General features: G+C 45.3%; 1 protein-coding gene and 2 long non-coding RNA genes across 5 annotated transcripts in view; 2 read left to right on the top strand and 1 right to left on the bottom strand.

Moving 5' to 3' along the window:
- Window positions 1-13,331, top strand: part of LOC133340417 (uncharacterized) — a 16,697-nt gene extending 3,366 nt beyond the window's left edge. Inside the window, exons 2-3 of the long non-coding RNA XR_009754903.1 lie at window positions 4,789-4,951; window positions 12,847-13,331. This is a non-coding gene — a long non-coding RNA (uncharacterized LOC133340417). The remainder of the gene's footprint in view (window positions 1-4,788; window positions 4,952-12,846) is intronic.
- Window positions 13,332-74,036: 60,705 nt separating this feature from the next.
- LOC133340414 (uncharacterized) lies at window positions 74,037-108,494 on the bottom strand. Of its 2 annotated transcripts, XR_009754902.1 has the most exons (5): window positions 106,030-108,494; window positions 105,634-105,730; window positions 80,272-80,388; window positions 79,479-79,608; window positions 74,037-79,275 (listed from the first exon to the last, which is right to left on the bottom strand). It is a non-coding gene; the product is annotated as an uncharacterized LOC133340414 (long non-coding RNA). The 2 variants fall into 2 exon arrangements; XR_009754901.1 differs by having other exon boundaries at window positions 105,634-108,494.
- Window positions 108,495-108,929: 435 nt separating this feature from the next.
- SALL3 (spalt like transcription factor 3) lies at window positions 108,930-138,719 on the top strand. Of its 2 annotated transcripts, none has more exons than XM_061548610.1 (3): window positions 108,930-110,194; window positions 129,546-133,138; window positions 134,594-138,718. In XM_061548610.1, exons 1-3 carry the CDS (start codon window positions 109,993-109,995, stop codon window positions 135,053-135,055), a joined length of 4,257 nt encoding a protein of 1,418 aa, XP_061404594.1. In that variant the 5' UTR covers window positions 108,930-109,992; the 3' UTR covers window positions 135,056-138,718. The 2 variants fall into 2 exon arrangements, with proteins under 2 accessions (XP_061404594.1, XP_061404595.1); XM_061548611.1 differs by lacking the exon at window positions 108,930-110,194 and adding an exon at window positions 113,093-113,342 and having other exon boundaries at window positions 134,594-138,719.
- The last annotated feature ends 5,460 nt before the right edge of the window (window positions 138,720-144,179 follow it).

Raw genomic sequence — 144,179 nt, 5'->3', positions numbered from 1 at the left:
TTTACAGGGACAGGGATCAGAGGTGTGTAATGTTTGGACAATACGTTAACGCCGATGGCTCTGGTGTGCCCAGCCGTGGAAGGTAAGCGGATATGCTCTGATTTAGATCATGACAACAGGAACAGCCCTATCAATTTGTTACTATGCGGAAGCTGCCAAACCGCTCACAACACGCTGCCTTATGCATTAAACATGCGGACAGCCGGCAAGGATAGTGGTTAGCGTGCTCGTCGCTGGGCCAGTTTGCTCAAGGCCCCACTGTTTTGAGTACATAAGTCGCTTAGCATTGGGAGTGGGGGATTATTTGGTTGGGCTTCAAACATATTGCTGCATGTCTTCCAAGAGTACTGCTTTATTCGCTATGCTATGGCAAGATTGCGAGATTGAAATCCCGTTTTGGGGGGGCGGTCGACTCGACCCATCATCCATCCGTGGTTGATAAAGTAGATATCACTTTGTGTGGAAACTCATGAGCGATCATCGTAACAGAGAGATTGGCAACCGCAATCGATGGGAATGTTAAATATCCATCGCCGGCTCATGGCCACCCCACCGACAGATGCAAACACCGCGACGGCGCTCGTTTGAGCGTTCGAACGCATTAACTTGCCATGGCAAATTGAAACCGAGGGTGTCCCTTTGCAAAACTGATCTACAACTACTGAAATTAATGGACTTCCGTTTGGCTATAAATAATTATAATTGAAGAGCCATTTGCCCGTTCACTGCTGGATGGGGGCCTCTCCACGACACGTCGGCCACGGGGGGGGGGGGGGGGGGGTGGTGGGGGTGGGGGAACCCAAGGCTGGCTCAGATGCCACTGGACACTTTTGTTATCCGTGGCCAGAAGTCTCACTTAGGTTGCTGGTTTCAGAGTGTAGGACACTAAGCACCGTGTCACCGATCCACCGGGTTTCCAATGAATGAAATTGAATTGAGATGCCATCTAGCGCTACGAATTTAACTGGCTAATCACATTCCGCACAAACCAGCTTTTAATGTGACGGCTGATTTTTAAAATCATCAGTTGTTTTGACACATTTGGTATATATTTACGTGTGTTTTGCAAAGTGCACGTTCACATTCCTCCCCCATTAATGAGACGCTGAGAGTCGAAGCAACGTGTCAAAATGTTTATTTTCTGTGAGACATTAAATTATATGAATTTTGATAGCCAAACTAAGGCTTTGAGAAAGTCCAACAGACCCAGGTGTGATTTTGTCTGTACCTGCGATTTAACAAAATTAATGCATTGGTGGTGCGTGTGAGACCATACGTTTATTTGTTCTTTTCACTTACAAACTTTTTGACTGCCCTACACATTTCAATAAATTATTAGGATACCCAAATGAATGCTTTTTTTAAATCCTGGTTTCAATTTGTGGACATGGGGGACATATAATTCGATTTATAAAGCGTTACATCGTCCCCCTGGGGTAGACCTATGGCGCTATGAACCTGTTGACCCCCAGTTCTATATCCGGCCGCAGGGAAAACGAGTGGCGTGTGATATCACAACCGGTCCTGGGTATCTCTTCACCAACCACCAAGCCACACTGACCGGCATGGTGAAGTATAGTCAAATACCAAAGAAAACCCCCATGACCGACACAGAATGGGCAGAGCTTCATCCACCAGCGGATTGATAAATGACCGTCTCTTATACAATCACCCGATGAAGTGCTCCAAAGTATTTTTTCTCGAGGTGTACCCTGCATTGTTTGGCATGACGTTTTGCGCTCCCTCAAAGCACGTGGAGCTGAAACGTCGGTCATCACGCCGTTCAACACGCGGCACAACCCGTGCAGCAACGACCGCAAAAAAGACTTGCGCCGAAAGCATCGGCCCTTCGAAGTTTCTGCTGGGGTGCCGTGACGCCGGCGCGACGACGACGACGATGATGATGATGGGGCGGCATGGCCCTGGCCCTGCGACAATTGCCTGAGTCCTGCGGAGGCTGCGGGTTTTTTTTTTATGGAGAACGCCACTGCGCCGCTCGCAGGGAGGGGAGAGCGATCAGATGCTGCGGGAGAGCGCACGGCGAGAGTGATTGCTCGAGTGATTTACCGCCGCATTTGTAAAAATCGTTTCTCACATTCGCAAAAAGGAAAATGCCCCGTAGCTGAACATAACTCTTTTTATTCCATCGGAAATTTTTTTTTTAACGTCGTTCATTCGAAGTTCTATAGAGACAGTTGTTGTTGTTGTTGTTGTGAGAAAATGCTTAAAAAGTGGATGTGTTAATATGCAGATTTTTTTTTATTCGTACCTCCAATTAGCACGGTTGGCTACGTACGGCGCGAAAGAAGTTCAACACATACGTATTGTGGCTTTTCATACGTTACACAGTGATGTGTGGCATGTAATTATGCAGTGCAGTTATCAAACCGTAAGAAATTATAAACCACAATTTATAGTGCGATTTGCATTTAAATTTAATTGCTCGGGTAGTTTAATTTAAAGTACCTTCATGATTGAATGTTGCATCAGCATTTAAATAGTGAAAAAAAACACACGCGCACACTTCACCGCTGAACCCATTGTATACATGTCTGTTTAAACTGTCTTAGTTTTGTTGCATGCGATGTTGGTAAGGATGACGATGTCTCGCTGTGGTTTGGCGTTAACTTGCAGAGAAATTTTGTCCTGCCCGCATGGGTGTAAGTTTAGTTTGAGAGCAGGTTTTTTTTGGGGTGGGGGGTGGTCTTGCTTACTGTCTTGAGCACAAAACTAACTCTGTCCATACATCATTAGCTTCTACTGTAACTGAGCTAAAGTATCTAAGTGAATGAGATAATGTACATCTAGAGATAATTGGATTCATTAAAGTGTAATAACCACTTTGTATGCAATACAAGTATAATTGGAACACATTACTCACAAGCACAGAGTAACACTGACTGATGAATAATTTAATCAGAGCTAATTGAATTTTTCATAATATTAAATTTAATTAGACAGTATACTGCAAATTACAATTCTTTGTGGATTTCCTGACCTCGAACGTATTAGCATCATTTTATAGCGCGCTAATTTGGGACAGATATTATTAATGACTTGGAGGCATTATAAATCAATCAGCAGTGTGCCAGGAGGCATATTGCACACCAATAATAACATTAAAGCATATTGGAATCTGCACGATACTTGTCTGGCAATCGTTTTTTTTTTACTAGGGCATTTACCCATAATTGGACATTCCCTACAAAGTTTTCATTATGCTGTTTAATCTCCTGACGGATATCGCTCAGAGTGCCCGCGTCAAGAAATTATCTTTCGTGCAGATGTTCATGGGCATTCGGGCATTCCTCGGCGTGTGTGACGGGAACGCAGTGTATGCTGGTCTCAGGACGAAAATGCGACGAGGTAAATGTCTCCCCGCTCTGCTTGGCGAGGGAGCAGAGGCATGTGTGCCGTTGCAAATAAGCCACAGATACTATGAGACTCGAATGATTCTCTATTGTTGTCCTTGGACAATAAAACATATTAAAGCGCTGAAGTTGCGAGGCATCACGGGTTTGTTTGGTTGGGATGTGCCGTAACTCCCGGCGTGTTTTACCAAAGGGAATGAAACGGCCCCACAATGGTGATGCTACCACCACTTCAAATTTTATTTACTTGTACCGGTTATTTTTTTAAATCGCAGGACTAGACTTGTATGCATCGCAGGGTGGTAGTTCATTGTTCTGTGTGGTCCTTCGCTAACTGTACCGTGTTCACTTATTAGGACCCTTTTATAAAAAAAACACACCCGCAAACCTTTTTCGTAACACATAAGCATAGCGCTAAATCATGGGCGATGAGTTATACAATTGCAACGAGGTGCATGTATGTATAAAGACAGTGTGCGTGCGTATATACAAATCGTGCTAAGACGGGCCCACTTTTGACTGTGCCATGTGGCTATATTAAAATGTGTGCAGCAGATGTGCAAAAACATGACCTGGCATTACGCTTTCAGTTTGCTGTGCAAAGAGTTGCCACGAAGAAGTATATTGAATGCAGTCTCCCGCGCACAGGCACACTTATTACTTCCACCAGCCTCTTACAATCGGGTTACAGACATTCCTCTGCATGTGGATGGAATTGTACGACTTCATTACTCTATATTTCCGTATCATCGCAGTCGGCCTTGCCTTTGTGACCGAGAGGTCGGGTTGAGACATTCGGTCAGCCCAAATCGGTGACACTCTCGTGTCGTTACGCGTAGCACGGACGTCTGCAATTCGCCGGTGATCTTCACCCCCAGTGCGCGTTGTCGCAGGAGGCAACCAACGGAATCCGTCTGGCCGTGCCAGACACTATCACCTGATGGCTTTTCCAAACTCGGCATATACAGGGCGATTCATTTAACGTTGCCCGACTGAATTTCTAATGACCCCTCGCTTACATCTCAACAGGTGATTGAACGCTATATTGTGCAATCGTCGGGCACCATATCTTACAGAAGGAAAGTGTTAAAAGATTTAATGCGTGTGTCGAGATAGGTGGGAGACATGAAGAGGCTTTGAAACAAAATGTTGTTTCCTGTTTAATTTATATCCATTGCTTTGGTGGGGTATATATATATACATGGATCACCCTGTATAGTTATCGGTTTACACTTTTAGGTTATATTTAGGTGTATTTTGACACAGGTGAAACCCATTGGGCAATAATTGCTAATATTCAATGGAGACCTGTTTAAACCATAGACAGCTGGTTCCAGCAACAACAACAAATCGTGTTTGACTTTTAAAAATTCCTTACGAAAGAGGAGTTTCCCCCCCCCCCATGTGTTATGGTTAGTGTGTGTATGCAGAGCACAGCACGCAAAGAAGAATCGAATGAAGAACGAGGGACGGTTCTTGTTTTCTCATCGCGTGGGTTCCTGTCAGAGAAGCAGATGTCTCTGCGGATGACAGTCCCACCTTGACGCCCCGTGTCAACGCTAAGCGCACTCCATGGCCAGGTGAGGCTGGGGGGAGCACAAGGGGACGGTTGGTGGATTGGTGGGTGGATTGGTGGGTAGATATATGGGTGGGTGGATGCATCTTCATCCCACAAGTGGGGTAAGATGTGGTGATGATCAGGGATTCATTTCACACTTGATGTTTTCCAGAACGCTGCTAGGCTTGCCTTGGAATAGGGATTGTATTGTCAGCGTAAGGCACTACCACTAGATTTCAAGGTACACCTATCCGTAACAATCTTAGCACTGTCTTTAAGCACATTTGATAACCCTAAGACCTGTTAACGCACGTTTTTTCAGACCACCACTGCAGACACCACACAGACACACACACACACACACCACAGAGACACACACACCATCACCACATACACCACACACACCTCCATAGTGTCATGTGAAGAGAATAATGGATGTGGCGTGCCAAAATACATCCCCGGAACATCGTTCTGTATTGTTCCGGCTGACATTAAGCACTGCTTGGCGTTCAGTGGTGGAGCTGCCGACATTGGGAGCCCTAAGCGGACCAACTATTTAGGGGCCACCTTGTAAACACTCATTCCTAGCAGCGGCTTCAGCCGCACCGAACCTCACAATAATAATAATATCCAGGTGCCTGCCTTGGCTCCTCCCACCCTCAACCAGTATATATACAAGGACTGTTTTCTTGGAATTTCTCTTACTTGATACAGCTATCGTGCTGTGACGGTTCCACCTGAAGACGGAAGCTTGTGTTGCGTCTGAAACGTCGTGATTTTTATTTGATTTTTATCTTACTTTTATTAATTTTAATTGTAATTTTTTACCTACGTGACTTTACCGAAAAAAATCTAAGAATATGAATCCGTGCAGTCACGAAAGCTTCAAATTTAGAATTGTAAACACAAATCGAGATGTAAGGAGAGATGCAGACAACATTGAGAATAGTGACATCATTTAAATGATCCATAATAGAGATTTTTTTGGGGGTTTGGTCGTGTAAATATATAATTGTGTCGTTAACACCCGCTACCACCACCCGACACAGCCAACTCGTAAGGGTTGTCACGTAAGCAGAGCGTGCCAATTCGTCACAATGCCAATTCGTGACGAATTGGCAATTAGGGCATATTTGAATTGGCATGCTCTGTTTACGTGACAACCCTTACTAGTTGGCTGTGTCGGGTGGTGGCGGGTATTAACGACACATTTATATATTTACGCGATCTAACCCAAAAACAACTCTTATGGATGATATTGGTCGCTAGAGCCTACGTGTTAAACAATTTCAATTAGCTTGTTTGTTGATTGGAATTACAATTTGAGATTATATCTAATTCCTGTTAACCCCTTATCAGTGCCCTACCTTATTACAGACCAATTCAGACCTTATTTGTCACCCCGTTCCCGTATAAATTTCAACGTTCATCCTACAAAGTCCCACCACAACGGGAGAAACACAAACAGACAATTTACTTGTGCCCGTATTGAAACGGCTGTACGCCGTATGGAGCTCAGCACTCAATGTCCCTGTACAAGAATGCGGGGTACACCGTGTGGGTGGACAGCTATGATATTGATACACCTACATACTTGTTTGTGATTCGCGGCGCACCCCGAGCTGCTTGGGGCGCCAATCTTTTTCTTGGTTCGCTTCTGCCGATCGCCCGCCGCCCCTGCGGACGGGGGGGGGGGAGAAGCGTCTGTCGGATATTCTCCCCGCTCGCCCACGGGCCGATCGGAGACGGAGGGGGAGCTTTAAAAGCCTCATGTGGGGAGCCTGATCCCTCGCCTGGTAATTAATTAAAGCTCACGTTTAACTTAATCAATTGAGCTAAACAATGAGTATTAGGGCATATTTGAAGACATCGCCGATTGCCACCCGTCAAAACAGTGCGCCGAGACTCACAGCAGGGACGATTGCGCTTGTTCCACCTTGGTCGGAGAAATTGTACGACACCAAACATTGTTCTTTTTCGAGCCGCTCTCGTGTCGCCACAATCCCCCTTTGCAATGAGCTTGGCGCAGCGCGTAATGAGAGGCTCGCGCGGGTCCTCAGTGTTGCGTGCGTACTCTCAGTGGCGTGCTTGTACCCGGCGTGCCTGCTCCTTTACTAGCTGCCTTTGTTTTTGTTTCAAAGAAACTACCAACGGTGACTTTAATAACATCAACAACAACAACGCCTACCTCCGATTTGTCCAAGAATGCCCTGGCTGGCGGTGTCACGTGATTGCACTTACTGCCGGGAGTTAACAGAGTGCAGCGTGCGCAAAGTGACCGCGCCATGCCCCAGCGTGCCACTCGTGTGCGTTGACACGCACTCCATGCGGAGCGTGGCCAAGACACCACCACCAACCCCCGGGCTTCCTGGCAAAAAAAAAGAATCGGCGGAGCGCGTTCGACAGCTCGGCTTGTTAAGTATATGCGCAAGCGAAAAAAAAATCCCGCTCAAAAAAATATTTTTCCAAATGGGACGTTTAACAATGGATTTCATTGAATGTGGCAAGGCTGCAAAATATTTTTGCTTTGATACCTAAGCTTATTTTGAGAACTCGAGTGCCTTTCATGAATTACGCCTTGTTTTGTTTTTATATTTTGCTTCGAGTTAAAGACCCACGTTATAGATTTATCACGCTGCCTACAAGCACCCCGTACAGACAAATATCGGACAGGCAATCCGTACGCACCACGGCGAACGTTAAATTAAAGCACTTTAGTAATAGCACACGCGGCTCATCTGTCGTTCCTGGAGGCAATAGCATATACAATAAAGTGATTAAGGCATATGAATGATACTCGGTAAGACTCTGTGGGGTTGGGTGGGGGTTGTGGAGGGGTGGAAGTAGCTGTGCATAGTGGGGGGGGGGGGGGGGGGGCAGCCGGGAGGGGCTGCAGGGTGACCTGGGCAGCAGCTGAAAAATTATCTGGCAGAGTTCATGACCCCAGTGCCTGGCGACCGCTGGACATCTAATGCCGCCTTATTGTGCAAAAAAGAGCCAGTGGTCGTGGCTGTCGCGCGACACACCGCTGTGCGACAAGTGTGCGCGGGTGGGGGGGAGGGCACTTTTGACCCGGGATTTTGGCAGACTTTATTTGGCCCCAGCAGGATAAGGCCGCATTAAGGTGGCGAACATTAGCTCCGCCGCGCGGCCGGGGTCAGGCCCGTCGCCTCTTTCACAAGCAAGCAATTGAGAGTGCGCAGTCAATGCGACTCTGATTGGCATTAGTCAGGCCCCCACTCCGAGTTATCGTCGTTATAATTATTCTCTGTGTTCGTGCACATGCGTTTGAGCCTTAATTTCTGTACATTCAATAGTCTTAAATCTGATTGATTAAAAACAAAATTACCTCTACGCTGTTTCACATTTAAACTGTTAGTGACAAATATAATCCGTCGATAAAAATTTTTGTTTATATTTCAGCCGCTCACCCACCCCAGTGCTCGATGAAAGCATCCTCCTGCCTTTGAGTGCGAGACATCTTTCACTGTCTTCTTGGTTCTTTCGGTAAAGTCACGTAAAGGGAAGTAATAAAATAATAAAATAAAACATAATAAAATAAAATAATTCTCACGACGTTTCAGCTACAATGCAAGCAGCCGTCTTGCGTTGTAGCCGAAACGTCGTGAGAATTATTTTATTTTATTATGTTTTATTTTTATTATTTTATTACTTCCCTTCTACGTGACTTTACCGAAAGAACCAAGAAGATGGATCCCTGCAGTCACGAAAGCTTTAAATCGAAATCTTTCACTGTGTTACACCGCACGGATCATGGGAGATCGGTGTCGGGAGAGCCCAGGGACTGCCTCAGATATCCACATGTCATTGATGTGAGTTGTGGCCGGGAATCTAACCCAGGTTTCCAACTTAATAGTGCACTGCACTAACCACTCTGTGTGTGTGTATATATACACACATATAATATCATTAAACATCTCTATTAAAGGATTTTATTTTAGTCAGCAAGCAGATGTTTGAATGCGATATGTTAATGGTTGATTCATGGTTAAGTATAAACTTTAGGAATGCATGTTATATGTCATATTTAATATGCATCATCGGGGAAAAATTCATGGATATTCAACAGAAATGTCACTAATTTCTTGTCTTTCAATGGCAGCACACATTGCTTTATTGTTCAGTTAACCTGTTATTCATTGTGCGAGTTAACTTATACAGCAACTCCGTAGCTTAAAGCCTTACCTCTTGGCGGTAATATTAAACGTATTAAGCGTACATCTTTGTTGCTGCTGCTGCTGCTGCTGCTATAATAATCATTACACAACGCATTATTGCAAACACTACAGTGGGCCGACGTGTAAAATTGTCTGCATTTCATTAGCGGAATCGGCCTGCAGGTAAGCCAGACAACACAAAAAACTCATCTCAGTGGTCATTTGCCTGTGCCTCTGTTTGTGTAACGATACAATGAGTCGCCTATGCCGATCCACTTTGGAAAAAAAAAGATATCCCGTCTCAGAAGTTTGTTTCAATGCATTCCATCCAGCCTGCTCTCATCCCCTGTGACCTCTGAGTATTTATTTAAACTCGGTTGCTCAGTGCAGACAGGGCCCGAGACTAATAATCCCGCTTCTTCCCAATAACCGTTGTATTGAGATGCTCACAAAGGCGGTGTATTTTGTATCGTAATGCCTCATTGAGGGGCACAAAACCCCGCGCTTCAAACACTGGCCTACGAAATTCTCTCTGTATCATACAGCAACTGGGTTCTTATCTGGTTACAATAACAACCTTATTGTGGGTTGGATGGACGCATGGGAAAAGCTCTTTTGCCATTTAAATGTTTTTTGTGCGAGAGGCTTAACAAGCGCACATTATCACGCTGGGACTTGTCATTTACATCTGATACCCTCGTGTATCACAATTTTCCATAATTTGTGTCTATAATTTACGTTTCACCACTCATCGTTTTATTCTTTTGCCGTGCGCATTTGTAACTGTATACCGCAAGTGTCAGATTCCATGACGTTGGCGTTTCTTGTTTAAATCGTGGTTCGTGCGTGTGCGTGTGTGTGCTCACCCTGAACGTCACACTTTACTCACGCCACCTCTGCATGAGCCGGCTCTTCGCGTGCATTCGGCTACTTTTGTAGCATGTATAAAGGCAAATATCCCCCGTATAGCCTTAACAGACTGTAGGGGCAAGTGCTGTTAGCGAGCACCTATGAAGGCCGACAGGGCACGCGAGGGGGTAGGTGGCCAGCATCACGCCCGACCGCCTTTGTCTCCCCAGTGGCGATGTTTAGACACCGCACCAGGTACTCATTTGAGGCTGAGCCGACCAAGGGGAGGCCCAGGACCGGTTCAGATAATCGTCACTGGTGTTGGCCGTGAGCGGGCATCAAACCCGGATCGCCGGGTTTGTAACGCAGCGTATACACACACAACACATATGTGTCAAAATCATTTAAGAAACAGGCATCGTTGCAAAGAATGTGCATATATGTATAAAGGACTAACAGATGGGACAGGAACGATCGAATAATTCCAACTTCCTAACTTCTCCTGCAGCTGAATAAACACACTTTATGCGAGGCTGTTTTATGCAGAGTTGAAATGGCATTGAATGGCTGCTCGGATGGTAATACATTCCTTTGTTCGCAGCCTTGTCACTCATAGTCTGCACCACACGGGCAGGAAGGAAACAAGGCGATAGGGGCAGAGGAATGGCGTTGGAAGGCGTCGGAGTAACACCGTTCAGCTCTGCATTACCGGTCTCGTTAAACGGACAGGTTATAATCTCGAAGCGTGCGCTGTGTCATCAGCAAGAGCTCGTGCTGAAATTACAATTCTCCGAGTAGTTTTACCACTCGCCGCCGCCGCCCGCGTCTGGAGTTTGCGTCGATGGCGATGGCGATCATAAACTTTGTGTCGGCTTTTCGCTCACGATTTACATTCATCCATCGCATCGCACGATTTATATATATCCATTCGAGCAAGGCATAGAGGGCAGGTAACGCAGCCAAAACAGCTAAAAAGCAAAAGACATAAACCACTCCTTGAGCGTCATTAGGTCTCGTGGGCGAGGGCCGTACATAAGCTCTGTGATGATGACAAGTCGAGCGCGAGAAGGATGTTTTTCTTGTCCGGCAGCCTCATTGGAAGGAGCAACTCGAAAGGCACCTGAGTCACCGCGGCCTTAGGATCACAGTGACGCCAATGTCGTCACATGTCCGCACTGTTCGCGCCTGCTTTGTTTCTCTGCCCCTTGTCAACCCTAGCCAGCACCTTTAAGTTATCACACTTTTTTTGTTAGTTAAACCCTATCATGATTTTTAACGCTTTACGACTCAGCGTTGAGGCGTTCGTGCATTTTGCTCTGTCCGTCTGGCAATCCGTAATGGGGTAGGGAGGATGGTGGGGCACGATAATTATTCTTGTAAAATTGTTTAATCTGAACAAATCTCTTCTAAGAGGTGGTGTTGCTGTCAGGAACTTAGCCTGTTGAAAACTGGCCACATCGATGGCAAGGGTTGCCCACGACTTGAAGACACAAAAACCCTGACAGCTTTATCATCAGCTCCCATCCGGCTAAAATTCAAAACTTCCGAAGGCAAAACGCATGTGGAAAAGAGTAACATAATCCCTGCATAGGCATCATTTTTTTCCAAACTTGTTTTCATTGGCTCCGCTAAGTTATTTTGTCCAATAATACACATTATTGATTTTCACAAACATTTATTTTTAGCACCCTTTGATTAGATTTCCCATTTTACGAGTGGCTCAATTTTTATGTAAATGTTCAGCGGTGCCTGCCCCCGTGTGAATAAATGAGAGAAGACGACTAAACGGGCTCGTGCTTTTGTGAGAAACAAAAAAAGGCAAATTGAATACTGTAGCTACTTTTTTTTTACGCTCCATATAGCAAACCACTGTAACCTGCACTTCCTTTAGCGGGAGGAATAGCAAAACTACACGAACTCGAACTCCTGAAGCCGTCTCGTCATTTGGCATTTAGCTCCCGAACAACATTGCCGTCCGCAAGGTCGGAATAGAAGGCATTGCTATTTTACCAGCAGGATTTCTCGCAAAAGAACTGGCAGCTTGCTTCGGGAGGCTGAAAAAAACCCCAACTGACAGCCCATTGTCAAGCTACTGCCGAGTGAATGCCTCCCCCATGCCGTGCCAATCACGATGGTTGTTTGACCATGCTTCAACCATGTCCATCAGTGCGGGTTGTTGTTTTGGGACCGGTTCAGATATCGCCGCACGACTGATGTTAACCGTGCCTAGGAATTGAGCTCAGATCACCGGCTTCATGACGCAGCAGCGCCCGTTCACTGTGCTACCACTCTACTCCACTAGAAGGCTACGAATGGATTTATTTTCACAATTGACGCACCATATTCTAAATATAGTCGTCGATAAAAAATACGAAAGCATGGCATGCACGTTGAGTGTCATCATCAGCCATGATTAATCCACTGCTGGATGAAGGACTGTCCAAGCCGTCACCATCTCTCACCAAAGCTGCAATGTAACGATCCACGTGTATCTGCACACGGGATATTTTCACCACTCCATCTCGACTGTGGATGTCCTCCTGGTTGCATTTTCTCCTTTGGCTGCCATTCCATTACCAGCCTTGTTCGTCAGCCATCTATTTCAGATTTTTAGATCATCCCCATTGTGGTACAAATGTAAAATGTCTTCGAGCTAACAAGAGTGATTTCACATGACACCACTTTTGTCTGGAAAATCCTGGAAGCGACGTAATAAATAGGGATGTCACTTCCTATATTTAGATTAATCCGAAACAAAGCGACATTTATTTTTCGGGACACGAAGACTTTATTATCTAGGCCTAAGGAACACATCAATAATGAAGCACATGAAGGCCATTCCTAATGTTGTGGTGGTGATGTTGATGGTGACGGTGTGTGTTGCTCACAGCCTGGTGAACTCTTCGACATGGTGCGACGGCGTGGCGGCGCAACGCGACCAAAACTTTGCTCGATGATCAAGAAAGCGACGAAACCTCCTCCCTGCTTATCCCACCCAACGAGTCGAGCGGTCAAACGCACCCATTGGCAATTAGTCAGCCTCACAATCTCCTGCATAGAGCAACCGTGAAAAGGGGGTCTGGGAGATCCATTAAAAGCGGCCAAAGAGCAGCTACAATTTATGGAGAATAACATTCCATCCCTATTGTGAGCGCGCCTGCGGCTGGGTATGTACGTCATTTTCGGGCTTCTGGGGAGCTGAAAGGGCCTCAAAGATTGAAACTACACGTTAGCATAAAAATGCAGTCGAGTTTTAACGCGTTTCAAAATCGTACAAAAGGACAGCGCTAGCCTTTTGTGGAAGGACCCTTCACAAAGAGGAGTAAGTTTGAGGAGTACGTAGAAAAGTTCAAAATAACAAGAGTTATAGCAGCAATGGGCTTTGGCAAACAGGTAAATGTTAAGTCTCTATTTAAATAACCGGTGTTGATTCAAAGTCTGCCGATGGGAGAAAAAAACACGTCACAGCAGGATGTGTGGATTGTACTTTTGAAAAGAAATACCTAATTGATGCCTTTACCCGGATCGGCGTGGATGATATCCATTTTAATTTATAAAAATGTAAGCCACTTAGCATCACGCTGTGTGTATTTTCATAGGCTAAGTGCATCGATTTCCATTGTCATTTGTAATCGGCAACGTGCTACGATATATTGCACTGTTGCCAAGTTAATATGCAGAAATAGCAAAGTCATTGCCATCATGCTGTGTTTGCAGTCCATCCATGCTTGGCCTGAAACGCTGATTGAGCTATATTTTCGCAATAAAAAATGAGGTATTCAATTATTTAAATATTGACTCTGTGTAATGGCATCTGACTGTGAGTATTAAAAGATGTCAGGAGGTTAACAGAGCACATAATAGGCACTGTATGTAAAGCTGACGCGACAGTAGACCCATTAATAAAATTAATGACAGAACACGCTCATGTGCTGGTAAGAGCTGGAATCTACAGCTCTTATTAACCTGCTGCCACAACGGAGCACAGCTCACAGCTTCAGACAACATTAGGCCAAGCTTTATGTACAGCATTTAAAGCGAAGGCAAAATTAAACACATCTATATGTCTGCTGTAATGTGCGCCTGAGCATCCCAATCCATCCATCTCGGCGTTTGTATATGTTAATGTCCACGTCCGTGCATGATCGCGTGGGGGTGTGTGTGTGTATTTGTGAGGGCGTGTGCGAAGCTAAGTTATAACCGTATCTCTGCGTTGATATAATCTTTATTCATTACGGCTATAAAGTCGGGCGAAGAAACATACCGCCGCGAGATCGGGGCATCTGTTTCTGTGAATACGGTATGTTTAACAGCTTACTTTGATGATACTCCCTGAGCAGATAATACGAAGATAATCCCCAATATATGATTTCATATTTTAGCATATTTCATAAATCTTATTATAGAGGATTATTCTAAGATATTGCCATATGGCACAGCAGTCTTATCTCCATCCTCTCCAAAAACAACTTATTAAAATAATTGTAAAGGTTCCTCTGTAGACTGCATCTTTAATGTTTGCTAAATACGAGAAATGCGTTATGCTTATCGCTGACAAAATCATGAGTCTTGCGCGTGCTTGTTTATTTTGTAAACGTTTCATAAAATTGGAATTTGCATTTAGGACAGAGTACACGCACACATATGTATAATTTTGAATTCTGTTGCTGCAGGATAAAATTGAGCGGAGAAAAATGGGCAACGTCAAAATGTGTTTTTGTCTCTCAAAAACACAGCCAAGTGTGGAAGTGTACGTGGAAATCACTTGAATTGTAAGCGTACCCCGGGCATACTATGCAATGTTTCAGTTGCTCTCAATGATTATACTGATGACACTGAAGGCTGGTTATTATGTTTGACAGGATAGCACTCTATGGAATATGACTGTCTGCTCGATCCGACACACATCTTTTTAAGGAGAACACATTTTAATTTTAACGCATTTCTTCGCAGCGGTTATTTGATCCTTTCGCGACAAACGACGATGACGACGACTTTTATTATTATGACGTGTTCTCACCGTCAAAAAGAAAAATAGCGGCTGAGTTAAAACACATGTGTGGACGCACGTGTGTGGACACGCGCACGCGCGCGAACACTCACGCGCATTGCTACAGGGACAGCCGCCATTTTAACGTCACGGGCTCAACGTCCTTTCTCCACTTCTTGTGTAAGTGCCTCACAAAAATAGTTGTGTAATGAGGTCTGAATGATTGTGCTGAAACTTGTTTCTTTTACATGCTGACCCTGCGACCTCCATAGAGCACAAATATTTGAAACCTAAATGAAGTTGCTGGCTGACTGGCTATTTGCCCTCCGATTGCCTTGCGTGAAGCGCGTGTCAGACCCTTTGCTAATTTCAAACAGTACAAAAGGACCTTTGCGATCCGTGCTGACGGATTTTTCAATATCGTCACCCATTCTGGGAAATGACGGACAAAGTGTTTTTTGGGTTTCGGGAAAATACCACTAAACAAGAGAAAAAACAACGCTCACACCTGGACAATGTGGTCCCCAGGCGTATTTTTCCATCTCTCTATTTGAAGGTCAATAACAAGCCTTTTTGTGAGTGGCCTACTTCCATTGCATGATGTGCTAACATCTTTCTGCCCCAATATCAGAAAGGAATTTCGCACATATAGGCCGGGTGGGCTGATGATTGGTGCAGCTGCTCAGAATTGACCTCCTGACTCCATTTTTAAAGCATGCAGTAACACCATCAGCTTTCAATTGAGATTTGTTTAGATTCATATAGTTTAAAAGATTCCGCTGTCTTTGGATTGTGAGCGTGTTAGGAAAGAAAAGAGCCTTGTCTGATAAAAAAAAACATGTTTTTTGCTCATAGCAAAGGTCCGTAAAACAACAATATTTGTGTAATAGAAAGTGCACGGATTTGAAGGGCATATTTTTGGGTGTCAAATTCAATGCGAAAGCATCGGTGGGTGATTTAACACCATAAAGCGGAAATGTTAAAGCAACCCGTTAAAAAAATATCTATAATTACAAAAGCGCGCGCATTCATAAATAAACATTTAATCAAACAGACGTAACTAAGGCACTCAAAATGCAGGCAATTACTGAGCGGCGTTTGCTACAAGTGCGCCGGCGAGCGCTTCTATTGTCCGGAGCACATGTGTGTCTGGCGAGCGCTGTCAGTCTTCTGACACCCATCCCATGTCCCCTGTCGCCGGCGCCCGACAGCGAGTAAATCCTCCCATCACCCCCACGCTTGCTCCCCTCGCACTCTTCACGTCGGCAGGGGCGGCGGGCGACCCAGGAGACCCGCCAAACTCAATAACTGACCAGCGGCGAGTAATCGCTCCGCGGCAAGAATAACCAAACACAGAGAAGGCGCGCGCAAACTTTTAATTTTATTTATTTATTTGCTTTGTTTTTGTTTTTGCTGCCCCACTTTTTTTTGGGGGGGGGGGGGGGGGGGGGCGGCCGGTTCCTGCAGACCGAAGCCGTTTTGGTGTACGATGGGTAAAAATAATGAAAGGAAATTCAAGTAACGGGATATTGTAAATTACACCGCAGAAATCTTACGGTGGCTTTTCTGATGAACTAACGGCACAGCGAATCACCGTTCTTGCTGTCGCTCGTTATGTAAATCGGTCCTGACACTGCGCGCCATGCTTAATGTCCTGTTGCTGAAAAAAAGCTGTTTTTTCCCCCTGCTCAAGCAGAGCCGATGTTTTTGCAATAGTGGGAGCGCAGGTCCCTGAAAGAGCAGTTAAACTACAACATTGCCCGACTTGTATATTTTCTTTAGCAGTTAGCTGAAACGCAGCTCGAAGCCCTCCCCCTAGTCCATGCGGCGAGGTACTGCGAGGCACAAGCTCACGCAGTGGCCGTGCTACGTGGCGCAAGACTTTGCAGCAGGTGCTGGAAATTCGGCGAATACTCGCACCACTCCTCAACTTGATGTGGGAATGATGCGAGGGGGAGTCCCCGTGTCCCCAGCTCAATTACGGCCCAGGTTTGCGTAATACGCACAGAGGCCCTTTGCAACACCAGGTTCTCATTATACAGGAATGTGAGATGGCTATGATGTCTCACTTCTCCCGATGTCAGTTTTCAGCAGGACCTGATGAACTGACTCAAGTGAAATGTGCAAAAGTGTCCGTTTCTTACAACACGTAATTTTTTTTCTGTTGCACAAAGGGTTATGTTTGGGACTCTGGTTGTTTTTGCAGATCCTCAGCCTAAACATCTTGCATATTTTATTTGTAATTTCAAACGCAAGTGACAAAATACACGTTTAATCATTTTGTTGCATGCATTTACATTGGCCACACTCTTCAACTGATGGTTATGAAAGGTCAAACAAAAATCGTTTTCTAATCGGTGACAGCTGATGATTGTGCTCCAAAGTTCATGCACCGAGATTCACCACACTCTGGATCCAGGTGATGTTCTCATGCTGTATTTGTGTGAATGTGTTGCTTAAATTATTCGCACATTTGATAGAATCGGTGTAAATATCTACTGGGCTGCATTGCTTCTACATGGTGATGTGGGGGGACCAATATCGCGGATCACGTCGTGATCCGTGATTTTACTCCGCTTATCCAGAAAAACGCCACCGTTGATACGCGTGGACATGTGTAAGCAGAGGGCCGGGGATAGTCGGAGGTTTTGCAGACCCCACGGCACCCATGGATCGGAGGAGTTGCGGGTAATAGGGTAACGGTTAAGATGATTTATTTTCCACATTTCCAGCCCTGATTGAAATTAGCCTTTTTTTAAATGAAATATGGAATGATATGTAAAAACGTCATGCAAAAAAAAAGATTATGGTCGACGGAAAAACCAACGTTTAACAAGTTAACTTTTCATTACCTCCCGTAATCTGCTCGAAACGTTACATTATGTTTGGGTGTTGAGTTCACATTGCACGCTATTTTAAATATTTGAAAGAGTTAAACCAATACAGATGTGTTTCATGGCAAATACAGTTACAAGATTGTTGTACGGTGAAATGTTAGCATTGATGAAGGAAAACAAACATGCCAAAATACTGCCATTCAATGTAGCTGTTAAAGAGCTACGGGTGCCCAATGCCTGTGCGTAGAAGAGGTTATGATCTCACTAAGAGCTCGACGGATTTGGAGGCACAAAAAAACGCAACCTGCATTTCCCCTAAAAGGCACCAATGGAATAATTTTCCTTTATTCATGAGGGCAATAACTTGAAAAACGAATTTGAAAGCATTTTTTCCCCATTTCCGTATAGGCCCATACTACATTTGCTCTATCAGCTAAACATCAAATCCAAACCTTTCATCAACAAAGCCGCAATCTATTGAGTACATGGGAACGTAATTGAATCCTTTTCTTTTTCAGAATAGGGAGATTGGTTGCGGGCTCTGGAGATTAGATATTTAGTTTACAGTGACCGCGACGTGATTGAGTCTTATATTGTCACTCTGATTACCATAGAACGCAACAATCATACGAATATTCACACCGTGTGCTTAGCCTTTCATGCCGGTCACATGAATTGCCCGCGCCTCCAGAGTCGTTCAAGGACTTGAGCTGTTTTTTTGGCCAAATAACTTAACTCGGTATCTAATGCAGTTGTTACTCTCTCCCATCACGGCATAATATGCTATGGGATGCATTGTCTATAATACATTTCTCTCTCGCACCCTCACTCTCTGTGAGCACTGTTTTACGCTTGATAGAAAACAACTACAAAATACAAACAAAGGCATTCAATTTTCCGCCGCACTTTTTACAGTGAGTCGACGATGACCTTTTGCAGGCAGTCAAAACATTCACATACCTCAAAACCAGCTCGCAATACATTTGATTAATTTGCAGCCTTTTTTGTCAGTCCACTGCTGGATGAAGGCCTCCTTATCCCTCGTCATTCGTCAGGGGGGTTGACCATACTTCACCATACTGATCAGTGTGGGCTGGTATCGGGATTGCCGTGTCCAAGATCGGTTTCAGTTTCCACTCTCCAACGATGTTAGCATTGTCCAGGAATTCAACCCAGGTGGCAGTTGTTAGTGTCCCTGTGCCACATGGCTCACAGGGCTATACCTCATAAATGAAAACTGAAACACCACTGCACCAGCACTCTACCCTTTTAACATGATGTGTTACATATATATATAAACATTTTTGAATAAATATTGTTATGAAACTTAAGTCATAGAATATATCTCAAGAGATTAAATTATTTTACTCTCATGATATAACAGTTCTAAAGTTCATAAACCTCAAAGTCTAGTCTTAAAGTCATTCATAGCCCTTTGGCCAGCTCACTGCTGGATTAAGTTCACTGCCCTATCGGGCATGGGGTTGTGTGTCCACACTCCACGACTCTGGTTCGTGTCGTTTGGTAGGAAGGATGCTCAGGACCGGTTCAGGTATCGCATTGACTGATAGTATCTCTGGCTGGGAATCAAACTCAAGCGACAAGGAACAGCCACTGTGTCACACCTCCACCCTTTAAAATACATTCATATTAAATTCAAAGAAGTTCGTGTGTTTGTTCTTGAAGATATACAATTACGTGTTTTTCCAGGTATAGTTGTTCAAACATTCATCAACCTCAAAACCTACTCCTCCAAATGAACCACAAATGTTATTATCGCAACGTACAACTGCGAGACAAATATATAGTAACCTAGGGCTTTTGCACAAAAATAAAAGATCACCAATTTACATAAAACCATGAACGGAACACGTTCGAAAAGTAATGTCACGTCTCTTAGAAATAACCTGACAAGTTGTTCACACAGCTCCACACACATATATAATATTGTAATAAAATTGCAAGACTCCAAAAAGGGCAAGGGTTGGCAAGGGATGCAGCCACTGCCCGCCGCCGTTGTTTTAATCGAGCTGGCTCTGTCCATGTGAATGTCAGTGCCATGGTAACCCACCGCTCAAGAAAGCATTTCTAAATTGAATTTGTTGCAGTGTAATGTGCTAAAAAAAAGCGCTTCAGATCAATCGTGATTCATGCAGTAGTGCTTTTCACTGGCCTGTGAGAGGAGGTGTTGATACACTTTCCCACAGAACGAGGCGGCAGGCACACATGAGTTATGAGGGATGGTTGAATAGAGTTGAGGGGCTTATAAGGCCTGGTCGGAGCTAAAGAGATATAATGCCAATATCAATGTGTGCGCGCGTCTGTTTGTCAGAGCATTCATATCCACTTTTGCATGGATGCTGCTGTGCACGGTCCGTGAGTGTATGATATTATTGCCCCAGGGAGTTGGGGGGGGGGGATGTCCCTTTTGTCTCCGGAGAATCAGCGGCGTTGACGGAGTGTTTGTTTAGGACGGGAGAGAGTTTCGGAGCGTTTGTGATTTTGTATTTTCTGAAATGTGTGCATGGCTGCATTCTACAGAACTGTTAACGACATTGCGTTCAATAACCATACACTTTATACATGCGCGTATTATAATATTGTTCAAAGAGAGTTGGGAAGTGGTGTGATGTTGCATACAAACCTTTTTGTGATGAGAAATGGAAATGTTCAGACATCAAAGTTACATTCTTATGCGTTGACTTACATAAGTTTATATAAACTTAAATACACTTATATAAACATAGATTTTTACTCGTATCAGCAGTACCCGTAACCTATTGTGTGATGTTCTGTTATTTAGTAATGTGAATCCAAACAACTTTATAACTTTCTTCATGATGTAGATTTAAAAAAACACACAATGAGACGGTCTTTTTGTGTATGACAGTGCATATTAATACTCGCCAACCCGTCCAGCTTAAGCGGTAAGCTGCTGCATGTTTAACCCCTTCAGGACATACCGATTTAAAAGTAACAATGACATAAATGTGTTTTACCTAAGTTTTATTAAATATATATAAAGCAGTGTAATTATCAATGAAGATCGGCACGTGGTCAAATTGTATAAAAATCGGCTGCTTACCACTTAAATAAGTTGCATTGGCGAGTGTGTGTGTTCGTGCCCGTCAATGTGTCTTTGGTGTCCATGTGAACAACACAGCCATACATTATGAGGCTCGTGAATGTGTACGTTAATACTTTATTCATACACGGGCAAGGGGCATAATACATTACTTAGTCACTAACGTCCGTGTATGAGTAACCACAGCGAAAGTGCAGGTGTAGGGGTCTTGAATGGCCTGTGTTATGAAATGTCAGTACTTATCGTAAGCGGAAGGTAAAGGAATGTCCTAATCCCTGTGAGAATCCCTGATGGGCATTATGTAAAGTTGAATGTAAAATCTGCTTTTATAAATAACACAGTATATTAGTACACATAATAGGATTAGATATGGTTACACACAAGAAATAAAAGGGTTTTTTTGTTCCAAAAGGCATTTTCTCAAGGGCTTTAACATTTGCGGAAAACATATCCAGCCAATTTGTGAAGCCACCGCATTGTTCGGCTAATATATGAGAATAAATGAAACTGGACGGATAGGGCAGTTACTTATCCCGACTATTAATTAAAATAACTGTTTTCATCTTGCATGTCAATGTTCACGAGCTGCCTGGGGAAAGAGACAAAAAAAATTCCCAAGTGAATGATCGCTTCTCCCCCGGCAGTACTAAACGATTCTGAATCTGTCATTCGTGCCTCCTTGCCCACACCGCCCCTCCTTGTGAAGTGTTACACCTGGGGCCCCAACTGGCGGGGCCTCAAGAACGGTGGGACTTCAACCGCCTCTCTCTCAAGAGGATGCGGCAATTGAACAAGTAATTATCCAACTTTGCAATAAGATCAACCCGAAATTCAGTCAGCCTCCGCACAGACGGACAGTCGAAGAAATGTAAAGTTTAGCGATGCAGAAAGCGAAAAAAAAGCATGCACCGTCAATCAACAGCATAACAATGACTCAGACGTAATTAACTGGATTGCTTATTCAACTCAGTCAACGTTATACGAGGCTATTTTTTGAACACAGATTAAATAATGCAGAACATTGTAACATAAGAGTGGGCCGTCTGAGTCTGCATGCAGATGAGATCAACCCGGTTGTAAAACAGATGGACCTTTGTGTCTTCAGGAGGTGAAATATTTAACAAACTCGGAGTGAGTCTTAAATCTGCATTCATATTGTTTTGGTCCAGAATGAGACGGGTCGTCTAAACCGGCACCACATTTGACCCCAAAGTCTATGCAGAAGATCCATCGTGAGAAAGAACGATAAAATGTTCCGCTATTTATTCATCAATATATTGCCACGTGCAAGAAGAGTTTTAAAATCGGACTCTTCGCAGTAAAAAAACAAAGTTTCAGTTTCCTTTTTTTTTCAATGCAGGGTGTGGAAATGTTTCTACAAGTTGTCATTCCACTTCATTTTGTTTTCTTGAATGTCAAAAAAACACGTTGATTATCCTCTCACCCCAACATAGGTATTAATGCCGCAAAAGAGGAAATGCCATTTATAGTGATGCAGCTGAATAAATTAAGCGCATGTCTGAAGAGGCGTGCAGGCTGGAAGGATGTCTGAGTCGTGTGTGTTTTTTTTTAGCATTGTTTATTTTGTCTGCCTTCCTTTCCCGATGTCTTGGGCAGGCCGGGAATGCGACTTGTGAAAACACACAGCAAGTGTTATGGCCAGCACACCTTTGTTTGACCACATTGCTGATGAGGAATGAGTGCAAAGGCTCTCACTTAATGTTACCATATGGGCTCGCACGCGGCCTAATGGCATTTGCCGAGCGGCCTGAAAGATTAATTATTAATCATGAACACGTGATATGCTGCCTTTCCTAGCATCTCAGAAACTGAAGTTGGTGGATCATTGATTGATGGGAATATCGTGCTGAGCTGAACGCTGAACCGAGTCTTCTCAACCGAACAAGTTGGTCTATGAATGTTAATATTTACGTATATTAATGTATGTGCTTTGAACCCAGTGACCTCGGTTGGATTTTCTAATTCTCGGGCTAACGTAAGCGACGAGTGATATCTGAGCCGGTACTGGGGTCTCTCCAGCCCTTCACCAACCAGCATGGACCAACATTGTTGAAGTATCACCAACAAACCCAATGACCAACAAACCCAGTGACCAACAAACCCAATGACCAACAAACCCAATGACCAACAAACCCAGTGACCAACAAACCCAATGACCAACAAACCCAATGACCAACAAACCCAATGACCAACAAACCCAATGACCAACAAACCCACTGACCAACAAACCCATTGACCAACAAACCCACTGACCAACAAACCCAATGACCAACAAACCCAGTGACTAGCACGGTGTGTGTGGCGGAGGCATTAATTTTTCAGTCGACTGACAAAGTGCAGAAGATATTCTATCATCATCATCCATCAGCCATGGTCACTCTGCTGCTGGACGAAGGCCTCCCCGACGCGCCCCACTGTTAGTATTACTATTAAATTACATCTCTCTTCTTTCGTCGAAAACAAAGCAGCCATTCAACTGAGAGAACCAATCGGCTGCTTGACTGGGCAACGTCGCCTCCCTGGGAAACCTTTTCCCGCTTATTCATAACACGAACCGGTGCCAGCGGGTTTGCCTCGCGTGCGATATCTGAGGGGTCAGGGGCGGCGGCGGGGGCGGGGGCGGTGGGGGGTTAAGAGTGAACTCGGTCAAATTCCCCTGCAGCGGTCGGTCTCTCCCCGCCTTGCGGGAGGGATCGCCTCGAAGCCGGCGCGTGGGGGACAGCGGCGCGCAGAGCTGTCTGTGCTGACGTGCCGGGGAATGGCTCCCACCAAATTGAAAGTGGCCCTGAGTGCATGCAAGACATGTAAGTGTGCTCACTACGGTGCGGATGTATCTCTCTATGAAGGCAATTGCTCGCTCAAGCCGAGCGGCAGGGCCCTGCACTGGAGCGAGCCAGAAAGAACCCCTCTGGACATGCATTTGGCTTTTTACACGAGCAAAGACTTTTTGGAAGAGGTGGGGGTACCCCCACTTTACCCCACCACACGCCACCCTGCCGATTGACCAACTTTGACGTACATACCCGTGAGTAAAGTAAATTGTAATACTTCGTAAAAACGCAACGCTTTGTTATTTTACGCGTCGAAAAAAATCCGCCAGCTGTTTTCACACATCATATTGAGATGCGGTTGCATTTTAGACGGCTCACACAAGTCCAACATTATATTGTTGGACTGTGGACAATTTACCCGGCATTTTTTTTTACATTCTTACTGCGGGACGGGCTTGGGAAACAAGCGGCAAATTCTCACACGTCACATCAGCAGTTGTCAGCGTGTAGAGCCGTGCACAGTAAGAGGTGTTCTTTGTGCCCACACGAGCAAGGGTTCTGTCACCTTTACATGCTCCTGGAACTGTGACTCTTTGGCCTCCCAGCACGGGGCCTGTGCACCCTGTACAAACTCGACATCCGTTCTGTCACTGGAAGGAAATCTGAGCCGAGATGGCTGAATAATCCCAGCACAGTGGTCACGGGAAAGTCCTGACTACCCCCCACCCTCCCCCCAACAGTGACTGCTGCATTACTCTCTGCAAGTTGCTCGGTTGTTCTGCATGTTAGAGATGCTTTGCTATTTCCCAGTAAGGGCTTGCCAGTTCGCGCAATGATGCCATGAACCCGACGGGCCAGAGCTAACGTCCGTGGCCGGGCGATGTCTGGGCCCACACTCCTGCTTCACCAACTGCGCGCAGACCGACATCACGTGGGGAGGCCTTCATCCAGCAGTGGATTGGCAAGAGCTGAACATTTTCTCGCAGCCCATAAAACCGTTTGTACCATATCTGAGTACCATACACCAACCCTGTGACAGTGTGTGTGTGTTTTATTTTATTTGCCTAATCTTGCAAACTGGCCTTTGCTCCTTTCATCTTAACCAAACACCACCTGGTCATATAAAATGTGAGGGTAGTGGTGACACGTAGTTTAGCGCACTGCACTCTAAACCTGATGACCTGAATTTGATTCCCAGCCACGGCTAACATCAGTGGCGGACAACATCTGAAGGTGACATGGGCCTCCCCGTGCCAGCATGGGTTAAATAATCCACATCACCCATACGGTGTGGGCACGCTCTTATCCAGCAGTGGATAGACAAAAGTTCGTAAATTATTACCATTATTTATAAAAACGAGAGCTGATTCACGAAGTGAAAAAAAAAACCCCACGAGGTTAAAGTGAGAGCTCGTCTCGGCCGTTACGTACATATTGATTCTTTACCAGTAGGATCTGGGAAATGAAAAAAAATATATTGAAAAAAAAAGACGTGCACAAGATATCATATTTGTCAACGCCGCGTGACATAAAGCAACATTTGGGCTAAAATGGCAAGAGTAACCTCGATCGCAGCTTGATCTGCGGATTAGAGTTTGCACAGCGCTGGCCGCTTCAGGGTCCCGGCGCAGAGTTTGGCAGGAGGCCAACATCACGCTTGACGTCACCGGAGCCCAGCCTCGGCGACAGCTCTGCCCCCATTTATGTCGAAGCGTGACCGAACTTACCCCCCGCGGCAATTTGCTTGACGGAAAGAAAGTCAACGGCGAGGTGACATTATTTGACGTGCGTCTCATAACCGGGTTTTACCCAAAATTCCCGCTTAAGTCCCCCGGCTTTACCCCAGGGTGCACGGAGTGCGCATAACGCATTTTCCCACTGCGCTCAACCTCTGCTTGCGAAGGCAAACAGCCGAGCCTCTGCACAAGCAGCAGGTTACACGCACGCCCATTGGTCAGAGCATGACCTAACCAGGGGGATGTGCGCACACCGCTTATCGAACATCGCGCCGCTCGCTCGACTCCTAGCGTCGCTGGCCGTTGCACCGTTGTACGAGATGAGATCCGTGGATAGGTTGCGAGCGACACTTGGGCGCAGAGTGAACACGCGCCAATGGTGCCCATCGCTCTCGGGTGTGTTTTCGGGTTATGCGGCATGCTGTTCGGCACGCTGGTCGACGTTTTCGCCCCATGTGCTGGGAGCTTACCCCTGAAACGGAATCGCTCCTCTCCCGTGTGTGTTATCTCGTTGTACAGTAACTGCGTGTTGCTCGGTAAGTTGGCTGACATTTCTCGCCACGTGCTGGGAGCTTTCAATGAGTTCGTGAAGCTACCAGCACATGGGTCGAAATATCAGACATGGTGCCAAATAAACTAAACTATAATTTTATTTTTATTTTACCAGGTAAGGCCCACTGCGCTATATAGCTATTTTTCAAAAGCTACCTGGCCACAAATGATAGCCAAATGAAGCTATTTTTCACGTGGAAATGAATAGTAGCCAAATATTCTCAACACGTTTCTAAAAATAAATGTGGAGGGAAACATTGGACGACGTGGAGAAACGTCAATGCGACCACGGGGAGAACATACAAACTCCAAATATACAGGAGTCAGGGTCGGGATCGAACCCACGACCTCGTGTATACCAGGCGAGGTCGTTAAAATGTCACCATCGTGGTGCAACCACAACACGTGGTGCATTCACAAGACGCCACGAACATCGACAAAACACAACCGCGAGAAGCTACGTAGTGGAGGGCCAATAGCACGTTTGCATTCTCGCAACATTTGCTGATAGCGCGCTGCTCTTTATTCTTCCGATGCTTTCAAGAAATTGCGTGAACTTCATAAGAGAAGAGCCTGCAATGAGCATTCATTGTGCATTATGTTTCCAGCCATGTGCTTAATGGAGCAGAAACTTGGGGAACAGTAGAAGCACTCTGCGTATGTTTTGGTTTATTTTACTGCAGACTCGCTTGTTACCACCAGTGAATTTCGCAGCTTAATGATGTATCTCTATCCATCTTGGCTGGTGGAAAAGTAAATGGAATTTACAGCGGAATGGGAAAATTGTACTCGTGTGGCCCTTTCGTAAATCCAGCACAAAATGAGGGATTCCCTTTGCCGTGTAGGTCACGGGCATTGTTTGAGCATACTTCACCACGCTGATCATTGTATCGGAATAATAATATTTATCCTGGAGAAATCCGATTACCTATGAAGCTCTTTTTGCACAGATTTTCCAGGAGATGTTCAGCCGTGTAAGTTTGTTACAAGTGGGTTCCCGAGGACGTTTTAGATATCACCCATCCACAAAGCTTGCAATGCCCTGAAATTGAACTCGGGTCGCCGGGTTCATGGCACAGCGTGCTAATCACTGTGCCACCTCTCCCCCGACCGTAGCGTAAGATAAATGAGCTGTGGAATCGGAGCCATGCTGTGGGCTTCTGGCATGGAAGATACCGGCTTATTGGCTCGCTCAGTCTCTCCTAGCCATCGCGTGTGTCGCCGAATTTAAAATAAAGCTGAGAACCCTGCAGTCTCTGAAAGATACTTCAAGTAGAACGTTACCTGCGGTGGAGAGTGGCGGTGCAGTGGAAAGCGCACAGTGCTGACACAAGTTCCATTTCTGGCCACGTTTAACGTTGGTCGTGTGCTGAGATTTGGGCTTAACTTTAGTCTGAGCTGTCCGGTGCTGTACCCTGTAAATAAAACACATTTCAGGGGCAGGGTCTGAGGTGTTGGGGGTTTGGGTTTGGGTATTTGTGGGGCCCTGGAAGCACCAAGAACTAAGCCCTGCTGGCGAGTGAGATCTGAACCGGTCTTGGGACACCTGCTCCACCAACACGAGCTGACTTGCATGGTGACGTAAGGTCGTGCAATCCCCAAGAGGGAGCGTGTAGGGAGGTCGTCATCCAGCGGTGGATTATGTCAATATCTGTAGTGAACAAATGCATGTAACCCAGGGATCAAATGATTGATCATATGACTAGCAGGTTCTAGGTGTCTCACTTGAAGTGGTAAGAACTTCCCCTCGAGGTGCGAGACAGCGGGCTGCTCCTGGACTCTGTGAGATAGCTGTGGAGAGTCTAAAGTAAGCTGAAACCAGCTGTCGGAACAAAATGAGCAGCTATTTTCTAAATATTTCAACAAATATTAAATACTTAATTTGTTATTTTCATACAAAACAGGATACAAAACTGACTTGAGAAGTTCACTGCCCATTCATCGTTTCTCGCACACACACACATATATAGTCCATGAAGATCATAGTCATATATAGTCCATGAAAATCATAGTCAACTGAATTACAGACAATTTACAGGACAAACGACAACATGAGTAGGTTCAATAAAAAACGGGGTTCATTCTGTTGACCACAAACTATGTATACGATGAAACAGATTCTAGATAAGACATTAATATCCAATACCATACCTTACTGTTTTGTAGGCTATGAAGAGCGATTTACTCCTTGCAATCTGATACAGTCATTGATTTTTTCGCAAACCAAGGCCTTAATATAAACAAAAATAAAAATCAGAAAAGACACACAGATATATAATAGGGAAACAGCTACACGTAGATTGCATGAAGACAGTAATGTAATACATATGAGAGGAGTCAGGTAAGGGGATACACAGCAAAGCTATTAATGGTGACATGAACAAGTATTATATTGCTATAGGATTTTGAGAAATAAATGCATATAAGGAAACTGTGAAAGCGTTAACTATCTGTGATTTTGTGATGACTAACTCATAATAAAATACAGTGGTAACAAACTCCAAGAGATGACTGAAGAATTTAACAAAAAGGGATGCGAAGTGGTGTTACAGTTAACATAAAAGTAATCCACAATAAGTGTGAATAAAAGCAAAGAATTGTTGAAGAGGCAACTGAAATACGAAGCAGAGTATGGAAATTTACGGAGATTATTGACAAAACGTCGGCTGAGGCAATGGATAGCAGGATGGAGTGGTTTCGGAAATTTATAAAAATAAATGAAAACGAACGCTCAAGTGTACCTAAAGAAGATAATATTCAATCAGTGCATACTACCTGTCATGACGTGGATCAAAAACGTTGAAATTGACAAAAGAAATGGAACTAATGCTGGAAACAGATGGATGCTGGGAATCAGGCTGAATGATCGAGATAGGAACTCACGAATCGGAGCGCGCAAATTCGAGATGTTTTGTTTACTTTTAAGAAAAGTAGGCTTGGGCAGGACACATCGATCGCTGAGATTAGAATAAAAACATTTATTTATACTGGAGGAGGAATCCTATGAGCTATCAAGCTCTTTTTCACAGATGTCCAGTCGAATGAGTTTGCTGACAATGGCAGTGAAGGAAGGCGACACACGGCCTTGAGGACCACCACCACGGAGATGGAGTGATGAGCTCGACTCACACGCAGGAGTGAGACGGATCGTGAGATCGCGTGATCATTTGGAGAGGCCTTCGTCCAGCAGTGGATAAACCACGGCTTAGGTGGTGGTGATATCGTTATCCAGCAGCAGATAGCTCGTGGCTAACGATGATTTTGATTGTGACATCGCAGCACCGTGTGGGAATTGTGATCATTTGGGGATGCCTTCATCCAGCAGTGGATTGATCTTGGCTCGCAATGATGGTAGCGATGAGATATGCGACATGTGAAGACACATCCCTCAATCCAGCAAAGTATAAGTGCCGGAGGTTACAAGGTCGGTTGTGCAAAGTGTGCCGTGCTGCAAGAGCAACCTTTTGCCAAAGACTTATATAGTGCTGCAGGTATTGCATTTCCCGAATGAATAAACGGTGACGTGAAAAAACAAATATTTAAAAAAATCGGTTATACGATACGAATGTATTTGAGCAGTTAAATATTAAATTATATTTCTATTTTTAACAGATTTCAATGCACTGAAGAATATTTCAAATGTTTTTAGTTGTACAAATGCAGTATATTTTGTTCTTTGCTTTAATGGACTTTTAAAAGTATTTTTTTATACGGCGTTTTATGGATTTTCTCAAATGGCCGCATATATTTCCTTGTTGTTTCATAACTAAAGCATGAATGTTTCATGCCCCATATTTTGTGGAAGGCATTCCCTCAAGGCTGGCATGGGATCTGCCACCACAACAGTGGGAGGTCATTGAAATGACAGATCACCCTCATTTGTCTGATAATGTACAATTCGTCTCTGTCCAACTTCCCAATTAATGTAAACGTCAATGCCGCATATGAAAAAATTGTCACCATCACAGTTATTAAATACTAAAACGTTTATTAAGTGAAATCCCCATTACATTTATATTGTCGCGTACCACAGCAAAATATTTTTTCCATTTTGAAGGATTTTTCTCATTAATGTTTTTAAATCTTAAACCAAACTATATACCTTTTCATGGTTGTACGGTTTTTATGAAGTAATATTTAATCTGTAATTAATTCATGAACAGAATGCTGGCCAGCAAGAACTATCTAAATTCCAACTTGGTTAAAATGTAACTTGTGTTACTCACACAGATTAATAGCAAGCTTTTTCTCACATATATTATCACAAACTTGGCCTGTTTTGTCCTTTGTTGTAAAGAATATAAAGAAAATGCACTGCCGAGGAAGAGGGAAAAATAATGCCTTTAGTGGCATTTGTTTCATTTGGAATTAGATAGACCCTCATCAGAGCGATCCTTGGAGGACTTTAAAGTTCAGAAGGATAGGCTTTTCCTTAATTATTAAGCGACGGTATATTTGTTCTAGTTGTAACAAAAGCAAGGGATGCGAATACCCTCTCTCCGTAGAGGCACGCATGATATTGTGATACTTTAGCAGACAGGGCTGGTAAATTATGCATGGTGATGGGTCTGGCCTGCAAGCGACGAAAGCCTGCCTGTGTTCGTCAAGAGGCCTCGGAGGGATTCCCGTGTGAGAGGTGTCAATAGCACATCAGCCATGCAGACAGGGAACGGGCATCAAACAAGCACATTTTGAGGAGTTTAAATTACGCTCTTTTCACATTCAAATGGGTTTTTTACGCGTAAAACATTTAGCAACCTTGAGAGCTTCTAATAATTAAACCATGCCGCATTGAACGCCGCGGTCCCTCACGTTTGTTTAAAACAAAGTCGTCTCCATTTTTTTATCAGTAATTTACCCTGAGACGGGATTTTTTTTATGTTGTTGCATTTTGAGTGCGTGACACCACGTAAAATGATCAATAAAAAAGACTGATTTTTATTAAGTTGACATTGCATAAAATAATTAATCCTCCTTTGCATACATTATAACAGGTTAAAATTGTCGTGGGTTTTTCCTTTAATTGCGGCCACTAAAAAAATCTTCCAAACTTTTGTATAGTGACAGCTTTTGTAGACACATTTAAAAAAACAATCATGATTTATATGACACGAGCGTCTTGTTTGTCATGCCATCTGACAGTGCTCCCTAGCACCTGCTTAAACCCTTAAGTGCCACCTCACGTAATGGTTAAACCAGCAGCCATTCAAAGAACTGCAAAACATCACAGGAGAGATGTCAGGATTTTAGTGTAAAGGGAGTCCAAAGGTCATAGTGTTTGACCCCGTGATGTCACTGCGGCGAGGGTGCGTTGCACCGCGGTTCGCTAATCAATGGCCCACAAGGACGCTCGCTGGGATTATCATCGTTTGACCTTTAATCCTAGGCCGGAGCCTCGCGGAGAGGGCCTGGCAAGGAGGCCGCTGTGGCCGCTGCGTAATGGCTAAAGATTTACTGTCATGCCCGGCCAGATAAACAGCCTCCAACCACGATGTTTGCACCAAAAGAATTCGCTCCCTGCAGAAAAATCATTCAGCGGTGGGGACAGATATGATCAGCTTATTACTGCGGCGACAATGCCCGCTCTCCTTACAAACCAGCTTTGAAAGAAATAAATTGTAAATATTGATTTTTGAGACGTAGTGTCAATCTTACAAAGGAGCTTTCTTCCGCGGTCTTCCTGATGGTGTATGTTGAGAACACTTCAACAAAGTGGGTCGTCATGTTTTTTCTCTCTCACGATTTTATTATCACCTTCCTCACTTCCAACACGAGCATCGTTAACGTTTCGGTTCACTTCGATAAGTGGAAAACCAAGCTGCGGAAAAATATGTAAAGAAAAACATACGGTGAACATTTCCCTCCTGAATATTCCACAACATGTCCTTATTTACAAGCACGTTAATTTCATGATGGCTTCATGCAAATAATTAGCGGCAGTATTCCGTAAGCATTAATCCAGAACAAATATTGTGGCCCATTCACTTGTTCTTGTGTATTCCCATCGGCCAATTAAAATTGCTTTGTGATGCCGTTTTTGTTATGGTAATGCCGAACAAGAGCACAGAGGTCTGTCTCATGCAATTATATGCTTGAACAAAGTTAAAAAGAACCCCCGGTCACCTAAGCAAGGCTAGCCCATGCTGGCAGATGCAGCATGAAATCAATTGTCAAAGTCCATTTACATTTCCATGTCCACCGCTCCACGTATGACACTACGGCTCGCGTCGTTTAGCGGCGGTGCATCATTGGAATCTGTCCACTGCAGCTCGGCGAAAGACGCGCAGTCGTGTTTGAGCATTGGTGGGCGACAATGCAGGCGGCTTGCCCTGACCGCTTCCATTGGTCGCAAGGGCAGCTGTTGGAACAGCCCTCCCCGGCGCGCGCACGCATCGCACGGCGACCGCGTGGTGTGCGTGCATGCGCAGCGGCAAACACAAAAAGTACTCCCCCACCCCACAAACCCGTGGACTGTCAGCGGAAGTTGAGTGATGGAGCCCGATGCCACCGCTGCCAGTAGCCGCTGTCGCTCCGAAGTCTGAGATGCCCTCTGACCTTTTTACCCTGCCACTTGCCATGGCAATGACGGGCGGTGGCCGCGGGCAGCAAGAACAACAACAACATTCAGAGCTGCGGCGCGACACCGAGCCCCGTGATCGCGGAGTGTTTTAGGAACGTTTATGAAATGAAAACTTTATTACCCTCGTGAAAAATGGGTGCAGTTGCACTCTCGAAATTTATCGCGCGTTCTTGCCTTTATGTACATTAAGTTCAGAAGCAACAGCAGTTATTTTTCACACGAGTATTGCGTTAAATTATAATGGTCTCTTTGCTGTTTGATTTAATTTACTGAATAAATATAGAATTTGAGACCCATTCTAAATTACATCATTTGTACCGATGCAATGACCCTGTAAATATAAAGACTTACGTGTTAAAAAAAAATTCCCCCAACATGAAATTCAATAACCTGACATTATTATGTGAGCGTATTGAACGAAATAGGCAACGTCTTAAATTTAACCCTTGCTCGTAGAAAACCCCCCCAAAAATCTTAAATATTTCAAGAAACAAAAAGGAAATAATTTAAAGCGAATTTGAGGGGTCATGAAAGAGGCAACAGAAAATGTCATTCCATCCATCACACCTTGTTCCTGCGGAATGTCCAACGATTTTAGCAGTTAATTTCTGTAGCATGGCCATTAGGATGATGTCAGTCAGGGTGTGGGCCTCTATTCCTTATGATGTATGATCTCTATTAACCCTTCATTAACCTCGCGAAGATGGCAAGCTGAATAATGCAGGCTCAGGTCCCGCTGTGCACGCGTGGCCGCTCCCAGGTACCGCGCGTGTCCCCCGAGTGATTTGTACGGATCTGCCCCATCGCCGCCGATGACAGCTGATCGGGACATGATGGAGGGCACCACTGTGATCTGTATCCACTGGAGCTGATCACCACGCACGCTTTAAACTCGCGAAGGGGGCCACAGTGTCGCCGCGTGAAGCCCATTTTACTGCCTTTCTTGTAAAACCCCGGGTCCCTGCATGGTGTCTGTCGGAATTGCTTGAATGCATTTGTGGTCCGAGGCACTGAAATGTGCCATTGTGACCAGATGTGCCAGGCCATTCATCACAAACATAAAGTCATGTAGGTGACGCATACAGTGGCCCATTGTTTCTGGACATGAATGCAATTTCCTTCAAGATTTAGGCGCCCGTTTTCAAAGCGGCTCAAAGGCACTGGCAGTTTTATTTCGTGTTGCCCTATGCACACGCACTCGGGATGCTGTGGGAATCAGGATAATTTTTTTTCCTTCTAAGTAAACGAGTTTAGCATTATCCATGTGTTTTGCGCTACTCAGGCCACGGTTATCAGATCGCTGACGTTTAAACTCGTGACTGCACGTGCCCCCTCGATTTGCTGTGCCTGTCTGCGAGTCACTATCCTGATAGGGTACATCCATTTGAAAATGTTGGGGTAAAGTTAATGGTTGTATAATGGAGGCAGTTAATTAACTGCAAATCATTAATCATTCCATTAACACATTATTCAGGTAATCAGTATTTATTAAGATTACTGAGCTGGAAAAGGACAAGGTAGGGGACTGATGAATCAGTAGGGGGGGCTGGCTCCTCATTGGGTAGTTTGACGATAAAATCTATACCCGTATTGGCTGGTGTATTGGCCTGGAAAACCATGTACTCATCGGCTGATTTACATAAGCTTTAAGCGCAATGAAACAAAGTACACGGACCAATACAACAAATTTCCACTCGGCATTAGTTCGGTGAGAACCAATTACATTTAATGTAGAGTACGTTCAATTTAAAGTTGCACAAGTGTGACCTTCTGTGACATTCAACATTTCTGCGCGTTCACTAGCGCTCGTTAAATGATATCTGTTTGGAGTTTAATTATTAATCGCACAATAAAGGAGCCCGCGTTAATTTTGCCGCTGCTCTCCCAACTGCGCTCCACCACACAGTTGGGTTTTGATTTCTGTGGCGCGAATACAAAATACAAATTTCAACCGTGACGTGAAATTCCATGTAAATAAAGGAATGAACTACCTTATCGTGTAAAACAAAAACCAACATATGTAACCGATTATGGCTGGTTCAAGCAATCCGATTTTTCTCAAAGAGCAATTGTATTTTAATTCGGACTCACCGTTGTTAAACTGTTCTGAACGTTTACCAGGGTTAATTAGTTGTATAATTAACCATATACTGAATGCGTTTTCAGTCAGATAGAATGAACCCCTGAATTATTCCCTCCCATTATTATACGTCGTATTTTGGAAGAAGATGCTGACAATGTGGCATAGGCAACACACAACTGGACAAAGAGCAGGTCATTCTAATTAGCAAGATCACACTTCTGCAATTTCAGTTTCCTGATGGCTGCCCCACTTAGGAGAGCCCGGGCATTTGTCTTCATGTATTTTTAATATTGAACAGAAAGCTCAAAGAGCGTCGGCAAATTGAAAATTCTGCGCTGCCACTCCGCAGCAGTTGAGACAACCCTCTTTAGCTTGCTCGTGACTCCCGTGTCGTATCCGTGTGCGAGCCGGGGCTGCTGCTGCCGGGTTTGTTTTGTTGCTGTGAGATATTGCATATGCATAGTGCTGTGCCCTGACATTACGGAGAAAATTGTTCCTGCCACCTGCTGTGTCGACTGGAAATTTCATCTCGTGTTGTTGGCCCTGTGTGTGTTCACGTGGTTGTGTTTTTTTTTTACTATTTACTGCAACCGAGAAAAAATACTTGTGACAGGTAAATGCTTCACTCGGTTGTTTTGTGTTTTTTTCTGTTTCTATTTAGTTTCGCTTTGTAAAATTGTGTCTATGAACCAGAACGTACACGTATCTTACTTTTCCAAGCATGGATGTTATTTCTTTATGGGGTGTATATTCATAATTTTATTGTCTGTTTTACTGGAAAACATAAAACACAAATGAAGGCGCACCGTTGAAACAATGCTTTTCATGTTTTTTACTTCGAAATGCCTCGCTGAAAATATTGCCCGTAAATGGAATTTATACCAAAAAACGAAAGGTTAAAACCAAAATGCAAATACACACCACGTGTATTCTCCAAAGGGAATAATAAACAGTGACGCCCTTTGGCCTTTCCCTGTTAACTTTGGTTTCAGCCAGCCAACCACATCATAAGCTGGGGGTCGCTAAACCTTTTTGGGGATTGACTACTGTGCCTTTTTTAATTAGCGTGGTGTTCCCGTGATTGCGGTAAAATCATTAGAGTTGCTGCCGTTTGTGTGTGCAGTCAGCAGCATAACTGGATTATGATGATGTGCGCAAACTTGTACCGCTAAACGGGCAATTAGAGTGCATCATTTAATCAAGTGTAATTAATTAAGGTAGGGGGCATGCCATTAACCCACTCTACCTTGCATGCATAATTCACATTAATTGATCAGTTAACTTTGTCATAGGAAATTAGGTGGAAGGGGAAGGCAGCCTTCCGAAAGGAGCAATCGCCATTAGGACGGATCTGGGCCAAAATGGAATTGATAGATCAATGTGGTTTGAGGTCAGCACTGCAGCTTTGTAAATTATCATAAGCAGCTGACATTGATTACTGTGGCATTGGGACATAAATGGTAATTGATTGCTGCTTTGTTTCAAAGTGCATCTATTTCATTTGGGTTGTTAGTATAATGCGGCCGCAGCTTTCCCCTTTTTTTTGCTGATGAGGCCTTACCTAATAGAATGAATGGGGTGCGGGTAGCGAAGGCCCGGATTTACGGTCTATAATAATGCAGTCTGCTGATGCAGTGAGACGCATGCACGCATTCCTCTCAGCTAGCAATCCAACTTAATGCTCTTTTTGGCCAAGGTTTAAGCTAGACAGATATATCACTGCCAATCAGGATTGGGAAGAAAAAAATGAGTTGAAACTATATGCCCTACATGTTTCAGATGATATTTGGACTTAAGAGGAGGAACGTGCAGTTTGTGAGGAGTTTATTTAAGAATGATGCCTCGATGTCAGTGAAAGGATGCATTTTTTTCCGTAAAAGTATAAAATATTGCAATAATACATTGCCGCTAATTCTGACTTCCCACCACAATTGGTTTCAAAGGCAAACAAAATCTTTGGTAGTGTATTATCGAGCCCACAAAGACACGTTGCACTGAGAGTGCATTTATTTGTATTGAACAACAATTCTTCCAGGATACCAAAAATCGCCGTGGAAAATCTTGAACATTTTAAACAGAGGCGCTGCATCCCACAAAGCCTCCAATCTGCCGTCCGTACGGGGCGCCCATGAACCCAGACTAATTAGTGTTGAGTCCTTTTAAAGCCCCTTCTCTGTGCTGGATAGCCTTGTGGTCAGTGCACTTACCGCTGAGCCAATTTTCAAGGGTGTGAGGGTCAAATCTCACCTCGAGACGACATTGCTTTTGGGCATTATCAAAGCACGTTGTGTTCTGTTTTAGTGGTCACGAGAGACCCGAGGACACCGTTTTAAAGAGGGGACCATCGCGTGCCAACGTCGTGTCGTCCCGTATCCCGAATTAGAAAGTGACCCACGGCTCGCAAGATTCTCACCCAAAACCACTGCTGGGAGACGGAATCGGAATCGCTTCACGCTCCTTTGTCAAGGCAGCCTCCACACGTCTCAGCTTGCTGCCAGCGAGTGGGCTAAGGGAGGCGTAGATGTTATATGCCTGATTTTACTTTATATTTCGCTTCATATTTTCTCAAAATCCTCCTGGTGATACATGCAATTCGCCATATAATAGTAAAATGTAATAGCTTAATGAACGTTCAGGTCCCCCCCCCCCCAACTTCTCCGCCTGTTTGAGGGGCAAGTAATTGAAATTGATAATTGAACATGTAATTATGATTGTAATAATAGTTTTTTTTTAAAGCCATTGACCTCCAGCTACAATGAAGTGTTCGCCCTTTTTAAGCCTCGGGCAGTCCCGCGATCCCGCTGGATCCCAGGAGTAATTTCTTTGAGGGCTTAGCTATTATTAGTTATGTTTCACATCGGGCTGGTTACAGTATAACCGGCTCTTAGTATGGATAAGGAAATTGCTGTGAGAAGTCGACCAGAATGCGATTACAAACATGTCCTTAGACGATCCATTTTCATGATAACGTTCTTTTCCATATTTAAACGCTGCAATCATTAAAAAAAAAACTACGACAAAATTTAAGGTCATAATCATCATCGTTATCATCATGAGCAGCCACGATCAATCCACTGCTGGATCAAGGCCGCCCCCCAATCTGCTGCCATACCTCGTGATCCCACGATGTAACATTAATCCACCAAACGCTTGCTTCTTTTCCATGGTCGAAGTACTCTCAGACGGACTAAGTTTAAGTTTCGATTCTTATTTTTATGAAAATACATTTTGGCCGGGTACAGCATCGACCCCAACATGCTTTGCGTTTGGTCCTGCGATGAAAATATTGTGCAATTCTTGTCCATTATCCTGGCCAACGTTAGGACCACGTGCTTTGCATGCTCGCATGTGTGTGTCTGTGCCTTTGTCTCTGACACTCACGCCCCAAAAACGTGGGTGTTTGGGAATGCGTTTGTCCAGTTGTGTGTGTGTGTACGGTTCAGTGACCCACTTTATCAGTCGCCTCATTGAATTGCAAAGGGGATTTTTTTCAGATATCTAATTTTCTGAAAACCTGCATATGAAAGGAACTTTATTTTCTTGAGTTAGTGGCTTTTTTTTTCTGTGGAACTCGATGATACGGTTTATAGACTCTGCTGCGTACGCATCGGACATCCAGAAAGTTTCATAAGTTGAACAAAGTGCGTGTGTGCTACTAAACAAATACTCATAGAATACCAACGGAAGTATGTAGAGTGTACGGTGTTTTATTACTCTTCTTTTTTGAGAGATGTCATTCATTCCACGTATACATCAAGAACCAAGAATAGTAAAAGTGCGTAGCTATATGCCGAAACAATGCAAACGAATCCCCTTCCCCAACACGCAGGTTTGCTTATTGAGAGGACGTCACCTGACCTGGAGAACAAACCAACACAGGCCAACACAGGCCAACGCAGACCAACGCAGGCCAACGCAGACCAACGCAGACCACCACAGGCCAACACAGACCAACACAGACCAACGTAGACCAACACAGGCCAATGCGTCTAGCGGAGCAATTGCTTGGTTGGGATTTATTTCTGGAGGCACCACATGACAGAGGACTTAATTACGACATATTTAAAATCATCAACAACAATTTAGTTTAATGTAGCATCGAAATCATTATAAATCACGATGCTACGATTGAAGGCGTTATAAGAGATGCTTTGATTTCACCTCCTTAAATGTAGGATTTTTTCTAGATAAGAAAATTATGTTATCAGGTAAGACCCACTGGCCTATATAGCAGAAGCAACCTACCCACAAATGATAGCTCAACAAAGTGGCATTGTGTGGCAATTCATCGCAGTCAAATTCTCTCAACGCGTGATTCTAAATGTGGAGGGGAAAACCGGACGACCCGGAGAAAAATGAACGTGACCAAGAAGAGAACCCGCAAACCCCAAATATACAACAGGCGTCGTCAGAGATGGGATGCCTTGACATGGCAAATGATATTGTTTACGTCATCACCATCATACCACTGCTGTTGATGCATTGAAAGATGTTTATTTGTGGGTCTTTTTTTGAGGTGGCACGAGCCATGAGCCCCCTGTGCGAGAGATCGCCTTGCCGTCACATACGCGGTGGTGAGGAGCTGTCATCGTGAGGTGGCCCAAACGTCAGTTTACTGAGATATACACAATCATTTATATTTGTTTTATTGACATTAAAATTACATTAAAGGTAGATAATTCCTGTCTTGTGCTTACTGCAACATTATTTACATCAACAAACCTTATCCAACATGATTTTTTTTTTACTTTTTATAAATAAGACTCGTAAAACAATGTACGCATACAGCGCTTCGTCAGTCCACTGCTGGATGTATGTATGTTGTATGTTGATGTATGTATGTTGATGTTGATGTATGTATGTTGGTGTATGTATGTTGATCTTCTTTCACACCGGTTGTAAGCCAATCATGCTAATCGGATGTGCGAAGACCTGTCCACGCTGCGTTGCTCATGGGAGTTGTTTGACCATACTTCACCACGCTGACCTGTCACTGCGGGTTTGTGAGAGGTGGAGGGTGGGGGGGTGCAGGATCAATTCTGATTGAACTCGACACCGATGTCAGCCGTGGACGGGACTCTAACTCAGGTTTCCGGGTCCATAGTGCAGTCCACCACTGCCTCCACCCTTTTAACAAACAAAAAAATAACAATTGTAAACAAATAAAATATTAAGTGACACTTTATCTGGGCAAACTAAGTTTTTTTTGACCACCTCGTGTACGCACATCTGTGCGTGAGTCGAGGCAAGATGGAATAAGGTTCCGTGTAAGCGAAGGTAAAACCAGAGTTGTTCCATCCTCTGGGCGTTCACCTGCACACACTGGGAGCTGAGTGTCTCTCCGACGTGTGTGCCATGTGCTTGTAATTAGCAGCGGAATGTACCACGGGCAAGGCTGGGGGTGCTTTGCTCTTGGACTCACTGTATGTCGCGTGTAGCCAGTGACATTTCTTGGGTCAAGAACAAGAGAGCGTATGAGACATCTCCTCACTCTGTCAGTGTTTACACACTCCCCTCTCCACGTGCGGGCAATAGACGTAATTTAATTAATTGACTGTCAATTTTTAAACAATAGTAAAGCATTCTGTCTTCAATTACACATCTTGGCCACACCTGCTGTGGGAACTCTGAGATGACTGCTAAGATCATTGTACTCCCTCTGCAGTCTCCAGCACCACCACCACCAACACCCCACCACCGCTTCCCAGCTCTCCCGTAAAGGCTCTGATGCACACGTGTGCCGCAGGTTGATCTGTGTAGTTTCTCACGAACAGAGAGAGAGAAGGGGAGAAAACTCTACGGCTGCATCTTACGTGAGTCAAGGGGGTGGTGGGTGGGGTAAATGTATCTATTATTTTGTTACGTATCATCGTCAGCCATGGTCTAGATGAAGGCAATTCACACGGGTTCGTGCTGAAACAATCCGTTGTAAGCTGCTGCTGCTGTTGTTGTTGCATACGAGTTGATTTGATTGCTCCATCTCTGCGGTGGACGTGCTCTCGCTTCGTGACCCCCTCCCCCTCGTTTTGCGCTCACTTTGTCATCGCTCTTGACCTCCGAGCAATCATCCCTTTGAGCAACGTGTCCTGGGCAAGCCACACTCGCTTTGCTCCGCGGTCAATATGAGGCATTTCACTTGTGTACAGAGGAAAGGGGGCCCATACACAGAACTCCGTGAACGTGTTAGGCACAAGTGTAGAATACAATAGAAATCGAAGGAGGAAAGAGTACACCGATGATCCATGCATGGCAAGTCGAGGCAAGCATGAGAGAAGCAAAAAAAGGAGGTTGATGATTGATGTTTCACAAATAGCAGGTCTCGGGGAGAAAGATGGAGCCAAATAATTGGGTGAATATTTATTAACAGTATGCTCCAAAGCACAACGCCGATTGGTTGCTTAACCCTGCAACGCTGAACCTGTGGTGGTGCAAGTAGCCGTTTTAATACAATAACAAATAACTAAGAACGCCACTCTTGCTGTGCCGATTAAGGTTGTAAAGGTACATCGATTAATATTGATTCTTGGATACATGATTCATGCCTGAATTCACGTACGAATTGATTTGTTCGTATGCATGCAGCGTGTGTGATTGGTTCACGCGGGAATTGTCGCCACAAGAGGCGCTGCCATTCAGCCGTCGTGTTAATTGTTAAACAGAATGGTATCATTTTTATTGAATCGTGACTATATGAATATAATAGTCACGCAGGTGTGAATTATTTCTCCCCGAGTGCTGACTTGGCCAAGCAAGATTTCACCAACTGTTGTTACCGTTTGATATTTAATTGCTGATGATTTGAAAACTATTTTTTTTAATTACTGTACATCGTACATGAGCGGTAGATTTAGACATGTATTAACCTCCGGAGTTCACATTTGTCTGTCCTAATTGACATTATTGTGCATGTTACAGCGAATATTATTGTCAGCTGTCACACAATCGTCATTTTCATATCGATCATATTTCTTAGAGTGTGCATTTTCTTTTGCCAATGATTACGGGGGGAACAATATGTACGGGGGTGGGGCTGGTTGGGATTTTTTGAAACCTGTACAAACAAGGCTTAAAAAATAGTGCCATTATAAGTGCAAGTTCCCATTGAACTGCTATATTTACAAATTGTGTTTTGTTGTTTTCCTAAGCATTAGTATCCAGAATGTAGTAAAAAAAAACGGTTTCCTTTTGTTTAAACAGATAAACGCCTTGTTTGTTGCCAGTTCAGGCGGATGTTATCCTTCAAAAGGTTAGTCGCAATTCACACACATCTGTCGTTCCCAAAACAAAGGGGGCTTTAGGTTCCACGGAATCCTAAATCAAACAGTGCCCGTTAGTAATAGCCACCCTCCCGAGCAAGGAGGAGGAGGGAGGCCTCCTTGGCAAAGGAGGAGAAATGAAGACACGCCGGGATTCATATCTCAAATCTCGAACCATCCTCAACCATGGCGGCGGCGGCCGTCGCGAGTCGGAAGCAAATCTAGAAAAACGCGTGGGGGTCCCAAGCAGTTGAAGGGGGACCCGGCTTCGTGAGAAAAAAAAACATTCTGGGCGTGCATAAAATATCAGCTCAATTACATCTAATATTCCCTCGCCTGTATCTCTTCGGTCATCTCACTCGGATTTTGCAACTTGAAAAAGCAGCCACCCCAAAGAGAGATTCTGCTTAAGGGGCAGCCCAATAGGTCGGCACCACCACCACCGATCCTAAAAGCATAATTTTTGGTGCTAAGGGAGCAACGCGCGGTCTCGTTAATCTGCTCGGCTTGACGTTTCGAGGCTTCGCCACCCGGTGAATGGACATGGGATTTAGAATTTCTCTCCGACCGTCTGCGGTGGATCGGCTGGTGATTGATCGCTGAATGGCATCCCACTCCTTTCAATCTGAGAAAACATCTTCTGGGTAGAGACCATCGTCAAAATTCCATCCTTTGTAGCATCCCGACGTTAATTACAGGCAGCCCTCAAAGGGCCCCAGTGAGTAGCCAATGGGCACTTATTGCTGGCAGATGGGGAGTGCTTTGAAGGGAATATCCCTACAGATGAAGTGACCCTTAACTATATTGTTAGCACAGATCACTGCAACCTATTATTTGGTTATTCAGCATTGAGTGTTCAATGTCTTATATATATGTATATACACACACTTAAGTTTGTTGGCTATGTTGCTAGCTACAAAATATGAAATGCATCTCAAAATAATGATCGTGATAAAAAAAATTGCAGCGATATACAAATGTGAAAGAAAAATAAGAATGTGTGATAGGGTATGTTTTGAGTGGTTCTGCTTTGTGCAGAAGTTTCTGGATGTTGTGTTTCAGTTTGAGAGAAAGAGCTATCCGCACGTGTAAACCAGCAGGATAATGAACATATCTCAGAAGAAGAAAAAAAGTTAAGTGCAGAGGCGTTTTTAATTTCACACTTCCACACGTCATGTCCACTCTATATGACCGCTATAATTTATATGACCGCTATAATTTATATGACCGCTATGGAATGATGTAAACCATTTTCAGCACATTTGGGAGCGTCCTTTTGACTCACACAAGCACCTATAACCACACGCAAATTTGGTTTTGCTGCTTTTAATTCTGAACGCATGAGAGAGATATTAATAATTTCCCCTTTGATGTACAGTATAGACACTGCACGTAAACGTCAACTCACATTTGTAAACAACAAGTGTCTACATGCCTGAGTTTAAATGTTAGCCATACAAACAGTTGCAGAGTAATCTGAATCTCGAATAAAATGACTCCACTCTATGCAATTTTGGCCTTTGTTTATTATAACATTGCAAACGTTGCCGTTATATCCCATCCTCCCGGTTAAATGTACAAAGTTATCGCTCCGTCTTCGTCTGTGTCCACCTCTCTTCCCTTTTTCTTCCATTTTACCGACCGTCATTCACAGTTCCCCGAGGTTGCCCCCATCACGTCCACGGTGCTGGGCCCAACCGACTTCGGTTACCATCTTTCTCTTTACGAGTCTAAGGTCCCGGGAACAATAAAATGTGAAACAAGGGTTTATTAAAGTATTGTACAACTCGAGATGATTTAATTGCATGGCAGGCCCTGCAGCCATGGAGGTTTGTGGGGCACTCCACTTGGGTCACTGGGTGCATAGCGCAGTGCGCTAATCACGGCACCATTACTCCACCCTGCTATGCTGTGATAAGCGTGCGATGTAACAATGTGAGTGCGCAAGGCACTTTTGACAGTGGCTGTGCAAACAGGTGTACATGTGTTTTCTCATCTTTTTTTACCCCTCTTTTTTTTGCATACGACCAAATCACCCTAAATGCACTCGGTCTCGTCCGGTCTTAGAAGCTAAGCGGATGTTGATCCTGGTTCGTACTTTGATGGGTGACCCATCAGTGCTTGCCAGGTGTTGTAGGCTTGCGGTTTGCGAGGTGGCCAGGAAGGAACCGTGTTGGGTGTTATTGCCTCGCGCGTGGTGAGGCTTTTTTTCCTTCTCCCACGTAAAGCCAAACACTCGCGGTTGGCATTGGCCAAACATGCCGATGTGTGGCAGGACACCCTCCTCAAGAAGAGCCCTGAGGGCTTCGTAATTATTTATCGGGTAAATTATGCACGTGGGATTATTTTAATGTATTTAACGTGTCGACTTTTTGTTCTGCTTACTTGCCTTAGAATGGAGAAAAAAAATCATCTCTGCCAACACAGTTTACTTGGAGTTCAAGGCGAGCGCGAATCAGACTTCGCCACCGCCATCACAGGAGCACGGTTCAGACGCGGCCGCTTCATCGCATTCAATCTGTCACAACACCGATTAGGCCGAGCCCTCCCCACAGAGACAATAGCTGTGATTCCATGAATGCGGGTGCATTCGTCGCTTCGCCCTCACCGATTGTGGGGCGCACGTGCACACGAGAGCCGAGTATTGTCTTGCTCACGAGGAAAAGAGTCGAGCTCGTGGTCTTCGCCCCACGGCGCCAGGTAGACTCGCACACACGGCGTTTGGCTCGAGTTGCCTGGCACCCTCAACACAGTGTTGCAAGTCGTAGGCTTGCCACCTGTGCTGCTTATTCCCCAGGAACATCCTGTAAGCTCTCCTGGGAAGACGCGGGGCGCCTTCCCACGGCGGCGGAATAAATCGTGCACCACATTCGGTGTATTGGCAGCGTGGACTGTGGTGGGGTAAAGTGTGGGTACTCTCACCTCTTCAAAGCCGTTCTTCCAGCGTGAAAGAGTAGGCCAAAACACTAACTCTAGAGGGAGGGGGGGGTATCTCTAGCTCCTTCTAGTGGGGGACTTTGGGCAGCAGTGATGGGATCAAGACATTTCAGCGCTGCACCTTTACCTTCCCAGTACATTAAGTTGTCCGTGTTGTGTCATTTGCACAATAATAAACCACTTGAGACAATGCACGTGCAGTTCTTCCCTCTTGTGGCCTGGTCAGACATGTTCCTCTTCTTCCCACGGCATGCCCCAGTGTTGTGTGTTTGTTTTACACTGCAGAGGTGAAGGGCCCAGTTGCAGGCGCGGGCAGTGCCGATAAAGCTTGCCCATCTGCTGCTGCTGCTCCTGCTCCCCAGTTCGCGGGCGTTCCAACTCCCGAGACGCTCCTGCCAACAGCGGTCCATTGTACGCCGGTGTGGCGGCCAAGTCAACCACGAGGGGTGGGCGACGACGAGGGGAATCCCCCCGCCGTAGGCAGTCGGCGTGCTCCTGAATGAAGCATAACAGCGCTCTCCAAGCGCCGTACGTGAATAGCGCTTCAAGTAAAAGCACGTTTTTGTTTCGTGATTATTTCGTTGACAGTGCTGCCAATAACAATTCTGTAGAGGGGAAAATGTTTTTTTTAGTTTGGCGACGTTTCGGGCAGTGCTCGTTCTTCATAGAGAGGTCATCTGTCGATGTGAATTGTTCAAAAGGAGAGCACAGGGATGACAATTTGGCTACAAATAAGGTTAACTTCCAAAAATGTCACCGACTTTATATATAAAGTAATTTCGTCTCATTTTATCGCAGTGTTATTGAGGACTGTTGAACCTTTATGTTATATACATGCCCGGTATTTCATGTCATATACATGCATCGTACTTCATGTAATATACACTTGCAGCCTTTTGTCAATTACGCTGTTGGATTAAGGCCTCCTCAACTGAACGCTGGTCCGTGTGTGCTGGCGGACATACGTAATACGCAGAGTACAAGCAAAGGGTGTTGCTGCAAGGTCTTCTGCTGGCCACAACACAGCACAGCCCCGCAGATGCCCATGACAAGTTCACACGGGGTGGTGATCGCCCTCATTCCACCACAGCACCATCCACGCTCAACCCAAAGTATCTTAAATTTAGACTTAAAACTTTCGTGACTGCAGGAATTCATATTCTTTGGTTCTTTTGGTAAAGTCACGTAGATAGGAAATAATAAAATAAAAATAGTAAAAGTAAAAAAAGAATAAGAAAAACCAAATACTCAGTTTAGGGTTTTCATAATTTTTTATTAAAATATTTTTTTACAATATATTTTTTTCCTCAGTATCTTCTGAATGCTGACGAAATCTGGTGACAAAAATAAATACCAATGACAACAGAAAACACTCGCACGCGGTTCTCATTCATTCTCTGCTCATCATGGGGACCTATTTGCCAGTAACCAAAGTATGAAAAGTACGATGAGGTGTTGCTATAAAGAAGGCTGTCTCTGGTGTAGGCTAATCGGTTTCAAAGACAATTCATAAATTATCTAATCATCTTCTTGGTTCTTTCGGTAAAGTCACGTAGAAGGGAAGTAATAAAATAATAAAAATAAAACATTATTATTATGTTTTATTTTTATTACTATGTTTTATTTTTATTATTTTATTACTTCCCTTCTACGTGACTTTACCGAAAGAACCAAGAAGATGAATCCCTGCAGTCACGAAAGCTTTAAATCGAAATTTATCTAATCATGTTTGTTTGCATGTTCACCACAAGTACGTGTGGTTAAGGCAGACTTGATTCCTTGCAAAATGTATCTATTTAGTGTTTTGAACATCTTAACACCTATTTTATTGCCAGAAAGGGTAAAACCAATTCTTATTTGTCATTCTCTGCTCATGCCCCATCACCTGTAAATCCACGGCAAAAAATAAGAATCGGTTACTCCCCCATCTAACATCGCCATTTGATGGCAAGCTCTCAATTCTGTGTGATAACCTCGTTCACAAGTTGTATTTGACATGTATCCTTGTCTGTTTAGATACTAGTGCAATGATCGCCCTAAATATACATTGCTGTAACCTGATTATACCATGGATGGTTTTTTGAAGTTATTTTCCCGAGACAACTTGTGTTGTTGGAAATGTATTTGATTCCATTTTGACAATGTTCGTGTGCCGTTTGTGATGGGGGTTTTCTGTAACGGTGGTTGTTTTTGCTTTGATTATCTCTGTTTCGTTGTTGTTGCTGGGTTTTTGATGGCATTGTTTTTGTCATTGTGATGACCCGGGTCACGATTGCAAATGAAAACTCTCCTTGTCCATCGAGTTCTCTCACATGGCTGAACACAATTAGCTTGAAACTTGCATTCCACGTTATTTAGTTAAAGGCCACTGCCAGTGAATACTGCATTGTTTAAAAGTATTCTAAATTAAACATCGGGGAGTTTGGTGTTCTTTTGTTACATGTAAATGTGGCTCAAGTATAAATAATGTATGTAAATAAGGGGCATTGAATACACGCTGTGGCACAGTGGAGAGTGCACTGCGCTATGATCCCATTTGACTTACGCTAAATTACTAGCGATGGCTAACATCAGCGGACAGCAATATCTAAACTTTTTCACTAACCGGCATTGACCAGCATTTCGATTTAAAGCTCTCGTAACTGCAGGGATTCATCTTTTTGGTTCTTTCGGTAAAGTCACGTAGAAGGGAAGTAATAAAATAATAAAAATAAAACATTAAGTGACTTTACCGAAAGAACCAAGAAGATTGACCAGCATGTTGAAGTTTGGTCAAACGACCCCCATGACCACCGTGCCGTGGGGAGGCCTTCATCCAGCAGTGGATCAACAAAGGGCTGTCAACACTCTTAACGATGCTGTAATAACATAGAGACCGTGATGTTGATTGGCACGATGTGAGAACACTGTTGGTCAAGAAACTCGCTGTTTAGAATGTGCATCGCCACCTTCACTGTGAGAAATATTTTTTGAGTGCGACCCATATTTCTAGCGGAGATAGTGCAAATTTCGCACGCGCCGAGCTCAATTGTAGGGAATAAAAGAGTGCAGTGCTATAGGAATATGTGAACGGTCCCAGAAAATTTACCAACGATGAGTTATGTGCATGAATAAAATATCACGCACCAATTTAACAACATATATATATTTTAAAGTACGAGCGGTAACACATTAAATCAAACATTTCAATTTCAGTTTCGAGAGGCAAAAAAAACCCCACCAAAACTTACCATTTAAAAGAAATATCCATAATTTAGTCCCGTACCATGCACGCTATATGAGGTTATTTGTTTTAGCGTTCCTGCAATTCCTGCACAAAAACACCTGTTTATGACCTACAGGAAACCATGTTTTACGCTTATGTAAACAGCCGACTACTGAGAATGCCATGGGATCTTTATCATCGGCAAGCAGTCGAGGCAGACGTGTTGGAAATTCAAGCACGGCCCGTACCGCTCTCCAGCCATCGTGCTGCACGTACAGGTGTATTGTTGCACCATGGGAAGGCGCGCATATAACACACACGTTCACGCGTGCATGCAACGCGTGGCGTGTAATGTGTGCAATGGCTTATAAGCAACGCAGGCAGTGGCATTAACTTTTATGTGGACCCGTGGCAGTGTATACCGCACGCCAGTTTATACCTAGCAAGGGTCTCCCCCCCCACCCCACCCCCCACTATTGTTCCTTGCAAATTGGCGCATATTTTATATCCAGAAATTGCAGTTAGCATGCTTTACAGCCCGTGCTTAAAATTGCACCGTGGCGACGTTAGTCTCTTCCAATGAAATCTGCGCGGTATCGCGGTGGTATCTTTACACGCACGGCGTTGGTACCTATCGACCACATTCTCCGGATTGTAAAATGCTTCGGAAATCAAGACACACGTGTGCCCGATGTCATATGCAGTTATACGAATCTGGTGTAACACACTCACACACAAAGACAAAGATCCCCCCCCCCCGCATAGCATGAAACGGACTGTTGGGGCAAGTGCTGTTAGTGAGCGCCTCTGAAGGCCGGTACAGCAGACGAGGGGGTGGGTGGCCAACACCACGCCCGACCACCTTTGTCTCCCCAGTGGCGATGTTTAGACACCGCACAAGGTACTCATTTGAGGCTGAGCCGACCCAGGGGAGGCCCAGGACCGGTTCAGATAATTGTCACTGGTAGTGGCTATGAGCGGGAATCGAACTCGGGTGGCCAGGTGCGTAGCGCAGCGTGCTGAACGCTACCCCACCGCTCCCCACACACACTCACACACACACGCACATTCACACACACACGCACATTCACACACACACGCACATTCACACACTCGCACGCTCACACTCACACACACTCACACACACACTCGCGCACCACTTTATAAGACCCACGCTCTTATTTTACAATACGGGGGGGGGGGGAGTGAATTGTAATCAAGAAAATAAGGTAGTAAAACGGTTCTTATTTCCCTGTGTATATATATATATATTTTATAGATCTTGATGTTTCGCGGCTAAAAACTATGATGACGATGACAGTAAATTTAGCCCCGAAGTAACGAAAAAATATATCTTGAAAATGAATACCACGAAATAAATGTAAGTATAACAGATTGAGAGGAAAGTGACAAGACATTAACATTTTCAATTACTGATATCATTCTGAATGCTAAGACTGCAGCTGTACGAGCACAATAATGGATATATATTTTTGTAAATGAATTGACCGTTAGATGTTGGTGATTTTTATTTCTTCTATTATATGAATTACTACACAGCATATGTTCTCAGTGGGACATCACCACACTCGTGGCAGGATGTGTTTATAAGCTTTAAAATAACTGAAATGGTTGAGACTAAAAATTCCATGACCCTCCCCCGCCCCCTACCTCCACAAAAGAACGCTGTAAGACTAAAACAACACGAACCTGAGCGTAAAGCATGGCCCAACTATATGTAGCATGAATCGCACTGTGTGATCACGAGGAGTCTCGCCATCACAGCCACACAGTAATGTGTTCTGCTGATGTCTGACATGTACCTGTGTAAGTGTATATTTCCAGGATAACAGATAAAGATCCCCCGGATAGACTTAACATACGTTTGGGGCAAGTGCTGTTAGCGAGCACCTATGAAGGCCGGCACGGCACACTATGGGGTGGGTGGCCAGCACCGCGCCCGGCCGTTTTTTGTATCCCCAGTGGCGATGTTTACACACTGCACCAGGTACTAATTTGAGGCTGAGTCAACCTAGGGGAGGCCCATGACCGGTTCAGATAATCGTCACTGATGTTGGCTATGCGCGGGAATCGAACTCGAGCCGCCGGATTCGTAGCATAGCGCGCTAACTGCTACGCTACCGCTGCTCATATACTGTATATGCATGTGTACACAAACGCAGGCATGTGTTCTGCTGATGTCTGACATTCTCAAACAATGCAGACGAATGGTATGAATGACAGCAGCCGTTTTGATGTCTTAATTTGACACTGGCAGCACGTGTGAATTTGTCGTGTTAGGTTGTGTTGTACTACAGGAGACCTCCACCACGATGCTGCATTACGTACCACGGTGTCCAGCTGGAGCGCAGTGGAGTGGATCATTCATCAAAACTCTTATTGATGTATGTGCCGGTTTTCAACGCTTTGCAGCCAAGGTTGAAAGCGTTTATGCATTAGCTCCGTCCGTCTGTCTGTCCATATGTCAGTCCATCCATCCACAATGGGGGAGGGGGGGGGTGAAGCATGGTTATTCTCGTAAAGCTGTAAAGATGATCCAGTATGAACCAAAGTCTCGTAAGAAGTTTTGTTGCTATTAGGGACATACCCGAGTGAAAACCGGCCAAAGTGATCCAACGGTTGCTCATAACTTGCAGACACAAACCAGAGAAAGAGGAACCAAATGCCAAGGTGCAAATTCATTCTATCTTGACCATCGGCACTCCATTCCCATAATTACAAGGGAACTCTTCTTATTCACGGGCCAATTACCGGAGACTCCTGCAATCTGCGGCGGCTGTAGGGCCCACAAAACTCCTATTATCCGCGGCTCTATTTCTTCCTATGAATCACGATTTTACTCGCGACGCATAACAAAGGAGCTTTCGAAAACTCGTGGGTTTTCCACGGATAAGAGCAGCCAAACAGCAAATTCATCCCATTATCCGCCGGTTATTCCTTATTTTTTTTACACCGCGTGTGAGAGTTGTAAAATCGTGGATAAGAGGATCCGTGATTTTCGGTCCTTCTTATTGCCACGAGTTCCGTAAATTATTGTGACAACACACGATCGAATGTGTTGCACGATACCCGCCTATGCATTATATTTTCTAACATATTACAACATAGCGTAGATTTATTTATCTTTTGCAACGTGAACATACGTGCAAAATGATGACTTTAAAGGGATGTTAATCTGAATTAAAGTATTCCACAACAACTACTTTTTACGGAGCATGCTATCAGTTAAACATGATTTTACATATCACTGCCTGAACAAAAAGTATATTAACGGCCATCTGAGCAGAGCAGACATTAACCAGGGCTATTGCACCTCCGATTAGCACGGTTGGCTACGTACGGTGCAAAGAAGCTCAAAATAAGTGCATATATTTCCCGAAGCATGTTACTTTTTTACCATTATGTTTGTTAACCAGGTAAACCTCCACTGAGTCCCAAGACCCCTTTTCAGGAGGGTCCTGCAAAGTGTTTGCGGTGGGGTGTGAGATGTTGCTGCTTTGTGCAACTCCAATTTACCGAAAGAACCATCAAGTAATTCCTGCAGTCACGAAAGCTTCAAATCTAGTTTTTTTTTCCAATTTAATAATTTGTTGGTACATTTTTCACCATTGGGATATTTGACTAATACCAGTAAATATTTTTTTTTTCTCTATGACAAGAAACGGAAGAATCCCAAGCAAACCCTCGAAACCCATGTAGAGCAAGGGGAGACAATACGTCTACAAACAGAAACGTGCCCATGTCAGGAATCAAACCCAGGCATTTGTGGTTGAGGCAAAAGTGTTACCACTGTGCCAGTCTGCCACCTATCACCCAAATCACATCTTAGATATAGATTTCCAATTGAAAGCAGTATCAATCTGAGTTTTTTGCAATGTGTACACAACCGTCACGATGTTTTTTTTGTAAATCAAAATGAGATAGCACGCCAAATGAACTCGGAATTGCTACAATAGTCGCTGAGAACGCAGTGACCTGGGACGCGGTGTGATTCCCGTGCACGTGCGGACTGCTGAACATGTCAAGTGGCTTTACTGCGAGCGAGCGCACAGGCACTCTACTCGCGTGAACTGCATTCCGCCACCGGTGGCTTGCCTCCTGAGCCTCAATGATCATTGCCATCGCACCGGAAGAAAATGTTGCACGCCACACGCGATCAGACGTCCAGGAGACGTTCGTTTTAATTTGACGCGTCTGCTGAGATGCGACGGGGGTGGGGTGTGGGCAGCCTTTGTCCAGCAGTGGATTGGGCATGGCTGCTTATGATTACAAGTAAGATTCGTTTGTGGCTATGCGTGTATATATGTGTCGCCCAGCGTATGAGCAAATTCCCTGGAATGCGCCTGGTCTTGTTACACGTGAGAAGCCAAGCGGGGTTGAGCCTGAATAGTGCTTGGAGAGGTGGCCACAATGCACAAACAGGTTGCCATAGGTGGCTGCTGAGCTTTGGAATAGGCAGCAGAGGGCACTGCAGAGGTCTTCATCTGACCGTGGATTGGCAAAGGAGCTTTGTAAACTATTCTTACTTTACGTTGTTATATTTTATAAATAAACACATTACCATACGAAGTCAGTCGTCATAATACGGACTAATTATCCCTCAGCGCCTCACGAATTCCCAATGCTATTTTATCGGGGGGTCCTGCATTGGGAGCGTTTTGCCAAATCCATTAATCAGTGCTTGGCGTACATAAACAGTTAAACATCCGCGTAGATACGGCGTAAACAGTACTGGTGTGGGTGTTCAGATATTCCGGATGGTCCAATGATGGTGGTTTTTATTTTTCCATTCATAACAAACCAAATCTCTTGCAGGGGGTGCGAATAATATTGTGTTCTTAAATACGAGCCATGCCTTGCCCAATGTTTTTTTTATTATTATCGAATGCGTGTTTTGGCTATAAACCGTTTACCTATGGAGGTGCGTTTTCCGGAGCACGGGGGTGATGTTTCGGCTACACGCGGTTTGACGCTGCTCAGGATCTCATCTCCGTGTGGACAAGCAGAGCACACGGCCCGCTTTGAGATGCTGCCGATGAATAGATTATCGCCCTCTTCCCTCCCCAACACTCTCACGCGGTATCACTCCACGCGTTGTAATCCCTCTCCACCACCACCCCCACCAACATCATCTTCATCATCATCACCACCATCACCACCATTCATATGTAAAATAAACATTTTCAGTTTCACTGTTTTTTTTACTTTACGTCCCAGGTTAATGTAATTTTCCATGTGTGTTACTGTACGTTTTTTTTGTGTGATGAGGGGAAGAAGCAAGTAGAATGCGTTAAACAAAGAGGGCAGGAGCTGATAATTTTAGACCCAAGAACGCATCCCTATTTTTCCGCATGAGGTCTATTATTTGTCACACGCTATTGTGCCCAACGCACGCATTTTACAGGAACGTAAACCCTGCGTTCGGCGAGGTGTTACTCTCACAGTGTAATGAGATGGCACACGCGTCGAGATTGCCTCTACACCTGGTCTTGCGTGCAGTGGTGCAGGGAGGTGACGTTAAGTTAGAACCTCATCCAGGTGAGAGCCTGTTGAGACCTCAAGTATATTTTTAAGGCAGACCTTGGCTACAAAAGCAAATACAATGCAAAATTGGATTTCTAGAGCTTCTAACAAATGACAAAATAAGAAAGAGGACATGGATCGCCTGTGCTGTTCTTAAAAGCAGAGGAGATCAAGTGGAAATGGGCAGGACGCGTCATGGGAAAAGCTGTCGAGAGATGGACACTGCCACGGAGTGGATATCAAGACGAAGCAAAAGGCCAGACAGTGCAAGAGTTGGGAAAGTGCAATCAGGGTATTCAGAAGCCACTGCCGGAGAAGGTCAACGAAGGAAAGAAGGGAATGGAACAAAGTAGGACAGTCCTTTGCCCAGCAATAGAGTTACAGGCTGACTACTCGTGACTAAATAATAGTAGAAATAGTAAAATACATAAATAAGACACATTTTTTTGTTAACATTTTTATTCATAGATTTCCGTTCATGTTAAAGATCCACACACATAGTTACGTAAAAAAACACATAGGGAAGTAATTACAACACTACAAACGCAAAGATATATGAAAAAACACACGCATCAATTAATGAAAAAAAAACAGATAAAAAATTGAAGTTGAAATTAAGTAAACTTGACTTAATCGTAGAAACTAAAAATGAGAATCTATAATGAAGCACGGCAGAGAGATTCATAATCTGGGGGCAGCTTCAATTGCACCTCAAGATGCTGGACACACAAAGGGTGAGCATATCGACAGTGAGCATTCAATAACACGAGGACAAAAACAAGCACATTTGCATAACAATAACAAAATAATGATGTGCAAGATGCAATAAATAAATGCCCATTTTTTAAAGCAAATAAAAACACTTCGCAGTGGTGAGAGTTTTAACACAACAATTTTAACAGAAATAAACACCCCAAAAGCAATTGCACTCAAAATGTCCAAGCAACAAAACCAGTTTATCATCGGAGACCACTGAAGAGGGATGGAGGAAGAGGAAGGGAACGGGCAGAACAGACAGACTCTTCTGACAGATGTTTGGATTGGAGTGATCTATCATTGGCAGGGTGACAGGGGGAGGTGTTCAGCCTCAGCTCACTGACCTGGCCAAGGAAGGGTTAAAGGCGCCCACTGCCTGAACGGGGCACAGCGACACTTTGGAAGTTGGGGGCGGTGTCGTGCAGTGAACGGTTATTCGTGAGATTGCAGACACGATCGGCAAACTTTGTCTCCTCGCTTCGACACGGAAAAAGATAGAGGAGATATGTTTTGGTTTAAAGCTTTCGTGACTGCAGGGATTCATATTCTTGGTTCTTTCGGTAAAGTCACGTAGAAGGGCGATAATAAAATAATATAAATATAAAACAATAACAATTCTCACGACGCAATCATCATCAGGTGTGAAATCCACAGCAAGAAAATTTGAAACGTCGTGAGAATTTTTATTTTGTTTTATATTTATATTATTTTATTATCTCCCTTCCACGTGACTTTATCGAAAGAACCAAGAATATAGAGGAGTTATGTTGGACAATATTCATATTAAATCTCTGCAACTATTGTGTCTACTGTTCATGAGCTTCCGTGCATTTAAACAACTCATTATTGGCATGTCACCTTTTGGAAGGAGAGAAAAAAATACCATGAATTATTTTTTAATACTGAGATTTTACTTTTGTGGTTGTATCTGAAATGTTAATACTATGTTTTGAATAATCTACAGCCCCTTATGAATTAATTGCTGGATAGAGGCCTTCCCCAATCCTTGTCGGCCATCGGGCTTGTATTACCATATTTCGATTTAAAGCTTTCGTGACTGCAGGGATTCATCTTCTTGGTTCTTTCGGTAAAGTCACGTAGAAGGGAAGTAATAAAATAATAAAAATAAAACATAATAAAATAAAATAATTCTCACGACGTTTCGGCTACAACGCAAGCAGCCGTCTTCAGGTGTCTTCAGGTGAAGACGGCTGCTTGCGTTGTAGCCGAAACGTCGTGAGAATTATTTTATTTTATTATGTTTTATTTTAATTATTTTATTACTTCCCTTCTACGTGACTTTACCGAAAGAACCAAGAAGTTGTATTACCATACTTCACCGTGCTGGTCAGGGTGAGTTGTTGAAGGGATGCCTCCTCACCGTCTCTAGAACTGTTGGAGGCATCTGGACACCCATGACACCCGCAGTGGCTGTGTCTCGGGTGCTTCGTGAGCCGAAGACGCAGGAGTCGTTAGACACACACACTCTGTGCATTGCATCGCAGCTTGACGCGGGAGTGTGGGAAACGTGGAGAGAGACTTTCCAAGCCTTCGTTCTTGTCAAAGCAAGTAAACACTTTTCCAGTTAGCGTGCCCTATCCCCTCTCGGCATCGCATTAGCAAAATAAATCGCCTCCTAATTAGCACAGTTCGTCAAAGGATGAAAAAGTGTTGGCATTTAATGAGAAATTCTATTTAAAAATGCTAAATTTTGCTATTTAATGTCAGAACGTGTGCGTACACATTCACCAGACTGCCTCTTAACGTGGCACTTATATGACACAAAAATAAACACGTCGATATGATTACGAACCTTAAATTTGGGAGTCAAAGTCCAAAGGTCAGCAATTGGATGAACTTCCTGGCAGTTTGCCTGTTCGTACGCTAAGAATAGATTGCGGGTTTCTCCCTTGCACACGAGCAGCTGACTTGCCTTAAGCAGACGCGGTACAAGTCAACTGCCACATAATCCAAAGTGCAGATAACCAGCCTTGAGGCAAGAAGCATTATCTAAGATTTTAAGGGTCAAAGGTTACACAATATCGCAGTAATTTTCATTCTTCACCAGGGCGTTATTGTAGCCAGGCAAGGCTAAATACCCACATGTCGTTGTCCTGCAAAGATTCTCGTATGATGTGAGTTTAATCAGCCACTGTGTATGGATGGATCTAATGTATTAATTTCCTTTTTGTAACGCAATATAAATATATAAAGCACACTGAAATATAATCCACTGAAGATTAATCTTAGAATGCGATATAAGAACCTTACGTGATTGTCATGCGTATTATAATTTTTGTGGGGGAAAATGTAGGAAATAAAAAGAAAAGTGCTTCGAAAAAGCATGGGCGATGAAAAACAACGAAAACGATGGCAGTTGTGAACAAAGCGAAGCCGTTTTACATAACGGTGACCCACTTATCATAAATCCCGCCAATGTCTAGATACTGCTATGTCGTCTTCTGTGACTGCACGACAAATACAATTTAATAAATGTAATAATACATATATGTCGCATTATTAAACTTAGCAAATCGCACGTGAAATAACAATTTGGCAAGGATACGTGAAATCACCAGAAGAACAACGGACGAGTTTCAAATAAGATCTACGAATAGCTACATAAAACAAGCCCGCCTGGGTCGTAGTGGAACCTCAACCTTACTCTTAGGTTTTTTCGGTAAAGTCACGTAGGTAAAAAAATAAAAAATAAAAATATTAATAAAATAATAAATCACGACGTTTTGGAGGCAACAAAGTCTCCGTCATCAGGTGGGACCGTCACAGCTAAATGTATTGATGCAGTAAATTTAGCTGTGACGGTCCCACCTGATGACGGAGATTTGTGTTGCCTCCGAAACGTCGTGATTTATTGTTTTATTTCTATTCTTATTTTTTTTTATTTTTTATTTTTACCTACGTGACTTTTACCGAAAAAACCAAAGAGTATGAATCCTTGCAGTCACGAAAGCTTCAAATCTAGAACCTAAACCTGCGTATACTTACACACATCATCTGACGCTTGAACCATACGTATTGTTCGGTCCGTCGTACGATGCTATCAGCAAAGAACAAAAAAAGAGGCCGATACCAGACGAGATGAAGATGCGCTGGGGAAAATGTTTGCAACGATGTGAGAGAGAGAGGAGGGGGGGGGGGGTTCAAGAACAATCCTCGCGAGCGAGGGGGGTGGATGGTCCAACATTAACATCAACTGATTGCCTTGCATTTGTTGCGCCTATTTTCCAGGAAAACATTGCCACGGTCGAGATTTTAATGCACGATGATTAATGCAGCTTGAGGTTATCTCTCACGCAAAAAAGATTGCTTATCGATCCACATCTAAATATGTCCACTAATCCCGCGCCAGCGATCCCCACGGTTCCTGAAATGCGATGTTAATAATCGGATAGCCGGGCCCCGGTGCAACCTTTACTCCACTGTGCCGGACGTTATGTTTATCGGAGCACTAAAGTTGCGAGAGTGGAGTGATTGTATTTGAATCATTTTGTTATTTTATGACCATGTTTGTGCACGCCATCGCAAAGTCCAAAGGTGGGCCACTGTCCACAATCAGGCAACCTGTATTATTTATTTTTTAATTATTTTATTAATTGTGCATTCATTCGACAGCTTCTGGTGGGGTTTTTTTCGTTGTAAACTCGTTTATGGAAATAAGTATTTTATTTTGCTATCAGATGAACTCCACTTTTACGCTTGGTTATAAGAGAGGCTTTTAGGTATAGTGTCCACTACAAGAGAGGAAACAATGCTGTCCTCTGAGACTTGTTTCAGCGTAGGAGATGCACGCCTCAACTTAGCAATACGTTTGAAAGGTAAAGGTGCAGCCCTGCAATCGGTTGTTCACACCACTGCTGGAGGAAGGGCCTCCACTAGAGGGCGCTCTCGATGGCCCCTCTAAGAAGGTATATGGTCTACTCTTGCACTCTGGCCAAATGTCTTGGAAGAGCTCGAAGTACCCACACTTTGCCGCACCAAATACGACCTGCCGATCGATCAGTTAGCTAAAGCGTACTCATCTATTTTAAACTAAACTATTTTTTTATTTTACCAGGTAAGGCCCACTCAGCTATATTGCTCTTTCTCAGAAGCGACCAGGCCACAAATGATATCAAGTGAAAATGTATTACAGACAAATACTCTCAGGGAGAGCATACAATCTCTAAATATACAGCAGGCGTCAAGGTCGGGATTGAACCCACCAACTCCTGCATACCAGGCGAAGTAGTTAACATCTCGACACCGCGGCACCCCTATACTGCTGGGTGGATAGTGGCAGGGATGCACCATTGTTGCAACTGCCTCACCAGGAGCTCAAAACAGACCAGTAACCTGCGTATTGCAAGTCCAGCGTGCTGGCCCTTACACCGCACTGTAAGGCTCGGCATACACGTGGAAACATGTTACTAGCAACATGTGTTGAGAATTATTATTTTTGTATTCCTTGTGTATGTTGGATTTTTCCACATTTCCAGAAGCATGCGTTCTGGTGTAGACTTTTTTAGGAATATCTCGACGTAAAACAATATTTTCGCCGCCTTTGGCCAACCGGGAGAGTTTGTGATTATTAGACATCAGTCACGTGACCAAAAACATTTTCCAACAAAGCTTCCTGATAATGTATCTCGAGAATATTTCGAAAAAATGTATTTCTAGAAACATGTTTCCTCATATATGCTTGGCTTAATAAAAGGATAAAATACATCTCAGCAAGGAGGGTATTGCCATGGTGTAGTGGTCAGAAAAGTGGAATTCCGTGTTCGCCAGGTCGATTCCATCTGCCGGAGCGGTACTTGAAACGATGGCACACATGTCTTAACCGCCCCCTACACAATCCCCCCCACCCCCTCTATCCACCCTGCAGTATGAATGGGTAACACCAAATTAAGTTTTTGATTGGCAGGTGGCATGCAGTGGGGGTAGAGTGTGGGTAATTCCTCCCGCTTCCAAAGAGACACCGGCCAAAGTGGAATAATAGAGCAAAAGAAACCCCAATGGGAGCCCTCTCTAGGTCTCCCATTGGTGGAAGTCCTCCCATTGGTGGAAGCCCTCTGGCAGTGGCAAGTGCAAGCAATATCAGGGCTGTACCTATACCATTACACTTTTGTTTTTCAAGTGGTAGTACATTGCAGTGTCCAGCTGTCGGCAACAGGCAATATTTCTCTCCTGGGCTCTGCACTTTGGTGACAACTTCACAGCTCTCTGCAGCACCAATGGTGGGATCCCACTTAAGCGTTTTCTCATCGCAGAAATATGGGGGGGGGGGGGGGTTATTTTAGGGCATGAGGCACGTTGCTGACCGATGAATCTTTAGCGTAGCGAGTGCCGCTTCAACGTTTCTCGTAATGAATGAAGCCTCCTATAACCTTTGCGCAACAGGTGATCCGGGAATTTGCATAACCTCATGATAAGGCGATATCACCGCCACGTTATTGGTTATATATCCGCTAAAATTTACGTCCCCTGTTTTTATTGTGCATGGCTCGGAGCATTTGTGACCGATTACATTGTTGTTGCTTCAGCGAACTTCTGCTCTTAATAATCAGTTCAGTTCGAAATAAAACAAATTAAAAACTTTGGTCGCTAAGAGTCGGGGAAGAAACTCAACAACAAAAATGTTTATGAGTCTCATTCATGCTTTATCTGTTACGACCTTGGCGTTTTTAAAACCCTTTTTTACCCAAGTGTCGCCAGCTGTTATTGAAGAATAAAGTAGTTTTGTTGAGTATATAATAAACTCTCAACATACACCAACACATACAATACTGTGGTGCAACATGGATCAGTGATCATTCAATCTGTACACAGAATGCTGAGGGAAGCAAATGAAAATACTGCATACCTTCATAGTTATTGTCTAATATTCTATGGAAAAAGCAAACAAGCAGTCATAATAAACGCTGATGTCATCCGTGGATGAAAAACACGCTGTTGAGACGACGCGAAATGTGGTTTCATTTTCAAGGGTGAAAGGTACAGCCCTGCAATGCCTTGGTGACGCCACTGTTGACAGAAGGGTCTCCACTCGAAGGGAGCACCACAGATGCCCCCCAGTCGGTATTTGTGGCTCCTCTTCCATGCTGCCCAGACGTCACGGAAGAATTCCCAGCACCCTACCACCTGTGAACCTGCCCGTCGACTAACTGTACAGGAGTAAAACAAAAAGTGGGAATTGTAAATGTTTATTTCACCAGGAGAAATAATCTGTTAAGACAACTTGAGATGCAGTATTAGTCATAACTGTCCCCGGCTAAATTATACGTTTTATTTAAAATGTATACAAAATCATCAATAACACAAATACGAACAACAATATACTTGGTGAAATTCCATGTAATAAATATCCACGTAAACATACAATTATATATTATTATAGTCTACTGGCCTGTCGGTTTTCCAGACCGATGTCAACTCGCAGCATTTGTTAAAGCAGGCACACTTTAGACAGCCTTAGACCTCGGTCTCATCATTCCAGCTGGCTAACCAAATACTGTTGGATAACCAGATGTTATTGGTAATAGCACTCCCTTTAAATGACAGGGCCATGTCAGTGTAAAAAAAAAAAACAATATTGAATAAAAATGTACTGAGTGCTACCGAATGCTACACTAAAAGCAGTCGGTGAGTTTGCATACGAGAATGTCACATGTTTTCTGTAAATGAAAATAAAACAGGGCGATAATGAGAAGTTATATCATATGGGGGAGATAGCTAATTAACTTGATAAATGAAAACTAGAGTGGTGCAGGGATGGCCGGGTGGCTGGGAGGTGAGACGGCTGAGGTGGCACCGCTGCTGGGTTTGGATTCAGGCGGTTGATGAAACCAGGTTCTCAAGAGTTACTGCTTTCACCCCGGTCACGAATGACTGCACACAAAATTTGTATCCAAAATTTAATTTGGTTTTGTGCATAATTTGGTTACATTCCAGCTGTGACAATTAAAATATTGGGTCGACTGCCATGCGATGAGCGTTATTCTTATACACATGAGTTTTATTCTCTCTGCTGTGTTTGATCACTCGAAAGGCTCTCAGAGTTAGCTCTGTGATGTCCACTTCTACGGGATATTCTCGAACACAATGGGCTGCACTGCTCTCTACCAGAGATCCAAATGGATACTTCAACTCATGTCATGACGGTGATAGCGCAATGGCGATAACATTTCGCTAAAGTTCGAATTTTTTACAACAAACACGCTGGAACGTTGTGTCCTGTTTGTCGACCAACATTGCTTAATTACGTTGATAAAGCACCCTTGTTTACTCATGTGCTGTCATCACAGATCCATTTTCCACAGCAGTACGGCCCAGTTTGGCGGGACATTGCTATGTGTGTACAGGTGCGCATAAAGTTATTGTATTTCCCAAGCTATCAAAGAGTGCTAATTGGGAGCGTGTGAAAGTGATTGCCATTATGAATGCACAATTGCACATGCACATACCAGCACGCTTGGGTGCCCTGTAAACACTGGACTGGGTGGCATGCCCCACTGGAATGGCTCCAGGTTTTTGACAGACACTTCATGTTCAGGTGGCTCAACAAGTAACAGTTTTTTAAAGCCCCTTTAAGTTGGCCTGGCATGCTGCCCTTACAAACTGTACAAATGAGAAAAGCCACAGTTATGAAAGGGAGGCTCTGGGGACATGGGGGAATGAAAGAGTGAATGCAGTCAATGCATAAGTCACTCTGTTTTAAATATTTCGTCCGTAATGGAATTATAAATACGATATTTGCATTAAACGGATCTTGCTACGGTGGCGAGATGTTAACTGCCTCATCTGGTATACAGGAGGTCGTGTGATCGATCCCAATTCTCACGCCTGTATCTTTGGAGTTTGCATGTTCTCCCCGTGGTCGCGTGGATTTTTTCCAAATCCTACGGGTTTTCCCTCCACATTTAGAATCAACTTGAGTTTTGAGTATGTGGCTGCTATAAATGTCCACGTGATAAGCCACTTCTTTGAGCTATCATTTGTGGCCAAGTCACTTGTGAAAAAGAGCTTGATAGCTCGGTGGGCCTTACCTGGTAAAATACAAAAAATTGTTTAGATTTAGTAGTTTTAGTTTCAATAACTTCTCATCGGTTCCAATGGAAACTTTGTTAAAACATATATTTATGTTTAATCTTGATTTGAAGCTTTCGTGACTGCAGGAATCCATAATCTTTGGTTCTTTCGATAAAGTCACGTAGGTATAAAATAAATACATTCTTTTATACCTACGTGACTTTACCGAAAGAACCAAAGAGTATATATTCATGTTACCATGATAAACGATCAAATTGTGAAATTGGATGCAACTTTAATATTTGTCATCGCGTTGCAACAATGTACGGGTTTTATTTTTCATCATACTGATTTAGGGGGCCTATTTAAAAGCTAGGTTCTTCAGGGCAAGAGCGTGCATTAGTGCATTCTTAAATATCTAGCTTTAGAAGGAATTTTTGAAAGATACACAAATGCCTGTGGGTTTGTGTAACCACGACGTAAAGATAGCATTTTAAAAAATGTATTTATAGCTGGGGGGGTGAGGCAGTGAAAATGTGGTGCCTGTTGAGCGCTACATTTGAAGAAGAAAAACCATGTCAATTATGCAGCCAGGAACATTCAGCTAAACATGCCAGTTTAAAAGATGATTAATCACGGCCACCGCGTCGGTGGGTTCTGCTGAAATGCTTCGCATATTGTACGCGCCTTAGCAGCAAATGGATCTACAGTATGTCGGTATAAGCCATAAATGCCACCGATTTGTTAAACAAAAATCAATGAGTCGCAAAGACCAGAGCTGTCATCTGGGAAGCAACAATTTATTAAAACTTGAAAATCCGATGAAACCTAAACCTAACAATCTATATATATATGCTTGCTCTGCAGTCCCTGCAGATTACGTCTCTCATCAGCCATAGCCGCAGTGTGATTAAATTATGTTATTAAACCTGGTCAAGCGGAGAATGAGGTGATATTGATTCAAAATCTGACGGTTCGCTGAGGTCTTCATACACGGCGGCGCCGCAGCTTTGTGCATTTACTCACAGTTGCTTGACTCACCACGTGGAGTGTGTTTATTACTCGCGAGAGGATTTTTTTTTGTTTGCCGTCGTATTATCAGCAGTGCAAGAGGCAATATTTTAACCGCAACGTTCGCCAAAATCAATTCTAGTCATAAGTAAAGCAGAACACAGCAGCGCTGCAAGCTTGGTAACTTAATCTATGAGCTCGTCGGAAGTTGACTCAACGTGACATCAGTGAACGATACGTAATTTTCTACATTCGTCAACATTCTGAAAAAATAATTCATCATACCATTTTTCATTGCTGCAAGACGTTGATTCATCAGGAATCCTCTCGGCAGAGGCCGTGTGCTTATACAGATGACATCTGTTTGATTTACTAATGTAATTGCGATTAGGGTTTATGCGTCAGTAGCGCCACTCATCACAGCTTCGAAAGCTGCATGTCGGAGTAAGCTACTTAGAGGAACAGCAGGGGTTAAGCTCAGAGCAAACGGGCCCCAGATTAGTTTGCTCCTTAATAACCTTCGGGTGTGTTTTTGATCTCGGGTTAAATCTTGGTATTTTATTGTATTGAATGACTAAAGAGATTTGATTTGGAATTAGAAACCTAGTGGACAGATTGAAAAAAAGTTCCGTAGAAGATTGTCAAATTTTGTCTCTGTGGGGCTGAGAACATTTTTTTTGCTACAGCTGGATAAGATTGTCAGAAATGCCCCGGTAGGAATGTTTAAACAAAAAAATGCGTGATCTATAGGTCCCATTGACAGCCTTGTACAACACCCATTGCAGGTTGTAGCGTTACGTGACAGGCATGACCTCCCTGCATGCAGGCCTCCGCAAAGTGCATTTTTGGTAAAGGATTGTGCGAATATTGACCGTGCATTATGTACATTTACTATAATAAGCATGTTTTAGTGTAACGTTATAATTTATATATACACTAATAGCATTGCTTTACCGTGATTTATCGGTGCATTGCTAAAAAGGTGGTTGATGGGTACGGGGCATTGTGCCTGACCTTTGTTCGGCAAAACTGTATACATTTTTCTTATGGCAGTAAAGTTTAGTGTCTCGGACTGTGTTGAACATTAACTCTTTGATCTTTTATTACAAGAATGTCATCGGTTGTGGACAAGAAGTTTACACCTATTGAGGTTAAAATCAATAAAATACATTTTCTGTGACCTCCGGTTCGATCAATAAATACAAAGTAACTTTGTGTTTAGCTAAAGCTATGTGATGGATGGCTATACATTAGCAATAAATAAAAGGGCACATGGTGAAAGTGGCTTGTATAGGTCAAAGGGCATTCCTTGCTAGGGTTCATAAGCACGTTCTTTATAGTGGAGTGTTACTCATTCTTCGAATAGTGCACTGCACCGTTTACAAACATTTCATAGGCCAAAAGCCCCCCGGTTATCCAACAATCTGAAGCTCCAGGATACAATATTAAAGTTTTCTTAGTACTTTCAATTAATTTCGACCGGCGGTTTAACAGACGGCCATAACGACCGGTTTTTTTACGGTCAAGAACGCCACACGTATTCGTTAACTGTTTATTGCCCTCTTTGTTTCCCAGAATGCATTTCCCCTTTACTGGGAATGGCATGGAGTGTATGGCATTTGATAATTCGAAAGGGTCACGGCGAAAGCTGTGTGGGTCACGTCTCTAGGCAGCTGTAAGTATCGTGTTGCCCATGCCACCAGCATTGAAGGAATGCAGATAGCTGAAACCTGTTTAAATACTGCTGCGTGGCGTAATTCGCATCGACGATAATTCATCGCTTTTTAAATAAACACGCCGCAGGACAAAAACTGCTCTGACCTGTTGGGCTTTTTGATTTTATCCAATCGCAACAGACCCCGGCAGGTACTTTTAAAGCACTTTACAGTAAAACATTGCACTTAGTACTTTTGTAAATATTCTGCGGCATCGCTGGTTAATGTTACGACGTAAGGAGAGAGAGGGATAGAAAAAAAACCGTTCTTAAAGCAGTGCAGGGGTACGTGTACCCTCTAATAAAACACAGCCACTTGGGTAGAGGTGGAGCAAGTCAGGATTTTTGGGGCATTTAAACAGGATGACAAAGCCTCCGTCCATCAGCGTGACTCACTGGGGCGATGAGGGAGATTTTTTAAATTTTGTTTTTTCAATGGCGTCACACAGTAACACTTACAAGCAACACGAAGTCACCTCGAAAAATGTATTCATTAAAGCTCTTTGAGCAAGGCTGCTCAGCCTGATGAGGTTTATGACCCTGTTTATCATGAAGAATGTCAAACAAAAGTGATTAAGCGATACTAGGCACACAACACAGCACGACTACACGTCCAGAGTACGAATTACGTTATCATGACGGCATATGAAACGAACGAAAAATGAAGTATAAATTGGGCATAAAATAATTGTGCAAGATTTGTTTTGTATGAATAATCGTATTACATGATACAAATGTGTTGTGGAGTTGTTGCTTTTTTATATTTCATAAAGTTGTTTACTTAAAACGTATTCCATGGAATAGTTTTAGTGATTGTTTACATTATTACCGTGCGGAGAATGACGTCATGTTATACCACCGTTTTTCTCTCTTCGACGAAGACCATCATCACGAATTGTTTGATGTCGTGCCTCACACAAGTACAGTGTCAAACAAACCATGAAGCTGCAACTGGCCGAGGGAGCACAATTGAGTAGCCAGCAATGCAGCTCCCACGAACTTAGAATCACAACACGTTTCCAACGCAACCAATAACGACCTCACTGGGTGTATGATAAACTAACGCACTGAACAAATAATGTAAAGTAACGTCATTGTATGATTAAGGGATGACAAACATTGCGCAAGGTGTGGCATTTTCAAATAATTCTCACTGTTGAATAATGACGAAACGGCACGCATAATTATATTAAACTTAAAAAAAACAATGCTTTCCAGCTTAGAGATACCGTAAAAAAATTTCCTTTGTCGTTTGCAAGCGTAATAGTGCAGATCTGCCACCATTGGCAAGCAGTGGCATAAACGTTATCATCAATAACCCGAGTCCTAAGGCCCTTGACACTTTAGCGCATGTGAAGCAATGCCCAGCGAATCAGAGAGGAGTAGGCGGAGACGTTCGTTGGGCAAGCAATGACATCAACACACACACACTTGCATTCAGTGTTAAAATCACTCCTCTCCTTTAGCCCCCTCAGCCATGAATACATAACAATGACAATGCACTGAACAGTAAGTCACCGGTTATTCTTGTATATGGGGGCTCGGATTCATTATTGACATCATGCGGAACGCCGAACTGCACAAGCGCAAAAAGTACCGACGCCGTAGTTTGTGCAATTAATCTAGATTCGAAGCTTTCGTGACTGCAGGAATCCATACTCTTTGGTTCTTTCGGTAAAGTCACGTAGATGGAAATTAATAGATCAATTAGTTACACGTAGCTGAGAGTGCTTAGTTTTTAATTGGCTTCAAAGGCAACATTCCTTGGCTCGGGGAAGGTGTTACACGCAGAGAAGAAAAACAAAGATCTAAAAAAAATTGTCATCAGCGACTGCAGTCTGCACGGAGATGCATGCGGCACATTGGAATGTTGGTTTTGACTCGATCTCAGAGAAAGAGAGAGGTATGTATATAGGCTGATTAAACAGCATGTATTGATTATGGAGATTTTTTTTGGAATGTCGCAAGTAAAAGCAGGTGATGTGAGTGAACCATTTTTCGGCCTTGCACTGCAACAACAACTGACGCTGAACAAAAAAATTACCGGGAATGCAGCAAAGCCCCTCGGTTGCAACCACCACCAAAGTGTAATAAAGAGCATGTGTCAACAAAGCGGTGCGAGAGATTACGAGTACAATACCCTCATGCACGAACCTGACAAATAATAATAATAACTGTGACCCCATGTAACCTCATTTTATGATCGGGGTCAGAAGGGAGGGAAAAAACATTCATCATATCTCTGCGTTAAAGCTTTGTTAAGTTTACGCTAATTAATAACTTTTCGGATGGTTAAACATTCACATTTGTGTTTGTTGCCATTCTTTAAATTGCATTGTACGACAACATTCACGTGACTGTAATTTAGCTCCTACGATGCGTGTGCGTTTTTGTTGTCGTTGTAACGTATATTGTCGTTTTGATACGATATCCGAACTTTCGGCTTTACGTGCTGCCCAGAAGCCCCGCCCTAACCCCCCCCCCTAACCCCCCCCTAAACCCCCCCCTCAACCCCCGAGATGAAGCTCAGTGCACCGGAGCGAAACGTCGGCGCACGTCGCGCGGAATAACGCGCGGCACGACCCGAGAACTCAGCAGAGGGCCCGACGAGGGTGCAACCACGAGACCCGACACAGCAGCAGCAGCAGCAGCATCGGGGGTCTGCATCGCCTCTCTGCAAGTCCACGTTACTGCAGGTGGCAGTGTTGAGTATGCCGTCTTGAATGGAACGGGAGGGGAGGAAAAAAAGTACGCAAAACACCGAAAGCTTACCTTTATCTCACGGCATTACATACTAAAGCCAGCGCATCTAACAAATATTTAGAGTCAATTCACAGCCGATCCCACTGTGAAGGGATCTCCAGCGGCATTAACGGCTTTTATTCGATTTTGCAATGTGTCCAATTTTTTTGCAACGTGCCCGCAGATTTCCCAGACTTTTAAATGAATATCTCAATGAGGCGGGTGGGGCCTTTACACCGCGCGGACAAGAGATTTGAATTCTGAGCTCATTTGTGTTGTTCATTTTCCTCGGCGCGGCCGATTGTCTTTGCTCCGTTGACCGGCATCGAGCATAAAATTGCCAATAAACAGAAAAGGCCCCTGACACCCATCTGCATTTGGGTGAGCTCAGCCGGTCATAAAACAGATGTGGGCTTTGTCCCGAGCCATGCAGATGATGGAGGAAGTTAAAATATTAGCCAAGACTTTTGGGAGAATGGCATCTGCATTTTTATTATTTTAGTCTGGCTGTGGCCAGGGGGATGTGTAGCCACCACCCTGAATGGCTCCCATAAATCCCATGGCTGTCGTAAAGGGCTGCATGCTGAGCGCCCTGCTTTTTTATTTGGTCTCCCTTAGCCATTGCTGAATGCGCAACCAGTGTGCTGTGATCACGGGCGCCCTGTAGGCCGGAACAAAACGCACACTAAAGTTGCAGGATGTCTCTGTTTAAATCTGGATGCTGGAGCATAGGTGCCACTGTTTAACATGAGCTCAGGCAGAGAATAGAGCCCCCGTTTGAACATTTGATCGTGTTGTACCCCCATTTTTGTGAGAACCCAAGACTTGGAAAAGTGTTGTTGTTTTGTAAGCGTTATATCGGGTGAATAATTGCAACTTTTAAACTACAGTATATATAAACTCCCCCGACATTCTGTTTGTTTTCTTTTTCAGCAGTGATTGCGGTTGGTTGGCATTAGATGCGAACGTGTGCAATTGCAGTCTTGAAATGCTCAGAACAATTATTTTAAAACTTGAGTGCAAATGAAAATATCTATATTTCCAACAGTACATGTAATGTTTTTTTTTTACAATCCATTACGTTTTTTTTTAATTGGCCTCGATGTAATTTCACGGTGGCAATGTAAACACACAATGGACTCATCGGTTCAATTTCATCTCCAGGCACGGCAGTTGAGACGATGGGACCAGTTGATAAACTCCCGGGGGGGGGGGGGGGGGGGGGGGGTCTTTGTCCACGGGGCACAACCACAGTCATTTGATCGGCAGGGTTCGTGCAGTGGGGTACAGCACAGTTAGTTGATTGCCAGGTTGCTTGTGGTGGGATAAAGTGTGGGTACTCCCACCTCTTCCAAGACATCTGGCCAGTGTGGAAGAGTAGGCCAAACACCCTCTCGAGGGGATCTCTTGAGCTGCCTCCAGTGGAGGCCCTTCCAGTAGTGGTGTGAGCAAGCAATTGCAAGGGCTTCATATGTACTTTTACTTTACCAATGTAATACTATGTATATAAACAAAGTTAATTAAATGCTTTATGATTATTTCTGCTGTCTCACAGATGAGGCAGGCTGGATGAACTTTTAGTGCATAAACAGTAATCAATGCGGCGACCCTGCCTCTCCGCTCATTATCTCATTATTCTCGTCCTAGGGTCAAGGGTTAGCCACATTAGTCAAAATTCATCAATGCAGATCAGAGGCTTTTGTTATTTAAATTGTCATGATTAGCATCATTGCAGGCGGCTGCATTCCTGGCACGCAGCTATTGTTACAACATTACAAGGACAGGTCTTCTCTCTGTTGTGTTTTTTAAAGCGTTTCAAAGACAAATGGATGTTGTTTGTTTTAATATTGTACGACCATTGTTACTAATGGAAACAATTTTCGTAATCCTAATTGAATATTTCTGATAAACGTATGATTTATTGTTTTTACTTTACAGTGGCTTTAATCCTGGTGTTTAATGGTTTGTTGATGAGTGAAGGAAATGGAAAAATAAAAACATTTACAAATTCAGAAATATGCTTTCTAATCGAATGCTGAACCTAAACACGTACATGGAATTTTTTAAACCATAACCGCTTCCAAAAACATGCCTAGTTACGCGAGTTAGAAAGTAAACAAAGCATAAAATTAAGTTAAATATTGACACGTAACTACTCGGTGGTGAGTGGAGTGCATCGAATCCGGTAAACCGAGTTCGATTCCCAACCACGGCTGACAATCAGTGGTTGAGTGACATCTCAACCGGTCTTGGACCCCCCTCAATTCAACTGGCCCACACGAGGGAGGGTAACACAGCCCCCATGGCCAGCACGGCATGGGGGAGGCCTTCATCCAGCAGTGGATTTACAAAGGTCTGTAAAATGTTACAAGTACGTTGATTGCCGACTGCGCGCGCTGTCAGATGACCATGACGACAATGGATGATGAAAGCGACTTCCACATTGTCCAGTTAAACAGCGCAATTTTATCGAAAACAAAGCACTCGACGCGAGCACCCCGTCTTGCCAACTAACGATGTGTGCAGTTTCTACGGCAGATCTCTTGGTTATCGGGCACACTCCGCGCAAGGGCGACTCCCGCTGCGTTGAGTGGACTTGGGGAGGACGGAGTGTTAATAGCCAAACCCGCTTTTTGTACAGCAGCTCACGTGCTGTGGAGGCCCCATGGTTGGGGACATGCATGCGATGGTGCGACGGGTGCGCGCGCGCGTGCGTGCTTGTATGCTCAGTGCCCAGCGGAGGGAAAGGCAGTGGGATTCCTTCCCACCCGGGTTTATGGCGTGTGACTAAGTCCACTGACCCATACCGCAAGAGGAAACACCCTTTTCCTGCTGGCCCTCTCCTGCCCGATTCAATCAGTAAGCAAACACGAGCCCAAGGCCCTCACTCTGCTCCCCGCCACCATGACAAGTCCAAACCGAGACGATTTGTCATTTTTTGGGGGTCTGGGGGAGGAGGCGGAGGGCAGTGTTGAGTTAAGAGGGGAGGGTGCAGAAACGTGGAAAACTGAATATGGATCCACGATTGTTTGTCGCAATTTGGGAATTCGTTTTTTGCGTATTATCGGATAAATTTTTTTGAATGTTTTTTCATCAATTTTCAAATATTCAATTAAGCCAGATGGCTTTCTGGGTGTCTCAAGGTGGCCGGATTTCCCCTACGGATGTTAGGATGTCTCCCCCCCACACCCCACCCCGCCAGTTAACAAAAGGCTACAGCGATCCAATTGAGATATCTGGTCATCCTAAGTGGCTTGACTGTTGCACCGCTATTCCATTAACCCAGGTTTGTATTTTTGTTGGCTTGTGTACAAAAGCGAGACTTTCCGGGTCACATTAGCCTCATTACAACCTGGCTCATCTGGCGATGGGAAAGAAATGAAGAAATCCTAGGCGACTACCACATAATAACCCATCCATTCATGTGTCAGATAAAAAAAAATTCACACCATCTCCCATGATCTTGCAGGACTAGTATTGGTAGAAAAGGGAAAAAAAAGCAAGAGACAAAAAACAATTCGTTTGGGCAGTTTCAATGAACCAAACAACCTCAGAGTCCTAATTTCAAAATCATGCTCACATATATGGGGTCTCAATTTAAAGGTAATTTTCTATTGTTTTTAAAACATATGGCTTATTTAGATACTCATCCCATGGTTTGGCACATACATGAAGCTGCATGCACCAAAACCACCATCCCAGCATTGGTGACAATCGGTTTGTGTGAGTACATCCAACACCGTAGTAGTTTTTTGTATTCTACTCATGAAGAAGTAGAACAATTATTTATATCTGAAAATGTACGTCTGATCTCGCTAAACTGCCCCTAATGTGGACATTTAAAACAGTACACATGGCTTTCGTATTGGCCAACAGGCAGGGTGTAAGGCTGGGTAAGTGTAGCCCATGCCAACACAAACGTGCACAATCCTGCCTAAGTACAAGGTATATGAAGCAACCAATCACACTTGTATTTAACTCTGGATTCTGTCCAACAGTGACTTAGGGGAAATGCATGTGAATTGTTAGATGATGTAAGAGCATAGCACATTTCATGTGCAATCAAACAACACACAGAGAGACGGGTGTACTGATTTAAAAAGCAGTAACATAAATAATTTACAAAACATTCTTCTGTGAAAACAATAAAGGTTGAAATTTTTTATCCAATAACTAATAGGGGTGTAAATATTTACCTGGCTTAGGAGTCAATTCATTGTTTTTATTCAGAGTTATTTTGGGTCATGATTTCGTTAAAGAGTTAATTATATAAACTTTTTTCAAAAATATGGTGAATATAGCAACCTATAGTGGCTGCAGGGGGTCGTGTGAACTTATTACACAACATGAAATCGATACCTATAATACATCGATATAATGCATCGATATGATGCATTATCTTCTTGGTTCTTTCGGTAAAGTCACGTAGAAGGGAATTAATAAAATAATAAAAATAAAACATAATAAAACATGTTTTATTTTTATTATTAAAATAAAACATAATAAAACATGTTTTATTTTTATTATTTTATTACTTCCCTTCTACGTGACTTTATCGAAAGAACCAAGAAGATGAATCCCTGCAGTCACGAAAGCTTTAAATCGAAAAATGATGCATTATATTGAACGTAATCAATATTAGTTGATAATTTGATCAATTGTCAACCCACTACGTGAGTATAAAATGTAAATATATATTTTTATAAATTCGCTCTCAACAACATCAGATAAATCTGCACTCAAGACTCACTCCTTATCATCATAAGTATATTTTTAATACTCATGATATTTTTTATCTTATTATTTGTGCACGGGCACTTTGATCATTTTGCGAATTCCACTTTTTAGACATAAATATTGATTGATTGAATACGCGGTAACTGTGCTCAGAAAAATAATATATTTGATTGTAATTGACACAGGGTTAGGTTTGCTTTGGGCTAAAGGTTAATTGTCTGAATGGTTGAAAGCAGAGCTGTGGCTGACGTTGTTTTCAGTTCACGTTTCCGCTAGTTTTTCTCGGATGCACTGTGATCGCAAATGTCTTCTGCGAAAGGTGCAGCATGCAAACATTGTCGCTTCTGCAGCCAGCAAGCTTGGGATAATATGCACGCAGAGCGCTAGCCGTTTGAACTCATTTCGTACGGATATATTTACGTACATTTTTATTTTATTTTACAAAGTTGCGTTTAAAAGTCTTAATCTGTTGTTGGTGAAAAAGATCGCGTTCGCCATCGTCTCCCAGAGTGGCATGTTGAACTCATTGCAGATGATCTAACGTGCGTGTTTTTAAGCGGCAAAGAATGTTTGACCTTAGGGTTAAAAGGTCAAATATTTAAGAGAACACAATGTCAAAAAGAGAAGTTATCGCCACACGTTTTGGCTTTTAACTTATCTCTCCGATCACATCCGCTCAGCCATAGGAAACCTTTTATGTCCCCATTAATGCAGTTAATGTCAAGGGTAATTGTGTTATATAAACACAAATAAATGTATAACCAGTTATAAGTGTATTTGGAATTTTAATTCCAAAGATTGCTTTTGTGTTTGGTAGTTCTTTTATATTTACGGCAAAAGGGTTGATTGCATTGGCTTGGCAAATGCATCCGAAAGTAGGTAATTCTCATAGATAGGAAAAATATATTAATCTGATCTAAAAACCTATTAAAGTAATGTATTATGGATATATGGTATAAAAACTACTCTTATTTAATTTTGTATGTATTTCAAAGCAAATCAAAACTTGCATACGCAGGTATTTTCAAGTCACAAATGTTCAGAATAAATACTTTGAATTTACAACTTAATTTTGTATCATTTGTATATTGATCTTGTGGGATATTCTATCTATTGTTTATGTTACGTGAATACCTATGTTCATATTTTGTTAAATATATTTTCAGTGTTTGCTATGTCAGATTTATGTCTTATGAACTTTTGTTGATGACTACATCTTAATAGTTTTATTATAATAATATACGCCTGGCCAACATATATCTAAAAGGACAGGCTCCGCATACCTAAAGCTTATTTGAGCCTTAATTGGTTTCTAGCAATGACTAAGAGGAAATTATAAACACCAACTTCAACTATATTTTTTTGAACGTGACCTCCATTACATGTATAAAATAGGCACATCGTCATGGTTATAAAAAGAAAGTATCCATTTATTGCAATACATGCAAGCCTATGATTTTTTCTCTAAATATTTCTGTGATTTAATTTGCGTTTGTATTCCACAGCTTGTGCGCACACATTAGATTACACAATGCGGCTGCTGTTCCCGCTAAATGTACACAATACAAATAGTTTTCGACAAACATTATACTTGTAAATAAAACAATCTGCGTTTGTGATTAACACAACGAGTGTAATTTATTTTACATACACGTGTCTGTTTTAAACATATTCAATGTAATATTTATAAGGTTTTCGTTTATCTGGTTTGCTATCGCATACAGTACTTTTGCACTGAAATGGATTACATTTCATCATTTGTACAAACGACAGTAGCACATTCTGGGATTCTCTGTGAAAGTCGGTTTGGTATATATTGAAAACCTGATGTGCACGTTATTTGCAATCATAGGTTTAATAAACCAGTTAAACAATTTTGCATCCAGTCCGATGAGACACTACAGAGAGAAAACGAGTAGATTAGTTACCTCTGTTTTAGACAAAGATTCGTATGTTGAACTTCTTTCGCACTGTATGAAGGCAACCTTGCTAATTAGAGTTGCCAACCGTGCGAAACAGAGTAACGTTAATCTCTCTCTGTGTGCCCTATCTTCTCTCCAAGACATCAGCGATCATGAGTTTCCATTTAGTTCTGTCCATGCTGTTTACCCAAGAACTTTGCATTGGATACCCCCAGCTGCATCCATATGCTCAACTTGCTTGTGCATTTCATTTGCTGTCTTCCCCGACTTTGTGTACCTATAAGTTTTCAAGACAAAACATTATATTCAATCTCTTGTTTTCCCAACCAATGCCCAAGAAATCAAACTTGCCTTTCTCTAATTATTCCTGCAAATGTTCTATTTTTAACAGCTGTGATGTCGTCATTGTCACCACCATCTGACCGAATCACAAACAAACAATGAACTCCATCACCTGGATTACATCGAGGTGTATGCGTTCATCTTTTCTTGTAGTTAACTGATTTTTGTGGTTCGTGTTGTAGATACTTTACGTTTTAAATGCAAAGTAACCATGTGACTAAGGGATAAGGTTCTTACACAATGGTTAAAAAGAGGAAAATAAGGTGAGTGTATAATGGTTGAGTGACTACACGGTCTTGATTAAGCTTGGTGTTTTGTGAAGATAGTGGAGATTATACACTCCAGACTATCGCAACTGTTTTATTCACGGAATTTTTTTTTTATTCTTCAACAAAAATGTGTGCTCGAATGCTTCAAATAAAGATTCAGATTTTAAGACAGCTGTTTCGTAGTGGGATTGTTGTAGATGTGTTGCATTGGATTGTAAAATCAAGCAATACATTTTAATTTGTTGATGCCTAAGCAGAATTTTATTAAATGTTTAAAGGTCCAAATACAGTCTGATAACTTATTTTGTAAAAATTTTTCTGGAGTGTGGAAGAGACACGACATGGGGGGGCCTTCATCAAGCAGTGGATTGACAAAGGGCTGCAAATAAAACAAACTAACAGAGGGTTCGATCTGCCGCCACTGAAATGTCGAGGGTTGCAGTCTCAGTCCTGGTTGACAAGATTAGAACATTCAACGCCGAGCTGAAGGTTCTACAGGAGAACGTCACATTGTTATTGGGAGTGGAACAGCTGCAATTCGTCGATTAAGGTAGATTATTATCAATTATTAATCCCACGATATGTGCATCGAATTGTACGTATGTTGACATTCTTTCGCACCGTTACGTAGCCTAACCGTGCTGATGGGAAGTGCGGAGGAAGGTCAACTCAACACAAAAGCAGGTCTCAAGGAATGAGCTTACAATCTGGATTCTAATATGTAAAAGAATTGTACTTGTGTGTGTGTGCTATTTACCTGCCACTTTCTATTACTTTTGGATTCAGGACTTCTGCAAGCCTCTTATAATTTTGTTGATGGACAAATGGACAGACAAACGGAACGCAATAGCTTAGTACTTGTGTATGTATATGTTATGGTTTTAAGATAAGTTTCGAAATATATTTTTCCCCTGGGCAACGCCGGATACTTCCCGCTAGTATATATATGATAAGTGATGTCGTTCGAATCGCATACGTTGTAAGTAATTGGTTCAAGTCTCCTCTGCAACCACCATTCAGTGGCATGCCTATAATCGTGACGCTACATCGTGGCAATTAATCAAATCACCATGGGGAGTGAGCGTTGCAATTTATTCCACTCAATTGTTATAAATATTTGTGATTACTTAGTAATGGAAACTTTCAGGGGGTTTTGTGTTATCTCATTGATCACATTTCTTTCACTTGAGTTTTTTTGTGTGGTGGTGGTGGCGGGGGTAGTGGTGTTTTTCTCACTTTTATCGCCTTGTATGGGTCAACGGTGGCTGGGTATCAACACACTGTCCGCACGCTCGTAATGTTTCAGCGCATTGTACGGAAAACTGTTATGATGATGCCTCCAAAAAAGAAAATCTGCCCAAGAGGCATTCGGCCAAGCGTCCGTATCCAGGTGCGTTTCATTATGCGTGCCGTTTGTGTGTGCAAAGCAGATGAGTGTCTCTGTCCGAGCCATTCCACCCAAGCCTGCCCTCCCGACCTTTCTCAGGCCACTGGCAAGGAACAAAAAAAATATCCAGCAGGAGACTGAGCAGATCTACGACTGGGGGGGGGGAGTTGTTTGTTTGATGGCATCGGTAAATACAGAGCCATCAATAATCGGGCTCTCTAATGCACTTTTCAAGGCATTGCTGGCAGATTTATGCAAAAAGTCTGGTCTTTTCTGCCGGCCGCTGTTGCCCTCGTCCTTTCAAAACCTTTGAAAGCTTGGGAGGTAGCGGAGGCAGATAATGACCTAAAAGGATCAGATTTCTTCAGCAGATGGCTTAGGGTTAAATTTGCAGTTATCAAGTGTCTTGGACATATATATTTTTATGCACTGACTGTATATGCCTGTAATGTATGTAATGTGTCAATGGCATGGAATGGCAATATTTAAATTGCATACAAACAATTGCATGTCAGAAAATCATATTTCACATTCGCATGTTTTTTACATATCACCAAATTTGCTAACGCTTAAACTTTTTTTCTATCTGAGCGGTACCATCACATCGCTTGACGCATCTGCGATTAAAATACGTTTTTTTAATTGTTGTGCGTGCGCGTGTGTGCGTGTTGCCTGCATTGGTATCTGATCACATGCAAGCTGCTAGTTACGCAAAGCAAGTTGAAATACTTTCAGAGGTCAAGACACAGAAAATTCTCTTGAGCAGCTCAGGCCGAGGAGATGAGTCGGGACAGAGAGCAGACAGGCTGGGCGCAGAGCTCGTCCTGGCGTCACTGGCACTACGCAAGCGCTTCATATTCATTGAATAATAAATAGCGCTGGGCACGGTGGCACCCAGACGGTGAGGCAGCGATGGACCCCGGCGGAGCCGGAGACGAGGCGATGTCCAGGGGGAGAAGACAGCCCCCCCCGCCCCGGGGTCGATAAACTTGCAGCCAAGGGGAAACTTGGGGCTGCTATCGACTAACGAGTCACGGCACGCCTTTAATGGCAAGGCACGTGTGTGTATAAATACAATCGTACGTCACGAGCGATATTGATACTTGGGTGTAATTCAGCTATCTTTTTGATGATATGTTGGGAGGAAGCTGAACAAAAAAAAGTGGAGTTTGCTGTTGATATGGGAGCGTCGCACGCAGGTGAGCTGCAAGTACTCATCAACCCGTTCTGAGTATGCATTACCGATGGTGCAGTGTTAGCCGCCGCCAGCGCGCGCAAAAAAGAGAGTTTTATTAATTCCAAAAAAAAAAAGAAGAGGCATTTACAACAGGATGTGCGTCCTGTCCTGTCCTGTGGTTATAGAGCCTATTAATTTGTAGTGGCAGGATGCAGCACAGTTTGACTACGCTGTCATAATCATGTGCAACGTTCGTGCCTAAAATTAACCATTCATTTGAAATAAACAGCGTGTTGGCAACATCAAGAAAGCACCGTAGACGAGATCTGAACAAGTGGGCTTCACGTGAGTAACGCGACGGAGAGCAAGTCAGTGGTTTGCGCTGTGCCATGAAACCCAGAAACCCGAGTTTGATTCCCAGCTACATCTAACACGATCGGCTAGTAAAATCGCGAATGGCCATGGGCCCTCCTCTTCACCAATCTGCACTGACCAGAGTGGCAATAAAGTATGGTCAAACAACACCCAAAGATTTACAAGCCACGTGGAGATTTTCATCCAGCAGTGGATTGGCGAAGGGCTGCACATGATTGTTTTATGATATGAGAAATGGACAATGTGGTACTTTGCAGCAGAGCACAACGATATTTTGTCCAACATAGCAATTTCAATCACTTTAATATATTTTTTAAACAGCCTTAATATAATTAGCTGCACATTCGAATGTGTTTGCATGGTGACCATAACAAAATGGAATCAGCAGAAATTAATGAGATGCAAAACCATTTAAGTGACGCGTTTTTGTTTAAACCCACTGAGTACGTATAATTCAATTAGTACGACGTGCCCAACACTAACCTGGCACAAAAGTGGTCTGTGTCAGCCTTTTTATATCTTATGACGTCAAAAGTGTTACCAGCCAGCGTTTGCAGGCACACAAATCCTGAAAGCGTTTCTAATTGTATTCCTCTCTGCTTTTGTGTTAAAATGCAAACGCACAATGCCATTAAATCAAGCGGCATTGTGACCCGCTTTTTTTTGATACCTGTACAAGTGCAAACAATATTTTGACCGAAAATGTAATTTCCTTCACTCAGCAGAGTACAATGTAAGCGATTTTTTTCCCAAGTAAAAAAAGATTAAATATGAAATTTTACAATAATATAAACTTATTTCCCGCCCCCTCCCCTCTCCATTCCTGGCAGTTTTGAAACAAATAACTTGGACTGTGCCTGAGGACCAAATGGCAAAAAGTACACAATACTGAATTGGGCCTTTTGTCAGAGGGCATGCGGAGATGAATGGTATGCTTCTCAAGCAGCATCTGAATAGAATGCCTACATCAGCTTGGCCTGCATGGCTGGGAATATGCCTTCACAAACCCTGGAATAACAAATGTGCACCGAACAGTGGCATGGTTGATGCAGTCAGTCAAGAATCCAAAATGGTTTCACTGAATTACATTTCTTTTCGCGGTCTCTGGGAAGCAGAGCCGTCTTTGTTTCTCCTGGAGGCGGCTAACAATGGCGTGAAAAGTTATCCCTCGACTGCAGAACGCCAAAGAGGTCATATTATTCGCCACTCGCGAAGCAGGCTCCCAATTTTATTTGCGCGTAGACCGCGGAACACTGCACACTCTACGTGGGAGACAAGAAAAAAGTCCGTTTATGAAACTTAAATATACAGCGATAAAACATTTCGCGAATCGAATTCTGCCACACGTTTTGTTATTAAAAAAAACGTGGAAGTTTGCCAATGAGCACATTGCAAAACTTGATTTACATCCGTGAAAAAAAATGTTTTCGCTTTGTGTATTTGCACAATGGTTCGTTTTTTTTACACGTATGATTACACGTCTGCGATTGTTCCTTTCATCGTTGTGTTGCTGTTGTTGTTGCAACGCCTTGTGCCAGCTACAGATGCTTGCAATAAAATGCTTCCACAGCCAAAGAGGCTTCCAGGGACTTTCCCTACAGACACGGGTAGACGCCGGTAAACACAGGGGACGGACTGTCAGCCACAAGACAACGACGCTGTAAAGTGTAACCCGAACAGCGGTACGCCACGGCGTTTCTGTTTTGTTTGCAATTAATACTTTGAAATAAAACAGAGGTCTCTCTTTGTGCATTGCCCGAGATTGCCATCATTGTGCATATCCACTTAACCCTCCCCCCCCTCTCCACCCGCACCGAGCAGGTAGGCCAGGATGCTCCTGCTTTTCAATGACTCTTTGGAAATCCTCCAGAGGACCCATTACTGTAATGAAGCTTCTGATTTTCAGTGAATTGCGTACGTGCACAGGTGGGAGCTATAGACGGCTACACGCTTTAAATAGGATGGCAGATAATAGAGGATATGAAATCATAATGCGAGAGGGAGGGCTTTGTGTGGGGTTTTTTTGTCTTTTCGTCCGTCACCACCCACAAATCCATTTTACAAATGGACAAAGTAGGTTGCAAATACCACGTTCGCAGGGTGAGTGTTGATTGATGGAATATTGTTTTTATAAGCATGTTACATGCTTATTTATATTTGGCACTGAAATCTCAATAATTATAATGTTCAGGTAGATGGATGGCGTAGTGGTTAGGCCATTGTGTTCGTGAACCAGGTGGTCTGAGTGGTTTTTTTACGTTTCCATTTCTTGGGTTTTGGAGCCAGGCTGGGCCAGGATTGGACACGGACACAACTCCTCCACTTTTCACCCAGGCAACCAGAGGGCACAGACTCCAATACTCCTTGACTCACCACTCGAACAACAAACAATTACAGATATTTGAGAATGCACAATTTCAAAACAAACATTAGATATACACTTCCCAATAATGTTAACTGAAATAACATCGTTTAAAACTTTAAATACTTAATTCATTTTTTATTCCCAGCCACGGTGATTGACACCACCACATTTAGATATCATTTCTGTTAGCTGTGACTGGGGATTGAACTCGGGTCGCTTGGTGCAGTGACGCTAACCACTGCACCATGCCGCTGTCCAATGAAATCTTAAAAGGATGAGAGATTCGTTCAAAATAAGAATAAAAAAGGACTGCTACAGTTTTCATAACCCATTCTGGATTAAGTGATTACATGAATTGAACACCTGCTCATGTGTTACAGGGGATACTGATGGGGTGGGCATAGGTTGTTGTTTTCAGAAAGAGGCTCGTTGACAAAGTGCCAAAGCCTGCCCCTTATCTCTAATGCCTTATTCGCAACCGTAAGCACTGGATGTTGCCAACATTTCTTTTTTTACATGATTGTAGAACATTATGCACTGGTCACATTTTGTCCATTCTCAGTGTGTGTGTGCGAGCGCGCTGCGCTACGAACCCAGAAACCCGGTTCGATTCCCGCTCACGGCCAACACCAGTGACGATTATCTGAGCCGATCCTGGTCCTCCCCTAGGTCGACTCAGTCTTAAATGAGTCCCTGGTGCGATGTATAAACATCGCCACGTGGGAGACAAAGGTGGTCGGGGCATGGTGCTGGCCACCCACTCTCTCGTGTGCCATCCCGGCCTTCATAGGTGCTCGCTATTCGCACTTGCCCAAACATTCTGTAAAAGGCTATACAGGGGATCTCTGTCTTTATATGATATATCATAATTGTAACATAGCCTGATTGACATTGACTGTTGAGAAAAGTAAGTGGGCTTGGGCAAAACCCTTGACGAGAAGAGATATGAGGGCCGGTGGTCGAGACGAGTGGGGGAGAGAACATCAACTGAAAGGACTGAGCGATGAAATCCACTCGTGTGTCGGTGCCAGCCGGGTTCATGCATCGTGATATCACGAGACGATGCCGACGGTTCAAGGAGGCCTTCATCCAGCAGTGGATGGATCGTGGCTCATGATAATAATTGCAGTTAAAAACATTGTGGTGCTTGATTTTTCGCATCAAACCAGCTCGGTATGTCTCGGCAGTTTGCAGTCCACAGCGCTGAGCTCTTACCGCATTTATTTTCGTTAACAACTTTCCGTATTAGCGCCTAAGTCGTTCGCAGAATATTAGAACAGTTTATATTGTTTTTGGTCCTGAGCGCCAGAGAGAGGGTAAGAGACAGCATTCAGAGGAGCAGAAATTATTTACTTTTAACATTCCTGGCCAAAGCGTCAGCTGCGTGTTGATCTGCGTGGATTAACCTGCCCCACAGATGCAGGGTGACCTGCTGCCCGTGCCACATTAGCATCGTGCAATAATTAAATATCGTGTCCGCAACAACAAAAAACCCAACGAACTGAAAGGTGTGCCAGGCTGCCCACATCACGGCGACAAACCCTGCATCTGTATTGTTTGAAGAGTAACTGTCATATTGGCCGTCGCTGGAGACACGCACTGCGGAGATCCATCTTCCGCGCTTCCAGCGGTATTGATTTCGTCCTGACAGCGGCGTTCATGCTTTCTGCATTTCATGCATATTTTAGTGGGAATTAAGCAATGCGGCACCATGAAATGCCATGCAGTCTTCCACACGCAATTACGGTTTTTAATTCGCTTGACAACTGTCTTAAATACGATTAAACTACATTAGCCCATTCCGTGTTTGCCCATTTTTCTCCACCTCCGGGTTTGATGCGAGCCAAACGCGCATTGCGTTCGCCGAGTTAACATCGACGTATAAATGTTAACCGCTGAATAAGGAGCACTACTCGTGTAATAGTACATGGCAGGACTGTAAGAGATGGCAACGACTTCATCTAGCAGTGACTGATGATGAATTGTTTTTTTTTTTATCATATTACTATTGTGGCCGTTAATGTCACAGTATCGCTTTAAATTAATAACATTAGAAATTTTAATAAAAACACAACATTATGGATATTCGTGCAACTGTTTGGGGGCATTTATATTGATTTGCCAGTCATCGTCAATTTCCACTCATTGGGGGTTAGTCCACGTGGCCTGCATTCCGCACGGGTGAACGCCACGGGATGACAGGAGATAAGGCTGCTTTCCGGGAGAGCTCCCAACGCGGCTGCAGTAGCAGGTATTCTGGTAGCAGGTATCCCGGTTAACACTCATGCCGACATTATTCCGATTTCATTACACTTTATCTCATTAAAATTATAATCATTTTAAGCCCTTTGTCAGTGCTCTGATGGATGAAGGCCTCCCCACATTATGTCAGTTGTGGGGGGAGGGGGAGATGACCATACCTCACCATGTGTGCTCAATGAGTGCTGGCGAAGGGAGGGAGTAGACCAGGATCGGTTCTAATATCACTCGCCCACTGATGATGGCTGTGGCTGGGAATCGAACTGAGGTAGTTGGTTTCTTAGCGCAGTTCATCGGCCAATGCACCACCACGCCTCACGAATTACAATGTTAACAAAACTAAAAGATGGCCACAATGGTATTGAAAACTAAAACAATGTTAAGCTGCCTCAAAGGATGGAGGGACATAGCCTGAGTAAACGTCAAAAGAAATCACAATATCTGTCTGCAGATGTTTTTAAATGGTGGTTCTTTGTGTAATAAATGTTTGCATTTCTCCATATTTGGGCTTTCTTTTTCCTGTGATTAAGTAGCATGAGCTATTAAAGATAATAGACTTTTCATTCTGCATCGCCAGTGCATGGTGAAATGTCTTCGCTGGGCAATAAAAATCAAATGTAACACTTAGGCTTCATGGGGCGAGTTATGTTCAGTGTAAACAATGTATAACCCGGCAAAAATTGAAATCATCACCGCAAATTGCTCTAATCAACTTCACGTCGTTTTATTGTAGTGCCGTATCATGAGTTAATATACACTGAATTTTTATTTCTTTACACTTCATAAATTCTCCATTATGGCTATGGCCGTAAGTTGTTTTTTTTTCCCGAGCAAGATGGGGATTCATTAATTTAAAAAGCAAATTTCTTTCCGAAAAAAAACTCATTATAAAACTGCTTTAAGTTTGCTATTAAGCTGCGTTAGTCATTACCGCAGCAATGCACTAGCTGAACTGACAGTCAGAACGCACTTTATTATGCAAACATTTTCCAGTCACCATTTAGACTCCCCCTGTGGCAAAGTAATATTTACCAAGCAAACAAAATAACTCTATTAGTTATTTTCATGGGATACGCTTGAAAATCCAAGAAATGAATTGTAAAAAATATGCTTAGGTGATTTTTGTAACCCCTAGTTTCAAATTAATCTGAGTTTTTTATACCAATAACCTACACTTAGCAAATGCAATGCTATCCTAAATGCATACATCCCGGTGCGTGTAGGTGGAAAACAGTATATTGTGTTTTGCTTGATGTTTTCTACGTAATGTTATAAAATGTACTGTTGCTCTGATATCTTATTCGAGCCTTCAACATTCAACATTCATTAAGGGGGATATCAGCTACAACGTATTCTTTTTTTTAAAGTAAAAAATGGTAAATGTTTATTTTGCATAAAAACGACAGTAAACCAAAAAAATGTGTCTGCAACTTGGATAGATTCCTGTTCGAGTCCTACGTCGTCAGTTTATCATCGCTTTGTTGCGTGTCCAGGCAAAGCCATGAGTTGGTCCATTTGAGGCTTGTTTGGCACAATTAGCGGAGTTTAGTCGCCAACATTACACTGCTTCCCAGGGAGTACACCAGATTTTTCGAAAGCGGCTTGTGACTTCACGGCTGTTTGGGATAATTTTGGCGGGAATGCAGGGACACAATAGGGAGTGTCGTGGGATCTCTAATGGGCTCTCTCCGTTTGCTTCTCAGTGCAACGGCCTGACGCTTGGACAGGTCGCCCGCTCAGAGGAGTCACAAATATGGTATTACAGTCGAAAAGTCATCGGCACCAGATGTTATTCTATTCACAGTTCCCTTATTAAGACACTGGAGACACACTGTTGATTTTGTGTGCGTGTATATATACACACACACCGTAGTGTCGTGGTTAGCTCGGCGTGCTATGAACCTAGCGACCCGAGTTCGATTCACGCTCACCAGTGACTGGTCTTGGGCCTCCTCTAGGGGGACTCAGTCTGAAATGAGTGCCTGGTGCGGTGTGTAAACATCGCCACTAGGGAGACAAAGGCGGCCGGGCATGGTGCTGGCCACCCACCACCTCGTGTGCCGTACCGGCCTTCATAGGTGCTCGCGAACAGCACTTGCTCCTACAGTCTGTTAAGGCTATACGGGATCTTTGTTGTTTACATATATATATACACGTTGGCTCTACTTTCCATCTGCAAATCACATCTTCAAGTAATACCGCATGTTATTCGCATGTTTTTTTAAAAGTAATATATGTAAAGAAAGTACCGCAAAAGGAAATTAATATGTCGAATGATGGCCGTAGATCAATAATGAAAGTTAATATTGGCCCTGAATTCATTAGTCTAAAGATTTAACATTGCTTTCAAAATTATTGTTCTATCAAAAGCAATTATTAAAACAGATTTATCAAGAGGAAACACCACTCGGCAGGCAATATATACTTTTTTCCATCGTCAGTTATTTTCTCTAATCGAAGAAACACATGCCTCTGAAAGTATTGTGTGGGTTAATGGTGTCGTACGCAGGAGTTCAACGGCGATGATTAACGAGTACCTTAATTATGATATGAATCATATCGTATGATTCATGCACTGCTATCAGATGCCGCCGTGGCGTAATGCTTGGCACAACGGACTTGCAATCCAGAGGTCACCAGTTTTATTAGAGCTCATGGCTTGCGAGTTGAAACAATGGGAGCAAGTTTTTTTTTAACCCCTCCCTCACTGCCCACCAATGTATGGGAATACCGTAGTGAATCGGCATTTCGTGTGTGGTGGGGTTAAGTGTGGGTGCTCCCACCACTCTCAAGATCCCTGGCGAGCACAAGAACAGTAGGACTCGATAGGGCTTTCCTGGAGCTCCCTTCAGTGGATACCCTCTCACCAGCAGTGGCACGGGAACACAACTGCAAAGCTCAGCTGGAAGAGTGAGCGGCTCGGCTGGAGGAGTGAGCGGCTCGGCTGGAGGAGTGAGCGGCTCGGCTGGTAGAGTGAGCGGCTCGGCTGGAGGAGTGAGCGGCTCGGCTGGAGGAGTGAGCGGCTCGGCTGGTGGAGTGAGCGGCTCGGCTGGAGGAGTGAGCGGCTCGGCTGGAGGAGTGAGCGGCTCGGCTGGAGGAGTGAGCGGCTCGGCTGGAGGAGTGAGCGGCTCGGCTGGAGGAGTGAGCGGCTCGGCTGGAGGAGTGAGCGGCTCGGCTGGAGGAGTGAGCGGCTCGGCTGGAGGAGTGAGCGGCTCGGCTGGTGGAGTGAGCGGCTCGGCTGGAGGAGTGAGCGGCTCGGCTGGAGGAGTGAGCGGCTCGGCTGGAGGAGTGAGCGGCTCGGCTGGAGGAGTGAGCGGCTCGGCTGGAAGAGTGAGCGGCTCGGCTGGAAGAGTGAGCGGCTCGGCTGGAAGAGTGAGCGGCTCGGCTGGTAGAGTGAGCGGCTCGGCTGGAAGAGTGAGCGGCTCGCAATTGGAAGTCTTGACTCAGTCCACCATCCCTCCACGGACGGTCGCCAAAAAGAGCATCACTTTGCCAAGAAATCCACAGCGGTTGTCCTCTGGATAGATTCGTGCGCCCGCCATAGAAATGTGGAATGTCCACCACTGGCGTAAACTGGAGATAAGCTCCGCCTCATTTCCTATTGGAGCAGGAAATCACTGTGCCTCTTGGGCTTCATTGTGCGATGATTTAATGCACTAAGTGTAAACAAAGAGTGAAAGTCGGAGGGGACTTCATCTCGCAACGTTCTCCTCATATGCCCCCAGTGGCTGGGTTGCACAGCCCAGGTTAGCGGCCTAGAGTAATTAAAACGTCAAGCAGCTGTCGCCCCAAACCATTCAAGAGCTCATCGTTTCTTTGCATATCCAGTAACAACGGGGGCATTGCCGATAACTTCTCTGCTTATGTATAATTCGAGCAAATTAAGTAGGCGCAGTCGTACATTTGGTCAGGATTCTTTGTTTTTCCCTCGTACGAAAGTTTGAAATTAGATGTTAATTTTTTTTTCAAATTACAGTAATGTATCTAATATGGATATTGTATGTGAACAAGTGAATCATATGATCACGTAAAAATATAAATAAAGCATGCACAAAGGGCAATATTGAGCAACCATCTTCATACATAATGTAGGTATTGTTCGGAATGTAAGATTACTCACTTATTTTATACACATTTTTTTCTCTCACAAACAAAAGTAGCCAAGGCTGTTCAGGTAAAGGTGCAGCCCTGCAATGACTCACTCACGGAAGGGCCTCCACCAGAGGGAGCTCTAGACAGCCACTCTCGGTGGCGTTTGGCCTACTCTTCTACACTGTCCAGACGGCACGAGTACCCTCACTGTTCCCCACGAACATGTGGCCTGCTGATCCACTAATTGAAGCATCCCCATTCATACTGCTGGCTGAGCGCATTTAAGGAACTTGCCGATTGGTTCGAACTGCCATGCCGCGAGATGAAATCGAACCAATGATTTGTGTACGTATGTTGAGCTTCTTTCGCAACCTATGTAGCCAGCCATGGTGATCGGAAGGACAATAAACTAAACGCAAAAAAGCAGTTCTAATGAAATTCGTTTTAAACCTATAAATAACAGTGTAAACCTCCAGTGGCTTCCCAATATCGGAAGGAAGAGCGTTCCAGACGGCCGCAGAAGCGCATCTGAAAGCGCAGCGTGATGCGGTGACCACCGCCTTTGTTCGATTTGTGGATTTCAAGCCCGGTGTGCTTATTTTATGAAGTAAAGAATCCTCACTCAATCCAGCGTAGCATATTTCTCACAAACTCATGTGCAGGCACGAGGTGGATGTTTCCATCGCAGGTACGAGAGTTGGTGAACGTTTGGGGAGGCCTTCATCCAACAGTGATCATGATCGGCCACAGCTAAGAATGTTTTCCCGCAACCACCTGCATGAATTATCTCAACAATGTTGTTGTTCGACAGCACTTATCTGAAAGTTTATTTTTTCTGGTTCGGAAACTGCTCAACTGGTTTATTGCTTTAATGGCTGATGGTTTCTCTGCATTAAAATTATCTGTGGATCAACCCATCTAAGTTGTTTGTTTAGTGTCTGCGTGAGTCTTCAGCTTGTGCACAAATGAAACTCATACTTTCCAGAGCGTGTCATTTTTGTCTGTGTGTGCACTTGTGTGGGGGTTTTTTTTGCGTTGCAAAACGTTTTACAAATTGGTGTGGTACACTATTCTGTAAACAACACTTTCTGGTCGTGTAAATAACACGCATGTAAATGTATGTTAATCTCTGTGACTGTTGGCTGCATTGCACATCGAGTATAAATGGGGGCACCCTTTGTTCACGATCTCACATCGGCGCACGTGTCTTCCTCCAGCACGCGGTCTGTGCCAAATGTCTGTAAAAGCGTTGAATAGGTGCGCAATTCCTGCTTTGACTTACGGTTTGGAAACACGAGCACTCGCAAAACAAATATGGAAACAACAACTGAAAAGTGTGCAATGAAGCATGGTGAGATGCACGCGTTAAGTTACACTGAGGGACAGAAACACGAATGCATGGATTAAGAGAATTTATGCAGGTGAATTGTGTCGTTGAACCCGTGAAGAAAAGCAAGTGGGCTTGGGCAGGACGCGTGGTCGCGAAGATGTGATTCTGGCCGTTGGTCAAGAAAGATGACGGAGTGGCAGCCAAGGCATGGAACGCGTCCATTGAGGACTTCCACCGAGGAGATTGAGCGATGAAATGAGCTCGTCGTGTGCAGGTGCTTGGTGGCTTATTACCTTGGCAGGTTGAAAAGGTATTTGTGTTAGTTTGGTTTGCATTAAACCAGCAGTGGATTGGTCATGGCCGATGATGATCTAGGAATAACATTGAAATGTTTAATTCAATTAGTGTGGAGTCTGCAGTGCTGCTTAGGTGGATATATTAATTTATAGTCATTGTCGTGTGGTCAAATTATAGTTAAATCTTTCTAGAAGAATGTTGCTTGTTTCCACGCAGCATAGGCTGCAACAATGTTGGAAATACAAGTTGCGCTTGACTTTGCAACACGGAGAAATTCTGTTCACCCTCTTTTAAATATCGTGATGGTTGCACACGCAACACGCAGGTCACATGACCGTCATGGAAATGCAAATTCCAACATAGCTGATTTGTGTATTCTTATGATGGGATGGAGATGTTAAATATAAATGGTAGGTTCATCCTTTTTAAATTAGAGATTGTGTTACCTTCTCAAAAACGCCAGGTTCTTGTTGGGTTTAAAAAAAATAAACATGGGCCATGATTTAGTTGAATGGCTCAGTGGTATGCAGACGTGTTGCAAAACAGAAACAAAGAAGGTTGTATTGTTAGACTTTACATGCGACGTTGCAAAACATTTGAAGACTACAAAAAAATTACAGGCAGGAAAAGCTACACTTTGTATCTTCATCTTAAAGTTGAGCATTGGCTGGTCAAATCAATCATGCGAGCTATAGTCCGCAGTTCCAAGGTGCACCTGTTAAAAGCAAGGCCACTAAGTCAATAAAAAATAACATCCGACTCCGGCAAGCTTCAACTAGTTTAATCGGAGGATAAGTATTCTTAAGAAATAGAAAAAAACGGATCACGTAACCTCCCGTGCCTTCTGCAATGTGATTGTTGCACTCCGATAACTCTGGCGTTCTGCGTGACATTCAGAATGTCCTTGCCCCGAGACTCGGAACGGGGAAAGGGCAAGAGAAGTGGGGCTAAGCAAAAGCAGCTTATTACCTGTGTCGCTGGCTGTAATGAGATGTAATGACTTGCTTAATGTCTTGTTCGGAAAAAATGTACGGCTAATTATTCGAGGACCGGCATAAGCGTGTTACGTTTAGCCCGATTCTCACCTTGACGTGAATTTTAATTGGTTTTATGTAATGGGTCTTGTAACCACGCACACGAACACATGGCCATGTAGGCACCCCCATCCCGTACCTGTTCATTTCAGCTATTGTATGGTGTAATTACACTTCATGTTATTGCGGCCAAACATTTCTTGTAAACACTGCCATAAAGTAAGGTCAATTATTAACTGCCAACATGTTGTAAACCTGTTTTGCAACTTAAATACATAAACTATCCCAGAGGCCACTTACTCACACGTGAGAAATAGGCCATAGCAATATAACTATTGAAGAAAAGTGGCTTCAATACAAGTGGCGTTATTTTATATCAAGGCCATTAAATAGCAAATCATAAATCGGGCACTGCTTCTGCAGGCACTGCCTCTCAAAGAAAAAAAGCTCATCTGTTTTGCATGCAGGTGACAATTATAGCACTTTCTAGAGCAAATAAATATCCCGGTATCTTGCCTTTCAAAATCGCCGGCTGCTTTGGGTCACGCAGAAATACACCCGCTTGCATAAATGTCCCCTTAAAACATCGCAGCGCACTCCGACAGCTTTAATCTAAAGCCATTGCAAAGACCAGATAACTTAAACGCATTGTGCATTAATGGTATTCGTGTCGACTGCGTAAACACGCCAGTGGTTCAATAATGAAGCGATTGCTTTGCATATTTTTGAATGTTTAGCATTGGGTCGTGTTGCGTGTTTAGGATCGCGTCACGTACGGTTGTAACTATGCATCTGGTTCGCTCAAATGTCCAGTGCGTCAGTATTTATGGTTTCACTTTGTTTATTAATGTGAATACATATGTACATATTGGGCACGTTGTAATTCACCTCCTATCGACTCACTCCTTCCCCCAAGAGTTTGATGAATTGTCAAGATTCAAGGATGAATAATGCTCACCTCTTTCTTGCCAACTTGTTAACTTTGCTTTAAAAAAAAATCTGTTTTTTTTAAGTTTAGTTCACTTTGTTGACCAAAAGTGTAACATCAGCATCCAACTATCATTTACTAAAATAATTATAGATAATCGATTCTCGAGCACATGATTCGATTTGTGTATCTTTAACATAGAAATGCATTTTTATAGTTGAATCAATGCATCACTGCATACATAATAATGTATGCATAATGATCAAAGCCCATTGTTACTGGACATCTGTGAAAAAGATATTCAGAGCTCATCGAACTCTTCCAGGATAACTAGAGATGCTGCTTCTAATGAATCCACTGGTGCGTGAAGGCCTCTTCATGGTGTGCCCATCATGGGGGTTGTTTGACATACTTCACCACGCTGGTCAGTTACACTTGCTGAAGAGGGCGTGTGGTACCTGGCTAAGATGTCACTGCTAAATAACGTCAGCCATGGCCAGGATTAAAAGTCTCTACTTACAATGGAGCCACTGCTCCTCCTTGGCATATATATTTAAGTTAAATGAACTGCTGTTCAAGAAGCACTGCTTTGAAGTGCACACACGTTTGTTTTCCTGTGATTGTGAACTTATTAACTGCATTCTACCAAAGCCCACGGACGTCGTGCTGTCAGTGCCCGATCCACTACAGGGACTGTGCCAAGTTTTACAATCCCCATTCTGGGGCTGGCCTTGTCTTTGTAGGAGTCTTGGCACACGCAAACATGCCACTAAACCATGAGTACATTTGGATCCCTGTTCCATTTATGAAAGTACAACACACGAGGTGGCCGGGTGGCTCAGTGATCACAGCTGCCTCTGATTAAACCGGGCTCTCAAGTCTAGTGAGTTCATGGTCTTAGCCATGTCACCAATGAACGCACGAAAAAAACCCATCACGTAAAATTTCGTTTTGCGCTTAACTTGTCTAAATGGTAGCTACGAGAATTACAAATATCAATTTGACTGTCACGCGTTTGAACATTGCTCTCAGTGGCATCGCGGATGGGAAAGTGCTGCCCCTACTGTGTTGGACCAGAGGTCACGTGAATGGATCTCAGGGGTAACTCTGTGGTTTTCGCTTCCACGGCCCGTTCTCGAACACTAAGAGTTGCACAGCGTTGTGAGAGCTCCGATTGGTTACTTTGTCTGAACACATGACGGAGAAAGACGAAACAAAGATGGACAGCACAAGGGTGTTGTGGGACACGTGACTGTGAATAAACCACGAGCAAATTTGGGTCTCTATTAATTTTTTTAGACATTTAATAAAATCTAGGAAAGTACATGAACGTTTTTTGTTGCTGTTCAATATCTGCCTGCGTTCACTTCTGCAAAATGTTTCTATTTTCCACTCTCAACGCTCGTTGGTAAATTTTTATGGCACAATGCCGCGGCCGACGAGAGGGGATGTGTTTCTCATATTGCGACGGAGCGCGTTTGATGCAGCGCGAGACGAGTCGTATGATTAGGGCTCGCCTGGCTGCCCAAGACACCATAATGGTCATGTATAGCCCGGGGTGTACAGGCACAGAGCGCAAGCAGGGTCCCTTGTTTCACAACTCGCACGCAATGTGTGCCGGTAACTACAGCAAGCTGTGGCTAACCGGCCGTCAGCACGGTAAAAACGATTACATTTATTTTTTTATTCTTCTCTGCACCACGACTCCCCACTTCCCTGGTTCTCTTACCCCCCCCCCCCCCACTCACGGTCTGTCCTGTGTCATTGTATCCACGTCCACTCCACGGTCCGTTGTGTTCCGGGCCACCTCCTGCAACCGCCTCTTTCTCGGCCTGCTTCTCGCTCTCTCTGTCCCGCGGTGCACCCCGTTTCTCTTGCTACATTTCGTTCCTGTTCATCACCGATTATTGCCATTAAAAGCGCCTTTTTTTGGGGGGGGGGGGCGGGGGGAGGTGATTCCACAATTTCTAGCGAATATTTGAGATATTCCTGAAGCATTATTTTAATCGTAAAGTTGTTGGGTGATTTTTTTTACATCGGCATAACATTTCAACTAAACAGCACTGTAATCAAGATAGGAATGTGTTCACCTTTCTTAGTGATGGAGACCAGGGATCGACTCAAACAAACGGATATCTTCATCCACGCTGGGATGAAGATGGTGGTGGTGGTGTTTTCGTTCTGCGTACGCGTCACTATTGACAATGTACATAAATAAGCTACGTTTTTGCGTCATAAACGGGATTGTGGATTGTGTTTTTCCCCAATGGGAGTCCAAAAGGGCTTCGTTCGTCCTCGTAATGACGCAGCAGTGAGCGGCGCGTCGCACCGTGCAAGATACATTCGCCTGGAAGGTGACGTCACATCGCGACTGCTGAAAATTACTTCAATCTACTTATTTATCCACACTAAGGGCGACACATTTTAATATTCTACAGTGATGGTTTGTTCCTTGTAAATCAGACGTAGCAATTTTTCAAAGTGGTTTTTATTTCCCAAGCCGTATGGGTGTTACTGGGAAAACAGTGTGGTGAATGAGAGAGGAGTTTGCGATATAAATTTGACTTAACCTTCTGTCAATCCACTGCTGGGGAAAGCCTTCCCATGCCACGTTGGCCATCGGGGTTGTTTGACCATACTTCACCAGGTGTCACTCGACACCGACGTTAACTGTGACGAGGAAACAAACTCAGTTATCTGGGGTCATGGTGCAGTTTACTAATCACAATGCCACCTACTCCACGAAATTAATTTTAAAAAATACTTCAAATAAATAAATGATACGTACAATGCATACATATCAAGTGAACATTCATAGCACAATTCCAAAGAAATTAATACTAAACAATGCAATGTATATCACTTTCAGACGCTATTTCTGAATAGATAATGGTTAATATGTTGATGATCGGGATGCCGCCGTGATGTAAAAGCGAGCACAACGGACTTGCAATCCAGAGGACGCAGGTTTGTTTCCATCTCCAGGAGTGACAGAAACAGTTTTTCTTAAACCCCCCTGCCTCTGTCCAATCAGCAGAATAAATGTGTACACCACAATGAATCGATCAACAATTGTCCGAGCTCTGCGATCCTATAGTCATATGTTTGGGCAACTCCATTAATGCGGGTTTACACATCACCCTTCCGTCCGGGATGCTACCACAGTGGCGTAATGGTACAGCGCAATCGACTTGGCATCCAGGGGGTGCCGGTTAGAGTCTATCTCCTGATTTGGCAGTTTAAAGAATGAAGCAAGTTTCTGGAATCTCCCACTACCCCACCCCGTCACCTCTATCCACCCAGCCGCAGCATAAACGCAGGGTACGTCCGCCTCTTCCAAAACATCTGGCGAGTATGGAAGAGTAGGCCAAATTTCCTCGAGAGGAGCTCCATTGAGCTCTCCTCTACTGAAGGCATTTCTGCCAACATTGGAGTAAGCAAAACAATTCAGGGCCACACCTTTACCTCTTTGTAACATAACATAACATTCATTCTGGATATGAAACATTCCCGACAGCACGTAGTCGTCTTCAGGTGTCTCATTTTATAACAACCTCAAGTGGATCGGGGTAATAAACTGGCATTGGTGGCTGTGCCACAAAGTAAAATAGAACATTGGCAGCTGAATTGAAGCCAGCTGCCCAGACCTGTTGGGTCACAATATATGTCCTGTCGATGGCTGTCCGTGTGTCATGCCGTGTTCATTAAAACACTCTCGTGTTAGAGCCTTAACCGGTAGCCACGTAAAGATGCATAGATTAATCACTATACACGATCGTCGCCATCAGCAGCGACGATCTTATCCACTGCTTGGTGAAGGCCTTCCCACTCCGTCTCGCTATCTCTCACGGTCTTGTGAAGCAACAATATATCCGATTGTCCTGCGCACGAGCAGATTTAATTCCATTTCCACGGCGGGAATTATTTTGGGTGCGTTCCCTCCTTTAGCACACGGACGGTCCGTTAATTGAATTGTACCCATGTCGAAAATCTATTATTTATTATTCACGCAAAGCTATACGATAATTACACCAATATCACATTAAGAACTAATGGAATAAAACAGAACCGTACACGTGAGTCAGAAAGTATACAACAAAAAACAGCTCAATGGGCTATAACCCAAAAAAATACAAAGACCAAAAAAATCTTGGAAGTGAATGGCGACCGTGCTGCGTGACAATCGAATCGCCGTGGGTGCAGATTTTCACCTGGGAAAATGACTCGAAGCCATTCAGTACTGGGGGTGGGGTGGGGTGCAGACGAAGCCTGCGCCCGTCCTACAGAGTCGGGCTTGATCAAGAGCGGACCAGCAGCCGAGGTCTCCTCTGATCACCGCTGCCCGCCCTTCTGGGTGCCTTCGGTGTTTTCGCTGTTGTTGGTGAGCGCCACCGGTCGCCTCGCTGCATGCCACCTGTCCCCCCCCCCTCCCCCCCCCCCCTAAAGCGGCCACTTGCAGGAAAGAAAAAGGAAAGACAAAGCATCAAGCTTGGGTCAACTTTCAGAAACTGCACCGAGGCTCCGTTTCTATTGGAATAAGCCTCGTCTTTTGTGCAATAACACAACGAGCATTGCATGCGCTGCCAGCTCGAGATGATACGGAGGAGGAGGAGGGGTGCTTTTTGTGCTAACAAGACAACGCGGCGTTGAGGGGGTGATTTATTGGACAGGGTTCAGGGTTTTCATATGCCTCGGAAAATATTTGTGTTCTGACGTCCTTGCCAGGCTGACAGATGGATTTTAAGTGGGCAGCCCATGACAACGGAGGCGCATTAATCTCTAACTTAACCCTCCACGGTGGCCATAACAGGGGGGCCGCTCATGCATTATACATTATTACTCATAACGGCAATAAACCGACCGCCGACTGAGTCATTTCCTGTAACCCAAGATCACCTGGGCGTTCCTGTCTACAGTGTCGTGTCATGTGCGATGTCAAGACACCCCAACTGCAGTCCCAGCGAACTTTTCAAAGCCTATTGATAAACAATGCCATTGCTACACGTCAGCTCGCCCTTTAATAGACATCACGAACACGCCAAAAACAGATCGATGGCCGTTCTTTCTCTTTTAGCACGAATAGAATGTGCGGGTGTCCTGAAAAATGATCGGCAGATCAACACTCTTAACGGGACTGGTTGCGTAACGTTTGAAAGCACAGTGTGAGTCAGGAACTGTACGGCGCTATGTAAGCTATCACGCTCCATTAGTTGAGAACCGATGAAGTTAAATGCTGCTCTGTGCTCTATCGTTTTCAATATCTAAAACGAAAACAACCGGGGACAGAACAAACGTGCGCGATTAGGCAAAACGAATTTCTCGTGTTTGTATGCTGCTCATTCGCTGCATGCCTGCACACGTGGACTGCGGCCAACTTTGATCAAAGATTCTTGAGTTGAATATTCTTCCAGAGGGGGGGAGTGGGAAGACGCACGCAGGTTCAGGTGATTAATTCGTGGAAATTTTTACTGACCAAAAAATGTCACTCAAAGGGTTTCAAATATGACGTTGATAATCGCTGAAAAGGTTCGCCATACTATTTATACGCACCGCAGTTTTGTTGAGAATGATTTTCCCTGAAGTGTACATCACAAAAACGTGAAAGATATGCACATGTGAATCTGTGAAAATGTGGGCATAATATAAAATGTACATTTAAATACAATTAATTATTATCAACCATGGAAAGTCACTGTTGGATTAAGACCTCCCCAAACCAATGCCACCGTTGCCACCTGATACGACCCCGTGATGCAATAAGCCACCGAGCCGCTAATACAATACAATAAAACACAAGTACAAGTCACCCCGATGCATCTCAAGAGGGCCCCACCACTTTGAGGAAATTAGCAGACACGTCTTTGGTAGTCCATGCGCCACAGCAGAAATCGGTACCACCTACTGCAGCAGCAACATTATACGAGTACCAATATTATTAAATGGCTAACACGAGTGACTTATTTGATAACCTCCACTCATTTGAAATAATCACATAATTCACGGTGATTGGTCACGCAAAGAACTGCGAACTACAGGATCGTTATTTGACATCAGGTGGTAACCAGCAAAAATCGAAATATCTCCGTCTGGCATCACGGAATTTTGGGCAAAAAATTATTTTTGAGCGCGGATTAAAGTTCCCCCCAACTACGTTGAGCGAGAATATCGCTGCCGCTTTCTTCCCATCGCGCGTAAGCCAAACGTAGCAGCGTGGCTCAGAGCCACGTACACTCATGAGATGTCAAGTGCTGGCTGATAAAAAAAATTAGGGAGATTTATTGCCGGGTCGTGGGTTTCATGTAGCTCGGCTCCCGTGTTTTGTTTTCCATTAAAAACTAAATGGTAAATATTGATCCGCGAGTTATCAGGGCCTCACAGTTGGGTGCGAGAGCCTGATTCCGCACGTGATTTACTATCATATTTTCCAAATCATTGCGGGTAATTACAGAGGGAAATCGACTCGAGCCCCCCCCCCTCCCCCGTATGATGTTTACATTTCTGAGCTTGGGTAGGAAGAATGGATTGCATTGTTTGGATGATTAAATCATACACTCTAATTATTATTGCCGGCCACCTAAGCATAGCGATATTTCACCTTGACTTTGTTAATGTGATTGTGTACGCGCGTGTGTTTGTGTTTATATAATTCTGCTGCTGGTATATTTGTTTACAGAAAAATATATTTAATTATATCTTTGAAAGTATAATTGTTTTTTCAAAATACAATTTATGTGAAAATAGACAATCACACTTTGATTGTGAGTGGTTTTCTTGCACACCTGTCAAAGGATTCATTATAAAAAATCATTTTAACGTTTCTATTTTTCAAAATCCCCATTGGTTAATTTGTCTCATAGCAACATTTGTTCTTCAGATTCAGAATTAATTGCAGATGTTAATTGCTCGAGTTCTTTTTGAGCGCTTGCACATTTGCATTTTTGTAGACGAGCGTTCGTTGAATGACCAGGGAAACAGATAAAAGCAATGAACATAATCGCGCTTTAGGAACAAGGCATCCAGGTCACATCCACGGTTCGTGGGGCGCATGCCTCAACACGTGTACGGCAAAGAAAGTACTTAAAGCGAGACGCGCGGAGGAACGAGTGCGCGTGAGTGTAGAGTGGGGAGCAGAAGTGCAGTAGTTATGGCACTGGGCTACTCACCCGGCCACTCTTCGAATGGCCAACATTGGGTGACAAATATATTAACCAGATTCTGGGCCTCCCCTACATCGACTCAGCCTTAAATGAGTACGCGCTGCGGGGTGTTAACATCATCACTTGGGATACAAAGGTGACTGAGCGTGGTGGGAGCTACACCACCCCCATCGTAAGTGCTTGCTAACAGCACCTGCTCCCCCCCCCGCCCCCCCGAAACAGTCTGTAAAGGCTGTTTGGGAAATTTTCTGTCGTGTGAAGCAGAAACGAGAAGTGAAGAATTGGGTGGGCAGGGCTGTGGAGGCATGGTTAGGATTGGGATGAAGGGGGGGATGGGACGGAGGAGGGGGCGGTCGAGAATGGAGTGGGGGGGGGGTAGACCAGCATCTTCCCCAGGTCCAACTTGACTGTGATGTCAGGTGCTCTACATCTGGCGCTGGCTTCACGGCTGCATCTGCTGTCCCAGCGCTGGACTGATAGCAGGACGCCCTTCCACTGCACATCAAAGCCCATTTTTTGCTTCTCTCACTGTAAATAGGCACTGGGACCTCGCCGAGATGTGGAAAATGAACTGAGAAGACTGCGCGGAAATAAAGTTATTTGAGGACAAGTGTCATTGTATTTTATTGCTCTGAACATTCATTGCACCCGTCAGTGTGAAATTACATTATTTGTACAAACTTGCTTTTATGTTCCACCTGCGTATTGTTTGGATCAAGGCCAGATCAGTAGCTATATTTATACAACGAACCACACTATCGGTGAAATACATTTTATTGTTTTATTGACATATATACACCATGGTGACCTAGGCCTCGTGGTCTCTGTGTCTTGGTACCGACACTACCAAGGTGTTGACACATCGCTTTTTTTAAACAGGTAAATATGCGTGCATCACAAGGTAACGACAGCATTCCTTATCAGTGGAAAATAAAAAAAACTGTTGGCCAAGCCTTGCAGAAGATATTACGCAAATACATGTTATTGCCTGACCTTAGGATATTGGAGCAAATGTCCATTTTACTTTGAGTTTCCTTGAATACTTAAGGTAATGATGAAATGCTGCACCTTGTCATTGCCACCATTCATCATTGCAACACCCTGTATTGACCCTTCGAGCATTGACAAACAACTTAGGTGATTCATATCTGTAACGCTGTACTGCGGGAAACAGGTGACCATCGCTAGCCAAATATTTCACAAGCCCAGCTGTCCTTCCAGCAAACGGCTGGCTGCTCAAAAGGGCTTTGCTTAATGTGCACGTGCGGGCGTGTACCACCCTTTTTGTTACCCCACGAGAGGCTTTTCTTTCTCACCATGCTTCACCATCCTCGTGAGTGTGGCTGGGTGAAGGTGGGGAACATAGAAGTACAATACAATTGCTATTACTGCACTGCCCTCTTGCTTACCCTCACCGCATCGCAAAAGGGTACGGACATCTGCTTTACGCGTGGCGGTTGCCCATCCAAACAACTATGCAGGCTCAACCCTGCTTAGTTTCTGATAGCTGTTAGAATCAGAAGCAGTCCAGGAGATTTGGTCAGTGACTTGCTTTGTCAAATTAAAAATGTGCCTTTGGCATTGTTTTAAACAGGTTAATTGGTGAGTCTGCATTGGCAGTGGTGCACAAGCACAAATAACAATACAGCTCAACGCATTTGTCAACACTGTGGCCTTAACGAGAACAAGTATATTAAAGGCGACGTTTCATGCAATGGTCCTACTTCACTGCCCTCCCTGTGCTGTGAAGAAGAGTCATTGCCCCACATGTCACCGACTGCGTACTTTCTATTTTAACGGCCACAGTGGTGTCGTTGAATGTGTTGAGACTTTATTCCTTTTTAAGCGTATGTCAAGGGTGACATAGCCCTTATTAGCGTAATTTGAGCAATGATTCTCTATCCCAGTTTTTGTATGTGTGAATGTTTAATATATCTTCAATGAAAAGAGAACATTTATTGCAGCTGCAGAGGCCTGGGTAACTCTGGGGTCATGCCACCAAATGCTGTGCACGCTTGGATTAACCAAAGGGACATTAATTTACAAAGTTTAATGGACAACTTGCTGCTGCTTAAAATCATATTAAATATTCGTATTCATCAAATATAATAGCGGAACATGATCATTCCATGTAATTACATTTGCCAGAGAAATATTATCAATGGTATTCTTCAACAGGCCAACGTATGAAATGTTATATTTAAATTCCCCAAAAGTGTGAAAATATGATTAAATGAATGAACCTCAGTTCAGCTATCATAACACCAACAAGAGCTGTGATCAATCCACTGCTGGGTGAAGGCCTCCCCACATCACGGTCTTGCATTGCCATAATCAATGAACTGTTCAAATCGCTCCGTATCCGTGGTGCCCATCTTCGTGGCCTCTTTCACTCTTCTGGCTGCCATTCTCCCATCAGTTCCGTGCGTTGGCCATCAAACTCTTACAGCGGTGGTGTCCTGTCCAAGCGCACTTACTGTTCGCGACGGTCAATACGATGTCACTGATTTGCATTTGTTCTCTGATCCAAGTGTTCCTATTTCTGGCTCTTATTTGTAATTCCCCCCCCCCCCCCCCCCGCTAGCTTCTTCTCTGTATACGTTTCAGTTTTCCTTCCACGTTGTTTTTGTCACGCAGTCTCCATGTTTATGTCGCACGTGTCATAGCAGGAAATGTGCTTCATTTGAAAACTCTCATATTTAGGCACATCGGCACGTTGCCTTTTCATGGGCAGGTCACATTTTCCAAACCCACTCCAATCTTCTGCCTGCTCATTCATTTTGTTCATCAGTTTCATCCTGGTCCCAGTACTTGCCCCAGGTACGCATATACTCTGTGTGGTGTTTTTCAGTTGCGTCCCTCCCAACAGATGGCTCTCTTTGTTGGAGCGAACTTGTTGTTAGGGACGTTTGTTTCGGTGACATTTATCTTTGGCCTCAAGTCACGCTCTTCTTTGTAAAGTTCTTCATTTCCTGGATTTCATTTCGATTGGTCATCGTACTGACTGCGTCATCGGCAAATCTGACGCGGGTGATAACTTACTCCGTTTATGGAAGCTTACGCAGTTATTTATCTCGTGCGATTTTAGGACGATATATTCTAATGTCGTTGTGAATAAACCGCATGGCCAACCAATCGTGCGTTCAAGCTGGATTTGGAAAGAAGGGTTTTAACCGTTGACCACTTACATACTATCCATCAGAACAAGTGAATCTCAAATTCCATTATACAGTACCTAGCTTTTGTAGACTTAGAACAATATATTTGATTTATTTGAATGCAATCCGGTTGATCACAAACCCTGACCTTCGTAAAATAATATGTACAAATGATCAAAATCCACACATGTACACAGACATATCACACACATGCACACCTCTGTTTCATTGTCATATGTTCACTGTTTGTTGTTGGATATGAAATATGGATTATGCATCTAAAGCCCTTACCCAACCCTGGATTTATGCTCAAATCACTCTTCAAGAAGTTCACTGTTTGAATTCATTATTATTAATACGCCCTTACTCTACCACATGGCAAATCTTACAACAACAAACAATATTTGTCGAATTATAAATGCAAGCTGACCCACTGGTGAACATGGGGACTGTTTTTAGTTTAATACATCACCGAGTAAGAATGTTGAACGATTCATATTTTTGGTTGGACTGCCTTTAGAATTCTGAACTCGATTGTGAAACGTCACATACCGACGTGCCTAACAAAACGGAATATTCAATGTGTGTGTACTCCCACCTGCTATGACACATGGTTCAAAAGCACGAATATTAACAAAAATAAAGGAACAAAAACTGAAATGTGGGCAACAAAGTATGAAGAGACGCGTGCTTGAATGACAGTGAAAGACATAAAGAGGAACACGTGGATTCGAGAGCACACGCAGAGTTCATGACATCATTCGCATTGTTCATACATTTAAGTGGGATCGACCAGCACATCCAACAAAGACGGTCACTGCATCGCGCTGCGCTTTCAGATAAACTTCTGCGGCCGTCTGGAACGCTCTTCCTTCCGGCATTAGGAAGCCACTGGAGCTCTGCACTTCTAAATCTAGATTGAAAACTAATTTATTCGCGTTAAGTTTTGTTATCCATCCCCCAGACATCCGATTAGCACGATCGGTTGCGTATGGTGCGAAAGAAGTTCAACGTAAACACGTACAGTTCAACATACATACATACAAGCGACGCTGGCCGATAGTAAGACGTGCTGGTAGAATGGCAGTTCAAGGAAGAGAACGCATCTGGGGAGAATGAGCAGTGACATCAGTTCGTGTGCAGGTGCTGGGTGGATTGCTGCATCGTGCAGTGAAGAGAGATGATAAAAGCTTGGGGAGGCCTTCATCCAGCAGTGAATTGACAATAGCTGATGATGTTGGTGGTCATATGTAACCACCCTGATGTTCTCATAATTGCTGTGTGCACTCCATTACACCATGACTCCCCTCCGTGGCTAAACCAGGGAAGGTCCAATAAGCCCAGGGCAAGATTTGGCCAAATAATCACTCTTTCATGCAGTGTTGGCACTGTCAGAGAATAGACACAGATATGTTAATACACGTTTTCTTTTTACATTTTATCCTTTGGCAACTGCTACACGTCACCTTAAAGAGTGAAAACCGAGAAGTCCACATAATGATGTCGCTGAGGTTTGTGTCAACTTTCTTTCGTAGCATGTGCCATGAACCGGTGCGGAATGAGTCATCTCGCAACTGGCTTCATATGAACAATTAATGCGGCTCTTGCGTTTTCTTTTGAAAATCAATACCCCCACCACCCCCACCACCCCCACCCCCACCACCCCCACCACCCCCACCACCCCAGGTTATGAGAATGAGATACCGACGTTTTTGTCCGACAGACGTGACGTGTACCACGCATTTGTAATCAGAGAGCACGTTAACTCCTTTTAAAATATTCTTTGGTTCTTTCGGTAAAGTCACGTAGGTATAAAATAAAATAAATGACGAGCACAATTGCGGCTAGATTGTTCCCAAACATCTCACGCGCGAACAAAACAAAAATCCACGTGAAGTCGTCGGAAGAGTAAACGTGTATAATTGGTGCGCACAAAGCGCTTAATTTGAGTTTAAAAAAATAAATTCGCAAATGAACTTTATTTTGGGGTGATCAGCAGTTTGTTCCCAGATGTGAGTTTAACGCCATTGGAAACGTGTAATAAAAGCTTCCTGTTGTTTGAGAATTAAAACTTTGATTTGCTCCAATGAATATAATGGTATCTTGCTGCAGCAACATTGCCCTGCCCTGCTGGGAGGCAAGCAGTAGAAACAAAAGTGCTTTATTTTTATGACTATGAGTGTATTCATGTGTTTTATGTAGAGGTTGGATGTTTGTCTGAGACCCCATGTTGTTTTCGTGGGTTTTAAAAATACCATTATTTAAATTGTGCAAAGGAGTCATTTTGTATTTACCATTGCTTGCTTTATAACCCAGTTCAAACGTAAGACCTGCCTCAAACCTATTTACATTAATCGCTGGAAGAACAAATGGCCTGTTGTGTGTGGTTGTTTTTATATATATGTCTTTTGTTTGTTTGGTTTATTTCCAGTGCCATCCCCACTCATCTTTATGCTGATCCGCTGTTGTGTGGACGTGTAAATGAAGAGTGAGAGGAAGACAACAGATTGCAAGATGAGCCAAATGAACGTAGTTACACAGAGAAGACCGATAGGAGCCTGCGTACGCCGAAGATGAAACTCTAATATTTAAACAACAACAAAAAACAGAGGCTTCTAAAATGTAACAGCACACCAGGGCACGCAAAACACACACACACCACTAATTGTACGGACATAAGGTGCATCCTTATTACCAATTACTTTGATACTGTGCAAACACAGCTACATTTGTTTCTTTGTCATTTTTGGAACAATACCTACGTGACACAGGTGATGGGTTCAAGTGAGTTTTTTTTTAAGCGCCTGATTGCACGAATCACAATACACGCGCGCACACAACAACACGCTGAGCGAGAGAGAGGCATGGCCCTCATGAAGCGCATTCGCAGCACGCGGGGGGGGGGGGGAATAAAAATAATCGGAGAGAGAGGGACGGGGGCAAATCTTCGCACAAAACTCTGGCGAATTAACGAGACTCGTTCCATTAATGGGGGGGGGGGGGCGAGTGGTCAGCCATTCTTCCACGGGGTTCCCTTTCTTAAGGAGCGCTCTCTTCACGCTGGAGCGAGCCCTTCTCTCTCTCTCCACTGCCTCCACGGGCACTGAACACGCCTTAAAGGACTGGCACTGTACAACTCGTCCCGGTGGTCAATAAACCTCGGCCACGTTGAGCGCTTCGCCAGCCTCCCCAATCGAGCCGCCGCTGCGTTTCGCTGCAGCATTCTCGTCCTGCGGGGCAGCGCGCCGTGTTGACGGGGGTCGAGGCCGTGTGCGCTACACGCGTGCGTTTGCATGTTGTACGCATGGCGTTTGCATGTTTTACGCATGGCGTTTGTATGTTGTACGTACGTGCAGGAGGTTCGTGCAGGAGGTTCGCGCAGGAGGCTACTGGGCAGAGTTGAGGAAGGCGGTCGCCCCCAAAGTAACAGCGGAGGTGGGGAGGGGGGCACAAGTGGTGGTGCATATGCCAGTAGTCATCTCATTGAGTCAACCCCATAACACCTGGGTCTATCCCGTGACCTCCTGTCAGCAGCAGCGAGCCTTCGACACTTCACATGATAGACTCAAGGTGCACCTAGCATGGCACAAGAGTCGTAGTGATGTCACCGCCGCTTAGTAGATATTTAAAATAAATCCATGTGCGTTACAACACGCGACATAAAACACACACACACACACACGTAAACGGGCACGCGGACATGGGAACTCCGTGCGCATTGCAAGAAGTATGTATACTGGATGTGGTGGCCACGTGCAGAGATATGTAACGACGGTCATATGCCGGGGTCTTAGGGCAGAGCCTGCCAGCGAGGGCCGTGTATGTATGTACACATGTATGTACACATGTATGTACACATGTATGTACACATGTATGCAACACGTGCATACATCGTGTGAAGGGGTTAATTTGTCACTGATTTTTCTTTCCGAATCGCCGGTCGACGAGAGCCGGTGGCAGGCGACTTCGTGACGTTGTCGCAGCCCGAGCGAGAGGTTCACTGGACGGGGTGCGTCGGATGCCGAAATAATTACCGAGGAGCCCACCCGGACAGACCCAAACTGCAATTAAGCCGCCCGTGTGTGTGTATTTGCATAGCGAGAACGTACCCGGGTCATAATTTATACCTGAAACTATTGGGTAGAGCAAGGAGGACAATGGACACGACGCGACGCGAAAGGGACGGTGGCATGCAGTGGTCACGAATCGTGAACGAAGTAGCGGCCAAGCAATGGAAAGCGTCCGAGAGGACCTCCAGCAAAGAGATGGAGCGATGAGATTCGCGTGCAGGTGCTAGTTGGAACTATTTCAACGAAGGTGTATTCTAGAAGAAGGGGACTTTGGGATATCTCCATCCAGCAGTGGATTGATTATGGCGTATGATGATGATGATGATTACTTGTTTTTCATGAGCACGCGGAGCCGAACCGAGCGGCCATCTGTCAGCCCCTTCCCGGCCGCAGAAGGGGCTGGCGGTCACGGAACTGCGGACCCCCGCCGAGTCGGGCACGACCCCCGCAACCACCCCCGTCGCACCCCCTCGCACCCCCCTCCCCCGTACACACCCCTCCCCCCCCACCCTCCAACACCTCCCCTGCTGCTTGCGCCCTCCATGCGCCACCGATTGATCATCCCGCTGAGTCCTCGCCATGCGCAAAGACTCGCGCCGATCCAATTGTCATGCAAATTGAGTGGACATTTGACGTGTTTGTTGTTCGTGGTGGTAGTGGTGGTGGTCATTCTGGTGATGGTTGTGGTGTTGTTTTTGGTGGTGGTGGTAGTGGTGGTGTTGGTGGTGTTGGTGGTGTTGTTGGTGGTGTTCGTGGTGTTGGTGGTGTTGTTGGTGGTGTTCGTGGTGTTGGTGGTGTTGTTGGTGGTGTTCGTGGTGTTGGTGGTGCTGTTGGTGGTGATGTTCGTGTTGGTGGTTGTGTTGGTGGTGTTGGTGGTGGTGTTGGTTGTGTTGGTGGTGTTGCATTGATAAGCTCGATGGTTGTGCTCACAACTCATGACGTGTGGTGGTTGGTGGTGGTGGTGGTGGTAGTCCTGGTGGTGGTCATTTTGCGCCCTTCCATTCGGAGTTTCGTGATATTCCAGTGGCTGAGTGGATAACAACATCAAACAACAACATCAAACAACAACATCACACAACAAAAACAACATCACACAACAACAACAAAGAAAGGACTCCTGTTAACAGTGATTCGAATACACAATCACCACTAGAGAAACAATACAGTACTCAGAACATTAACACAACCTTATAACTTAAAAGTATATAACGTTTCGGGATATGACCCTTATCTTTCGGCTCTGAATACCAGGCATTGATCTGAGTGAGGGCTACAAGTCAGTCTACTGCATACGTTTCGTTTTCGGCAACATTAAGTGACGCTTACCGTGTTCAGTGTGCTGTTGACTAACGCGATGTCTGAAATGAATTCACCCCTCTGTTAACATCTGATGACAGTTACATTCGGAAACACAAAAAACAATAAAGCGTCAACCTCCGTCTCAGTCGAAGGGATAGCCATGGGACTTGTGGAGCTCAGTTGCTGCCAATGATGATGATAATGATACCGAATGCGCATCTTGATAAGTTGCGCCAACAACAACAACAAAGTTGAGAAGCTCGCGACTGTTGATGAAGAGAAGCGAACACAAACGCGATTCATTCGCGAGTCTGAAGGCACAAGTATTGCAGCATTGGCTATAAGCAGAAGGATGAATCGGTGGTACTGTCTTTCACCTTACATTGATTGTTACTGCATAAATCAGTGGAGTTCTTAATTGGCTGTCCGAGTTATAATTGACGAAGCGCTATTCATTGCCCCCAGCTCGCGAGAAGACAAAACGCACATGGAGCATGGCATTATGTTTTAGCCCGGAAAGCGTGATTTTTTTTGTAGTTTTTAAGTTGTTGCTTTCAAAAGAAGACACGAATGGCGAACGTTTTTGTAAGAAAGGAATAATATTCGTAAGAAGAAACTTCGAATTGTGGGAAACGCTTAATCCACGACGACATTCACGTGTGCGATGAACTGTCGGCTTAATGAATGAAAGGGTGTTCATTGGCGACAACGTAATTCGTAATATGGGATTGATATACTTACAAAAGCAAGATATATATAGTGTAATAATAACACACTGCTTGGTGCACTTGATACGTCGGGAAACAATATCCCCCAGCAGCGACAGTGTTGTTGATTTTTTATAGGGAAAAAATATTGCAACAAAAAATTTAATTTTCGATCCTATTATGCAAACATTTTGTATGATGCAAAAACATGTTCATGTATCAGCATGTTCCTTCCGTTATCGAGTCCACTTGAACCCGCGGGGTATAGAATAGATACACATCTAGCAAACCAAGCAATGGCGTGAATTCCACAAACATACTTTTAAAGTTATCCATATTGGACTGTAATTAACAATAATTATACAGCATTTAAATGTCTGATATGCACGCTATGATATTTGTTTCTCCTCCATACGAGTTGATATAAGTGGCTTCGTCCGAATTTGACTGCCTCGCAATTCCAAACAAAAGATTTGCCAAAAATCCACAGAAAAGTCGCCAACGGTATCGTGGCAAAGAGTAATTGCAGTGAATATCACGACTGTCCAAGAACGTGTCTCACAAGGGCGTGTGTGTGTGTGTATATGCCTGTGTGTTTGTGTGTATGTGTCTGTCCGTGTGTCCGTGTCTGTTTTTGTTTGCGTATACGTACGGATGTTAGTACGTCTATGTGTTGGTATGTCTACGTGTGTTCGTATGTGTATTGGTGTCTTTACCTGTGTGTGTTCGTACCTGTGTCTTTGTGGGTGTCTGTGCACGTGTGCATCTATGGATGTATGTATATGCGGTCCTGGGCCTCCCCTAGGTCAACTGAGCCTCAAATGAGTACCTGGTGCGGTGTGTAAACATCGCCACTGGGGTGTCAAAGGCGGTCGGGCGTGGTGCTGGCCACCCACTCCTTCGTGTGCCGTTACGGACCTTCATAGGTGCTCGCTAACAGCGCTTGCCCCAACAGTCCGTTAAGGCCATACGGGGGATCTTTGTCTTTGTGTCTATGCGCGCGCGCGTGCTTGTGTTTGTGTGTATGGGCGGTACAGGCGAAAGGACCACGCCACTGAGTTTGAATTCACGTCAGAATTGCAACATTCCGTGCTGTGACAAATACCCGCACGCTTTGTAAACGGAATATGCACAGATGGGCGCCCACTTGAAAGACCTCAACTTTTATGGTGTGTTCCAATCCTGTAGTTAAGCGCGCCGAGCTTAGCTGGAAATCGGAAGAATGAGCGGTGGTAATGTCGTGTTTTGTTGTTGTTGTTGTTGAGACATTGCAAAATAATACGTACGCGCTTGCTACGAATTATTGTCCGTTCTGTATTTGTGCGCACAATTACGGATTGGTGCCGGGGCGCGCGCGCGCGTCCGCGTGTGTTTATTAGTTTTGATCAAGACGCATTTCACGTTGCAAAAGTATTTAAATTTTCAACGGAAAAAAGAAGGGGGGGGGGGTATTACGATGTCGCTTAAGCTGTGTTTGTTTCCATGAATCTGGTAGCACTTCGCCGACCTAAATTGCAGAGGCGAGTAATTCTCCATCGCGTCAGTGGGTCCGTGCGTGAACGGCCAACAACCCCCAACTGTATGGAGAGGGTCCGATGGTCGCGCACAATGACAAAAACAAAACGAGTTCGGACCGAGCTTGCGTTGAAGGAATCTTCGTCAATCGCTCGAGTTTAGCATCGCTGCTGCTTGCTAAGTCTGCCTGTCGTGCACGGCTCCGCGCGCGTAAGGGGGCGAGTGTCCCTTTAGCTGCGCACCTACACGCGGCAAAGTTCCCCAAGTCAACAGCTCGAGAAGACAACTCGGAGACAATCGTTACCCCCGGTCGCACGCAACTTTCCGCCTTGCCCCCCCCCCGTCTATTTTCCCTCCCTTTCTGTTCTGCCCCCGTTATTTAACACGGCGTATCGCGCGGCGTTTGGGACTAATTATTGTCACGCTGGGTACAAGGGGCCCGGCTTAATCCCGACAAAACGGCACTTTGTCGCTCTCTGCGTGATCCCACGCACGGGACACCCCAGGCCACTCTCCAAAGGCTACAGCCGTAGCTGATGTAGCTGCTGCTGCTGCTGCCTAGCGGCGCGCCCAGCACGGACCCGACTTGGGACCTCGATCGTGGGACGCGGTAGCGTTGTGATGTGGCGGGGTTGGAGGGGATGGTGGTGATGGGAGGGGGTGCGGGGGTTGGGTATGGTAAACCCTGCCGACTTATATCGCACCGACACCGTTGTTTCTCCCCGTGCTCGACCTATTCACAGGAGCGCCCACAAATATACACACACACGTATACACTTACGTGCATACACACGCGCGCAATTGTATAAGGGATAGAGGCTAAACAACGCGATGTAAAGAACAGCAATCGGAGCTCGTATACGCGCGAACGCATAAAACGGACACATCACCCACGACTGGAGAATCTACGTTATAAATAGTCGCCCGCACACACATATACACTTATACACATGTATATACTTAAGCGTGTATTTGTATACATATAGGTAGACTGTACTCATATACCGGGATGCCCGATAAGAGTGGGACCCTCCGCTTGCCGTGCGCGGTGCTGGCTGATGGCCATCGAATACGCGACGCCCCGTTCGAGACTGACAACCGAGTCGTGGCTACTGTCGAGTGGTGGCTACTGCTGCTGCTACTGTCGAGTCGTGGCTACTGCCGAGTCGTGGGCTACTGCAGCCCACGACTACGACTACAGAGCCGTGGCTACTGCTGCTGCTCTACTGCCGAGCGCGTGTTGCTGGACGCGTGCTCCTCTCGGTGTCGATTCGAGGCCGGCGACCACGCGAGGCAGAGACTCGAGCGAGCACACAAAAAAAGCTCCCCAACTTCCCTTTCCGCGATTCTGTGGGCTCTGCCTTAAAACTCTCCTCTCCCTCCTTTATCTATCGTCTATCTAACTCTGCGTCTCTCCGACTCTCTCTGTCACTCGCTCATACTCTCTCACTCATACTCCCTCCAAAGCGTTCCTTTTCTCCGCCAGTTCCATCTCTCTCTCCTCTCCCCTTCGCACTCCACTCCCTCTCGCTCGCTCGCTCCCCCCTCTCTTTTCTCGTCTCTCTCTCCCCCCCCACACACACCCACCACCACCTCCTCTTGCTCTCGTCTTCTGCATCCCCTATCTCTGTGTCGGTTATTGCGTCCACACTCGCTCACGCTGGGGTTGCCCCGCCACACACGGCGACAGCGAACCGCGAAGCGCCGCTCTTTTGAATAATCAGGCGGCGTCCCTGGAAGGCAGCCAATCAGCCGTCGCGGCCCTTGGATGATTAATCGCCATGCATTATTGATAATCATAATTGCCCGGGCATGCGCGGTGGCGCCGCGCGTTAATTTCCGTAATTTTGCAACTCGAGAATTTGTATTTTTTTTATTCGCCGCTGATGTATCTGCCATGTCGCGCCGCAAGCAGGCTAAGCCGCAGCAGCTCAAGACGGACCAAGATCCGCCGCTACTTTCGGAAAATGGTGAGTTTGTCCCTATCGGGGTCGCTTCTGTTGTCGACGGGAGCGCCGCTGCGCGCTCGTGGGCTCGCGGGGTGCCGGCTGGAGAAGTCGCTGTTTTCTGGGGCAAGCGACGGGGGTCGTTCGCTCTCGTCGTCTCTTCTCCTCTCTTCTTCTCCTCTCTTCTTCTCCTTCTCCTCTCTCTCTCCGATGTGTACCCGGAGCAATGCGCGCTGCCTGCCCCGAAGTGCCGCGGCACAGAGACCAAGGTCACGAAAACACTCGGGGGGCTCCGGCGCACAAAAAAAAGATTCGGCAACTCGTGAGGCCATTTAAAAAGTCGCTCGCCGAGCTGCGCACTCGGGGCCCGGCCCGGTGCCCCAGCGGGCACGAGCAACGCGGACTTGTGCGGGTGTTTTTGTGTCCGAGTAAGCGAGGAGCGAGCGTGTTAGAGCGGCTGACAGAGAGCGAGCGAGCGAGCGAGTGAAACAAGTTATTTGTTTTCGCTGCGGCGTGCGGTCTCTGCGCTCATTGTCCGGCGCGAAGGGGGCACAGCGGCCGAGGCAGACAAAGTTCCTGCTCGCCCGGCACCGCGACACCCCGGGCCGCTCGACCGGACGAGCAGGACTCGGCAAACTTCTCTCCCATGCTCGTCGTCTCGGCGGTGTCGAGATGGGGGCGGGGAGAGAAGTTGCGGCACGAGTGGCGGAGGCTGCAGCCGGCGTCGTGAAGTCCGCGGCAGGCGCCCGGGGGTCGATCATCCCCGGCGCGGGTCCCGTGTGCCGTGCCGCGTGAAGCGCGATGGTGGTGGTGGTGATGATGATGATGATGGTGTTCGTGCTGTCGTACTTCGCAGCAGCGACTGCTGCTGCACTGTATGTGGCGTGGCGATGAGAGGCAAAAGCGGCACTCGCCGGGTGGCTGAGTCTTCGGGTTAAACATTAGCCTCGAGAAGCGACGGGGAAACTTTAGCGAAGTGCAAACAATCGCGACGTCCGTGCCCGACAGACACACGGGATCCTTAGCAGGAGGGACGGGCTTGTCTCTTGCTTTGAGAGGGGAAGCCCTAACTTTGTGTACACGTTGTTTGGGGGTTCTCGCACATTTAGCCACGCCGATGGTTTGCGCCTTGCTGTTGTTTCTTCTCCCAGCTGTGCGGGGCTTGAGAAGCGTGGCACACACCGATTGTTGTTGTCGTCGTGTATACGGGCAAGAGTTTCCACGTGTTCTCGTGGGCCCGGCCTCGCGTTAATAAAGTCTTATTAAAGATACCAACAATATGTGTGGGAATAAGCAGGATTCGTTTCCCCATTGTTGTTGGTGTTGTTTAAAGAGCCCAGCCGCTAACTTGTACGGATTAAAGATGGAGAGGAGGCGGCGGCATGTCGGGAGGGATTTGTTGGGTTGGTGGTGGCGGTGTTGTCACGGTTTTTGTTGTTTTTGAGAATTTAACGAACGAAACGACTCGGATCTTTGAATGACATCGCCGCGCAAAATGATGCGAGCGAAGACGCGAAACGAATCGTTAGATTTAGAAAACTGCGACGCTTTTAGCTGTGAACGGACGTGTTTGGTTTTGCGTGGCGAGGCCGTGAATGCGCGTGGATCGAGGAAGAAACAGCAGGGCCGACTTCGTCCAAATGTTGGCAGCCTCGTCGCGAATGTGTGCGACTGTGTTTGTCTTCGTGCTACATCGCCACCATCCACATCGGCCACTTTAGTAGAGTAGCTTCACAATTCGGCGCGTAGCAGTGAACGCGTGCATGGTGTTTACCACGTGTACCTCGTTTAACGCCGCTCCTGTGCAACTCTGCGTATATTCGTGTGCGAACTTACCTGTGCGGTTCGAGGAGTGGGGGGGGGGGTTCGCCGGGTGAGGTTGGTTTGATGCTCGGAGTGATGCTCGGAGTGATGCTCGGAGTGAATGGCGGATTTGTCACGTCGCACCTACATTACGTCTCGGATGTAACTCTATTGTTTAAATCTCGACTAAAAGCTTTCGTGGCTGCAGTAATTCATATTCTTTGGGTCTTTCGGTAAAGTCACGTAGGTAGATAGAATTATATTGTTTAATTTAGTCGACTCATTCTTTAGACGCTTAACCAAATAACTGACTCCGGATAAAAGCACAGTTCCTATGACTCACGCCTATAATAACATTTTGCAACAGGTTCATTTCGGAGCGCGTTAACTTCCCCTTTGGCCGATCAACTTAATAAGACGTATTCGTTGCCAGAATACACCTGTGGAATGCCAACGTTTCGCATACATGTCTCTCTTTCGCTTTATAAATGCGTTATTACGATGGCAAAGACCTGCTGAGATCTGCCGGCCGTTGAATCTGGCCAAACACTTTGCGAGTTTTGTAAATATTTCGCCGTTGATTCTGCTCCACTATCACTGTCGCTTTAACGCCACAACTACCGCCACCGTTTCGATGAAGTAAGTCATCCCTGTGTGTGTACACATACAAAACCGTAAATATTATTACTTTCTAGGCAGCGTTTTTTCTCAATATGATAAGGAGATTATTTCATATTTTTTAATAATGATTATGCTTTGCTTTCGCTCTGGAGAGACAACAACAGCATTGTGTTGAGTGCATGATGCGTTCAACTTATGTGTGCGTCTTATTCTGTGAGAAGTCAGCTGTAAGTTATTTTTTTCCACAATGAAACGGTTAATGACTAGTGGCTGGCAATTTTGTGTAAATACGTGAATGGGTACTTGCACATATAATGTTTATAACTTCTTCGGGACAATGGACGGGTCTATCTTATGAGTATGTCAGGGCCTCTGAAGGCGACTCGGCACAGAAACCACAACTTATAGCCCAAAGCTATTGTTTTGCTTACGACTCGAGTCATTAGCGCCGTTAAGGACGGTCTATTCATTCTTCTTCTGCTGGCGTTCCAGGGTGTAAGAATGCATCAATTGAAACATCCTACGCCCTTGTTTTGTTTAAAGTCTCTCACTGCGGCTGCTGCTGCTGCGTGTGGTTATTGTCACCGCCACCGCTGCTATCTCGGCGATATCGCGAAATAAGACGTGGAAACGAACTCCGTCAAACCGTAGAGACTCTGAGAGCAGAAGAAAAGTATGGGGAGGTCTTCTCGTTGTCCCCGTTTCGCGCGCATCTTACATCGCGAGCAAGATCTCGGCAATGACATATGTGAGCATGCACACACACATGGCACCCATCTCAACCCTCCCGCCCCTCGCCCTTTCGGCCGTTTCATTTTTAGTGTAATGAGTAACTTAAGTCTCGGTGATTGTTCGGCGAGGAGTGACGGCACAATACTTAATCCCCATCACGCTTTCCCGTTTTGCGTATCTTCCACGGGGAAAGCTCTTTCAGTTGTACCTCTGATCATGTACACACAGAACCAAAATATTTATTGACACCGGAGAAAGCCGATGGGCTACAAAGCTCTTGTACGCATACTTTACACACGCAACAACCACCACCCCCTTCCAACCCCCCCCCCCCACCGCCTACCATCGCCTCCTCTCGCCACGCACTCTTGCCGCCGTTTCATTTAGCTTAATAGAGTAGTAAGTTGCGGCGATCGTGGCCACAGCAAGTGTTGATGGCACACAGCATCCCGCCGTCTCGACCGTCTCGTGGCCCCCACGGCCGCTGGTACGGCAGCGTGGCGGTGGCGTCTCGGCAGTCGTCGGACTCGCGAGGATGGAGCGGCCCGGGTCGGTACTCCAACCGGCATGACCGAGGTAGAACGTGGTCCGTGACTCGTCTTGGACCAAGGCTTGCTACCTCGTGCGAGCCCCCCCCCCCCCCCGTCTGTACACATGGTTTCGCTGCTTGGTAGAGACGATCGTGAATCACGTTTTGGAACTCGTCGCTCGCTAATGTTCTATGTTTGTGTTTATATACGAGCATGCATGTGTGTGTGTGTGATACATTGCAACGATTGAACGTTGGTGCGACGTGTCCACGCGTTGCATGCTATGGTTCGTCAAGTGCAGACTTGTAGGTTAAGGCGTCCGGGTAATTGTCGTTGACTGTAAATTTGTTTATTTCATTGTTGTTGAACGGTGCTGTCTGCTAAACAATAAAAACAACAAAAATGGGCATTACAGCGGCATTTGAATCTCCCGAGGTAAGCGGACGCCGAACGGAAAGCTGTTTGAGATAATTAGTGGAATTCGCTTAGCATTGTACGTCTTATCAAACAACCGTTATCTATATAAATACTATTCTAGGTAACATTGAACGATGTCTCACGTAATGTGCGGGTATTTAAACGTAAGGTCCGTTCGATTGAACCCGTTTGATTATTTTACAAATAATTTTAAATCTTCTGCGGACACCCACTCGAAATGGAAATTAATTTAAATTCAACCGTCAACTTATTTGTGGTGATGTAATTGTAATGATATGTTCTTTGATGGTATAATATTAAAATTACACGTTTGTTTGTAATATAGATATAACGTAATATAACATTGCCAAACTTGTCACAGTTGTATGTCAAAAAACACAATCGCCGCACGCAATCAATGCACGTGCGTTCCACACGCTACCGCGGATTGATGATGCATCATATACGTATCATATATTATTTGATGATCAATTAACATCTTGCAAGTTTGTGTGGTGTTTAATCTCACTCGAAAATCGCATCCTTTACTCGTGTGTGTGTGTGACCTGTACATCACAATATAGGAAGTTGCTTCATGTATCACCTAAATACATTCACGCGTCCCGACTTTTTAAAATTATGCGTTGATTTTTTTTGTGCTGATTGGAGACGCAATTTTGTTTCTATCTCGTTGGCGTTTTTGAGCACTTTTAAGATAGCACGGAACAATATTACAGCCGCAACATATCACGTGGACTAAGACGCGGCACAAGAGGCGGTGGATTTATAATATTCACGTGTACTTGATGATAATTGTTCTACGCGAATGTGCGTGGTGTTTGCCCCGTGTATATCGCCTGTTTGTACAAACACGTTTGTGTGTGTAACGTGTGATTTTGTTACGTTACAGATAGTGAAATGCGTGTATTTCTGTACGCGCGTCGTGTGTAAACGTACACGTTTGTAAATACGTTTAATCCCTTTAGCCTATGATGATACACTTTACAAGATAAGACAGCAATTATAAAAGGGCTCCATAATTACAATAATTACAAGGGGTCATTGTTTTGTTATTGGTATAATACAGCATATATTCCTTTGCAGTTGGGTGATAGCGTTATCATAACAATAACTTTGAGGAGGACAGCAGCTTGGAGGAGGGAGGCCTTCATCCAGCAGTGGATTGACCATGGCTGATGATGACAATCACGGCTATAATTATGAATTACAATAATTACAACCAAATGCTGTTAATGTTATGTCCATAGCAGTGTTGATGTGTTTTGTAAGCATACATCTTTTAATCATTACCCGAGGTAGGTTTCACGTAAAAGCACTTTTTAACATTAATGCAGATATTTTGCACTCATGTAGGTGTATATGTTAATAATCCTCTAGGCAGGTTGCACAGTTAACCACAACTTCACCCCCCCGCCCGCCCTCAATGGGTGCAGTTAAGTCGGGGCGACATTTTGCTTTCATTTGTACATTTTGTGCATCACGTGCATCCCTTTAAAACATCTGAATGCTCCGGGAATGTGGCGAGGGGTTGGTGGTGGGGGGGTTGGTGACCCATTCGGGGGTCTTTGATAGCAGTGCATTGAGAGAGAGGAGTTTGCCTGGCTGGTGCCGCTGGTGGCGGTCCTTTTGTTTACGAAGCTTTTATCACTTTTAGTTGCCCTGGTCCGGCCGGCAATGCATGAACATTCAATACATTTCATTTCATTTGGAGGCACGCACAGCAACCTCCCACTTTGCACGGGTGTATATAATTAAGACTTCACCGCTCACCACTTGGTGCACACTCTTCCGCCGTACGATATATATTCCGCACGAAGTGCCGCACGGTGCACTGGTGGCTTTGGGGTTTTAAAAAAATACCGAAAAATATATACATAAGTAAAGATAACAAAACATCTTCATGGCTTTTTATTCGTCGGCATTGTTTGCATTTGTCTCAGAAATTATTTTCCTGCTGTTGGTAGTCAAGTGTCCTATTTTTGCAAACAGAAAAAAATATTTCTTTTATTGCTTATCCTCGTGGTGGGATTGTGAAATAGTACGTGGAAAGGTGTATATATATTTCTTAATATTTTAGATGTCTATTTAAGTTCAAACACTTTCTGTGGCCGAAGTGGAAATTCTATGGACTTCGATACTGGCTTGCATCGTTTACTTACAAACAATGGGCAACAGTGAAGCTTACAAAATGTGATATATTCACACATCACCCAGTATGAAGCTATCTTTTAACACCATCGCGTCTTGTAAAAAATATAGAGATATGAGATACACATGGGTTTTCAGTAAAGGTCCAACGTTAACATTCGTGGGTATATTCTAGTATGTAATTCTCAAACTTTACGACTATCTCTTGTATACCAACGTGAGTAGCTATACGTATACACTGCCATATTCTTTCCTTGTCAAATGCATCGTGAAATATATATAAAATTAAACAATATTAAAAACACTACATATTTGGGTGTGTTTTTTAAGCGTAGCAATAAAGATATTAAACCTCAATTAATCCAAGGCAATATTATATTTGCTGAGAAAACAGTTGTTTTCGGTCAATCAGTAATTGCACATTTATCGATCGGTATCTCTCTTGGGTGCACATTTTGCTGATTGCTTCGGCATCGTGGCATCATCGTCACGATGTTCCTTGAAGCGTCCGTCCAGAGTTTTCTGATTAAATTGCTCAATTACGGTTCAAGTGCGGACATGTTGGGGTGGGTTGTTGATGATGGGGGAGATGTTTTCCAATTTTTTTTCGCCGGAAAACAAATGTTTTGTAAGAACTGCTGCCAGTCGTGATCGTTTGTTAGAGCTCAAATAAGTAAAACCAATCCTCGGCTGCATACCCAACGTTCGGCTGCACTTGCGAACGAGCTGTCATTGCAGAGAGGACGCGGTGGTACGCTGTAGTCTCACCGCTGTTACGTATAGGGTAAAAAAACGAAGCCTCACTGAGTAATTTTACACCAACGCATTAACTTGCGTCCGACGGGTAGTTAAAAAAAAAACATTAAAGAATGAGAAAACTGGCCGTAACTGTGCCCTCCTCGTAATCATAACAATAATAACGCAAACATTTGGCGCGTAAAATTGGGACCGTAAAAAGAGTTGGCAGTTCACCTTTTTAATGAAGGCCTGAATCAAAGCCTCCACCAGTCTGTGCACTTGGCATGTGAAGAAGCCTGTGGCTGGCAGAAGTTGTCTGCCAAAGTGCTTTAGAGTAGTAAATTTTACAAGTAGAGGATCATTGCCCCCACTGAACATTGTGTGATAAGTTTCTACCCTGCCGGTGATGTGGAAGCGCAAAAGGGGTTATGATGACACCAGCCTCGTTGTGTGGCGCTGTGAGTTTAGTGGGCAATTGCCACCTTCAAAGTGCGACGGAATACAATTTGGGGACAGTTGTGGCTCACATTTCTTCGTGGTCTTCGTCAATTAAAACATGCTGCCTTGGCCCGCAGCAGAAGCCAAATGTGTCAGCCATCTCCACCACTCCCGTTTTTTATATTTCATTATTTAACAATAATAATTAAAAAACCAACACATTCCTACGGTGTTATTTATATCAACATGCGTGCTATATCTGGAATAACCTCATCAAGGGGTCTGCAAACAAAGCTAAAATGTTTACATTCGGAGACACAGGTTGTTTACACTCGTTTAATTGTGATTAAAAACTTTTGTGCAAAAACAAAAATTAATTGACATTATTTTAGTCTTTTCCATAAACCCGTATGCCGGGGGGGGGGAGGTTGTTTTGTCATCTTGATTCATTTTCCTGGTCCTAGGCGTGGCCCCCACGGTTGTACGAGACCCGCGCTTCCGCTGAGCGTGCCGGCGTGTGCCGCCGTGGGATGCTCGCCGGAAAACGTCGTCACTGTCGAGACTTGGGGAGTCGGAAGAGACTCGGTGTTTGACGAATACAAGTGACCGTATGTGTCCTATCAACTCAATTGATAACGATGAAAATCGGCTTTTGCACTTTCCGGCAATAGTATTAATATTATTGATATATCAATGTTGTTATAGCCGGAAAGGTTAAAGGCCTATTCTTTGTTCATAATCTTGATACCGGCAAAAAATGGTCCCATAGATATCAATTTATAACGGTATTTATATGACAAATAATTAAACATACAGCCCTTTGTCAGTCCACTGCTGTATGAAACTCTTCCCCAAGCGGTGTCGGTCATGATGAGGAGGGGTGTTTGACCATACTTCGCCACACTGGTCAGTGCTACTTGGTCAAAGGTGGGGGGGGGGGGTGCCTAGGGATTGTTCAGACAGCACTTGCCCATGATTGTTAGCCACGGCTGGAATTCGAACTTGGGTTACCCATACTCGTATGCCACTGCACCACAACTCCCTCACTAAAAACAAGCCCAACAATTCTACTTGGTTATCTTTAGAGGTTGTGTGCGCTCGTGTGCACGTCCTGAGTGTGCGCACGAGTGACTGCGTGCACGCGCGCATTCGCGTGCGGTTGTATTTGTGCATGCGAGTGTCAAATCGGCGCAGAGCAACGGTGCGAGTGTGGGGCAGCGCACACACGTGTTCGTGGTGTATTTGTGTTTGCGTTTGTTTGTGTATGTGAGGGCGAACACAGAGGGAGAGAGAGAGAGAGACGACCGCATGTGTGTGTGTGCGCGCGTGTGAGCGCGTCTGTGCATCTGTGTCTGCTCGCGTGCGTCGTCTGCGTGTGTCGGAGCGCACACTCGCAGGACCACGTGCGAGTGTGCGCGCGCGCGCGCGTGTGTGTTTGTACTCCGCATGCGAGGAGGGGAAAGTGGTGGTAGGGGGTGGAGGTGGTGGGAGTTGGTCTCAAATCTGCCTGTCACCCCCCCCCCCTCCACTGCCCCCCCCCCTCCCCGGGTGGGCTGGGATAGACGCTGGGTGGTGAGAAGTTACATTAGGAAAAGACCTGCTGTTTTAACCTTTGGCTGCCTCTCCACCTCCTTATCGGCCGGTGTTGGGGTTTTAACATTGCCGATGTTTGGCGGGGGCTTTAGCCCTGCTCGCCATTGACCTGGGCTGTCGATTGTTTTGCCCGTTGCACTCTCACGTGTCTGTCACTCGGCCCGGGCGAGGGGCGTGCGCCTCGGCTACCGCGCCGCCAGCTTAGCGCTGCGCCGCGGGGCTAATCGGGGCCACAAGCGGAGGGGGTCAGCCCCCCCCACCTGCCCCCCTTTCTCGTTTGCGACGATGGATAGTTATCTCCAGCGGGGTTTTCCCCCCCTCTTTCTGAAAGCAACAAAAACTAATGATGGTAACTCGAGAAGAAATGCACTTGAGCAGTGAGTGTCTGTTTACTTCCAAGGGCGCCCAAGTGCACAGAGCAAAATACTTTTGAAGCGAAAAGTGTCTTTTATTATGAAATCCCAACTATGTTTATTTTTGCCTTCCCGAGCACGCTATTTATCTGTGCATTGCACAATTGCGGTCAGCGCCTGTTCAAAAGATAACGGGCGTAACGTGAACGTACGTAATGTGCCTCGGGTTAGCTTTTGTACACCTCGAATCTCAACCAAATTTAAGAGTGGTTACCGATTCAATACGATAAAGCAATGGCAATTGCATTTCTTTATTTGGTCGTTTGAATGGTACTAAATATAGTTGAATGTCCGTGTAAAGTGAATGCGCAAGGAAGAACAGTGTGTATTGAGCAAGGGCTGGTCTTATCTGCGCAATTATGCAGCAGTTGCTATTTTCTGCTCCACACAAAAGCTGCTGGTCGGCGTTTTGAGGGTCCGTCATGTGGGTGCCTTGCTGTCGGCGTTGTAATTATCAGTGCGCTGGGCAAACGTCCCAGTGCTGAACACCACCACGGTCCGAGCTGTCCCATGAAAGCTTCCACAACACGCCAAGCCCCCCCCCAGGACCTCAAACGAGTCGTCGCAAAGTTCCGAGAATACACGTGCCACTGACGGTCTGTCTGCGATGTGTGAAATAATATATTTTACAGCCTTTTGTCTATTCACTGCTGGATGGAGGTCTTCCCCATGATGTGTCAGCCATGTGGTGGTGGGGGTGGGGGAGAAGGGGGGAGTGTCGTTTAGGACATTTCGTCACGTCGGTCAGTGCGGGTTTGGTAGGAACGGGAGGTGTGGGGTGGGAGACGAAATCACAGGACCGTTTGCGTTATCATTTGCCCTCTGATGTTAGCCGTGGCTCGGGACCCAACTCGGGTCACCAGGTTTCATAAAGCATTGTTGCTACCCACTGCGCCCCACCGCATGCACCCCCCCCCCCCCATTCCGTGACATTTGTGCAAGTTGCAAGTCGATGTTTGGCAATCAGGAAGGGGCGAGGATTGGGCGGAATGTTTTACAGGACACTCAAAGACTGACAGGAAGACCACCCACCAAACACGAGGGGCCTGCAAACGTCCACTAACCCGGCCACTCGGGGGGTGTGCGTGTGTGTGTGTGCCCCCTAACCTGCGATTGCTTATCTAGCTGTAGGAGGAGCTTAATGGGGTGCGGAATTCGTTAAATAGCCCTTGTTTCGCGGCGGTGATTTCAGGGATGCGTGCCCACGTGTCAGCCCCATCCTCCTCTTGGCACACACACGAGGCAAGATATGGAGAAGAATGGAAACAAATGGGGGGGGGGGGATTGGTGGTGAGAGAGGGGGGGGGGCTTAGGGGAGATAAATTTCAGCTGTCAACTCAGCAACCGGTGTGATTATGTCATGGGGCTGTTTGAAAGTGGGAGCCGAGCGCGCGTTTATAATAGGGGTTGTATGACAGTCTCGGCTATCGGTGTACAGAGTGACTCGGGAGCTCCTTCCCCTCCTTGTCATCGCTTGTCAGTTCCCACTCGGGGATGTCTGTGTGTGTGCGCGTGTGAGTGTGTGCGTGTCTGTGTGTGCGCGTGCGTGTCTGTGTGTGTGTGCGCGTGCGTGTCTGTGTGTGTGTGCGTGTCTGTGTGTGTGCGTGTCTGTGCGTGCGCGTGTGGGCGGCGGGGGGTAGGAGGCGGGGGTGAGGTAGTTAGCGCGAGAGCTCGGGGGGTCAAACGTTGTTCAGCACCGCGCAACGACGCGCGGGATGGATGGACGTGATATGAGCGCGGTGACGATGAGCGCCGGCGCGGACCGTGATTAATGGGCCCGTACCCCCCCCCCCGCCCACCCACCGCTTGTTTTGTTTTATCTCGTCACTGTTGTTACTGTACGTTCAAGTATGTTCAATGTTATTTTTAAAACGGGGGAGGCTTTGTTTTTTTGCGAAAGCGGCCGCCCATATGTGTCCCCCCCCCCCCAGCGCACACGCGCCGCGCGCCATCGAACTCGAATTGATAGCCCGCGTCGCGCGTTCTCATTTCTCATAATGCACGCGCGCCGTAATGCACCTTGGGGTAATCAAAAACCGTTGTTAAGGACGGCGGTGCATGGCTATGTTGACACGCCTCGCTTTGTTGCCCTAAATCGCCAGCAGATGCTGTCGCAAGCTCGTCGTTAATAAAGCGGCTAACTATTCGTGCGCTCCCACCGCTCGCGCAATTAAGTGAGTTTTGGGGGGACGAGCTGAATTATTAACATCGCTCGGCTTCGGCCCGTCGCTGGCATTTAGCGAAAGCCAGCGAGTGTCTGCGCACGTGCGCAGGTGAGACTGTGCGCGCATTGCGTGCGCGCATTGCGTGCGCACGTGCGTGTGCACGTGTGTGCACGTGCGTGTTTGCGCGCCGCGCTCGTTTTGCGCCGAGGTGTGCTCACTGCACAGCGTAACTGGAGAAGTGCGTTTAGGGGCTAATCTTTTGCAGGAGGTGCGGCTGAGTAATGGGAGTAGGAAGTGGGAGAGGCTACATCCCCTAGCTCGAGGCTTTGGGGGGGGGGGGAGTTGGAGCGGCGCGTCAGGCAATGACATCGCGGTGTGCGGCGGCGGTGGCACGGCAGGTGGCGAGCAGCAGCAAGGTGCTGGCGCTGCGTGTGCCGTGCGCTGCGTGTGCCGTGCGCTGCGTGTGTCGTCTCGCGGGCACATGCCGCTAGCGGATGGGCGGGAGGAAGTGGCTCCTGGCGTGTGTGGTCGCATCTACATGTGCGCCCTCTTTAAAGCAAAACTTTCAATATCCTCGTGGCCCCGTTGTAGAATAATACAGCTGCACGATGTTCTTCCTCTCTTGTGCCCCATCGCCACGAGGCGTTATTATTAAATGCCGAAGTTTCCATCTCGCAGCCGGTGCCTTTTGATAAAAAATATTTATGCGCGGATGCATTCTTTTAGGAGGGGGGGGGGTGGTTGTGCGAGCTTGCGTGGGATAGCGCGTCGAGTCTAACAGCAGAAGAATGTGAAGTTGAGTATCGTGGGTATGAAAGCAGCAAAAACACGATCGCGACTATAGCTTAAAAATTTGCTCGTCATACAAAACTTGCAAAACGCCATGTGAACCGCGTGGTGAAAGGAACTCGCATCTGTGAAGCCCCTTTTGGCGAGACGTCTCACCTGAGCAGGTGGCTCGCGCGCGACCATCTCGCGGCCCGGCCACCTGCCAGCGTATCAATGTTAAAGTATAAATATTCCCACGCACGCGATTGTGGAAGGGGGGGGGGGGGCGGCAGGGTTGGTGGGTGGGGAGGGGACTTTATGCAGTTGCCCCCCGTATATTTAGGTGAGCCGTGGAAGCGCGGTCCGTTAATCCCGCAAAGTTTTATTGGATGTGGAATTACGCGAATTTGCCGTTCCGACCTCGCGCCGTTGTCATGGAGGGAGGGTCGATATCCCCTGCATTATTCCAAAGATTGTCCTTTATTAAAAAGGCGGGCTCCTCGTAAAAGCTCAAATCGTTGAAGCGAAGTGGCCTTTGATGTATTCCTTTCCTGCAGGATTACGTTTTATCTGCTTAAAATAAATTGCAGGTTGCCTTGGGAGAGGAAGACTTGGACGAGTGTGGGGGTGGATGTGGAGAGGGACTTTGTGTGCGCACACGAGGACTTGAATGGAACTCACTTAGTTACCACGTCCAAGAGACGGTTGTGAGTGGCGGACGTAAATTCTAAAACGATGTTCCAGAAGTGATATTAAGCTGAAAATGTGACTCAAATTTTGTTGAGAGTGTGCTTATAATTAGATGCATCTGATAGGCAAAAGCATGGCCAACTTTTGGGTCCACTAATTACGGCCCAGAGCTTGATTTGTTTGATTCGTAGGGCAGGGTCAGCCCTTCAGTTCGAACATTTCCTGAAGTCACATGCCAAACACTTAAAGATATACTGTCCTCATCATCAGCGAACTAAGTAATCTGCCTGCGTTGGTGTGTGACACCGGGATGGGCAAATCAATCTACCAGTTGTTGGTATAAATACATCGGTGAGTTTGGAGTAATAACAATAGCCCACAATCAAACGTGTCGATATTTTCACGTAACAAAATTTCGTAGTCCCATTTGCGGAAGGCACCAGATAACATTAATTTCACAAGCGGCTAATATTAGTTTTTTTTAGCGAACACCCCAAATAATTCGCCAAAAAAATGTTGTTGGCTGCTAATTGCTCAACAGTGAATGCCCTTGGCAGCAATCTCTTGCGGTACGTTTGTCTGTTTGTAATTCGGCATTTTGGAGACTTTAACATTTGTATTCCCATGAGGCTAACGGCAATCCGACCAACGACGACACGAGCGTCCGAGAAGCGCCACTCGAAAGCGCGCCGGTGGTCGTCCTCGACGCTCCGTCGTGAGCGGCTACAGGAGTCCGCCGGCTTAAGGCCGCCCGCTACTTGAACAAACATTACCAACAAAAAAAACTCGAAGGCGTCCCCAAGTCTCAGACGTCCACTTAGCAGATTCTGGTTCTGTAAACATGCAGAATTGCATGGCTACCGACGACTTAAAGTGGCGCAGCGCTGTGGAGGGAGGGGGGAGGCGGCTTGGTGGGGGGGGGGGGGCGAGGGGGGGGGACAGGAAATCGCAAATAAATACAACTGTTTCTAAAAAGACAGGCAGCTGTGTCTTTATTACTGTAATTAAAAATGTGTAATTTTATTGTCATAAAAATGAAATGTAACGGCCCTCTTTATATAATTGATTATTATGCCGCTTGTAATGTTTGTTATCTATTTAAAAAAAAACGGGAATGTATTTTCCGTGGTTGGCTTTGACAATTGAGCTGGACACATTTTTGCGCGGTGGGATGAAGGAGCCGTGGCTGCTGATTGTCCGAGTTCGATAGTTTGCTTGCGTGTGTGTGTGGATGCATCCGATGACCAAATCACCCCAGATGCTCTCCATCCCATTGGCTCTCGGAGGCAAAGCAGGGTTGTGTTTGCTTAGTTACTTGTTTGAGAGACCACCTGGGAATCACAGATGCTATAGGCTTGGCCTGCAAGGTGTCCAATAGATGACGGTACAAAAATCTTTTCTCAAATCTATCTTTTCGTAGTTTATTTGTTAACCCCCCTCATCGTATGCTTTGCCGGCTTTCTCCGCACACTCCGCTTCCCTCCCGTATGAAGCCAAACACTCATGAATATGGAATTGGTCAAACGTCCGGATGTAGCTGAAGCCCTCCTGAAAAACAGATTCTTGGCACTCGGTGAGGCTGTTCTGGATAAACAAAAAAGGGCATTGTTGTTCCTACTGTATAATCACAATAATTAATATCATTATATACATTCACTGACGTGCTCGCGCTCGGACGCACATGTGTGCGTGTGTTTGTGCGCGTGTGGGAGGTCAGGAAGTGCGTATATACAGAAGCTGCGTGGACCCAGATCTGAGCTGTTGGCAAAAGTGCCACGTAAGATCAAGCCTAGTGGTTAGGGGGAGGAGAGCTCCTGGCTTAACAAATGAGGCCCAGTCAGGCTGCCATATCCCCTTGGGGAGCTTATTTTTGCATGAATGAGCAGTTGGAGGATGGATGGTTGGGGAAGGGGCGGAGTGCTGGTGGATTGTGTGGAGTGGGGGCCGAGGGGTGTCGAGAGGAGAGAGAGAGAGGCACAGTGGTAGGGGCAGCGTGCGCAAGGCCGTGTGAAGGCATCGCGGAGTACTCGCAAGAATTCCCTTTCTGCCACCACTCAAGGCAGTACGCCGGTCCGCTGCAAACACCTGTTTTAATTTTACAGTCGTAGCATAATTGCAGGTACTACAGATTTCACAGAGTCATTTTTGCAGTCACGCAGCTACTCCCGGTGATTGGCAGCGCGGTCCGAAAAGTCGTATCTAATTGATCAATTTCGTTGTTTAACCCATTACCTACCACAGAGCCTGCTGTGTGTTGCACGTTTTAGGGTGAATTTCAGTCACCGCAGACCAGTGGCGTAGCGCGGTTGGCATGGGCCCTGGTGCAATGAATGAAATGGGAGGGGCCCCCCTGTCCACCTTTCATCCCCATGCCTCCGGCACGTGGTCTCGGGTGCAGTTGCACCTCCTGCACACTCAACAGTTACCCGACAGCCGCAAACCGAATGCAAAGCACTCCCACGAAGCTTCAGTGTTCTATACCACTGGAGAGTATGTTGCCCATTGTAATCTATCCTGTAAACACTTTACCACTGTCGGTGAATTAATTTGGCATCACGGTTAGAAGCGCGCAGACGGTGTTGGGAAGACGTCATGGTAGAAGGCAGAGTTAACGCGATGACCCCTCGATCTTCCGAGCTGGCTGAATGTATGGTTGATGCGCCTTTGAAAGTAAGAGTTTTGCAGAGTAGTTACTTATTACAGTCTGTGCCGCCTCTATTAGGAATTCACTCGGTTCTTCATTGTGTTGAAGACCAAGCCGCATTTTTCGTTTCTCCCTGCGAGACAGGCAAGTGGTCTTTACAGTCAAACGTAATGATAATTATAATACGCTCCACTCCCGGACGACTGCCTCCCCAACGCCGTGTGTCAGCTGTGCGGCGGCGGCGGCGGTTGCTTGACCAGACTTCACCACGCCGGGTCGGTTTGCGTATTGGCGATGAAGTGGAGCCGGGAGCCGGGACCGGTTTGTGGATGTCACTCGGCACTGATGTTAGTGGCGTGCCTGACCACCCCGCCACCACTCTACCCCAGCTTCTTGCCAATTGCTATAATCTTCACCAAATAATACCTGTACGATAATTATAATACCTACTATAATAACAATAATTCCTGTTGCATTGTTAACCAATAGCAAGATGGTTTTTGTGTAATTTTTTTATTTTTAAAGGAATGTATGTACACGGGTGGCGGCTTGTAAGGGTATGAGTCAAGCACTTGGGAATGTGGAGATTAAGCTGGCCAGCTGGACCGCACGGACACTCGCCCGGCTTTCATCCTCTGGGCAGCATAAGCACACAACACTACATCAGGAGTCAGAGGCATTGCCCACCATGGGTTGATGCCCCTCCCCGTGCCCCCCCACCCACCCACCCACCCCCACTTCTCCATCGTACCAAACAGCCTGGAATCATCAGAGATCCGGGGTTTTCAATTTTTTTTGACACAGCTGAATGGCTCTGGGCGAGTAATGATGTACCATCTGATACAATAATTTGTTCCAGGAAAAAAAATTATAGCTGCAGGTTTAGGAACAAAACCGGGATTTGTATGGGACATTGTTAGCGTTGCTTTTATCTGCCACTTTAATATTTAAATGCGTTGCAGTCCATGCCCCCCGGGAGAGCTGCGATTGCGTTGTTTGGAAATTCAGTTATCGTGAGATATGACTGGGATCCACATTGCAGAATTTGGCAAAATGTAAACAATTAACTGTGGGCTGTTGGAGGGAGTGGGGGTAGAGGCGGTTGATGGTGCAGTGGTTAGCAAACTATGGTTAACAAACTGCACTATGAATCCAGTGATCTCGGTTTGATTCCAGGTCACATCTAGCATCAGTGGCAAGTGGTAATATATGTACCGGTTCTGGAAATCCTTCTTCACAAGCCCACATCAACCGGCGCGGTGAAGTATGGCCACCGCAACCTTCCATGACCGACTGACACTGTGAATAGGCCATAATCCTCGATTGACAAAAGTAAAAAGAAATTGTGTCTGTTTGACCGGCTCCCTCCATTACACCGTCCGCTCATAGTTATTTTGCAATTGGCCTTGTACCACCAGAGAGACGTGTGGTGTGTTTTGTGAGCAACAGTGACATCGCGCGCACACACACACACGCACACATGGTTTCATCAGATATATTCGGGCATGTTGTTGGAAGCCCACAGAAGGAAAACTGTGGCGGTGATCAACCAAGAGCCGATGTGCACACGCAGTGCATGTTGCAAAAGATAAAGGTTACCCTTGAAGCAATGTGTAGAGGGATCATTTGTATTTATCGTTTTGGCAGAACCACATTAACAAATCTTGAAAACGAATGAGTGCCAAGGGTATTTGTTGAGATGTTTCTGGGCGTATTGGGCAGAGGCGAAACCAGAAAGGGGGGGGGGGTAGTGGCAACTGCCCCCTATTGTGAATTTCTGCTGCGTCAAATACCATGCATGTACCTTATTTTTTCATGAACGTAAAATTACAAATAGATAATTACAAGAACAAAAATAAAACGTAATTTACACGCAATTCAGTTTGTCCACCCTTCGGCGAGCGACTTTGCATTGGTCGAAGCGAATCTTCCCAAATTTATATTTTTTTGTTGCTTTCCAGGCGCGCCGCTGGTATCAGGCACAAGGCTGCGTCATCTGTTTAGGGGTGGGCAGAGTTTAGATTGGCCCTCGTTCACACATTCGGTCGGAATCGGCGCGGAGATGGGAAGCTAATGAAGAATGAAAGGCGAAGCTCCGTTGTATATGTGATTGGAAATGCAGGCCGCTAAATCTATCCGCCGTACACATGGGATTGTGACATCTGTGGCCAGTGTACCCCTGGACGACGGGAGAGGATGTGCATGCCCCGGGAGATGAATGACAGGCTGTATTGATTTATTCATCCGGACCTTGTCGTTTGTTTGAGCAGGTGCAGATTTGATTCTGTTTTCCAACCCCCATGCCTCACCCCACCCCCACTACCATAGTCCCACCCCCATCTCCACATTGCCCAAAAAATGTGAAAATTAAGATGTCTTTTTGTGAGACTGCGTGCATTTTTATGGCGCACAAATCGGCGCCGTTGTTACATCTCGCGCCGATTTATCTCCATGAATTCCATTTACTCGAACTGTGCAACAAATCACCATTGCGGTGATATCAGTGACGGAAAATAATTGTTAAGTGATTTTTAGTTTTTTAATAGTAAATGTGTTTGTGGCATGCATGAGGCACACATTCAAATATATATATATTTTATATAAGCATTCATTATTGTAAAAATTCTATCTTTATACAACTACACTCATGAGAGTAGCTTTTTACGTGATGAGAAAGCAAGAAGAAACGCAAAAATAGCATGAGCCTTCAATAACAGGTGACTATCCTTAATACAACAGCCTTGGCAAGCGCACACGTGTGCTCTTTTTACGCTTCTCCAATATATGCTTTTTTGTAGTCGAGATTTACATTCCGTGGCGCTCACGTGTCGAAACTGTCGGGCCGTTCGGTATTTTCACAGTAACTTAAAGACACTGCAACCCACAACGTAACTACAGCACGACGGCCCACGCCTCCATCGAGGGATCATTTTGATATCATCGTCGTACGTTGATTTCCCCACTTTCTGAGCGAGCTTCGTCATTGACTCGGTGCACAATTAACATCGTTCGGAACGGTTACAGACTAAACACGTGTTTCAACAAAAGTGTGAATTCGGGCTTCCATACAATTGGAAGTGGCAGATCCGGGGGTAGAGGTCACAAATGCAGTTTGTTTGGAAGCTGCAGGGATGGGGAAGGCACTCTGCGTTAAAACCATCAACTGCTGATTAGGCCCTGAAAGGCTGTCACTTTGGGGCTGCCAGGTAAACTTGCTGAGACAACCGTAATTTATCAGGAAATGAAGAGAGCCGCTGGTAAAATGTGGCGCTTAATGACTTGGAGCCTTGATTTGTGTCTTTCAGGCCAGGCTGCGGTGAGCGGTATGAAAATATTGGAAATCAATGGTGTCTGCAGAATTTCATTAGCCTGTGACATCTGCAGTTGATGTGGGCTCATAATTCGATGAAAAGTGCAAAGGGAATGATTAGCTCTGGGAGAGAAAACGACAGGGAGTCATGCACGGGACATGCGAGAGCCTTAACTGGAGCAATTTGACCACTGTGAAATAATTGATCTTTTGACACAAACAAGCTCGGTAAGTGAAAGTGGTAGCTGATTAGAGGTGCATCTGTTTGTAATGGGTCTGTTCTGTGCGCCTTTTCGGAGCTGACGAGTTATTTTGTTGTTGTCCTGCGCTCTCTTCCATCCCAGGCTCTCCGGAACAAGACCAGGATAAAGGAGGTGGACAGAATGGAGGAGGGCTCGTTTGTGACCATTGCTGTGCTGAATTCTTCGACCTCTGCGACTTCCTCCAGCACAAAAAGTGCTGCCTGGAGAAGAGAGTCGTCTTGATCGTCAAGGACGAAGAGGCAAGCCCTCCGGAGGATTACCCGAGCGCAGCCTCGCCCGGCGAGGGCGCGGAGGAACCAGACGTTCGAGAGGAGAACTCGGGCACCCCGGAAGACACCGAACGCCCCACCTCTCCGAAGGTGAGGAGGCTCGATGAAGAACCAGGAGGGGAACCCGAGATGGATGAAGAGCTTCCAGAAAAAGAATCCTGCAGTGATCTAGGTACCTCGAACAACAGCGAGACGACCGCAAACAGCCTACCTCCTCACTTGAAGTCCATCGCTTCCACCATCGGCACCAGCATGCCAAACACCAACGTCACGCTGGAGACGCTGCAGAGCACCACGGTGGCCGTTGCTCAGTTCTCGCAGCTACCCACCAGCCACGGCATTGGCGGCATTGGCGGCATTGGCGGCATTGGCGGCATTGGCGGCATTGGCGGCTGCAACTTTGGCATCCCCGGATTTGGCAGCAACATGACGCTGGGCCCCAGCTCGCTGCCCATGATCATGGAGCAGCTCGCGGCGCTGCAGCAGCAGCAGCTCCACCAGCTTCAGCTCATCGAGCAGATCCGGGGTCAGCTTCTGCTGATAGCACCGCACTCGTCTCTCTTTCCGACATTCCACTCGCCGGCTAATCCGCGTGGCATCGGCTTGCTGCCCAACCCAATTTGCCCCGCGCAGCTCCCTCCCATCACGGCCGTTTGCTCGGTGCCAAGGCTCTCGGCTCCGGTGCTGGGCCAGCACAACAGTTTGAACAGCTTGAAACAAGAGAAACTACCTCAAATCAGCCAAAGCACTCCAATCCCATCTGTTAACAGTGAACCACCACCTGTTAACTCTACTCCAGTTACTCTTCAGGCTCCTGAAAGCTCATCATCTAACACCAACACAAAGGCCTCCGAACCTGTCAGCCTCCCACTTCCGATTTCGTCCAACATCACAAGTGTCAGCAGCCTGCTCGGCTGTGGATCGAACATGAACAGTCCACTCTTACCTCAATCATCCACTTCCAGCAGCGTTATCTTCCCAAACCCGCTCGCGAGCATCGCCGCCACCACGGAAGCCGTCGATCCTTTCTCTGCGCTTTCCAAGCAGAAGAAGGGCAAGCCTCCCAACGTCTCCTCGACCGACGGCAGAAGCAACTCCGAAGAAACCTTCTTCAAGCACAAGTGCAGGTTTTGCGCCAAGGTGTTTGGCAGCGACAGCGCCCTTCAGATCCACCTGCGATCCCACACGGGCGAGCGGCCGTTCAAGTGCAACATCTGCGGCAACCGCTTCTCCACGAAGGGCAACCTCAAGGTCCACTTCCAGCGCCACAAGGATAAGTACCCCCACATTCAAATGAATCCCTACCCGGTGCCAGAACACCTAGACCGAGTTCCCACGAGCTCTGGAATTCCATATGGGATGTCCCTCCCTCTGGAGAAGCCCGCGACATCCTGGCTCGACAGCAAACCCGTTCTCCCGACTCTGACATCGTCCTCGGGATTCCACCTCCCTCCGACCGTCTCCAGCCTGTCTCTCTACGACAGCTCCCCACAGCCCCTGTCTGCCCCCATGAGCGAGTGCCCCACCCTCTCGCCAAGCTCCACCAAGAGCAGCTCGACCCCGACCGGCAACCCGCCCACAAACCAAGCGGGCAGCCCGCCGCCGCCGCCGTCGCTGCCGCCACCAGAGAAGCAGGAGGATGACTGTGGGCCTCCGGAACCGGACCCCAAGCCGGAAGACATCCAGCCGGATGCCCAGCGGGACGAGCGGGAAGGTCCGGCTACGGCGGAGAGCTCGGCCAACAGCGCGCCGCCCAACTTGCTGCACTTTGAAAACTTGGCGGACGTGAGCCCGCTGCACCCGCTGATGAGCGAGTCGATGAAGGCCAAGTTCCCGTTCGGCGGCCTGCCCGACAACGTGCAGACGTCCGAGACGTCCAAGCTGCAGCAGCTCGTGGAGAGCATCGACAAGAAGCCGACGGACCCCAACGAGTGCGGTATCTGCCACCGCATCCTAAGCTGCCACAGCGCGCTCAAGATGCACTACCGCATCCACACGGGGGAGCGCCCGTTCAAGTGCAAGGTGTGCGGCCGCGCCTTCACTACTAAGGGGAACCTGAAGACCCACTTCGGGGTCCACCGCGCCATGCAGCCACTGAGGGTGCAGCACTCGTGCCCCATTTGCCAGAAGAAGTTCACGAACGCGATCGTGCTGCAGCAGCACATCCGCATGCACATGGGAGGTCAGATCTCCAACGCTCCGCTGCCCGACGCCGAAGCCATGGATTCGGACGGAAGCATGTTCGATGAGAACAGCATGGAGTCGATGGCGAATGAGCTGATGGATGACCAAATGGACGATGAAATGGACGACAATGAAACTCCGGAAAACGAAAGCACTGACTCTGTAATGCCACAGGCAGACCATATCCTCGATCAGGACAAGCAGCAGATGTCCCCCCCACCGTCGGCTATGTCCAGCTTGGCAGCCCTAGAGAACCAGATGAAAATGATCGACTCTGGCTTGAGTCAGCAGCTGCAGGCCAGCTTGAAGTCCAGTGAGCATGGCTCGAGCGAAACCGACCAGATGACAAATGACTCTATGTCTGCGGGCGACTTGGAAAATCAGAGCGTTGGAAGCCCTGCCATGTCCGAGTCAACTTCCTCTATGCAGCAGATTCCTTCTCCCAACAACATGAACTCCGATAAGCTCAAATTGAAGTCCCCGGAGCAGGCTGCTTACGACGAGTTGCACGGTGGACACTTTAAAACCGAACCCATAGATCACAGGTTTATGAACCCAGAAAACAGAGGTGCGCTTGATCTGACGTCTCCTTATAATGGTCCCGTGGGCTTGAGACTGGAAGAAATGAGTCTGCTCTTTGCCAGCAGGGAGCGTGAACGGATGAAGACGACCACTTGTGATATCTGCGGCAAGATGTTTGCGTGCCAGAGTGCCTTGGAGATCCATTATCGTAGCCACACCAAAGAACGTCCTTACAGCTGCTCCGTCTGCAACCGGAGGTGCACGACCAGGGGCAATCTGAAGCAGCACATGATGACCCACAAGATAGACTTTCCCAATCAGATGTTCGAGAGCGGCGGCCCGGCCGTGGGACCGAACCCCAACATGCCTGGCTTGGTGCCCGGCACGGTGATGCCCCTTATTAAGCCGGAGCTCGACGGGAACAAGTTTATTTCCTCCAACGAGCGCCCGGAGATGCGAGCCAGCTTGCCGGTGGGCTCCTCGCTCAGCGCCATGCCCGTTCTTCCGTCGATCCTGAGCCAGCAGCAGCCGCCCCCGCCGCCACCGCGGCGCACGCCCAAGCAGCACATTTGCCACACGTGTGGGAAGACGTTCTCGTCGGCGAGCGCGCTGCAGATCCACGAGAGGACCCACACGGGAGAGAAACCCTTTGCTTGCAACATCTGTGGCCGCGCCTTCACCACTAAAGGAAACCTGAAGGTGAGCGTCCTAAAGTGTAAGCACTGCTATAACAAATGGCCAGGCTACTGGATGTAAGGGAAGAATGTGATTTGCTGGCATATAGAGTGAAAAAGAAAAGCCACTAAGTTCCGGTAAATTCAAATATTTATAACCACAAAAGAATTATATATGTATTCGGATTTTGTATTATTAGTGCATTTAATTAATCCATTCAAACGTAAGTGGTATTACGCTTAGGATGTCCTTACATATAATGTGTTTAAGTGTGTTAAAGATACTTAGAAGTGTTGCTGAAGGCTTTCCCACGTTGCTGTAAAATGTGAATTTGTTTTAAGTGCCGTAGCGTCCGATGTGTACAGAACACGTTTGCATGAATAGCGCTCTATCAATAGTACAATTTACTTTAATGACTGTGCTCTGCTTATTCTGTCAAATACCCAGCAAAAACAATTAAATATCCTACAGCTTTTGGTACTGTTGACTCTCTTGACGCAAACAGTTATTGTTTGATCCCACTGGATATAAACCTTAAGTGTAGATTCAGCCCAAAACATGTTTTGGTTTGATGGTGTTTGGATAAGAGGCTACTTGTGTTCAAACAGCTTAAATTTAAACAATTCCCCTGAAAACAATTATCGTGTGGCAACTTGAGCATATGTTTGTGCCTGCCGGTTATTGTACCTTTGTGAAAGAAAAAAAAAGTCAAACAAGTTCATTTTTATTAGCTAGGTTAGCAGGTGTGTTCTTTTGATTGCTGTGATTTTTATTCTTGGTAAAACACAACGAAGTTGAACTTGCTTAATATCGCACGGATGATGCGTCACAGTTTCATAACTTAACTTGCACTGTTTGTCTTTCGTGATATAAGACCAACATTGCTACATACCAATATTTCACTGTTCTGTGACAATAATTGGCACGTGGGACATAACAGAGCTGTGTTAAATGAGCGGCCAGCGCGTGGTATAGATAATAAACATCACAAAGATTTGCGATTGGGCTCTACCGCGTGGTGATCGCCACAACGTCTGCCGCTTTGCTGCACGCTCTGGGAGCTTCTGGTGGAATTGACGAACGCAACTGAATATTCAATACGGGTAACATAACAAGAATATGAGATCCTGAAGAAGCTCCCGGGCGCATGGAGTGAAACGTCGGACATCGTGCCGAGACAACACGCGATGGTGACTTGAAAACACATCGGAGAGCGCTGTGTTCAGCACAACCGCCGCACAAAAAAAAACAGCGCAAAAAAAACCCACAGTTTAACCCAACAGCGAGGCCTCTTTTTCTCCCATTTTTATTATCTCCCTAAATAAAAAAAATGTGACTTGCAGCGATAGCACACCGCTGTGATATTAAGCATAGTTCATCGTATTATAAACATATTTCTATTTGTAGAGATTGGTCACGAGTCAACTGCATGCGGGTACTGAGCTGTTGCTGTTTATTCTTGTCTATCGCACATTGCAGGTGCACATGGGCACTCACATGTGGAACAATGCACCCGCTAGGCGGGGACGTCGCCTCTCTGTGGAAAACCCCATGGCCCTTTTGGGCGGTGACCCCCTCAAGTTCTCAGAGGTCTTTCAGAAGGACCTAGCGGCCCGTGTCATGAACTCCGATCCGGCCTTCTGGAACCGCTATGCCGTGGCTTTCACTAATAGCCTCTCCATGAAGACCAATGAGATCTCCGTCATTCAGAACGGCGGCATCCCGCCCATCCCCGTGAGCCTCGGAGGGGGGGGCGTGGGGGGCGGTCGGAGCCCCCGAAGCCCCCAGGTGGCGGGCGTCATTGGCGTCATGGAGAAGGCTTGCCCACCTGAAAGTCCCGTTCTTCCAGCGTCCGAGAAGATGGCCAGCGTAGTAGAGAACGAACAAAACCATCACTTTGCCCGCTTTATGGAGGACAATAAAGAGCTTGGAGTCAACTGAAAAGAAGATCTCGTCACGATTAAAGAAATGAAAATAAGATTTTTAAAAAGTATATTAAACAAAAACAATGGAAACACTCCAGTAACTTGCTCATGAACTGGTTCCTCAGAATGGCATTAGCAACATTCATTGACGAGTCTCTGCAGAAGTGGCAGCAGTCCTATTGTGAAATCCAGGCTTGAATTACTGTAAATATTTAAGAAGGTTACTTCTTATACTCCCTTTGTGAATGTGTGTGAATTCTGATTATTTTCGGCCTCGGCACATTCGACCCACCCTTGCCCTTTGACCCTTGACCCTCCCCCCCCACCTCTCTTCCCATGTGCCCGTCCCCCCTTATCCAGACAAATTAACAGTACCAACATATATAACATGGTGGTAATTTATTAATTAAAATATTTGTCTTAATATATGTAGTACGTTATTTGTTAGTTTTATGCCTGCTTTACTGAAGGAGTTTTGTAAAAGGTATAATATGCATCAAATTTGATAGTGTTTTTAGGTAATCAGTCTACGCTGAACAGCATGCCCATTCAATTATGGTGTGTGTCACTGTAAAAGTCAGAACTTGATGTAACCCGAAGACTTGGCACCACGGTGCTGACGAAACTGCAGTTTAGACCACAACTGTAGGAGGCTTAAAATTGCTGCGTAAAAAACTGGATTTGTGGCTTATTTTGTAATTTCCTAACATTTAGCGTAACTTAGCTGCATTACATTTATTTCTACACCTGTCTTATGCCTAATACGGTACCATTGCATGCTTGGTCATTGGAACAAGCATACCACGTACTTGTCTGTTGTTTATCAAAAAATATGAAGAAAAAAAACTGAAAAAAAATGAACTTGTTTGATAACGTTGTGGTTCTTACACAAAGAGCTGTTTTGTGGGTCCCATTTTACATAGGCGGTATATCTGACTCCTAGTGAATGTTTTTAAGTGTTGCTCTCTTTTGGTGATATTTTTTTATGTGATCCAGTAAAAAAAAAAATCTAATTAAAGAAGAGATTCAACCCTTCATATACACGTGTGAGAGTTTGGACAAGTCACGTTAGTATATTTAATTTTGTTTCATTCTACGGTGAAAAACAACAACTCCCACGGCGTTTATTGTTTTGGCGGAATAAAAGTTCTCCCTCGAGTACACGGAACTCGTACTCCTCGTTGAACAAATGATGCAGGATATTGCAAAGAACAGCACAAATGTAAACCTGATGAACCAAGCTTAATTTATCTGACCCGGCAATCGGTGGACATCAATACAAGGTTATTAGTTTCAATACATTAATTTAAAATATGAGGTACATAAAAATGTCCTTGGGACACTTTAGATGACACCGACAAAAGCGGGCAGTCAAAACGCTTGATGTAAATTTTGGAATATCGAATGCTTTAGCAGACATTAGGCGTCTTCTTGTCGATAATTAGCAAAGAGATTGGTGCCAGAATCGTAATGAGGGTTTCAGATCATGTAAATTGCCCAATACGGTGCGTGTCTTAAAATGTGTGCGCGCTTCCTTCCAGCAAATGAAAAATTGTATGCGTTTTTTAAATAGGTAAACTCATCTGAGAAATTCTATTGCTGGTTATAGATTGGGCTTAGGGAGAGAGAGTCATAAACGGATATAAATTACCTCAATTTTTAACCATATTGACAGTGCTTTCTGGCCGATTGATTTGTCTTCTCCACATAAACTTACGCCAAACAAGGCCATTCAATTTCCTTTGCTTTTTATATCCTTGCAAGCTTGCAGCAGCAGCAGCAGCAGGAGGAGGCTTAAGAGCTTTGTGTGTGAATGTTTTGGAGGTGTAATTGTGTATTAAATTACCGCTCTAGAATGCCGCACAAATGTAATTTATTATTGAAAGAGTAATGCGTGAAACTCCCCTTCCCCCTTGCATCCATTGCCCTTTGCAGTTCTACATTATTAAACACATTTCTGATCGTACAGCTTGGCACTTTTTTTTCCATTAACCCGTCCGAGATGTAAATGAAAGCGGTTGGGATGGGGGTGGGCGAAGGGCGGGCGTGGGTGGGAAGGGTTAGGAGGGGGGGGGGGTCTCGTTTTTGGGATGTGCCAGGCCCTTCTCGTAGCGTATCGATGGAGATGTCACTCTACCTCATTTTGTGATGATGCCCATGGTGGGAGAGGCCCAAGCTGGACTGCCATCAATGTCAAATCCTGGATTGTCGGGCTGGGGTTGGTAGGCTTGGGGGTTTGGGGGGGACATTCCAGTGATGATGCAAGTGGGAAAGCTGCCTCTTTGCTCATTACGTATTGACCATAGCTTACATGAAGACAAGTAAATTGACCTGTCACTTTTTTGGGCCATTACGGCCGGTGCTGACCAACGAGTAATAATAAAGGCTTCACCCTGCCCCCCACCCTACACACACACACGAACCCTTCCGTGGTGTGGCCCCCTTACCCCCCCCCCCATAACTGGCCGGTGGCTCCCTGTAGATAAAGTAAAAAAAAGGTAAATTGTTGATCAAGTTATTTTTTTCTTTCACATGTGCTGCCGTGTCGTGTTTTTTTTTTATATCTTTCTTTGGTTGTAATTACAATTCGCATTCTTCCTTGATACTATTCCGCTGCTGGCATGGCATGTCTTCCTGTTGAGTGTTTAGGCCGTCAATGTTCCAGCGAGGTCTGGTTAATGTTGCGACCGCTTTTATTTTTTAAATCCGTGGTTCAAATTCTTGGCGCGCAGGTCAGGGCGTGCACTTGTCGCAGGAGTCACCGTTTGGGGCCGCCCTGCGAATGTTGCGTGCGTTTGACCCCACGTGGCGCGTGTAAATATCTCGGCAAAACAAAAAAAACACATGTCACACACTAACAACCAACATCGTGCTGTTGTCTGGACTTAGTTGAGCTTTTTGTTTTTGTTTCTCCATCGGAATACAATGCATATTATTTTTGTATTTACTCATTGGTCGACTATGTGTGTGGGGCATTAGACCATGGACAAGTTTTTTTTTTTGCTGATCTTTGTGTTGTTTTGTGTCGTGTTCTTCCTGTCCCCCGCCCCCCATAAACCCATGTCAATGTTTGTAAAAAATAAGTGCGCATTCGACATGTATGGTTATAGATGCAAGCGATGGTTTAGTGTAGATGCTTCTGTTTTTAATGTAAAATAAATATTTGCATCTTTTAGTAATCTGTGTGCATGTGATTTTGTAAAGTTAGAAAGGTTCGGGTTTCGTTATTATTGTTGAAATGATACTCGCAAATAATATTCCACTGTACCAATGGTATGGTGCGTTTATTTAACAATATTCATAATTACGGATTTGTGAAAATGTTGCCTTGACTGACGGTTACAGTCCAGTATTCGTAACTTTCATGGGATGTGCAATGTTATTTTATTTTTTAACCAACATACCGACCCAACATCTCTCCCTGTGTCATGCGTTACGTTAACTTGGAATGCACATCGCGTGCACCTCGGTTAATGAAGCATATGCAAATGCTCAGGTAGAATTGTCTGCAATCAAGCCACATATACACACACATACACACTGTCCCTGAACCAATTCAATCAAATTATGCAAAGGCCGAAATGTCCACGTGTGTTTGTTGCTTCGAGGGAGAACCAACTCCCAAGACAAACCCGCTCTTAATCGCGTAACTACACATGGCGGGGCCGCGTGGTGGAGGCTCATCGACACACCAGTCTCAAGACTTCCTTGATCAGGTAACACAAACTTGTAAGGGACCTCGGCCGCTCCGTGACACATCGCGGCACCGAGAGGCGTTCCCTCCTGAGCGTTGTGACGTCGAGGAGGGCGCCATCGCGGAAGGGGCGGCTCACGAAACTGCGCCGCGTTCTCTAATAGGCGAAAATGGATATTGGGTTTCGACGGCGGCGTATCCATTCTGTTCCAAATCGTGCGTGAGGTGCACACGTGTTGCCTCATTAGGGGGAGGGGGCTTTCTCGATGGGGCAGGCTGCCACGGTCAGGTTTCCTGGCACCTCCGATGATCACGGTTGGCTACGTACGGTGCGAAAGAAGTCGACATGCACGCGTGCAACGTCAAGAAGTCGAGTGATGACCCCGCGCTCGCTGGTTCACCCCGGTCAATAGCTGCCCGGCGGTCAGTTGACTCCCTGCCACTCGTCTGTCGCTGCTGCCCTCGTTCGCGTTCAACGTGATCTTCCCTCTCCCCACCCGTGTGGAGGGATTGTGACGTCTCATCCACAGTGTCTACTCGCCACACGAGGTCGTAGAACTTCTTTCGCATCGCACATAGCCACCCGTGCTAATTCGGAGGTGCGGGGGAAGGACAACAAACTGAACACAAACATCAGTACGAAATAAATGAGTTTTCAATTTGGGTCACAACACTTCTCGCTCTGTTCTTTTCCTCGCATGTGCTCTCATTTATAATCCCCCCATCGTCTCTGTCACCAAATTCGTATCATCTTCCCCAGCTCAACACACGCATTGACGCATCTATTGCACCTTCGGTGGTGCCGTGTGTCGCTGGCCGTGATGGCGTACTGGGTCTGCACGTACTCGACAACCGCGACCTGAACACAACACGGCGAGGCGCGGAGCTCGTCCGTGTCGTGGTGCCGCCAGTCGGCACCCGGCGCGTGGCAGGGAGGGGAGAGGCCGGCCGAGTGTGTAGGGGAGGGAGGATGAGTTGGAAGGAAATGCGTTCGGAGTCCAGGCAGCAATCCCTCTTGCTCATCCCTCTTCCTCATGACTGCGCATCGAGGGCATTCATCGGAGCCCCTTGGCAGACGCCGAGGCCCCCACTGCCACGCGAGACAGTACACACACACACAGAGCACGGGAGAGAAACACACCCTCTGCTTGCTTGCTGTGTGACCTGAGCACCGCTCGGTGTGGAAGGTGGGCAAACGTTGGTTATCGTTTTGTCCGTCCCTATCAAAACGACGTTTTTCTCTCTGGCTCTGTGCCTGCTCACCCCCCCCCACCCCGATTGATGGACCGTGCTGCCAACCCAAGACCCCGTCTCCACCCCGCCCCCCAGTGAGACTCACCACGATTGGAGCGCAATTGAAAGACGCCGTTCTCACATGCGATTTGCGTGCAAGACTCTGCGACGTACGCTCGGGGTTGCACCTACAGAGGCCGTGAGACAGACAGAGAGACAGAGAGAGAGAAAGTTCGGAGACATCGTTCGGAACAACGCCGAGAGCTGCCCGGCGCGACTGCGCTACCCTCCCCGTGTGGCGCGGCTCCTCTCACGACGCGAATGAAGAGACGACGCCGCGGGGCATGAGCGGCGTCTGCGCGATGTCGCGATAACAACACAAACACAACTAGTGCGGGCTGTGTCTGTGTCTCCCAGTACACTCGGGGAGGACTTCATCCAGCAGTGGCTTGACCATGACTTAAATTTCGATTTAAAGCTTTCGTGACTGCAGGGATTCATCTTCTTGGTTCTTTCGGTAAAGTCACGTAGAATGGAAATAATAAAGTAATACAAATAAAACATAATAAAATAATTCTCACGACGTTTCGGCCACAATGCAAGCATCCGTCCTCAGGTGAAGAACAGGTCTGTCTTTCTTTCTTTCTGACAGACCTGTTCTTCACCTGAGGACGGCTGCTTGCGTTATGGCCGAAACGTCGTGAGAATTATTTTATTATGTTTTATTTTTATTATTTTATTATTTCCATTCTACGTGACTTTACCAAAAGAACCAAGAAGATGACCATGACTTTTTGGCGACGATGAAGGGCGCTTCGAGCGGGTGCCACGCAGCTACCCGCTACACAGCCGAGTTTGTGCTTAACCTCTTTGCCACCGTACGTAGCCAACCGTGCTACGCGGAGGTGCGAATGTTATAGATAGCGGGCTACCTTGCAAGAGAAGAGATGTTTCGGGTTTTGGTGAGCTGCCGAATTTCCCCCTCTTGGCCACCACGTGCGACGTTGAGTGTGATGCTTTTGGTAACTTGTCTTTGGTAACAATTCGTTTTTGTTGTTGCTGAATTATAAGACGGCTATCAATGCAATACCATTGTACACGCATCTGTGTGCATGCTATTGCATTGTTATCGACAGTGGCTGCAACATTTACTGCTTGGAATAGGTGCGCTCATCGTCCGCGTGAAGGACCTCAATTCACGCACACGACAAAGAGGGTCCGGCAATACGAGACGAGTCGATGTATGCCAGAAGTCGTGGAACCAAAGTACCCCCCCCCCCCACGCCCTCTTGCCAGCTTGTGGAATTATCATCAACATTATCAGCAATCCTCAATCCACTGCTGGATGAAGGCATCCCCCAATTCGCCGCAGTCTCTCTCACGACCATGCTATGTCACGATCCATCTCGTGGACTTGTTCGCTCTTCGGATAAACAAAAGCAGATTACCCCCCCCCCCCTCTCACTCACTCCTCGAGGACTTTGTAATTAATTTGTTTTGCGAAGGCTTGAGTATTTGAAGGTGCGTCAATTCGTCTCGTCCCTTGCTTGTGCGCGATGCTGGATCTTCAATCTTCCGATCTGAAAATCAAAACAAATCGGAATGTAAACGCCACACGCAATGCGCACATGCCTCGCGTCATCTCCTCCCCTTTCCATCTGCGGCGTCTCTTCTTGTGTCCGTTCCATTGCTCGTATCCATTACAACTCCTTCACCATCACGGTTTACTCTTCCCCATGAACTTCGCCCCATGATCTATCTGCCCACGTCGAGGACTCGGCGTGCCGGGCTGCTGTTTCTCCCCATCCACGGCCGCGTTCAACCACCGCACTGCAGATCCCCTGGCGCTGCCTGACTTGTGGAGTTCACTCGCAGCGCATGAACCGTGTCCAAGTCCCTCTTATTAACACGATTCGATTCAAGAGACGTCACTACGACCGTGTCTGCTACACGTTAACTCGTGCTGTGTGTTGCTGGCCGCTTTGGAGTTCTGGCCCTTTTGTGCCTGTGGCAAACAAACGTTATCTACATGTTTACATCATTTTTCGATTTAAAGCTTTCGTGACTGCAGGGATTCATCTTCTTGGTTCTTTCGGTAAAGTCACGTAGAATGGAAAAAATGTTTCATTTTTATTATTTTATTACTTCCATTCTACGTGACTATACCGAAAGAACCAAGAAGATGTTTACATCACGTGCACAACTCAACACGGGCACCAACAATAAACAACCTTAATCCTGTAGGAAACGTGTAGAGAGGCTGTATGTCCGGGGCTGTAACAACGATCATTGGGATCTCCGTTCATGAGAAGCCTAAAAAACGAGAGAGAGATTCTCAAAGCCATCACCGGAGCTCCGGTGACGACGGCGCTCGCGGGGAGCGTCAAAACCACCCCGCGGTGACGTCACGACGGCTACGCCATCCCTCGGGAAGGTTTCAAATCTTCACGATTCTCTTTCTCGACGGAGACTCAACCTGCAAGACGGCCCCGGAGCTCGCGGCTAACATGTGTGTGCGTGTCTACATATATGTGGCTCTGTGCTATGAGGAAGGTTCCAATGCCCTACACGTGGATAATTATATTTTAGATGTATATGAATGTTAGGGCAGTGTTAGTGAAGGATGTGCTGCGTGGTTGTGTTGTTGTTGTTGTTATTTGTGCTTGTGCACCACTTGCCAACAAAGACAAAGATCCCCCGTATAGCCTGCGATAGACTGTTGGGGCAAGTGTTGTTAGCGAGCACCTATGAAGGTCCGAACGGTACACGAGAGGGTGGGTGGCCAGCACCACGCCCGACCGCCTTTGTCTCAACTGGTGGCGACCTAGGGGAGGCCCATGACCGGTTCGGATAACAGCAGTATCACAAACTCTCGCGTGTGAGTTATCTTCAAGGGCTGTTCTTCCCAGGACTTGTCTAGAAGTTGTGTCTTATGTGTAAATATTTTCACGGGTGTTAAACATATATATGTATAATCTTAAACATACCTGAACTCACGGCAATAATTTAGACATATAGCGTGCATTGTTTTAAACGTCATGTATATACAGTATATAATTTGATACGCACATCAGTGAAGTATATACAATTGCGAATTAAGTTCAAGGAATTCCGAAATATTTGGACAAGGTAATCTATATGTCATAAGAATGCACATGCACAGTCTGGGTATCAATCCACTGCTAAATGAGGGGTCTCCACACCAACGCAGTGCGGGTTCCTGGGGGTTAAACGAGCACATTTCACCAACTCTGCTCTGGCCAGTGCGGATTGGCGAAGGGTGCCGAGTGAAGAGCAGGGCCCGTTCAGGTATTATTCGCCACGGATGTTGGCCGTCGGTCGGGAATCGAACTCGTGTTGCGGGCTTCGTAGCGCAACGGAGGGCGCTCACCACTTTGCCACCACTCCACATTGCCCCCACACCCCCCACCTCTCCCCCGGTGGTAAATATGGCGACTCGTTTAATGTTTTGTAAGATAATTCTATCGGTCGAATGTCACCACCAATATTGAGATTCATAATTAGTTTGTTTTTGGGTTCGTCAGCTATTGTATTCTGGATCGATATCTGGCGTGCGTGTTATAAAATATTAAACGTCTTGTTGCATGCGCTCGTGTTCGGAAACCCATGACTAAAATCAGCGTGCACACGAATCTTTCGTAATGTTCCAGATTCAAGAGCTCTCGTATTTACCCGCTGAAAAAGAATACGTCCACATTCTGCTGCTGTTAGAGTTGTTCTTTGTGTTTAGTGTCTTGTCTGTCTCCCGCACTTCCTATAAGCACGACTATCTGCGTACGGTGCAGAAGAAGTTTAACATACACACATACATACATTCTGACCTGTGTACGTATATGAGGATATAGAGTATATAGATTAGCACATTACATTGCTTTCATTATGAGTCTACTTCATTTTGCAGTCGTCTTCCTGAACAGTTATTTGTAAGAGTACTCTTACAATGATATAATTAAACCATTAAGTTGAATTGCAAGAAAAAGCTGCTTTTAATTTTAATTCATTATTTTGTGTCTTGATCACATTCCGGTTTTGATTATCTCTCGTGTGATTGTATACACAACAGGCTTATTTATGTTTACTTACACGTGTACACAAACATAGAAGTATAGAAGCATTGCTTAATAAATGTATGACTTCCACCCACAATGTATACTACAGTACTCTCGTGCAGTATAGCAGAAACAAGTCTGAA

This window comes from Lethenteron reissneri, chromosome 9 (genome assembly GCF_015708825.2).
Source record: "Lethenteron reissneri isolate LAM-NWPU_2019-01 chromosome 9, ASM1570882v1, whole genome shotgun sequence".
Taxonomy (NCBI): Eukaryota; Metazoa; Chordata; class Hyperoartia; order Petromyzontiformes; family Petromyzontidae; genus Lethenteron; species Lethenteron reissneri.
The sequence above is the reverse complement of the archived record's forward strand: the minus strand, read 5'-3'. Positions and strand labels throughout refer to the sequence as shown.

Bases quoted from the DNA above. Each gene is read 5' to 3' on its own strand.
- SALL3 (XM_061548610.1), top strand. From the start codon at position 109,993: ATGATTAATCGCCATGCATTATTGATAATCATAATTGCCCGGGCATGC. The intron at 110,195-129,545 runs GTGAGTTTGTCC...CTTCCATCCCAG, and splicing joins GCCGCTACTTTCGGAAAATG to GCTCTCCGGAACAAGACCAG. The intron at 133,139-134,593 runs GTGAGCGTCCTA...CGCACATTGCAG, and splicing joins CCACTAAAGGAAACCTGAAG to GTGCACATGGGCACTCACAT.